Source organism: Eublepharis macularius, chromosome 11, assembly GCF_028583425.1.
Source record: "Eublepharis macularius isolate TG4126 chromosome 11, MPM_Emac_v1.0, whole genome shotgun sequence".
Lineage (NCBI taxonomy): Eukaryota > Metazoa > Chordata > Lepidosauria > Squamata > Eublepharidae > Eublepharis > Eublepharis macularius.
The window spans coordinates 66,672,530-66,793,007 of NC_072800.1; the positions used below are offsets into that span (position 1 = coordinate 66,672,530).

The window sequence follows — 120,478 nt, forward strand, 5'->3', positions numbered from 1 at the left end:
CGGGGACTTTAAGGGAGACTGTAGTTGTGTTGCCTTTTACAAGACGCTGAAGGGATAACACTGGGCTGGTGAGTCTTCATTGTGATCCTTTTATTGTGTATGTTGGAACCAGGTTTCGGGGCTGCTGTCACACATGAATAATTTTATAATGTATTGTGACCTTCAGTGTTTCTTTCTGGAATATTAAGGTATAGTTGGCACAGTTGACTTGCATTTCATTTAGAAGCTGTAGAGAATTCCTAATGGTCTTTTCTGTTTCATGTTCATTGCCATATTCAAATACATTCTAACGTGTGTGTGTGTGTAGTTTACATATACATTCAAAACTGTCATTTGACAATTTAGAAAAGAAGAAATTACCATTTATATACAAATACACAAATTGCATCAGAGAGATGCATAAAGTCACTAGGATGAGTTGCTCAAATAGAAAGTATCTAAGTAACAGAAATTCTAAGCAGGTCTGCTCAGAATACTTCTCAGGAATGTTCAACTAAACTTCTTCAGTTTGCTACACAATGATTTGATTATATGATGTTAAGACTGTAACCACCTTTACTCTTTCTAGCAATTTGTTGTTGTTTTTCTGACACAAGACCATTCGAAATTTAAGTGTTGTAACTAAAAGCCAGACTTCTTGAGGGATCTGTATCGACCCAGAGCCTCTTATCTCCTGTCCCTGCTGGTTCTCCTGCATAAGACACCTAGGAGCCTCTAAGAGTTCTGGTCGTTAGTTTGAAGCACCCTTGCTTCTGGGTTCTTTTTTGAGTGTGTGTACCTCCTTAGCAAGCAACACTGGACACAGACTGTTAAAATATAAAGGAATTTATTATAGAAAGAACATAAGAGTGTGTGCTATGTTCTATCTAGCTAAAATTACTACATTGCTGGCTATCTGACTAAACATTCTCTGAGTTGGTTCCAAGGCAGGTTATTCTTACCAAAGTCAATCCATGCCAGCTCACTCTAGGCATCCTTGAGTTGGCATGAAGCTAGAAGCTCTACTCTTCCATAGCTGGTTGCTGGCAGTGGTTACAGGGTAGCATAGCTGGTCACTCATAACTGAACTGAATAGTGTCCAAAGGTAGAATGGTGGAAAGAGATAGACTGCCCAGAAACAGTGAGGCCTCTTCAAAGTAGTGGGGCCATCAGCTCACTCAAGGAACCAATCAGGGCTCGTTACTTAATTGGACATTACCTAAGTGTGAAAGTTTAAGGAGTATGGCTAGAGCTGAGAGCAACGCTAGACACTGAGCTTCTCAAGTAGAGATGGGCACGAACAGAAAAAAACCCCGAACATGATGTTCGTTGTTCATTGCCATCCAGAAACAGGGACTCACGAACAACCACGAACATGGCCCTGTTCACGAACATGTTCGTGGTTGGCTGTTTGTGGGGGCCAGCAGGCTCTCCTCCAGCCATCATCCAAGTCAAGATCCTTACTGCACCACTCCCAGAAACTTGACCTGAGCAGGCACCAGGAAAGGTACCAATAATAAACAATAGCTTGGCCCCAGAGCCTGGCAGCAGCCCTGGAACCTGAAGGGGTAGATCCCTATCCCACCACACATACACAAAATTCAAGCTCCAATACACTCTCTCTATCAAAATGCCAACAGCAACTGTCTCTCTACTGTCTGCAAAGCCAGAGCTGGGAGCCCCCTCCCCCCTGGTCTTTGCTCCCTTGTTGTAACAAATTTGGAGCTCCACGCTTGAAAGGAAGACCTGCCTATCAAGCTAAATTGGGCTTAGATTGGGGTTTCCAGGGCAACAGCAGGAGTTCAGACAGAGTTCAGACAATTCCTGCCTAAGTTGCCAAGGGAATTGATTGCAGGTACCAGACTGTCCGACTTGAGGAACAGCAACGAACAAGGATTGCAACCACCACCTATTCATTTAGAACGGGGCCTCACAAACAGCTTGTTTGCGAACAGCAGATTGGGCTTTTCGTGGCTTTTTCTGTTCATATTGCTGTTCGTGCCCATCTCTATTCTCAAGGCCACTTTCTCAGGGAAGATAGGAATGCAGGTGCAGCTGATTGAACAGTGGCTGTGCCTCTCTCAGCAAACAGACCTAGAAAGATCTTTCACAGGCATGAAGCCTGAACAAAAGTTTTACTCTGAATATGGTGGGATAGGGCCTGCTCCTTACAGGATCATCAAAAGTTGCTTAGGAAAATTGCCCCTTTATTTGGTTGAAGTGGCTAAAGTTGATGAAGATAAAAGCTATATCACTATTTCAACACTAATGATCCAATCAAACATCAAAGATCCTATGTTAAAATAGCTTCATAAATACCTCAAATGTTCAATCTCTAGCACCTCCAGTTAAAAGAATTAGGTAGTAGGTGATGTGAAAGACATGAGACCCCAGAAAGCTGCTTCCTGACACAATAGACAATACTGATTAATGGTCCAAATCAGTATAAAGCAGCATAATTAGCATTCATTTATGTACGTATGTGACACTTACAATATAGATGTTAAGTACAGTGCTTGACTAATGCTCTTTAACTGCCTACATTTTGCATGTTGCTAGCATGCTTATTTCAAGAATGTAGTGCATCTAGATTTCAGTCAGTAGTCATACTAATCTTTTTCCACATTTTGATCATTTTTAAGTTGCTACCAAAAAGACAGAAAAATAAAACCCTGAGCTAGCAAATTAGCATGAACTTTAAATCATGAGAGCTGATAAATATAATGAAATTGTGCATAATGAGGTCTCTGGAGTTAAGAGATTCTGTTGTTATATCAGGTGAGAACTCCTGCTAATGCTGTGTACTACAATATCTTTTTAAAACAAGAATGGTTGTGTAGATGTGATAATTGATTAATATTATAAATATTCATGAAAGATATCAGAATAAAAGAAGATAATAGAGAGGCACTGCTGGATTTATCCTCATCTCAGTAATGAGTATCTGCTAAACTGAAAACTTTCAGTACAAGAACTGGTAAAATCTTAGTATCTGTTATTTGTACATGCATTTTACCTGTGAAAATCACAGATGTATTGTTTGTGGCAGATATTATGGTGGTGGCCCCTACCCTGTGAAACGGGCTGCCTGAGGAGGTAAGTAGAGCTCCCACTTTCCTGGCTTTCTGCAAATGATGCAAAACTGAATTATTCAAAAAGGCTTTTTACTCAGATAGGAGGGAAGTATTGTAGGGAGGGGGTCTCAGATGCTTTGCTAATGAGATAGGGACCATAAGCCTCCCCACAATGTTGCTTTGCATATTAATCTGTTGCTTTGAATATATACTACCCGTGCTTCATGTTATCTAATGTCAGTCCTAGAACTGATTATGTTCTGTTTTAGCAATTCTTCATCTCTGTATTGGATCCTTGCTAATGCTATGTCTTTGTAAAACCCTATGCCATTGTTTATGAAAATGTCCTTGACACTGTATGGAAATGTCCTTGATACTGATTGTACTAATCTCACTCTGTGTAATCCGCCTTGAGTCTCAGTGCGAAAGGCAGACTATAAATGACATAAATAAATAAGTACAAATCATTGATGGTCAATCAGAACATCTTACGCTAGAATATTATAGCTTTTATAAACCAAACAAAGCTAAATACCTTATCATTAAGAATCCATCTGATTTTGTAATGCAAAAGGTATATATCCAAAGTATATTTAATGTTTTTATTTATAACTCAACAATGCCATCACTTTTATTAGAAGTGATCAAAACACAATAATATCAAATATGGAATTCAGATTTCATATCTAAGGCTGATTCCGCACACGTTGGATAATGCACTTCCAATCCTCTTTATAGATCATTTGGAACAGATTTTTTCATGTGCAGAACAAAAAATTCACCTCAAACAATTGATAAAGTGCATTGAAAGTGCATTATCCAACATGTGCGGAATCAGCCTAATACTGGTTGCTAATAGATTGTGCTCTATTATATTTTTGCTTCTAAGCCTGCAGAATCAAGAAATAGCTATCTTGTTCTCCCTGCAGTGCATTTAGTAACTTTAGCCTGAAATTTTGTAAGCCTATTTAGAGACAGAGAATGCTTGAAAGTGCATGTGGGAAGTGTGTGTGCATGTGTTTGTACTACAAAAGTAACATGTAGGCTGAAGATGTAGGATTCCCCTCTCCAGCCTTGAAACAGACTGTCCTGTGCCTTCCTTGAACATTTCGGTTCAAGGCATTCTCTTCCCTTCCCTAACTGGGATAAGGGAACCAACCTGAAACAACCAGAGATGGATCGAGCCAATGGCAAAGGGCAACAAAGATTGATAAAGACCAAGTGAGAATTGGGCACATTAATAATTTGGATTGTAAGGAGGAAATGCTAAAGAGGTGAACAAAGAGCAGAGAAGGTCCGGAGATGCTTTGATGTCATCAGCCCAAAAAGGAGGAGGCCAGTGATGGGCTGGGCAGAGTTCTACATTATACGATCAATGGAACTCTCCTGCCCAAACAGCCAGCTCATCCTGAGCAGCAGCCTGTGTACTTCCTCTGGTCTGGACCACTGGCCAGCCCTGATTGGCCAGCCACGCTTTTGAACATGGGCAATTTAGGGTGCTCCTGCAGGGACTGCTGAAGTGTGAAGATGGTGGCCGCCATGCTGCGCACCCCTTCGCCACTCCATGGGCTGCAACCAGGCTGCCCAGGTAAGTCTGGGGGCCTGTGTTTGCAGGCCCAGTGCTGATAGGTGGAGAAGGGGTGAGGGGCACAGTGGCAGAATGCACAGTACATTAGCTGGAGTTAAAGGTTGCCACAACTTTATTGGTTTCCAGCTTGTGGAGCATTGGCAATGCATAGGGGTCAGATCCAAGCATCAACGGACTTGCCTGCCAGCTAATGACCCACCATGCCACCCTTTGGCAGGTCTCCTGCTCCTGGTGGCCTTGCCACCCACCCGGGGGTGCTATTAACAGGCCCCAGAACAGCAGCAACCAGGCCCAGAGGCCCCAAGCTGCTTCACTCTCTTGGAGGCCTGGGAGATCCCCTGAAAAGTGCACTTGCCCCTAGACTTCTCAGGCCTCTGTCTATTAGTTGGAGCATTCTGCTGAAGTGCTGCCCCCTTTATGGCCGCACTGCTCCCTTGGCTGCTGCAGAGCCGCTGCTGCTGCTGCTTCAGCCACCACCAAGCTGGGAATCGCTGTCGAACTGCTGCTGAATCACTTGAGTGCTTGCATTGTTTTGCGCTGTTTGCCAGCCATGAGCCAAGTGGGGAAAGGAACAGCTGGCCTTTCCTTAAACGTGCTAGACCTCACCTCTCAGATCCATTGCCTAACTCTGCCCCCCGAGCAGCCCAGCCAGCCAGCTCTGATTGGCTGGATGGGCTTTTGAACATGGGCTATTTAGGATGCTCCTGCAGGGACTGCTGCAAGTGCAAAGATGGTGGCTGCCATGATGCACATCCCTACATGACTCTGCGAGCTGCAACTAGGCTGCCCAGGTAAATCTGTGTGCCTGTATTTCCATTTCAGCTGTGGTTGACTTCCCCTCCCAATGATCTTATAAAAGGAACTAGCCAATAGTAAAAGCATCTGATTTCATTTAACAACAAGGCTAACATTTAACAACAAAGTAAAATTAAGTGAGAAAGATCCAAAACACCATGATTTTTCCAAATGCCTGTAATAATAATATTTGAATAACATTTGATTTATATACCATTCAGGACAACTTAATGCCCACTCAGAGCAGTTTGCAAAGCATGTTATTATTATTTAAGCTTTAAGCATATTTATGCTGATTCAAAAATACTTCAGACTGAAAAAAAATATTTTCTCATATTTTCTTCAGTTAAAGCTGAAGATCGCTTATGCAGCTTTTTAAAGAAAGATAAAGATATTTCATATTAAGTTTGCATTAGTGTGCAGTGGTATGAAGAACTGAATGTGGTTGTGCATTAGCAGGTGTGTATCTAAATTCTACTAATATGAGCTTAGTAGATCAAGAACTATTCTTGATCCTCTAATTGCTGCAGCTAAATTGGGACACTTGTGTAGTTCGGAGTTTCTGATCAGGAAGGGATTAGTTTTAAGACAAAAGCTGGATTGGAAGAGTAGATGAAAGGAGTGAATATTACCAGAGTTGGGAACACAAAATCTGTGCAAACAATTATGATACATTCTCATTGCTAGAAATTTGGAAAGGAACAGGGTATAATACTATCATAGTACTGTGCCAGTTATAATATTCTCTAGGCACTTAGCCAGAACCTTGATGGTGAAAGAACAAGGTTGATAGGACTCTATAATCCTAAACTCTAGGATTCATTGGTCCAGGATAGTCTTGGGGTGGAATCTAATGATGCCACATAGAATAGTTATATAAAGGGCTTTTTTCCAGGAAGTGACATCATCACACAAACCGTGGCAGCCTCGGAAGCGCTCCTGTGCTCCATGGAGGCCCCAATTCGGCCCAGATCAGGCCGAATTTGGCCCGGATTGGGCCTGAATCGGCCTGGAACGGGCCTCTGTGGCATGGGGGAGTAGCCACAGTGGCCCGATCCTGGCCGTTTCTGGCATGATCCTGGCTGTTTAGGGCCCCAATTGGGCTAAAACAGGCCTGAAGTGGTCTGGCTCAGGCCCAAATTGGCCTTGAACCGGCTGCTGCTGCATGGAAGAGCACTCCCCCACCTGGCAGTGGCCTGATCTTGGTCGTTTCGGGCCTGATCCTGGCCATTTAGGGCTCAAATTGGGCCGAAACGGCCCCCAAACCACCAGGATTGGGCCTGAAACAGCATGGAACGGGCTGCTGCCGTATGGGAGAACACTTCCCTGCCTGGCAGCAGCCTGATCCTGGCTGTTTTGGGCCAGATCCTGACTGTTTCAGGCCTGTTTTGGCCATCTTGGGCTGGAAATGGCCAGGATCGGGCCTGAAATGGCCGGCATTGGGCCACTGCCAGCCGGGGGAGTGTTCCCCCACCTGGCAGTGGCCTGTTCCAGGCCGATTCCAGCCCAATCCTAGCAGGTTTGGGCCCGAAACGGCCACGAGCAGGGGATTCCTGTTTTGAGAACTGTTTGATTGCCGTTCCGGAGTGTTGCGGCAGAAAAAAAGCCCTGGTACTTGCTTACATCTCTAAGTAAGCACCATGTGGCAACCACGTTTAGTTTCAATCAAGTGGCTTGGAAAAGACAAGAGATTTACTATACTATATTTTTAAAAATAAAATTAAATACAAATAACATGGGAATTAACTATCTGCTAAATGTAAAATGTAGTTGAGTTTTTAGCCCCAATTACTGTTTCCCATTCCCAGTTTATATGGGCAGTAGTTAACACAAGCAATTATGTATTGAAAACAGAAGAAATCATAGCATCCTATCCTCTATCCAGGAAAAAGTGTTTTCCTTATAACCATACAATGGTTGGGATCCCTTGGAGGATTTCTGTGGGAAGAAAGGAGGGCAATTTTCATTGATTTTTTCACCTTCTGCAGACCTCCAGTTCTCCACTGATGCCGCTCCTGGGGTCTTGTCTTGTGTCCCTCAAGAGAAGCATTTGGGGGGCATTTGGGGTTCCAGTGGGAGTGGAGTGAAAGCTGTGCTTTACAGATGAAATTCCTTTTTGTCCATAGAGGAGGTGAGGACAGATGTTATTCATTGGTGAGTAAAAGGCATTCTGCATATGCTCAGAGGAATAATTCCTTGATACAGGCAAGTTACAATATGGTGCTTTGCAATTAATAATTAAAATCAGATACCAGCCTCCAGTCTGGTTTTAGACCAGGCCCTGTTGATTCTCCGGGATCTCTCAGCAGCTTTCAAAGCCATCTATCATGGTATCTTTCTGAACTGCCTTTCTAGGCTGGGATTGGGAGGTACTGTTTTGTAGTGATTCCAGTGGTACCTGGAGGGTAGTTTTCATAAGGTGGTATTGGGGAACTGCTGCTCAGCCCCTTCACCTTTGGCCTGTGGTATCCCTTAAAGTTCCATCCTGTCCCCTATTTTTTAACATGTGTACATGACACCACTGGTTAAGGCCATCCTGAGATTTGGGCTGGGTTAGCACCAATATGCAGATAATGCTCAGCTCTATCTCATGCTTCCAGCTGATTCCAGAGCAGCTGTAGAAACCGTGAACTGTGCCTGAAGGCAGGTTTGGAGTGGATGCAAATTAATAAACTGAAGCTTAATTCTGACAAGATGGAAAGGCTACTGGTGAGCAGAATGTCTAACCCAGGATTTAAGGTGTCACATGTTCTGGATGGGGTTGCACTCCCCTTGAAGGAACAGGTCTGTAATTTGCTCTTGAATCCAGGCCTATGGTTCGATAAGCAGGTGGCAGTTTTAGTGCCTTTTACCAGCTTTGACTGCTTAGCTAGCTCTGGCTTTTCCTGGATAGGCTACTGGATAGGCCACTGTGTTACATACCCTGGTTACATCTAGATTAGATTAATGCAATCTGTCCTTGGAAATTGTTTGGAAACTTCAATTGGTGTGGAGTGCTGTAGCCAGGATGTTAATTAGAATGGGTTGCAGGGAACATTTAACTTCTATCTTGTCTTATCTTCACTGGCTCCCAATTTGCTTCCAGGCACAATTCAAGCTACTTGTGCTGACATTTAAAGCCTTATATGGTTTGGGACCAGCACTCCTGAAGGATTGGCTACTTACTCCCTTATGAACCTACCCAACTACTGTAGCCATCTTTGGAGGCCCTGCTTTGGGTGTCCCTGCCTTCTGAGATTAGGCATGTGACAACCTGGGAGACAGCCTTCTCAGTAGTGGCACCAGAATTCTGGAACTCTCTCCCCAGGGAAGTTTGCTTGTCCCCTTACATTGCCATCTGCTAGTGAGTGAAGACTTTTGTTTTGCTTGTCATTCTCTCTGAGATCCCTCCTCTCTCTCTCCAGTGTTTTAACTGTTGGTTTTATCTTTTCTATTTGTTTTAAATTCTGGCTTTCAGTTGGTTTAAGGATGCATTTATGTGTTAGTTTGAATGGCTTTTAAGATAATGTTTTAATTTGTATGTTTTAAATTTGCAGTTTTGCAGCTTCTGTGCCCCCATTCTTTCCTGGCAATCCAAACAAAAACTGCTTACACATTTCCCCATATATATTGGTAATTAAAAGAGCTGCTAGAGATTTACTTTAAAAAGGAAAATTGAGATTTCCTATCTGGGGGTCTGGTTCCCAATTTTTCCCATAGCCCGTTATCCTTCCCAACAGTGGTAAATAAATACAAGTTATCACTCTTAATGCCCTGACCTGGATAGCCCAGGTGAGCCTGATCTTGTCACATCTCAGAAGCTAAGCAGGGTCAGCCTTGATTAGTAATTGGATGTGAGACCTCCAATGAAGATCAGGGTTGCAGAGGTAGGCAATGGCAAACTACTTCTGATAGTCTCTTGCCATGAAAACCCCACTAGGGGTTGCCATAAGTCAACTCTGACTTGAGGGCACCACACACCCACACATCACTCTCAATAGAAAAGTATCTGTCCTTCCTCAATGTGTCCCCAAAACCAGCACAGCTGTGGTACTCACAAACAAAGTAGGCATTTGTGTATACTTGAATGCTTCCAAGGTATTTATAAAAAAATGATATTTTGCAAATTTACTGAAGGAAAGCACCAAAAGCTCTCAGATCATGGACTGTAGACGGCAGTTGAGAATCAGTTAAAGGGAAAAGAGGATAGGGTAGGGAGAATAGCCCGCTTATGTCCCTTAATAGAATCCTAGAGAAGGAGACTAGAGAGCATCCGGCTTGGTAAAGATAATTCTGGACCAAAAAAGATAATTTTGGACAGGGAGTAACAGTTAGGAATGATTTGTCTATGCAAGAGAAGGAAGATATGGATAGCAGAGTGAATTATCAGTATTTTAATGTAGAATTTCTAAAACATAAGCTCAAAAAGTAAGTCTATTCACATAGCTTTAGATATGATCCAACTAACATGGGTAATTTATATATATATCTCAGTTTTGAACGCAAACCTTTGAATCTGTTCGAAAGCAGAGTTAACAATAATTGTTAAACAGGAAACTTAATAAGACTTTGTAGGCTCTGGAGCAAGAGACAACAACCTATGATTGAAGAATGACATGTGGCTCAGTATGAAATCTCATACCGTTCTTTAAAATGAAAATCAGATTCTTTAGTTAAGATATATTGCAAGTGAAGGTGACACACTAGAACAAACAGTATGTGAAGGGAATGCTAAAGTGAACTAATCAAAGTGGCAACCATGCATAGATTTATAGCAGTCCAATAAAATAATTGCAGAACACTTCTGTGAATATTCATTAGTTACTGGGAGACGTTGAGGTGCCACTCATAGCAACTAGTGTTGGGCTTTGCAACACTAATAATATGGATTATTAATCAACATATTAGTTACTAGTAATGTTAAGCTGCGTGTTTTCTGTTATGCAAATAAGTTTTCTTAAAGTTACTGTTTGTCGATTTCTTGCTGTGAATGTTGATGTCGTTTGGCTCATTGATTACAAAAGGTTGCTACCCCTGCTCTAGAGGTAGTGAAAATGGGCTGTGATGATAGTGAGCCCAAACTATGCTTACCATGCTTACTCCTGACAAACAAGGAACACCAGTGTGTTTCCTCTGCAAGAAAATCAGTTGAAAAATTATGTACCAGGGGGAGTTACAGACATAAAGGAGAAGTAATCATTAAAAAAGAAGTATCTCATTTAAAAAAAAAAGCTGGCAGTTTTCAGAACCTAAATAGTCTGATCAAGTAGGAAATACTAATTTCCTAAGAATCTGCAGTTTCTTATACCTTAGTGAGGGTGCAAAGGGAATTATATTGTATATTTTGTATATCTGTCTTCAAGTTTCAAGTTAGAATATCTACAGAGGTGAATTACCCAGAAGGGGTAGGAACTGAAAGCTACTTGGCTCTTTTTCAACAAGTAGATTCACCAGACCACCAGGACACAACAGCAGAGGATGGCCACACTGAACAGCAGGCATGCAAGTACATTTCAGACAGATTGGAATGGAATGTTCATTGCTTTTTCTTCTTATCTGCCAAGAATCGCAAGCCTCTTAAAAGACGACTTTATTCTAAGACAGCTTTCTTGGTGTTTATTATCCTGTCATAATTGTTTGTAACAAAATACTGTAAATGGAGCACAGATATCTGCAAGGTAAATCCATTATTAATGGTAAAAATAGATCCAACAAAAAATTTTTTAGATTATTTTTCTAATCTTGAACATAAAATACATTTTTATATAATTTTAATACATTAAGAGTTTAAAATCAAAAAGGTTTAAAATCAAGTAATAAGATTTGATTTAAAAGACTAGTAAAAATAATAAAATAATAAATGCTTTGGACAGAAATGAGAGTTATCATTTCCTAATACCAGTCCTTGTGTACTGAAAATTGTTATGGCTTAAAGCATACACAGAAGTCTATTTATATTTGCAGTAACTGTATCTAATTTTAAACCGGCTAGCCCATGTGTAGAAAACATGGAAGTATCGACATAGTTGTGGGACACAACTAGGATTACTAACCTCAAGGTTTAGGATTACTAACATCAAGGCAGGACCTAGAGTTTTTCCAGAATTACAACTGATCTCTGGAGGACAGCCTGTTTGACATCATATACCCACTGAATTTCCTCCCCTCTCGAAGTTCCACCATCACCATTCACTGCCCCAGATCTTTAGATATTTCCCAATCTGGAGCTGGCAGCTCTACTTGGGCACCGTTTAACTAATTTCACAAATTTGTTGCGAGGATAAAATTGTTAGGACCAGGGTTCATTTCGTAGAAAAAGAGCCGCAGGAACTCATTAGCATAACTCATTAGCATATGCCATGCCCCTTGCCATCACCAGAAGTGTGTTATTAGCATAACTGATTTGCATATGCCACACCCCCTGGCCTCACCTATCCTGGCTGTTTTGGACCCAATCTTGGCCATTCAGGGCCAAAATGGGGCCCATAATGGCAAAAGGGGGCTGAAAATGGCTGAAAAGGGGCCCAAAATGGTCAGAATTGGGATGCTGCTGAGTGGGAGAGTGATCCACCACCCATAAGAGGCCCAATCCTGGCCATTTTGGGACCAATCCAGGCCAAAATAGGCCCAAAATGGCCAAAAATCAGGTGGGTGGGGCCACCTGACATGTGATCTCTTTGGAGAACTACCAGAACTGCGTTCCTGCGTGTTCCCCCTCAAAATGAGCCCTGGTTAGGACTGAACTGCATATGCTGCCCCTTGGAGGAGTGTGCATACACACATAACAACAACAACAACATTCGATTTATATACCACCCTTCAGGACAACTTAACACCCACTCAGAGCAATTTACAAAGTATGTTATTTTTATCCCCACAACAAACACCCTGTGAGGTGGGTGGGGCTGAGAGAGCTCCTAGAAGCTGTGACTCACCCAGGGTCACCCAGCTGGCTTCAAGCGAAGGAGTGGGGAATCAAACCCAGCTTTCCAGATGAGAGTCCCATGTTCTTAACCACTACCAAACTAGCTCTCCTACACCAAACATGGTATATGCCTAGTGGTGTGTGGAAGTACTACTAATATGTGATATCATTAGGCCCATGTGATATCATTAGGCCCATGACAACACTGGACCTCACCCGTGACATCACTCAAGGGTAGGATGATTTGGACTAGGGGTGTGTGATTCGGGTTCGGCAACCAGTTTAAAAGCCAGATTTATGATGATCTGGCTTAATCTGGTTAAGTTGAATTGCATGCTTGAACTCTGGATCAGATCCGGGCATCCAAACTCTGTGGGCCAGATTATCAGGTTGTAGGCAGGCACTGCAGGCAGCAACATCTGTGGTGAGAGAGCAGCTGCCCAAATGGAGCTAAGTTCTGCACTGCTGCAGGGCAGCAGTATGAGGCTGACAGGGTGGGAGTGGAGGCAGCAGTCAGAGTGGATTCCCATCCCTTTCTGCTTCTCTTCTTTGCCTGATCTCCAAAAAAACTGCTTTAAGACTTTGCCAGACACTTTTAAACTCAATAGCTGAACAAGCTTCCCCCCCCCCTCCCCTTGCTTCACTAAAGGAATTCTTTATGGGATTCTCTGGTTCAACATTGGGGGTTTCTGGTTTGACACTGGGATTCTCTAGTTTAACAACAATGAGCTTGCAAGAGAGAAATGTTGGACCAGAAATCCCAAGTGGGGAAGCGGGGGGGGGGGGAACCACACGGTTTAAAAGACTTGCAAATGTTTCTTCCATAGGAAACAATGGAGAGTGGCTGGAGACAGCTTGTTTTGAGTCCCCTGAAATTTGGAGGGGTCTTTGGTGGACAGTCAGGAGTAGATTCTCTGAAAATTTGGTGGAGATTGCTTTCAAAATCCCCTCCCAACCCCCAGAGAATAATGGCTGGTTTTATTTAATCTGTAAGCATCTGAAGGACCGCTCAGTGATCCGGGGAAGTCAGTATGGTTTTGTCCCTTACAGATCTTGCCAGACCAACCTGGTTTCCTTCTTTGATCGAGTGACCAGCTTACTGGATCGGGGGAACTCTGTTGACGTGATTTATCTAGATTTCAGTAAAGCTTTTGATAAGGTCCCCCATGACATTCTGATGGGCAAACTGGAAGACTGCGGACTGAATTATAGGACAGTTTGGTGGATAGGGAACTGGTTAGAGGACTGCACCCAAAGAGTGGTGGTCAATGGCGTTTCATCAGATTGGAGGGAGGTGTCCAGTGGGGTGCTGCGGGGCTCGGTTTTGGGCCCGGTACTTTTCAATATTTTTATCGATGATCTGGATGAAGGAGTGGAAGGGCTGCTCATTAAATTTGCTGATGATACCAAATTGGGAGGAATAGCAAACACCCAAGATGATAAAATTAAAATTCAACAAGACCTGAATACTCTGGAGAAGTGGGCAGCTGTGAATAGGATGCAGTTCAACAAAGACAAGTGCACAGTATTACATCTGGGCCACAAAAATGGAAAGCACAAATACTGGAGGGGGGATACACTTCTGGGCAGTAGTATATGTGAAAGGGATCTTGGGGTAAGAGTGGACTGTAAACTAAATATGAGCAGTCAGTGTGATGTGGTGGCAAAAAAGGCTAATTCAATCTTGGGTTGTATCAAAGGGGCCATAGCATCGAAATCGCAGGAAGTCATAGCCCCTCTCTATACTGCCTTGTTCAGGCCGCACCTGGAGTATTGTGTGCAGTTCTGGAGGCCCCACTTCAAAAAGGATGTGGACAAAATCGAGAGGGTGCAGAGGAGAGCAACAAGGATGATCAGGGGTCTGGAGACTACAAGGAAAGGCTGACGGGCTTGGAAATGTTTAGTTTGGAGAAGAGGAGATTGAGAGGGGACATGATTGCTCTCTTTAAATATTTGAAAGGCTGTCATTTGGAGGAGGGCAAGAAGCTGTTCCAGTTGGCAGCAGAGGGTAAGACCCGAAGCAATGGGCTTAAATTATATAAGTAGTTCAAAAGTGGAATCAGCTGCCTAGGGCGGTGGTGAGCTCCCTCTCACTGGCAGTTTTCAGGAAGAGGCTGGATGAATATTTGTCAGAGATGCTTTAGGCTGATCCTGCACTGGGCAGGGGGTTGGACTAGATGGTCTGTATGGCCCCCTCCAACTCTATGATTCTATGATTTATTTATGTCATCATGAATAGTCTTCCTTTCTTATTGAGACTCAAGGCAGATTACATAGTGTGAAATTAGTACAATCAGTATCAAGGACATTTCCATAAACAATGCCATAGGGTAAATAAATACAAATTTACAAAGACATAGCATTAGCAAGAATCCAATACAGAGCTGAAGAAATTCTGAAACACAGCATAAGCAATATTAACCCCTATTCACTGATATTAAACAACATAAAACTACCCAGTAGGATCATACTTGAAGCACAGGTTGTACATAGGAACACATACGTAAAGCAACAGATAGGATGTAAGGCAACATAGTCCTTAACTTATTAGTGAAGCATCTGAGACCCTTCTCCCTACAATACCGCCCTCCTATCTGAATAAAAAGCTTTTTTGAATAATTTGGTTTTGCATTGTTTGCAGAGAGCCAGGAGAGTGGGGGTTCTGACCTCCTCAAGCAGGGCCGTTCCCCAGGGTAGGGGTCATCACAGAGAATCCCCATGTATAGGCAGATGTTGATTTCACCCACGTGCAGGTGGCACCTGCAGGAGATCCTATTCAGATGAGCAATGCTGCCATGGAGGAACATAGGGAGGGGGGTGGTCCCATAGGTATGCTGGACCAAGGCTGTGAAGAGCTTTGTATGTGATAAGCAATACCTTGAACTGAGCACAGTAACTGATAGGTAGCCAATGGATTGACTGCAGGATTGGAGTGATGTTCATGCTCCTGCTTGCTTCTGGAAACAGCTGAGTCGCAGTGTTTCGCACAAATTGGAGTCTACTAGTTATACGGGAGACTTATGTATAGTGCATTACAATAGTCAAGTCTTGAAGTTACCATAGCATGGATCCAGATGGCCAGGTCAGCCATGTTGAGGTAGGAAACCATCTTCCAGGCTAGAGTGAGGTAGTAGGAAGCATTTTTTGCAGCTGCCTTGTTTTTCTAGTAGTAGCACTGGATCTAGTATAACCTCTAGGCTCTTAACCAAGTCTGCAAGGGTTAGATGAACTCCATCAAACATGGGGAGTACAGTGTCTTTCGAGATCTCTGCCTTCTTAACAAGCATCACTTTCATCTTGTCTGGGTTCAATATGTTTGTTCATTTTCAGCCATTTGACAACAGCTGTTGGTAGTTTCATTTTCTCCAGGTATTCCTCTATTCCTGTATTGAACCCCTATTCACGTCTTTTTTCTGGTACAGTTTTGCATAAAATTTATAGAATTTATAGAAGGCTTTACTGATGGCTGTTTGGTCCAATAATATTCTATCTTCTTCTCGGATTTTAATGATAGTTTTCTTCTCTTTTTTCTTTTTCAATTGCCAGGTTTGCCAGGTTTATTTGCACCTTCAAATATTTTTTGGTTCTTTTTTTTTTGTCCAAGTTTTCCAGCGCAGTTTGCCACTCCTTCTTTGACATTGTGGGGCTAGATCTACCTCGCTCCCACGAGTCCGCTCTTTTCCTCAACTCCGTGGCGCTAATTTACTCCTTTCTGTTAATTTTAAATGTCCCAATTCAGCTTATTTTTTAAAAGTTAATGCTTGCACGGTCCAAAATGTCAGGCGCCTTTTCTCTATGGTTTTATATTGAAGTAATCGCCCTTACCCTCATCCAAGATGGCCTACTTCCATTTTCTTTGAAGCCACAGCTTTGCCCTTCTTCAAAATGGCGGCTTTCTACTTCCGCTTTTAGCAAACCGCTTCTCACCGGTCTCTCTATGATTTTGACGCACTTCCTGTTCCTCCTTTCTTCATGGCAGTTCTCGCGATGTTAAAACTTTCTCACAATTCGTTATCTCCACTTAGCCGCAGGTATGTAAACAATAATCAGTTTTCCGCGTTTATTTCTCTTTATAATGTCACTTTTTAAAAAATTTAACTTGCCGGAGTTTTCTCCTATATATAGCTAGTCCCTTGCAGTTTTTAAATCGTCTTTATCTCTTTGCTCCTTTTTATAATCTGTCCCGTACTGAGAGATAGCAATCTTTACCTTCTTAGACATTTCTCTTGGGTTGTAATCGCTGCCTCAATTATCCGATCAATTCCAATTCCCTTCCTGGTTTACTGAAGCTTGGGCATGTAGGTCTTATGCCAGAAACTGACTCCAGAGCCGTTGCAGAGATTTTAGCAAACCTTTCTTCGGGTGGGACCTCAAGGGTGGAAGGGGGCTCGTTGTGTAGAACCCCCCTCACACCCGAGATCAACGCGCCCTCAGGCTCTCGAGCGTACTTGCCTGTTCCCCGCCTGGGAACAGGGGGCTGTGGGCAGTTTGCACCCCTCCAGCCTCCACAAACAACGGCGCGGACAGCCCAGCTCTTTGAGCTGCGTTAGACCTCCATGAATCCCAAACCGGAAGTCAACTAATGCTTTATTATTTGAGATGGGGAAAATAACAAAAGCTATTTTTTTATAATTAACTGCAACGTGACTTTACTATTATTGCTGTAGTAAATATGATCTTACTGTGTAGTTGTGACATTGTTTAATATGGCAGTCTTAGACTTGCTTATGCTCTGTTTCAGCATTTCTTCAACAGTAATCTGTATCCAATGCCTGCTGGATTTAAATATTTGCAAATTTACATTCCTATACCCTATTGCATTGTTTATTGAAATGTATTTGTAACTGACTGTACTGATTCATACTGTGTAATCCACTTTGTGTCTCAGTGAGAAAGCTGTACTATAAATAACATAAATAACCCTAATGCAGGACTCTCTATATTAACAGATGTCCACACTAAAAATCCAGACAACAGAACTGAAGCGAATGTGATGATATGCATCTGAGCTGTTTGACAATGTAGTGAAACTATCTAAATGACTCACATTGAAATAATTCTTTTCTATTGTTAGCTATAAAAGGAGCTCTCTGACAGACAATTTGTTGTTCATCTTAGTGGCGTCTGTAAAGTAAGGAATGATTTAAACCAATCCAAAGAACATTCCATGGATGTACTTCTACCTCCAAATGTCTCAACAAGATGGTATCGTCCACAATATCACAGGCTGCTGATAAATCCGATGAGAGGAGCAAAGTCCTGGTCTACATTTAAATGGAGGTTACTGGCTAAAGCCACCAGTGCAATCTCTGTCCCAGAACCTGGCCTAAAACCAGACTGAAAGGGGTCCAAAGTAGATGAGTCATACCTGAAGTTGTTCTACAGTTGCTTTCTTAATCACGTCACCCAAATTAACGACCAAGCAATACATCATTTTTTCTGTACCAATGGTTTTTAAAGTACTGGATGGATAACCACTCCTTTGAGTGGCTGAGTAAAGGTGCCCTGTGTCAGTGATTGATTTATGATTGACATCAAGGATGTTAACGTTCCTTAATTCTTGAGAATGTTTCCTCAGGGGGCTAGTAGTTATAAGGTAGTTCCTTAATGGCTTTACTTTATCATACCACATGTATGCATGCCATCCAAACCATGTCAGAGGAATGGAAAGAAAAATTAAACAGAGAAGTGACAGAGGAAGAAATAAAAGAGGCCATCCAATCAACGAAATTGGGGAAAGCACCGGGACCGGATGGACTAACAGCAAAGTTCTATAAAATGGCTAACGAATTGGCACCTTTTTTGAGCGAGGTAATGAATGAAGCTATGGAAGGCCAAAAAATTCCTGATTCATGGAATGAAGCTAACATATCACTGATTCCGAAAGATGGATTGGACTTGACTAATGTTAAAAATTATAGGCCAATTTTGTTATTGAACAATGACTATAAAATATTTGCAAAAGTTTTGACAGAGAGAATAAAAGGATGGCTGGTGGAATTCATTGCAGAGGAACAGGCAGGATTTTTACCTAACAGACAAATCAAAGACAATTTAAGGACAGTAATAAACGCTATTGAATATTATGACAAACATTGTGATAGGGAAGTTGGTTTCTTTTTCGTGGACGCAGAAAAAGCATTTGACAATCTGAACTGGGACTTTATGTTTGCCACTATGGAAAAGCTGCAAATGGGAGAAAGGTTCATACAAGCGGTCAGAGAAATTTACAGAGACCAAAGTGCAGCGATTGTAGTGAATGAGGACTTAACTAAAAAATTGAAAATAAGCAAAGGAACAAGACAGGGTTGCCCTCTGTCTCCATTGTTGTTTATTCTGGTTTTGGAAATATTGATGGTTCAAATATGAGAGGATGATACAATCCGAGGTATAAAAATAAAGGAATTTTCCTACAAGGTCAGATCATTTGCGGATGACATAATGTTAATAGTAGAAGGTCCGATTGAAAACATGCCAAAGGTAATAGAGAAAATAAAGCAGTTTGGGGATCTAGCTGGATTTTATGTGAATAAAAAGAAGTCAAAAATACTATGCAAGAATATGACTAAACAGAAGCAACAAGAACTGACGGTGATAACGGACTGTGAGGTAACTAACAAAGTAAAATATCTGGGTATTGAACTGACTGCGAAAAATATAGATTTATTCAGAAACAACTATGATAAACTGTGGATACAAATAGAGAGAGACTTGATAAAATGGAATAAATTGAATTTATCATGGTTGGGAAGAATAGCAGCAGTAAAGATGAATGTTTTACCACGAGTGATGTTCTTGCTGCAAACAATTCCAATTATTCGAGACTCAAAACAGTTTGATAAATGGCAAAGGAAAATTTCAGACTTTGTGTGGGCAGGCAAGAGACCACGCGTGAAAATGAAAGTATTACAGGATGCGAAGGAAAGAGGTGGCTTGCAACCGCCCAATATAAGACTATATTATGAAGTAATATGCCTGGTATGGTTAAAAGATTGATAACGTTAAAAAATCGTAAATTGCTGGCCTTGGAGGGACATAAAAAATATATGGATGGCATGCATACATGTGGTATGATAAAGTAAAAGCGGACTCGATGTTTTTGCACCATTATATTCGGAGAAGCCTCTTCACAGTCTGGAAAAAAATATAAGGTTTACATGGAAGATGGAATTCCTTCATGGGTGGTTCCATATGAAGTAATAGATCCGAGAACTGTCGACAATGAGCAGCAACGTCTAACCTACAAGGAGATAACACAAGTACAACATTCAATGCTAAGAATAAAGACAGAAGAAGAGTTGTCTCCTTGTTATGGATGGTTTCAATATAGACAGATCAGAGATCTTTATAACTCGGACTGCTTAAAAGGAGGTATAAGAATGGAAAATTCTGAACTAGAAGAAGTGATGCTACAAGAAGGCAAGAAAGAAATATCTAAGATTTATAAACTACTTCTGAAATGGTATACGGAGGATGAAACAGTTAAAATTCAGATGGTGAAGTGGGCAATAAACTTTCATAAAGAAATAACAATGGAGGCATGGGAACACCTGTGGAAAAATACACTGAAGATTTCAACTTGTACGAATATTAAAGAGAATGTATACAAAATGATCTACAGATGGTACTTAACACCAAAGAAAATTGTGCTAGGGAATACGAATATGTCAGACAAATGCTGGAAATGCAAAAAGCATGAAGGATCATTGTACCATATGTGGTGGACTTGTGAAGTAGCTAAGCAATATTGGGGAGATATAACTGAAGTAATTAATGAGATTTTACAAATTCAAATAAATAAGAACCCAGAATTGTTGCTACTGAACTTGGGGATGGAAGCTGTTCCAATGCAGTATAGAACATTGCTATTTTACATGACTACAGCGGCAAGACTTTTGTATGCGCAGAAGTGGAAAGTACAAGAAATACCAACCATAGAAGACTAGATTTACAAATTGCTGTACATGGCAGAAATGGACAAAATGACAAGAAAGCTTAAAGATCTTGACCTAGGACAATATATTGCTGATTGGGGGAAACTGAAACAATATTTAGAGAAAAAATGGGATGTGAAAGGAGAACTGTGGCAGTTTGAGAATTTTCTAAAGAGCGGTGTTGTAAATGGAGGAGAGAAGTGACTTTACCATTAAGGGGGAAATTTAATTATAACAATCTAAGCTAATTTTATGATTAAGAAAATTTGATTTAGAATATATAGTTTAGCAAAGGAAAAGTAAAATTGATATATCAGAAAATTTATACTATATACTATATATAATATATTATGATGTATGGTGTTAGTATATTACATTGCATACTATATTGGGATGTTATGATATGCTATATTATAATGCATGCTATGCTATACTGTATGGAATAGTACACAACAAATACTATATTGATAGTATATTTGATAGAGAACATGCATAAAAGAATTAGAACATGTTTAGAGTAAAAGATATTATGATCTATGTGTTGCAGATAAATATATGTTAAGTTATATTACAATGCATGCTATGCTATATTGGATGGTATAGTATATAACAAATACTATATTGATAGTATATTTGATAGAGTATATGCATAAAAGAATTAGAATATGCTTAGAGTAAGAGATATTATGATCTATGTGTTGCAGGAAAATATAAGTGAAATAGAATTAAGCAATAAAAGGGGGTAAGGGTTGGAAAGCTGTTGGAAGTCAATAGGGAGGGGGGAGGAAAAGGGTGGGGAACAGAACTAATTAGATATGATATCAAATTTGAAAATTCAAACTCACCAATAAATTTAAAATAATAATAATAATAATAATAAAGCATTAGTTAATTAATGAATAGAATTAACAAATAAAAATACATTTGTAGATATATTTCCCCAAGAACAGCTTTTGAGGAAGCACATCTCATTCCTGTCAGCAATCCCATCATTAGATCATAGCCAAGACTACTATTGTACTGGTTCCTGGTTTCCATTTGCAGTGATGACTAATTAAAAGTTGTTTCCTGATTTAAGGAGAGCTCACAGTCTTTTCCTAGGCTAGATGTGAATAAAAGAAGAATACAGGAGATCATCCCACAGTGAAGTGTTAATTGACAGTGATAGGCTTTTCTGGCTAAACCACAACTTGATCTAGATAGAAACTGAATCAGATCAGTGTTTTGAATAAATTTCTATTTAGGCATGAAAATGTATTTCAATTTAATCTTAGTTAGAAGTATAATTCATTTGATAGCTAATAAAGTTTTTACTAGTGTATTTCATTTTTGAGATTTTATTCCAATGAGAAGTAATTTTAATGGTTTTACTTGGGACCCATCTGGCATAGGTGATAGATGCCTAGTGCCCATTGTTCAGCTAAGCACATTATTCCTAAGGTAAGCACATGACAAAGAAAAGCAGACCAAAGGCATATATAGCATTCCTTGGAAAAGAGAATGAAACGAACTGAAAATTACAATAGAATAATATCTCTAAGAATATATATAGTAGTTGCAGCGTTCAAAGTGCTTCATCTGTATCATTTTATGCTAATCCTTGCAATAGCCCTGTAAGGTAGGTCATTATTATTGTCACATATTACAACTGAGAGACTGAAGCTGAAAAAAAAGAGAGAGGCTTGCCTAAGTCTACCTTGTGAGTTTGTAGCAGAGACAAGACTAGAAAAGGGATCTTTTAGATCACAGCAATTTGATTTATGATATTAATTGAAGCAGTTTGGATTATTATAACAACCCATACTTTCAAAGACATTACAGAACCCTATGGTTGCCAGTGCTGGGTTGGGAAATGCCTGGAGATTTGGGGGTGAAGCCTGAGGAGGGCAAGATTTGGGGAGGAGAGGGACCTCAGCAGGGTATGAATCATAGAGTGCACCCTACAAAACAGCTATTTAAGAGATAGCTGGAACTTTTTTATGCAGAAGATAATAGGCATTTACATGATGTTTACTAAAATGGACAGACTGTGTAGTACAATTGAATATCCTTAAAATGGCACCATCTAAAAACCTTGTAGAAAATAATTTTTGATTTGACACGATTTGATTTTTTACTCTCGTGTGTATGGCTTCAACTGCCTTTTGTGTTATCTTCATTTAAAAAAATAAAATCTACTCTGCAGGAACTGGGGCATGGCTGCTGGAATGCAAGAAATATAACATGTTCCCTTTCATAACTGATGCATCCAAATGTCAGTGTCCGTGCCGCTGATGTTTGGCTGCATTGTATGTTGCAGTATTCGATGGGTGTATTTCTGATCTGGTAGTCTGTGTTCCATCCCTGTTGTCTTTCCTTAGAGACCTGAATCACAGCTGAGTTGTACTGTACTCAGGGATGGATCTAATATTTCCCAAAGTTTGTCCAATCTTGGGCAAACTTAAGAGGAACAGCTCTAGTGAGGGTTTTGATTTTGCTGTTTTGATTCTGTTCTTTGGATCTAACCCACAATCTGCATTAGGAGGCCCTGGCCCAGTGTTTAACATCACTAGAAAACAAATGAACTTCCTGATGCACTCTTTCTTATAACATTGAAAAGTAAGCTGTGGCCGTTCCCAGCAGATTAAAGGACCCAGATGTTAGAAGACTTACCACAGCAATAAATTTCAGCAGCAGTCAGAGGACTGGCAACGGAATTTCTGCAAGGGGCATGGTCACTATTGATAACTAGGATAATGAATCTAAATGACTGCAGCTTAGTGCCTGCTGTTTTGACTCTGCACAGTAGGAGGGTTTTTGGCATGCTACATGAGGTTGCCTTGAGTGATTAAAAATGCATAAAGTAATAATGGAAGAATAAAGCAATGGGAAAGAGCTGTTCAACAGCTGTCGCAGCCTGTGTTCTCTGAAGGAAACTATTCTTGTCAAGTTGCACCAACATGTCACGCTCAGTAGGTGTTGATGTAGAGATATGAACAAAAGGAGGAATGCATTTATGTAAAGTGTAATTTTGACTCAGGTTTTTATTTCATTCTAGTAATTGTGGATTCCAGTCCCTAAATGAATCTTAGTAAGTAAAACTGTGATGCCCCAAACCAAGTTAATAGAGGAAAGAAAGGAACAGAGTCCAGAAACGCCTGGAAGAAGCAAAATATATGCCTGGCAATTGCTGTGACTGATAAGATGGAAAGTATCTGTTTCTAGAACTGAACTTCCCAGTGCCAGAAAACAATACCATTTAAACTCTAGTGGATCAAGGATACCAAGATGCATGATAGGAAAGTGGTACCTCCATTAGATAAATGGAACAAGCCCCTACAACTGCAATCCCTTTGTGTATTTCAGCAGAACTTATGCAGATGTGTCAGCACTACATTTGGACAGAGTATCATTTTATCTAGTAACAGAGATTTGTAGGCACAGAGGTTAGTTATCTAACATTTAAATGAGGCATTCCTCATTTAAATAGGCAATAAATACTAAATCTAACTTTATGTATTTAACTTGGTTAAAGCTATCAATTAAAAAATAGCTTAAAGAAAAGATCAATTCTTTGGGTTTATTAAGGAGACTGTTCCACACTAACTGTTTAAAGTCCTGCCATTATTTATTTGTTTGGTTTTACTGGAACATCTAGACAATGTTGTTATAAATCTGTTGTAGTCCCTTGTCATTGTTATTTTTTTCTCTGTTTTAAAGACCTAAATTGTATTTTCTAATAAAAACAGTTAGAATGCAGTTAGAATTTCAGAGTTCCTATGTGAACAGTCAAAGAACTTTTGAGGTTTCTCAGAGCTATTGGCCTTTATATTTTTCATGAATTAGTTGTAAAGTATTAGTTTTTCTCCCACAGAGGGGTATACATACTTAAATACTACTGGCTACTTTCTAGCCCTCCAAGAGCCAGTGGTATTTTTGTGAATGTTATTTTGTAATTAGAAATGAGCATGAACCAGAAAAAAACAAACCGTGCAGTAGTTTGTCACATTTCACGAACCACAAACCATGAACTTTCACAAACCTGCCCCACTTCGAAAACCAGTTTGTTTGGTTCATGAAAACATAACATCCAGGTCAGCATATTGTCACTCCTGTGTCAGCAGAAGGTCACTTCCGGCCAGCAGAAGGCCACTTCCGGGTCAGCAGAAGGTCTGCAGAAAGTCCATCCACTGTTGCCTGGGAAACTGATTGATCTGTGCCAGGCTGTCTGCAGTGACGAACCAAAAAATGAACCAAACGAACCAGCCTAAAGTTCATGGTGGATTGTCAGGAATGGGCTCTGACTATCTGCTGGTTCGAGAACTACGAACTAGCCCAGTTCGTCACAAACTTTGGTTCGTATTTCGGTTCGTGCCCATCTCTTATTTGTAGTCATGCTTTTAAAATGTGCAGCAACTCTGTCTTAACACACACACACCTCCCAATATCTCAAAGTGAACTGGCATGCCAGGGGAGTAAGGGAGCACTATAGTAGTTGCACAGGTAGTGAAAATTTACCACAGGATCCAAGCCAATAGGGGCTGTAATCAAAGGAACAGAAAGAAAATTTCAGAGAGAATTAGAACCCTAGCTGGTTGTCTGGAACTTACTTCCTAATATAGTGATTCTCAACCAGAGGTATGCATAACACCTGTGAGATGCAGAAGTAGTCTTAAGCGAGATGCAGATTTTTCATAACAGTTAGTAAGAATTTGCTCTCCTTCAGTCCCTGTGTCCACATGCAAGAGTGACATGCCATCGCCGGCCAACCCTACCCTCAAGAGATTATCTTTCTATGTCTTTTTAACATGCAAGTAGTGACCACAGATACTCAATGCTTCTTCTGATCTCCCGTTTCCCCTGCCCACCAGCAAGTGTCGCTTGGTGTGCCACTTCCTACTGACCCTATCTGCCAGGGAGTATCCATTGTATTTCTGTGATTTTTAAAAAATCTTTAAATATTACTATAAATTATAAATATAGTGCCTGTCATATATGCCTATAAACATATCAGTGTCCTTCTTGGGAAAAGTAGGCTTTTTCTATCATGGTGGGATCCAGTTTCTTTGATAGAGTGATAGGTGGGATGTAAAATACAAAAGGTTGAGAGCCACTGTCCTAGTAGACATATAGTAGGGTCTTGTTTGTGGGGATAAAACTTTGTGCAGATACAGCACTATATTGCACTGTGTAGCAGCCCTTTCAATTCCATTTGTGGTAGAAAGTGAAACAGGGATCCTTCAGCAGCTCAAGAAAGGTCATAGCATGGAACAATCCTGTCTTTAGTCTAACCTTGAAAACAATAACTATAGTTTTCTGTTGGTTTACACAAATATATTAAAACACATTTATTTGCAGTGTGTACAATGTGCAGTTCTTTGTAGCTATTGTCTGAGCCATTCTGCATATCTATATACAATGTTTGATAAACCTGTTTTATATTTGAGAAAATAATGTGCATTAACATTTGCCATTCTTATGGACATTGATACATTGTGTGGTAATGCTAAAAGAACATCTACTGAGGAAATAAGAGTTACGCTGGGAAATATTTAAGTGGTGGGTAGGATCAAGCTGAAGACAAACACTTTTAAGTCTATTCATTTCTGTGGAACAATTAAGTATGTGTCTAAATTTCTCTCATTGACTTAAATGTGCTTAAATTTTCCTGGCTTATATGTTGATATTGATATTGTTGTTATTGTTATTTTTATTATTGCTATTAATTGATTCTTAATGCCACACAGTTATTGTTAACTATTAACGAAGCCATGTAATGCATATTTTCAAAGGGTAAAATAAATGTACACTCATAGAACAATCCTAAGCAAATCTACTCAGAATCCTGCTCAGGTCTATTCAATGGCATTTACTCCATGAAAGTGTTCTTAGGATTGCACTAATATAATACTAATAGTTTCATTTTCTATTTGACATGTACTTGACGGTGGTAGAAGTGCCATCAAGTAATAGCTGACTTATGGCAACCTCTGTTGGGGTTTTCAAAGCAAGAAACTAACAGAGGTAGTTTGCCATTGTCCACCTCTGCCTAGCAACCTTGGTCTCCCTTGGGACATCTCCCATTAAATTACTAACCAAGGCTGACCTTGCTTAGCTTCCGAGATATGACAAGATCAGGATTGATGCCTAGGCTATCCAAGTCAGGACAATATGTGCTTAGACGCCACTTTCTTAAATAAAGAGATTCTTTATGTTCACTTTAAAAAATAATGAATATGTTAATTAATTTTAATTCTTAAATATTATCCTGCATATGATGCACAGTACCTATTTTTTAGGTGATATCTATTAGAAATTGGATTGCGTGACCACAAAACGCTCTGGTATCAGTTTAGCAGTGGCTATTCTGATATGTAACATAAATGAACCATGAATTAAAATAATTACATTTAGTAATTAAGATTAAATATTTCTCTGTCAAAGTACAAATACAGCCACTCCAATCCAGCCATCTGTTCATCTTCCCAACCAAATGCTTTGTGCTGTTGCTCATTATATGACCACAGCTACATAAGCACAGCCTTGATGCTAGATCAGATCAGGAAGTGAAACTATATGTGCAACATCTACATTGCAGATATAGAAGCTTATTTTCACATATGTACGCCTTAGCTGGGCTGGGGAAGTGACTTAAGTAGTATTTCATGTCTGCATTCTGGGGACAGCCCTATTCATGCAAATACAGCAGCAGCACAAAACAGAGTTATTGCTTAATGTGTGGAGGGCACAAAGGGTCAGGCCCTAGAAATCTGAAGTTTATGTGAAGTACTCAGGGAGGCACGTTAAGCATAAAATGTGCAGAATATGAAAACACCACTTTGTACTGTTCACAATGGCTCCCAGACCTACCTGGGGGCCCAGGTTGCGAGTGATACGGGGGAGGTGAGCGGGGAGGTGACTGCCATGTTGTGGAGGGGCAGGGAATGACTGGGGGCCAGGGGAGCATTCTTAGGCACATCTGGTGCAGGCCCCTGGTCTGGGAAGCTGGCCCCCACCCCTCAGCACTTGGCCCATGGTGGCATCCCACCCAGCCCTCCCTTTCGTCACAACTTTGGAGTGAGTAGGCCGTGTATTGGGCATTGGGCACCAATCCGTTTGGGGGGAAACAGGGCCCTCAGGCTCAGTTTTCCTATTATGGGGATCCCATAAGGGGTCTGGGGAGTGAGGAATGGCCGATGCATGCCCATTCGGGGGCTGTCAGTCTGCCTCACTCCCAGGTGGCAGGGGATGATTTACACAAGGGTGTATACTCACGTGGCATCCCACTGACTGTCATCCCATGTTTCCCCCCCCCAGCAGGGGTCTGAGGGGGCATGTGGGTCATCGACTTGGCAGGTAGGTCAGCCGATGCTCGGATCTGTGCCTTATGTACGCCTTTGCTCCTTGAGCTGTAATCTCAATAAAGTTGTGGCCTCTTTACCTCCAGCACTGTGTCCGTGTGTTTTGTCACCATGCCCTCTCCCCGCTCTCCTCCCCCACTTAGCACTTTCCTGCAACTACCTAGTCCAACATTTTACAAATACCTAACGTCACAAACCTTTTTCCTGAATTAGAAAACTCAGAAAGACAACTATTAACATTTCCACGGAATATGCAGATCTCAGTTTTTGATCAACCATTAGCTAACAAATTAAAAAGTCATTTTTCTTGAATCTGTAGAGAGGCTGCTTCCACATGGAGAATTTGCCCTACCAGGTCTCAAAGAGGAATGGGAGTTTTCAGAGCATCCACGCAACATCATCCATCTGCAGTCCTTCTGTGGGTTCCCACGGTTTGCTCAGATGTTACCAGATCCTGCTTTGCTTCAATTTATCTGGAAATATCAGAGAACAGCCCAATGTGGAGACTCTGGTGCCACTCTGAATGCCTCTGTATTTGCAGTAGCATTGAGTCCACAACTGAAAATAGTTCCTATGCGGACACAGCCTAAGGATATCAGCGACTTGTCCTAATTAATACAAGAAAAGCACATAAAAAACAAGGAAAAAATAACAGAGGCACATCAGAAACAATGTCCCAAACTATCAACATTCAAGTGTTAAGGTACTATATGAATTTATTAAAATTGCTTAAGATTCAAGAAGCAATAAGAGTTTTCCAGATTCACTCCTTAAGTTCACAGATGGCTCCTCAAGAGTTTATAAAGCTACCTCAGTAAGTCTTGCATCTTACTCTATAATTATACATTATAAATATTTTCTCAAAATATGAAAATATTTCTGTTCCTACATTACTCAGTGGATGCTTGTTAGAAACTCAGTTTAAAATTACAGATTGAAGCAATACTAAAAGCAAGTAAGCAGATGCTGCTGTCCATAAGATAAAGAAATTATGGTTCTTGTTTTCACTGGCAATGTGCTGGTAAACAACAAAATGCCCATTTGTCTGGCTATTTGATTAATTGGGCAAAGTTGAATTGATGCCATTGGGAAACAAAAATCATAGAGTGTATTTGCTAATGGATATTTTTATGGTGCCCAAATATCGTCACTTGCCTTGGCATATTGATTCCTAGAGATATTAAGTATATTTAAATGAATTTTTTATTGCAGATGTGTCCTTGCATTTGGACAGATGGGCACTATGGGGTAAATACAGTCAAAACGAACATTATATCTAGAATTATATATGTTTTTCATGCAATTCCTTTTCATATCCCTTACAGATATATTCATAAAATTAATATTTTGCTTCAGAAATTCATGTGGGTCTCCTTAGCACCTAGGATCTCTTTAGAGAAAATGCAACTTCAATCTAATGAAGGAGGATTTGGCTTTCCTGATCTTAATTTATATCATCAGGCATACTTGTTAACTGATACTGATTATTGGGACTGCTGCTCCCTAGCGGATTATCCATCTTGGGCTCCTTTTGAGGCTTCTTGTTTGCCCCCCCCTCTTTAAATGGAATGCATTATGGTCTACTCATGCTAAAATTAGGGTTGCCAGGTCTCCATATCCTCCTGGCTGGGAGGGGATCCGATACTCACCTACACAAAACTCTTCACATTGCGCATTCCTGGAGCCAAAGTGATGACATCACTTCCAGAAGTGACACCATCATGCTTTGTGCAGGAATGCTCCTGTGCTTTGTGCGGGATTGATTCTTTTAGAATCAATATGTTTGGGGCCAAAATCAGCCCCCACAAAGCATGGGAGCACTCCTGCACAAAGTATGATGTCAACAACAGTACCTTGAATTGAGCCCAGAATCAGATTGGGAGCCAGTTTAGATGGGCCAAGACTAGAATGATATGATCCATACAACCTACTCCAGTCAACATCCTGGCTTCAACATTCTGAACCAATTGAAGTTTTGAACACTTTTCAAGAGCAACCTCACATAGACTGCATTGCAGTAATCTAATCTAAATGCAACCAAAGTGTGCACTATGGTGGCCAGATATTTTTTGCCCAGGAAAGGCTGTAGCTGGCTAACCAGTTGAAGCTGATAAAAGGCACTCTTAGCCACAGCTGCCACCTGCTTATCCAACAATCGGCCGGGGTTCAAGAGTACCCCCAAGCTAGAACTGTTCTTTCAAGGGGAGCATAACCCCATCCAAAAGAGGTGGCACGTTGTCCCAGGTCAAACTTTCTGTTCACCAGTAGCATTTCCATCCTCTCAGGACTAAGTTTCAGTTTATTAGCCCACAGCTACTTCAAAATTGCCTCCAGGCTCTAGTTCAGGATTTCTAAAGCCTCTAGGATTGCCAGGTCTCCCACTATGGCAGGAGACCTTCTACTGGCAACCCCTGCTGCCCAGTGCCATTCTGTTGTCATGGCATGGCTTTTTAGGAATTGCCAGGAACTGTGGTTTTCCCATAGCATTTTCAGCAATTCCTAGAGAGGTAAGACATCGCTTCTGGGTTTCCTCTAGAAGTGACATCACACTCTCATGCCAACAGAAATCACCCATGTCCCTGTGCTTCCAGACTCCCACCAATTGCCTGCTGCTGGCTGGCAATCTTAACAGCCCCCATAGGATCACCTAGAAGCATATGGTTTCACTCTTATATCCCCTTCTTAACCACATTTAACTGAACAAGGATAGATTTGAACTAGTTACCGAGTTCTTGCACTGTAGAATCTTTGTTGACCATATATGTGTTTCTTCCAGTTATAACTTATTCATGGTGAGTTTACAGAAAAAAGTTTGCAGTATATTGTTGAATAGCACTCACTCTTAGCTATTAGAACTAATTGTCCAACATTCTTACTGCTTTTCAAGTGCAGTCCTATATTTACAACCAATCAGTGTAAGGCTGGCAACACGTGATTAATGTGGAACTTTGAATACCCAACTAAGTATGTTTCTAACTGTACGCTTCTACTTATAGAAGTGGATTAAGATAACACATCCTTGTGGCTGCCTCTCTTTCTTTGTGGAATTTTGACTGGTGCAGCTTGCCAAACCATTATTTCCTTAGCTGCTTACAGCAAGACATTTTGTTTTTGTGCTGGAGAGCAATATTTAAAGAGCATTTTGAGCGTGGGAACAAGTACTGAAGCTCTCTAATCCAGCCATAGAAAGTGTACTGCTAAAATGGTGAACTTTTAGATAATACTGAATACTGAACATCGTTTTCAAGAATATATGGGAGCATTGGACAACATTAAGTTCCTATATATAAAAATATGTACCTTTATGACAGTGAAGATTATGAAGGGGTAAGCTGTAATTTTATTGTATTTATGGGATTGAGGGAACAGATGTACAATTCTAGATATTTTGAAGCTATAGATCAAACAATTGGTTTTTTGCGGGGGCGTGAAATATGTGGGGGAAATACGCAATACTTTTTGTATGGAACCTAAATTAACTAACATCACAAACTTAATATGCTTGATGAATAGTATAGCTCAAAATTTATGATGGGTATGATTTTCTCAGTATTAATGCCTTATCTTTGTTCAAACAACATTTGCAGTGTGATAAAAGGGATTAAAAACTGCTGCACCCTAAGATACTTAAGGATATTTTAGTTTTCACAAGCTGAGGAAACAGAAATGTTTAAAAATCCAACTTTGCAGTAAACAAAAAGATTTTTGTTATGAGAGCTTAGAAATGCTGTGCAGAAACTGATGATGTTCATATTTTTAGAGACAAAATTAAAAAATAAACAGCCCAATAATATGATTAAATAGAAGCAATATATTTGCATGTTCAGTTGACTTTTTAATAATTTTAAACGTCTAAAAATGTATATTATCATAATGTACAGCAAATATTATAGTAATTGTAGGCAAAATTAGCTATCGTGAGCTTGCACTATTTGCTTGATTTATATCACCCATCTAAGTAAATGGAAAGAAAACTAGGATAACTCAGTACTTACAAATTTAAATTTATTTTTCTGAGGATTGATTTCTGAAAGATCTATAGCTTCTTATTCTGAACTTTTGAGTTGAACATAGACTTTAGAAAATGGAAGACTGCATAAACTAAAATAGTTTGCAATTCTTTCACGAGTTAGTTTATTAATCGAAAGTAGGTGGCAGCCCTAAAATGCCAGAGCATCGCCTTTGCCAACATAATGCTGTTGCCACTAGTCAATATCCTATTCCTACTCTGTTGTGGGAAAATCTTTGGCAGAAAAACCACCCTAGCAAGGTGCAGAGAAAATACAATTCCATAGGACTCCTGCTGCATGTCACTAATCATGTCACTAATCATGGACTGACGTGCCACTGATGCTGTGTAACAGGATGATGGAGACATCATTGGGGTGCATGCTGGTGTGGTAATGCTGTTCTGACCTGTGTATGGACTGCAGTTCATACACAGAACACCCCAAAGGAGGGAATTAAGTGAACACAGTACCTTCCACTGGAAGAAGCATGGGTTATGACTTGGAACATACAACATATATTTATTTAAGGGTCAAGGTGGTTTACAGTTCCAAATTTTAAAAACTTATACAGTCAAAACTCAAAGTACCCTTCCTTCCAAAAATGCCTGTAGCCTACACCACATTAAAAGCCATAGCAAATAAAATGAGCTTGCAGCACCTCCTATAAACATGGATGTAATGCCTTACATTATGTGAGCATCTGTGTTGGATCAGTCCAGTGGTCATCTACACGGCCACTGAATGGTCTACAAGTAGGGCACGAGGCCAAGGTGTTCCCCTTTTACCTGAACATGAAGGTTCCATTTACTCATTGGTCATATACAATAAATGCTGCCTGATTACCCCTGGTTTACTGTTGATATAGTCAGTGATGGACCTATCATCCAGACATCAAGCTATAAGAAGGGAGTGTGTTGAATTCTAAGGACCTTCCACTGAGAGAAGTGGGAAAAGGGATGATCTTGCACTATTTCTCTCCTCAGTGTAACTCACATAATTTTTTTTTTTACCTGTGGAGATCACTGACCCCTTGATGGTGCCCCTTTGCCCGTCACTGGAGTTGCTGGAGGAGGGGAAGGTCAAGGACACCTCAGTTTCTGACAGTCCAGCATCTGTAAGATGCAACCCAATATTTCCAATTAGCCATCAATTAACAAATATTTTGGTAGTGTCGGGAGAAAGAAAGGAATGAAACTTGGAATATAAAGAAGACAAGACAGGAGTGTGAATATGGGATGGGAAGATAAAGGCTAAGCAGGAGAAAAAGTAACACAGTTCATGCTTGAAATGAGGAAACACCACCAAGGTTAAAATGACAAGGAAAAGAAATAGGACGTGTGAAAGGTTAAGGATTTTTTTTTGAGATTACATTTAGAACTAACTTGCCCAAGACATAATACAAAAATGAACAGATAAAACTAGACAGAATGGAGGAGATTATGAGGGAAGAAACATACAAAGTTGTAAACTGTCAGCACAGAAATGTTTAGGAACAACCAGAGAAGCAATTGAAAGAAATTAAAAGTATAATAAAAGGCTTCATCATCAACAGAAATAGAGAAAAGGGATGAAAATATACTTAATAAAAACTTCTAAAATTATCATTTAATCTTTATGAAGAGAACAAAGCATGAACATGAGAAATCCCACCTAGAAATAGATGAGAGAAAAAGAGAAGTAATAATTTGTAAGTGAAGGATCATGAGATGGGTTTGCGGGCCCAGCTTGATATGGCTCGGGTCTTCCAAGTAGAATAAACACACTGACGCTTGTTTGGAGAAAATAGGCCACAACTTTATTGATTACAGAATAAAGGAGCCATGGCAGCGTAGGGCACGTATCCCAGCATCGGCAGACCCGCCTGCCAACCGATGACTCTTCACCCTATCAGCCCGCCTGCTGAAAGGGGACACCATGGGATGACGTATGAGGAAGCCACACTGGACGGTAGCCTCTGCGTGGTCCCCGTCACCTGAACGCAGGCTTGTTCTGTCAGCCCCCCGAGCTGGGCTTACCACTGCCAAGCCTGGTCCAAGACCCCTTATGGGGATCCCCTCTATGGGGAAACAGTGCACACAGGCCCTTCCCCCCCCCTCAAGGGATCGGTGCCCAACGCCCAAACCGCCCACTGAAAGTTGTGACAAATAACATATCAACATCTTCCATAAAGCCCAACAATGCTTAACTCGGAATGACAATACACTATTAACAGCAATACCGCCACCAACCCCCCACATAACCGTATAGCCGTACTAAACCTTCTAAACTAATCCTGCGGAGGGTGGGTGGGGATCGCTGTTCCGGAGCCAACTGTGTCCAGAGGAGGCTGGCCCAGTACCATATAGAGGGCGGGAGGACCTGAGTGAAAACTCGTTCACTCCGGTCGGGCAACGGCTCCCGCCCTTGTAGCTCCCAGCCAGCTGCTCTGATTGGCCGGCTGGGATCATTCAATTCTGCGCTCCCAGCCCGAGGCTGAGAGCGCATTTCTGCAGGGCCGGCATGGTCGCTGCTCCTGCTTGCTTCCCCCTGGCCGCGAAGGTCCGCAAATGCCGGCCCAGGTAAGTTCAGGGCCGGGGCTTTTAGTAGAGAAATCATTCACAACTAACTGAAAGACTTCAGGGCAAACATCAGAAAAAAGAGACTGATAAAAATACAAATGAGCAATAGGAGGAGCAGTGGAAACCAACAAGGTTTGGAAGAACAAAGAAGAGAGACATCTTGAAGAGAAACAGATGCAAGAGAAGAAATTTATCAGACGTTTCAGAGGGTTAATAGGAAACAGGGAACAGGGAAGTGGTTGATAACGTTGAACTACTGCAAGGACATTGTGTGAATCAGTTTTATCAATGAAAAACAAAAGTCTTGTGGAGACAAGGAAGAAGAAGAGGAAGAGGTGAAATATTTTTTTAAAGCAAAGAGAAAACATGAATATTTTGTGGTAGATAAAGCAATAGTAAAAGGACTGAATATAAACTTGCATACCTGTATTATTATCATTTAAACACATGAAATATGTTGGATATGTAAAGAGGTAGCTTGCGCTATCACCTGGTACTCAACAAATGGTACTGACCCTGTGAACAGGATGTGGCTATGCCATCTTTGAAGTCCCCTGATGCCTTGCACACAGTGACAGAGTGTGAGAAAAAGATCCAGGCCATAATACACAGTATACATAGTAACCATAACCTAGTGCTGACTTTACCATTTCAAAATATATTATAACCAAGCCAATCTTATAGTTGTATTTATGATCCCAAATCAACTCTTTCCAAATCAATCAGACAAATGTACTGTATATCAATTTATACATGTTTTACAGTTAATTGCTTACATTACATTATCAAATTACTTGAAGTTTATTATTGAGGATGCAAAATTGACATTCTTCTGAGCACACTTTGTCGTCTAGAAATTACTGTATTTTATTTTAGAACTGTCACAAAATTATTTTTGTATACAACAAATGTACTTTCACGTCACTCCTAGTCAACGAGTATTCCCTCAGGAAAATTGCCTTTATTATGAGAATATTTTATTTCTCTAGGATTCAAATGGTTGTTTATAAGTAAAAATATTTTATTTTCCATAAATACCATATCCATCGCTATTGCAATTGTCTGGTGAACTATGGTTTTCCTAGCTTATATTAGCTGTCCCCTCCGTTACAAGACACTTTTCTTCAGAAGAACCTTTGCTTACAAGTTACATTGTCTGCTTTGAACTGTGATCTCTAAAGGTGGCTTCTTTGTTGTTGTTGTTGTTAGGTATTAAGTATGACGAGTGGGAGACTCGCAAAGACTTGCAGGAGGTGTCATATTTTCCCCTTGCCACTGTTTTCTCCCCTTCCCTGAAAGATCTCATAGCCTCTCCCTGTTCCCTGCTTCCTTCTTTCCTTCCTGCCCCATTGATCTTTCCCTCCTTCCCTGGCGGCTTCTACTTGGAAAAACTATGGTTGAGTTCAGCATTGTCAGCTGATGAGCTGAGTTGCACAGTGCTGGGCTGGCTGCCCTGCGTAGTAGGGAACTTGCAGAGGGGATCTCACTTTCCCCTGTATCCCCTCTCTATACTATGTCCTCTTTCCCTCCTCCTGGCAATCCCCATATCCTCACTTTTCCTGCTTCCTTCTCTCCTTCCCATTCACCAACCAGCCTTGGACCAGGCACACTCACTCAACTAACATACCTTACAGTGTGGTTGTTGTGAGGATGAAATGGAGGAATAATGTTATAAGATGCTTTAGGTACCAACTGGGTAGAATAAGAGGGTATGATACATTAATAAATATTGAGATTGAAAAGCAGTGTTGTTAAATTGACCTGCTCTAATTAATTCATAAAGTATCACAAAAAGAATTATCATTTTTAAAACAGTTGATCTTGCCAGTTGTCAAAAACCTTCTGAGGATGTCCAAAAGCAGGCTGAAATAAAGCATGGCAGCCTGCCATTAAAATTAATAGATTTTTTAAAATCTACTATGTCCACACCCTTGTGTATGCCTGAAGTAGCTCCTCGGATCCTAACAGTTAGTCTTTCCCTCAAAGGTTTATGCTGTACAACAAAACATAATAATGATTGAAACAATTATTGTGTATAAATAGAAAAAGGAAATGTATATGCCTCTGCTCAGCGATAGTCATCTTTTTCTATAGAACAGATTAATCCAGTTGATTTACAATATGTTGCAATTCAGAATTGTACTTGTAGGCTAATAATGGAGCCACCTCATCTGGAATATAACTTATATTTTAATAGCACTATTCAGCTGTTGCCTAAGGCAGAAATCTATAAATGTTAAAGCTTGAAATCTTGGAATGACTTTCCATTGTTCATCTTGGTGTATACCTAAGGCCAAAAAAAAGGAAGTGAATTCCCTGCTAAAGGATACTGCTGAAAATAGCTTCATTCTGTGTGTATGCATTAAGCTTACAAAAGTCATTGTAGTAGCAGATGATTCACAGCCCAGTAGACTTATAAACAAATCCTAAATATGTTTACTCAAAAGTAAGGCTGAATATAATTTAAGTGACTGAATTGCTAGTAAATATTCCTAGAATTGCCACTCAGTGCAGTTATTGGTCTATTGAGCCTTGAACAAATTAAATCCATGTCAGTGCTATTTTAAATACAAGGGAATGAATATTCCTATTCCAGTGCCCTTTTTATCTGGCACCACGCCGGGATCTTCTACATCCTATATTCGCCCAACTTTCAGAGTTTTCTGATGATTTTAAGGTTCAGTTCCTGCTTGACAACCCAGATGGGGAAATAACTGAAATAGTAGCTAAGTTTCTCTACAGCGCCATGGCTATACGCCCTGACAAGTAATATTCTGTACTGGTTTTGCCTGTTGAGGTTTTGCTGCACTGTTGCCCTGCTCCTATCTGTATTTTAATCTCATTTTGTATGGAGTCTCTGTATTTAAAGTTTTATATTTTATATATGCTAATAAAGGCTTGCTTGACTAACTATTCCTATGAGTGTCGGTACCCATTAACTCTTTGCTGCTTTAGGTCTCTCAAAATGTTGTGGTAAAAGTCCATTGGTGTCATTCAAATGCAACATGACAGGAGACCCAAATTCCCATTGAGAATTTCTGATATGAAGGTATCTGTTAGTTAACTGTGAGATAGGGTTGCCAGCTTCCAGGTGGTGGCAGGAGATCTCCAGGAATTGCAGCAGAGATCAGTTGCCACAGAGATCAGTTGCCCTGGAGAAAATGGCTACTTGGAAAGGTGGACTCTGTGGCATTATAGCCTGCTGAGGGGCCTACTCTCCCTAAACCCTGACTTCTCCAGGCTCCCCCCCCCAAAAAAAAAATTCCCAGGAATTTCACAACTTTAAGCTGGCAACCCTAGATAGTATATAAAATTTTCCTAACAGGAAGAATAGGCATTTTAAATTATTGATTTAACAGGCCTGTTTTATTCAGTTAACATTGACCACCTCTGTTAGTCTTTTGCCATGAAAAACCCATCAGAGGTCGCCTTAAGTCAACTATGCCTTGAGGGCAGGATTTCAGTATTAACTGCCAGCTTTCAAATTTGTATATTTATTGAAAAATCACACACAGAGATGGTTCTGTTTTCATCTGCTCTAGGTGGTCATTCTAGACTTAACAGAATTAAGGTGAAGGAGGGTAGATTTCAACGATACATTAGGAGAAAATTCTAAGCAGTAAAAGCACTTCAACAATAGGGCTACATAGTGAGTAATTGGCTCTTAGTTGAGGTTTTCAAGCAGATATTATTGGGAAGGTTTGGGGTTTCCTGCATTTAACAGGGGATTGAAGTGTAAGGCCCCTTCATACTGTATAATTATATTTTTTCAATACAGTGATTAAGAATAGTTAGAAATAGACATGGGCACGAACCGCATTACGAACCAAAAAAACCCACGAACCGCCTGATCGTCTGTTCGTGAACCAGTGGTTCATGTGGGTCCATGGCCAACGAACCAGCATTCGTTGGAAGCCCGGTTCGTTGCGTTCACCCACAGTTCATGAAGCCAGACAGTCAGGCACCATCAATCAATACCCTTGGAAACGGAGCTGGGGGAATGCCTGAACTCTGTCTGCACTCCTTCTGTCGCCCTGGAAACCCAAATCGAAGCCCAGCTTACCTTGATTGGCAGGTCTTCCTTCCAATCATGGAGCTGCAAATTGGTTACAATTGGTTACATGGGAGAAGACACCCAGGGGGAGGGAGGGGGTGTTCTGTAGCCATGGGCACTCCAATTTCATCCCTGCAAACCTTGATAGGCAGTTCTGATGGCCAACCCCTTGTACACTGGGCCAATATCAACTGGTGGCTCTAATTGCATCGAATGGGAGTTTCCTGGGGGCCTCTGATTGGAGAGGGTATAACTTTAAGATCCCTATTGCAATCTTGACCAAACTTGGGTGCTGGCTGGAGGAGAGCCTGCTAAACACTCCCTGGGAATATGGGCTCTCTAAGTCCAACGGGGGCCTTTCTGATACCCACAAACCTCAAACCGGTTCATCAGCGGGAAATGTTCATTTCGGTTCGTTAGTTCGGGTTCAGCAGCGGCACCAAACCACAAATAACTGGTTTGTTAAATTGTTTTGGTTCATGCCCATGTCTAGTTAGAAATCTTCATAAGTCTTTATAAACCTAAACAACATTGGCTGGAAAAAGGAATCCTATCACCCATGTGTTGAAAGATCTACACTGGCTGTCCCCCTGTTCCTGGGAAGAATCCAGAGCCTTGTTTCTTTTCTATAAGTCCTTCAGTGGCTTGGGGTTGGGGTAGTTGAAGTACTATCTCCTCCCACATTGTCCACCCATCATCTAAGATCCTCTTCTCATGCTCTTTGTACCTCCACCTGTGGGTGGCAAGTCAGAGTAAGGCTTTTTCAGTGGCGGAAACTTCATGTCTCCTTTACTCTAGATGCCAGGCCGGATAAAGAGAACACTTCTCTTTATCCAAGCTTTTAACTAAGGGGTTCCATCTTTTTAAACTGATTTATAGTCTGCTGCTAGCCTAAGGACTCTTTTATCAATAACATGTTAGACTGTTCTGTTTGATTTATGTGATTTAATCTTTCTTGGCTTGATTTTTTTCTTTCTGTTGGCATGTTTTCAATAACTTGGTCTTAATTTATTCTATTGATGTGGCCTGTTTTATTGATTTGTTTTTATTGGCATTATTTGTTTTTATTGGCATTATTTGTTTTTATTGGATTTATTGACTTGCTTGGTTTTGTTTTACAGTTTTAGTTGTGAGACACCTTTAGCAGGTTGGAGAAAGTGGCATACAGTTTTTATAAAAAAATTAATTTGTTCTGTTTTCAGGAGAGCTTTTGTTTTTACAAATGAAACTCAGATGTAATTACTGAATATGTGGGGAACAAATATACACCACAAGGCACAATTGTTGTGTATGTTTTGCAGGTTATGTGGTGGTATATAGTGTGTGTATCATGGCACATGCTAACTTCAATCAGCAGTACAATTTAATTTTATTTGGATTAATTTGTAAATGGGCCAGTGACGGTGTCTATTATTGGAGGAAGTGTACATGGATAATACTCCCTCCCTGTGACCTAGAGTGTTGCTTTTTTTAAAAACTTCCTCCAGGTGTAGACACTTTCCTTACAAGTCAATAATTGCAAGTAGGTGGGAGTGAGGTCTTATGCCTGTTTCCCCACCACTGTCTGTGAGGGATCCTTTCGGGGGGTTTGATTCTGTAACTAGATATGTCATGTTGGGTAGCAGTAGCAAAAGTAGGAGGGAAATGGCTGTTAGCCACCCAGACCTGTGGTTGTGTGTCCTATGTCCCCTAGTTGCAAATTGGAGGAAGGTTTACACTGATACTATATTGTGCTGCCAGCATGTTGATATACTCACATCATATCTATAGAGGGGTTTTTTTGTTAGAAAATTTTTTGTTAGGTGAGAATATTAATATACAACTTTCAAATAGCATCTCATTATCCTTTCCCCCACCCTTTCCCTCCCCCCTTTTCCAAGACTTCCAACAGCTTTCCAACCCTATAGCCTAATCTATTCCCAATCTGTCCCCCTTTTCTGTAACTCCTTATCTCATGTTTACTTACTCTTTTATTCAACTAAGCCCTATCTATTAACTTCAAAAATATTGTTATAAACTTAAAATCTATTATCTATTACTTTATATTAGCTCCACATATATTTAAATTTAAACTAACAGTCAAATAAAATATCTACTTTAGTAATTCTAACAATATCTAAATCCACTTACATTTGGGCTAACAATTAGCTAATACTTCACTTCATATGGTAAAGACTCTATCTCTTCTAATAAATCCATTCTAATAATTTTCATATCTATAGAGTTTTTGTATGAGGGAGTTGCTTTCTACATTGTGCAATCTAAAGTAACTTATTCAGAAAACAAAGGTTCTGTTTGCACAGTAATTGTTAACAGGGATCATGATGACACGTTAGATTTGTTTAAAGAAAACTTCAACCGATAAAACATTTGAATCGAGTATTTCTAGGGAGAAATCTGAGGTAACCTACATGACTAGAGTAATTACTGGGACATTGGAAACTGTAATTATAGAATCTTCTCACTGTGAAATGAATAAAAGCTTTGAGAGATTCACTTCTCATGTTGAATTGTTTGTACGTTGTTGCTTACAACAGCCAGGTGTGTATGAATCCCTGCATTTTAATTCTTAAATGGTATTATGTTATTAGTTGACCCTTGAATTATTAGCCATTTAAATCACAGACAAGGAGGTGTACAGTTTGACAGCATGACTTAACATGTGATTTTTATGATATGAAGAATTTAAACTTTAATAATTTTCAGTCATTGCTCAATATTGTCAGTGTGGTAATTAGGATGGTTTGGTTTTATATTTGATGAACAGAAATTGATTATTTTTAAAGTATATTTGTACCATCACATTCAAAATCATTCATATTCATTATGAAACTCTTACTTTCTAACCATGAAGAGACATTTTTGGACCAGTAATTTAATTTTTGTAAATGTTAATGACTTCTTTTCTTGAGAAGAGCAATTATTTAAGCAATAGCTAATCTCTGTTGAGGAGAAAGTAGCCTAACTCCTGAACTTCATAAGATTGTTTCCATCCCAGGCTGATTTGTCTCTATACGGCATATATGCTTAGCTCCTAGATACACATTTTGTACCTGTGAAAATGTGTAAACTTCTCTACCTAGAGTCCTTTTCCATTACTCTTTGGATTATAATGTGGTTGCATGAGTACCACAAACATCTGTTACTGTGGGAAAGAAATCTGCTACATTTTAAATTGCTATAATGAACCCAAAAGATAAAATAATAACATAATTTTTTTTGATGAATCACTCTGTTCTTATCTTGTAAACACTGAAGCTCTGCATAGGAACAGGAATCTTCTGGCATCTTAAAGACTAGCAAATTTTTATTCTATCAGTTTTTTGTGCACTAGAGACCTTAACTAGAGGCATGTAATGTGGGCCTCTGCCCTCCAGTCATTGGAACTGGGGGGGGGGGGGCCTCCAGGTTGACCCCGCAATCCCAGCTGGCTCAGAGTAGACTTCAGAATTGGAAGGAGAGAGAGGTTTACAGCACCCTTGACTATCTCTCCCACTGCTGGGCAAATAGGTCTTCAGGTTCTCTCTCCCTTACCTCGCTCTGTGCCCTCTCTCTTGCTCTCTCTGTACCTTCCTTGCCTTCCTCCTAAACACTCCCTCAGCTGCCTGCTTTATGGGGCCTTCCTGGAGGGCATCCCCACCTCCCCCCAGTTCCGCCCTATCCCGTGTCTTGCCTCCCCACTCCCTGGTGGATTGCCCTCTCTGCAGGCCAGTGGGAGCACCAGTCTTGGCATCTTTCTATTCAAGGCTCCTCCCCTGGATGCTCCTGCCTCTCTGCAGGGCGGAGCTGGTTGGGCCCGACCAGACTCAGTCAAGGTCTGTTGTTCCAGTGGCTCAGCCTGGCCTGGCTTGCAGCTCGGTGGGGGTGGGGGGGATCTGTCATGTCTGCTCCACCTCCTGGCCTTGACACTCCCCTCCCCACTGCAGCGGGTCCTGTTGTTGGCCCCAGGCTTCCCCCGGCCTGCACCGCCACCAGCTAAGCTACGGCAGGCCTTGTCACTCCTGGGGCCGTTGGCGTCCTCCCTGCTACTCCTGGGCTGGCAAACAGTACAGAGAGAATCTTGAGAGGCAATAACATATCAAGAATATCATGATGTTCTAACGAAATAAGGTACTAATACAACAATTACAAAGTATTTAACTTGTTCTTATTTCGTCTGTGCACAATTTACCATCAGCATAACAGTACACGCAATCCTCCCACCTTCAGACCTATACATAAAGAGCTAGTACATTCAATACAATTGATGAACAATCATTTAACAACATTCAATATTGCTTTTATAAACAGTTATGGATGAAAGGCATATAAAGTCTATTAATGCCAATTGTAGGTCAAGGTGTGCAGGATGGAAGGAAACTATCTAATGGGCTGACCAGTTCACTAAAGGTCCTGTTTCAGTTCTTTGTCAAAGATGGTCAAAGAGCCTACGTCAATTTCACCATTCTTGAATTCCTTAGGAGCGTTACCTGACCTCTGGCTTACTAGTGGTTGAATAGGTTAGAAGAAATACGATGCTGAAAATGAATGAAAGAACACACAAATCAGGGACGTATAATTCCAATATAATACATTTCTGTCTAGAAATACCACAGTAGTCTGAAGACACCATATTGGATCCAATTAGTAGCCAGTTTCATTTTCATCTTGTTCCTGATTTCAGAGATAGGGCAACTGTTATTTTGCAGATTAAAAAAAATTGGGGATTACTGGATGATCTCATGGTGGTTTTCCTTTATAGTTACTTTAATAATATAAATATAAACAAATATGGGGTATATACAAAATATTCTGTGGATAAAAAATATATTGAAAATTATTCTCAGATATGTTGGTTCCCACACATTTGCCTTCTCTGTGTTTAGAAAAAGAAACAGCAGGATTTCAGTCCAGGGGGTATCCATGTTGGTCTGCACTCTGCAGCAGAACAACAGGATTTGAGTCCAGTGGCACCTTAGAGACTGACAAGATTTTCAGACTGTAAGCTTTTGAGAGTCAGAACTCCCTTCTTCAGATACCTGGCAGGGCTTCTTGAATGAGCTCTGTCTCTCAAAAGCTTACACTCTGAAAATCTTGTTGATCTGTAAGGTGCCACTGGTCTTAAATCCTTTTGTTCTACTCCAGAGCAACATAGCTGCCCACCTAGAAAAAGAAATTTTCAGTATACATCTGAACCATTTATCCTGTGACTCACCATCATTAAAGCGCATGTCTTAAATCTCTGTGACTGAATGTGTACTTTTTGAGCATTTCTGCAGCTACACAGTGGCTGTGAACAGCTAATATTTTATGTACAATTGTGGCTAGCTGTAAATTCAGTGGAGGAGGGATATACATGAGGATTAACAGATTATGATCCTCATGTGGCCAATGATTGTGTCTAGTCGAGGCACTGATGGATATCTGATGTCTGCTATTATGCACCTGAAGAAGTGAGCTCTGACTCACAGCTTATGTTGGAATAATTTATTTTAGTCTTTATGGCCACTGGACTTCTGTTTTGTTTTGTCTGAATACACCTGTTTGATAGTGACCTATGTTGGAGTACAGGTCTTGGGGTACAGATTTCTTGAACAAAAGTTGGTGAGCAGAGCTAATTATCATGTACTATAAACATTGTGGATCCTTTATATGAAGGTCTCAACTCACTTAGATGTTCTTATCATGAATTCACTGTCCTCAAGATAAGGTTGTAAGGCCCCTCAAATACTGTATTTATTTATGCTATTTATAGTCTGCCTTCCTCATTGAGACTCAAGGCAGATTACACAGTGTATGTCAACATAATCAACAGCTGGGACATCCAGTAAACAATACAATAGTGTACAGATTGCAGAAATGTGAAAACAGCCAAAATCTGAATACACAGTTGAAACATATGATGGTAATGGAACAGTTCTGCTTTCCTGTTCTTCTGACACTACATTTTCCTTAAAAGTCATATGAAGCCTTTTATTAAGACCAGTGGAAAAAATCATAAAACAATGCACAAGCTTTCATTTTTATTTTTTATCAGGGTGGATATTTAAAAAGAAAAGAGAGGGGAGAGAAAATTAAATATTTCAGCCAGACCTCTGGTATGTATTTTGTGCAGGGTGCATAACAGATTAAATTAGGTGATGCTGGTTTGAGCTGATTTTCAGGAAAGAATGGAAAATTGCAGTCTCCTTTTGAGCATTTAACCAAATGTCTCTCCAGCACACACACACACAAACATGTTTTGCTTGCTGATGCTTCCTGTTAGTTCCTGTTTCAGTTGATGCATTGTACTATAGTTTCTCTCAAAAACTCTGACTAAATCTTGTACTGCTGTGAATAATAGAAAGTGAATTTATCAGCCAAGCTTGATGAGTGCTGCTCCTTGTGGTTTACCAGTTTCATTTGCTAGCCCTTGCTCATCAGTAATTAAACTTGTACCATCTCAGTAGAATTAAGAAACAATCAGCCTTTGAAGCTAACAGTTCTGATGAGCCAGCTTTTGTTTCAAATTCAGTTCTACATTAATTTTCACTCGCATGATGAATATAGGGAGTGACTTGTGATTCTGTGTGCCATTAAGTTCTTCTTTTCCAGTTGTGTGCTGCTGTGTCACAAGCTTTTGCATGATAATACTGTCTATTTTTAGAACCTCTTATTTCTATAAAGTTATCTTCCTGTTGACAACTCTGAATTTCAAAGCATTGCTTTTCTTTATTGAATTAAGACTAGTATGCTCTGGATTAGTCTTCTTTTGGCAATTTTTTCTAATTGCTTATGACCTAAATTCCCAGCATTCTGAAGTGAATGCTGAATACTACTGTTATTAAGTCCTTTTTGAAATGTTCTGTGGAGGTGTTGGAGCCTTATTAGAAAATAATTACAAGATTAAATATCTGCATAAGAAGTTCTAGACCTTAACAAGCAGTGTGTGCCTTCTTGGCAATCACACACACTGTTTCTTCATGAGGACAGACTATAAGATACAGCTTCCTCTAACCTGCCTGTTAGACTTCTAAAGCCCATCTGAAGAACTGGCAGTTAAAATATTTTTATTTACTTCTCCAACTCCCACTCCTATTTCCCTCCAAGAGTTCCGAGTGCCCTGCCTGGCTGATTCTGGCTTCTCCAATGCACAGTGTCAGATTTGTTTTTAAAAAGGACAAACGCAACCCTGTCCATCACAGTTTCAGTGGTTGACTCATGTTTATGTCATCGACAGTGCAATCCTAAGGTGAATGATACCCTTCTAAGACCATGGACTTAATTGGATTGAAAACAGTGTTTTTTATACAGTAGGGCCCATCTGCTCAATAACTACAGAGCTTGTTTTAGAGAAGCCATTGAATCCTTCATTTTTGCCAACAGCATTTAAGCATTCTTTGTTGTGGTCATGGCTCTCCTGATTAAATTTTTACCAGGCTGGAGGATAGTGGGGTGGGGTGGGAGTCATTTTTATCCCCAGTGTTCTGTAGCCAAATCTTTGGCCAAAATCATCAGGAATGTTGGGGTGAGTTGTCAACCATGTACTCTGTTGGAGTCAAGGAATACCAGCTGTGCAAAGCCGTGGGCAGTGTTGCTTCCCTCCCATTCCCTGTTGGCAACTCATCCCTATGGTTCACCTTGGAGCTGAGAGTCTTTAAGAGAGAGGAAGAATGTCTGAGCGGGAGGGAGTAGTCTTATGGTGGCAGAGGAGCTCCAGGGTTTTCTGGATGACTCATGTTCCCTTGACACTTTTCAACCTAGCTTCGGACCTGGCTATGGCACAGGGACAGTCTTGATTGTTCTGATGGACAAACACTATTTTCAAGTACACAGAGGCAATGCTTCTTTATTAGTGCTTCTGGATTGTTCAGCTAATTCCAATGTTGTACATCATGGCATATTTCTGAGAAGCTTGGAATGTGGTGTTAGTATTGGAAATAGTATATTTGTATGGCGCTAATACAGTTTTGATCTTTTTAATATCTGACTGTATACAGAAATTGGTTATTGAAGATGCAACCTTTGAAGCATGAGAGCTCTTTTGTGGGTTTCCACAAGGCTAAGTGTTGTTGCTGATGTTAGCATCTATGTAGGACCATTGGCTAACATTTTCCAAAGCTTTAGAGTGGGTTGTCATCATGCTGTTGACACTCAGTTATGCATCACATTGACTAAACCTCCAGAAGTAGCTCTTTCCATGTTAGGACAGTGTCTGGAAACTGTCGCCAAAAGTTTCCATCAAACTGGTTCACGAAGCTGAATGCAGCAGTGCACCACCAGCTCAGGTTACCATCAGTCCACTTCTGCATGATTTCTTATTATCCTCACTAGACGGCTCAGGGAAGGGCAGGCTGTCTGCTAAGCCAGTGTTATCTTGGCCGTTACAACATGGAAAAGGAGCTCTTGAGCTCAGGTTTGGTCCATTATGCATCAAATTGAGATCTGCAGTACTCATATAATTCTTTGTCTCTTCTGACTTAGAGAACCTTACTCTTCTGACTAGTATTATGTTGAGCACTGAGGATCTGGAGATGGGGCACATGGCAGGATTTCTCTGCTGCATTGTATATCTACTTTTATTGTAAACACTGTTGCAAAAGGAAAGATTGTATAAGGTTGGCACTTGTATAGGGATTGGCTTTCCCCTTTTCAAGAAATACTTCTACAATGTTTTCTAAATACAGTTTTCTTCTTTTGTACTGTTGCAAGGAAGGCAGATGAGGACCAAATCAGAATTAGTTGACTTTGCCAACTGTTGATTCTGGCTCCACCTTACCATTGAGTGCCATGTCCTCCACTCCAGTAGCCCCAATGGGTAGCTGATACTGGTAGCTAAGGAAGACCATGATGAGGCATGTTAAGGTCTCCAAAGGCAGTTTATAACCACGGCAGACCAGGGATCTCTTCATTCTTCAGTGCTAACTCCCTGTTTGACTGGGTAGGGAAATTCTACTCTCACTAGAAGATCTATCCCTTTTCTTTGGCCCAAATGGGAGCCTGTGCCTGCTTCCCATACTTCCTTGCCAACTTTCTCCCAGTTCTCCTATCTGTGTCAAACTGCTCTCAGTCAGGACTGAATCTCCAAAGTGTCAGTATTTGACTGTCTCAGCTAGGGCTGAACTCAAGCTCTCTCTCCCCAACACCCAGTTCAGAAGTCTCTCTCTATTCAGCTCATACTACCCAATCAGATTCCTTGGAGTAGCCTGTCACTCAAAGCTCTATTTCTGTGAAGCATTAACCCTTCATAGTCCGTCAGCTGTTTGTACAGCACGTCTAACCTTTTAAAAAATGAAGTCCATCATGGGTGATGAGTGAAGGTTAGCAAACAATGACCTGCTATTTTCTTTTTATTTGGATTGCATTTCCATGGACTGCGATTTTAGCTGGTTTTAATGATGTAAGCCACACTGAGTCCTGTTCTTTTCTTGGCAGAAAGGAAGAATTTAACTATGTTAAGTAAATAAAATAAAATTTAGAAAGGGGAATGTACTTTGCAGTGTGTGGTCTTGGGTTCACACTGAAAATGTAAATTCCATTATAACGATCGTTTGCACATTGTGGGTGTCCTCTCCTGTTTACTTCCTCCAACAAGCTAATTATCTTTATGGTCTACTACAGTAGTTTCTGCTTTAAAGATGAAGCAGGACTTCAGTCCAATCTCTGCCTGAAGCTTTTCAGGCTGAGCCCTTGAAGAAGAAAAAAAGTAAATAGACAAACACAAAATATTAAAATCAATCAAAATATAATTATTTTATTTTACGATTTCATTCTGATTCTGGGGGAGTAAGCGAGAATATGACATAATGTATTTATGGTCAAAGAAGTATGTTGATTTTGGGATCTGTTCCAGTTCATGTTCAGCACATTCTTTCAGATGCTCTTCTGGTTTAAGCGAAAATAAAGATTTGCTCAAATTTTTGGTTCTGGCTCAGTCTAACTGATTTTCAGTCTCTTAATTGTGCTAAGCAGGTAGCAACTTTTGTGAAAATGTGGGAGCAGAAGCTTCAGTTAAACTTAGGGTTGCCAGCTCTGGGTTGATAAATTTCTGGAGATTTGAGAGTGGAGCATGGAGAGGGCAGGATTTTGGAAGAAGAGTGGCTCAGTGGAGTTTAATGCCTGTGCTCCCCAGGGGGGCGATTCAAGCCTGAAACGGGCCACTGCAGAGCGCAGCAGTGCTCCCGCACTACGCAGCAGCCCAATTCAAGCTGAATTGGGCCCAAATCGGCCCAGACCCAGCCACTGCAGAGCCACTGCACCTCGCTGCCCAGGAGTACGCCACACCACCCGGGGGACATGCCCTAGGAGGTATGTGTCCCCCTGCCAGCCAGATAAGCATGGGTGGGGGGTCGAGGCTGGGAGCAGGGGATCTCCCACTTCTGGCGGAGGACTAGCATCCCTACTAACTAATGGCAGTCATTCTGAAGAGTTTAAAACTGCTATCATGCTTAATCTGTAGGACACAGAGCATTATATGCCATGATGATTCTGAAGACAAAACTATAGCAGAGGCCCTAAACCATGTCAAAGGTGTACTACAAAAGCAGTCTTGGAAAGCTCAGAGAAAAAGTTATATTAAAGCTCCTGAGGACCTTGTGAAAATTCTGCATTTTCACAGCGTGTGAGTAAGTTGACCTGGATAGCCCAGGTAAACCCAATCTTGTTAGATTTTGGAAGATAAGCAGGGTTGGCATTGGTTGTAATTGGATAGGAGATCTTCAAAGAAGACCAGGGTTTCAGAAGCAGACAATAGCAAACAACCTCTGTTAGTCTCTTTGCCTTGAAAACTACCACCACCACCATTAAGTTAAAGGAATGTCTTTTAGTAAATTCCAACTTAATATTTGAAGAGCAAAACCATGGATGAGTCCAGTTATATGACCTATACATATCTGTTGGAAGCCAAATACATAATGTGTGTCAACAAAGGGTCTAAAGCAGGGGTCCCCAACGTGAATCCTGTTGGTGCAATGGCATCCGCCAGCACTTTTCCTGGTGCCTCTCAAGTGTTTTTAGAAAGTAGACAGGGCCAAGTGGGTCTTTTTGAATGTTTGATATTTATGGTATAATTTATTTTGTCTGTGCAAATAGCACAGTGATGTGCTAAAAACCTAGCAGGACTTGATTCTAACTAAACACAGTTGGGCTGTATGGTTAAAATGCTGAATGCACCTAATTGGTACTTACATTGAAGTATTCCCAATTTTAATGTGTTTTTCTCAGATCTTCCCAGTTTTAATGTGTTTTTTATAATTCATTTGGAAGTTGATAATAACATCATTTCATTAGATTCGGTTCACTTTTGAAATAAAATTTATGTTCCTATCAGAATCTGGCCAGAACCTCACTGCACACGTGTGAGGAGCTCTCACCAGCATTGTTGCTAGACTCCTGGTAGGGGCGGGAGATCCCCAACCACTGTCAGTCATCAGCTTCTGACACTGCTCACCTGACCGGCACTGGGGTGTGTGTGTGTGGGGACTGGCATGGGGAATTGGAAGGCTTGCAGCCAAAATGCGTGTGTGTGGTTTTTGCATCACCACTGATGATATGATTTATGTTGCAACATGGAAGCGTTGGGTTGCACCAGGAGCCAGTCCTCTAAAAATCAGTCCAGAATAATAAGTTTTGGGCAGATTTTTAGAGAAACAGCCCCCAGCATGACCTGTCGCTTCCACATTGCACCAGAAATCACATCATTGCCCAGTGACATACCTGCATGGGGTAAGTACCTGCAACCCACCATGTCCCCCAGTCTCCTGATTTAGCCCCCATAGGATCTGCAACCCTTCTCATCAGCCCTTCAGCACCAATAATTGTTAGTATAGTGGACATTAAAAACGCCCACTATACTAACGTTAAAATGACGGCCTCATGTAAGGGGACAGCCAGGAGAAGAAGCATTTTTTTTGCTTTTCCTTTTACATAGGAGCTTTAGATGTCTTCAAAATGAAGACATACTGCTCAAGGAGAGTTTCTTTGCTAGCTCAATGCATACACTTGCTTTGTGTATATGCAAGAAAATATTTTTAAACAATAAGTTAATTTTAAAAAGCATTATGTTAAACAAAGCTTCTGCCTGTAATGTTAAAACCTACTATTTGAGTTGTGTATAACTTTACTCCCTAACATTTTGTTGTTGGCTTTGCCTCCCAAGTCAGCTATGTTTTGGTTGTGCCCACCGCCCTATATCAGAATTCCAAAAGTGCCCACAAGCTGAAAAGGTCTGGTAACTCCTTGCCTAGGGGCCAAAGCTAAAGTAAGTATGTCCCCACAAAAAGAAATATCCATTAAAAGACATACGTATAGTCCATATGCTTCATAGATTGCCCAGTTTATAATTTTGCATGTGCAAGTACTTTTCTACTTCATTGCTGTTCCAAAATGTTGGTTCAAACAACTGCAGGCAACATCCAGAATGGAAACTAAATGAGTGTACTATTCATTAGTGAAGTGGCAGCAACACCATCATAGATAGAGGTAATCAGTGCGGCTAAGGTAATTGGTACGCTACCTTTGAAACATCAAGCTTGCAGATATGTTCAGACTAGAGACTGGTAAGCAGTAACTGAAAATATTTCGTCAAAGCTAGGTTAAAAAAATGTTATTAAAGCCTATTTCAGAGTAAGATGTATCATGTCTAATTTCACCCTTTGAAACACTAAGAAGGTGACTGCTGCTAGGCAGGACAACATGTGCCACTGTGTACCTCATTAGCCAAGTACCGTACGTGAAGTAATAAAAGCAAGCACTCTCTGTCAAATAAGAACTATTAGTACAGAATACAGATTCTTTGACAACCTTGGGGGACTTCTAGGCAACATACAGTACACCATCTGAAAGTCTTCTTCTGGTTTCCCCTTCTTCAGTACATATTTAGAAAATGGAGTCAAGGCTGATCAAAGACTTGTGGGGCAAGCAAGTCTGACTTTGCAAACAACATTTGCAAACTTTCTACATTATGAGGCTGGAGTGTGGGATGTAGGTTTCTGGAGGCAGCAGAAAACAATACCAAGTACACTTTTAAAAAACTACTACATCAGAATGAAAAAAAAATAGAATCAATGAATTTTGAAGTGGCATGATGCATAGTGTTGCCAAGTAGGCCCCCTCTCCTGCTTTAAGGCCTGCCATGAACTGTGTTAAAGTTTCCTGCGTTGCTGTTTTACTGCTGCACCAAAGATTGCCCTGCACGTGTGTGTTCTGGTACACGTGTCAGTTTCCTGCCTGCATGTTAATTACCTTGCTGCTGCAATAGACTGTGTAGTTCCCTGACTCCATGTTTGGTTAACTGCACAAAGGACTCTTTTTCTGGGCAACCCTGCCCTGACCTGTATCTGGATTTCCCAGTGTATGTTTGGACTTTATTACAAGTGTGCCCCGTGCCTGCATTGCCATCTGCCACGGACCGTGCCTGTTCCCTGCTTTGGACTGTGTTTTGTGTGCTGTTTCCCCCTGCCTCCATGGAAGCCTGCCTCATATGGGCCCAAGCCGCTGCTAGCAGCCGGGCGCCTGCCGGGGAAACCTCCAGCGAGCCTGGCTAGGCGCTCCCTGGTCAGTTCCCGCCTGGAGCCTCCCGCGGGCCGGTCGCCGAGCTTGCCCTCGCTACCGGGCAGCCTGCTATCCAGCCCCAGCTATGCCCAGCCGGCATCCATGTTCTCAGGCAGCCAGAAGATCCAGGGAAGAAGACTGCTTTGGGAAGCCATTTCGGCGAAGCGGGCACACCACGTCCGCAGCGAGAGTACCTCGCCCCGCTCTGCATATCTTAGGAGCCGCCCCGGAGAAGGAACTAAGTGCCGACCATCCCAAGCACTTAGGGAATGCATCTCAAAGAAACCTCCGCATTCCAGAGCTGATGACATCAGGACAAGCCCTGTCCGCTGGAACATCCATTCAGCCCACTCGGATTTCCCCCTCCCTCTTTTGTCCCCTCTTCCTGAGGTGTCACTTATCGCAATCTGAGTACCAAAGTGGCCCATCCAAGCCATTCAGTAACCCATTAGAACCTTTGTTTTAAACTGTGAGAACCACCAAGTACAGCACCAGCCCCAGGGTACGTTTTGGGGTATTTAAGCTGGTCTCTCAGACCACACGGTGCTTAGGCCATTCCTATCCAGAACCCCTCGCTGTCCGTCTGTGGTCCCAGTGCTGGCATTGGGCCACCCTCGCTGTTGTGTCTCTGCTTCGCTTCAGGATAAGTGAGTATTCCCCATCATCATTGGGAACCAGCTAATGCGAAAGTCTCTGTATTTCCTACTCTGTATTTCTTAGATCTTGTATGTTCTCTTGTATGCTTGTGCAAGTTTAGGCTTACGCCACACTAAATACACGTGTTTGGAACTTACTTGTAGTCTGCCTCTTTTTCACTAGAGTGTCTAGGAATCGGGACCTCCATAAACATAGGTTAAGATCCGCGCTAATTTTAAGTTACAGACTGCTAAAGCTAATTTCCCCCATTAATAAGAGCAGTTCTGGTAACAATAGTATTCGTTATAATGTATAGTATTTGTTATCTATCATGCCCATTATGAAAACTGAAATTTTGCATGGGTTGCTAAGGGGCTGTGATCTCATTCCAAGGATGACCTTTTTTTAAAAAAACAACAACAACAATATTTAATAATTAAAACTATGTGACCAAACATAGGTAACGATTGGATGATTGCATTAAGCCTTTGATGCTATACATTTTTTGCCTTGCTGTTTAAAAGGATGACTAGATTGTCCATAATTTGCCAGGTTAAAAAATAGCAACTCTAATTTTAAGGAGGAAATGCTGTAAAGGATGTTTGTGAAAAACTGGAAAGACTGAAGGGTTCCCTACTTCTGCTGATTACAGCAAGCAAACCAGTCCAGGTATGTACTTGGGGAGAACCCCTCTGCACAATTGTCCCATGATAATACTTGATATAATGTCAAGGTCAATCAGGACTGCTGTGTTTTCTACAGCAATATAATTTTGCAAGTCAGAAATTTTAATGCTCTCACACATTAACTTAGTATGATTTAGGCGTTCATGGATGTTTTCATAATTGACTACTGAAGATAAAATACTTCTCAAGTCTTCAACTGTTGGTACTATCTCAAAGAGATCTGGCCTTATTCCATTTTTGCTCTGCACTCAGTACAATCGTCTATGCTCTTTTGACATGTCATGAAGATGGAATAAAATTGTGCAATACACTGTTTGTCATATTCTCCAAACATTTGCAAAGTATTGTACTGTCTGACCATACTTGGAACCATCTGCAATGTCTGCAAAGATTCACAAGACTGAGCCTTCTCTAAAATGTTTGCTGCTTAATAATAAAAATAATGTTTCCATTGCTTAATGAATATTATGTCCTAGCTTGATTTACCAGTTAAGACCATTGACTACCTGGATCCAGCATACCAAAGATGTAGATGAAAAAACAGAGTGTTTGTTTTCCTTAATCATTTTCATCTGAAAGCAAATATATTGAATAATATTGATGACATGCCTTATGCTTTGAGAGAAATTAATGTATTTGTTCCATTAACATGTAATTGTCAGAATTACCTTTAGCTTGGTAAAAGCTGGATTCTGCTGGGAAGATATTTGAACAAGCTTAGGGGGTTTTGTGTGTAATTTACTTTCTGTAATTATCATGCTAATTTTGATCCATGTGATACAACTCAATATATTAGAGGAACATGGTCACAAAGCCAAGTTATGGACCCATTTGTGTAAAAGGGTCCATTTGTGTAACAGTGATTAGTGGCATAATGGAAAACTATATTTGAAGTTATACAAGAACTTTTTTCTGCTATGCTCTGATGTAGCCTAAATGTGATGGATGTTCTTGTAGACATGAATCAGAAATCCCCCCATATAAATTATGTGGTTCAAAGCTGGATAGATTGCATGTTCTGATAAAGATTTTAGATACAGTGTTGTCTTCCTACCTCCTAATAGGACCCAGAGAAAATTCGCCCATATGCTACATATGATATTCTACTGTATTTTTTATTTAGTGCCGTACTGGGCCAAACTAGCTATCATGTTGGAGATTTTTGTTTAGGGTCTTTTACTCCTGAAATTACTGTTTGCTATCAATTGCAAATTTTGATGGAGCTACTAGCTACTAGGGTTGCAAAGTCTTGGAATATTCCTAGGGATTTAGGACAACGGTTCCTGGGAAGGACAGAGTTTGGGAGGAGGAGAAGCTCAGTAAGAATGTGATACCACACAGAGTAAGCAATTGGAAGTTGCTGTTTTCTCCAGGGGATCTGATCTCTGTAATCTAGAGATCATCTGTAATACCAAGAGAACTCCAGGTCTGGCAGCCCAAGGAGGTGCAGATGTTTCCTGCTACTCCACCAGGGAATAACATGTAACATGTGGAAATGGCCAATCATGTTGTAAGGCAGTATGGTATCAGATCTCCTTCTCCATTATTTTAAGGGATTGAACAGGCTGGTTTCTCTTTGATATTCAGTTGCCCTTAACAGCCTCTACATTCTGGAGGACATTTAGGTTATTTAAAGCATCCCCGCTATTGTTCATGTATAAAGTCATGTTTTGCATCCTCAAGTATGCAGGGACCCCTGCCTTGTCTGTGGATGGCCAGATTCTGTGGCTTTTATCATCCATACAGGGCCCAGTCCATTTCCTACTAGGTATAGGTACAAACTGGGACCTACAATTAATTGTTGGACAAGAACAACTTGAAAATTATACTCCATCCTTTAAAATTACCTTTTCTGGGATTCTCTAAGCTGTCAGGGCCCAGGGGCTCTTGCAGGCTGATTGATACCCCCTTCCTCTTTAACTGATGTGCAGCTATTCTTGTCATTGCAATATTTGAAACATGTTTTTATCTCAACAAGTCATTTTTGAGAGTTTTTTTTTCTTTTGGTCGATTAACAAAGTCATGTTTTCTGCATACCTAGGGAGTACCTAAAGGTAAAAAGGGATGACTTCCTATATGTGGAAGCCACCTTCCACCATTCCATCATGCTGTAGTGTAACTAAGAAACAAATGTAGGATGATGCTGTGCTTATTTCTTTAAGGCTGGACTCACCAGGGACAGAGAACAAGCTTCCCCACAAACAGCGCTCAATGCAGTCCTTCCTTTCAAGTCATTGTTTGCTTTTAAGAAAAGTAAAGGACTGTATTTAGGGCAGATTTTGTAGTGGAAGCAAGCACTACCTGTCACTGCTGGCTGAAAAATTACAAAATTGGCTTCTGCCTTTCCTCCCTACCATGCTGAATAGGGCTTCTTGTTTGCATGTGTTATGGCATTAATTCCTTACCAACTTTGTTCCCTGGGAGAAACGTTTTCAGTTAATAACTGCAAAATACGGAAAAATTAATTGGGCACATTTGGTTTATTTTTGATATAGATCTTTGTCGTATGGTTCTAACTCAGTGTTTGGAAAGATCAGAAAAGAGCAGTGTATGACAGAGACTACATTCATCTGAAGAAATGCAGTTTTTGACCAATATCTATTAAAAATAAAATACTGTACCAACTACTGCATCTTTCCAAAGACCTTGCTGTTTTCCAGCTGTTTACCCTTGAGATGTAAAATGGTAATTTGACATAGACTAGCAACACTGTGTGATGTGAGCATCTGCGTAATAGGCTGTACATATGGAGCATGCTCAGTGATGTGAAAAGCCTGTTTCCCCACCCCCACTACACACACAGCTCTGAAGATATGGAATGAACTTTGTACTTGCAAATGTTATATTTTGCACAGGATTTTTAAAAATTCCTTGATGAGCCCTATATATAATAGTTTTTTAAAAAATAACAGCAACAAAGGCAGGCTTTCTGTGCTGATAATTACATCACTGAAGCATCTCCTACAATATATTTGAAGTCTAGGATTTTTTCCTCCCGAATTAAACATTGCTTTTTGGTGCCATGGGTAAATTAAGAGTTTACTTACACTAGACACAGAAATACTCAGTATTTGCAAAGCTGAGGAAAGAGAAGGAATGAGCTTGCAGCAGAGGATGGATAGGAAAAGAGCAGTGCTTCTGCGGTGCTCGGTTTGCACATGTTTTATGAGAATCAGTGCCGGTCGCCGCAGCTGCGGACAATAACAGAGCTGTCTGGCTAATGAAGGCCACCTGGATCAGGCTTCTGAAAAGAGCCAAAGGAGGACGGCTGAAGAATTCTGATATTTGTGTAAGCACCGAATTTCCATTTGCTGGCATATTTTGCTTTGCAGGTGGGTTGGATGGGGAAGGACTACTTGCTTTCATTCTGTTTTGAATTAGCAGATTGTCATTCTTTTGATTGCAAGGAGAAAAACAAATTGGAGACATAAAATGTGATAGTTATTTTACTGAGCTTTTCTGGCACTGTGACCCAGGACTGGATATGTGCTTGAGGCCAGTCGTATTCTGTCAGCTGTTACTTGATTTGTGCTCTGGTTTTGCTGAAAGGCTGTGATAGATTTGAGCCATTTTTTATGATGGGGAGAGCGTCAGGTGAAGAGCTGCCCTGCAGCTAAGATGGAGTTGTCTTCAGGAATGAAGATTTTTTTATATACTCTAACTTGGCATTTTAGTCTGAATTTTACCTTTAGCGTGAATTAAATTGTTTAACATTAGCCTTGCTTATCTAAAACTATCCTTGGAACTGCTGCATGTCCTTCAGCCCTGCACTGCACCACTGGTGTTCCTCCACAGAAACTAGCTCTGCATAGCAAAAGGCATATTCTGACTACGAAGGGGAGAAAAGGCAAAGATAGAGGGTGTAGAAGGATTGTTTTTGTATGTTCTCAGGACCAAAACAACCAATGTAGTTATTGTTTTTCTTATTAATGCTTTTTGGAACTTAAACATGGATTTTTTAAAATCAAAGTACTGAAAATAGTAAAAAAAATATGGAAGTAATTTGAGACAGCCTTATTAACACAGTTATTTTTGATGTTGCACTGATTTCTTCTTGTCTAATATTAATTTTCTCTTCATTGTATCTAGGGTTCGGCGGACTCCTATACTAGCCGCCCATCCGATTCAGATGTATCTCTTGAGGAAGACAGAGAGGCAGTGCGGAGAGAGGCAGAGCGACAGGCCCAGACACAGCTGGAAAAAGCAAAGGTAAGATGCTTCTTCGTAGTTTTGATTTGTGGAAATGGCTTGTCTCGTAGCCTGATGTCTTCTAAGTTATTGATGGCCTTTTCCCCTCTAGAGAACAGCAAAAGAGAACTGCAAAAAAAGAGCCATTGACTCTTATGCATTCAGTAGGGCTTTTATAAGTAGGTTGGGAAATGTAAAATGCAGAATTTGTCTTCAGAAATATTTGGAAACTACTTTTTAGAAACACCAACACCCAAAATGTGGCATGTGCCAATCTTTGTAAGTAAATCTTTGGCCAGCTGAAGTGGTGGTATATGTAATTTCATGGAATCCCAGTTCCTCTGCTCTCTGGGTTAATATTTCTTTGTTGTCCATGCTATCATTTATTATCCTGTTACTTCACTCCTCTTAAAAGTTCTGTTATTACCTGATGTTGTTCCTTAAAATTATTTTGTAAAATTATTCTGTGTTCTTCCTCTTTTACCTCTCTCTCTGTTATTTTAAACCTGGATATTCTGCCTTGTTTAAGAAACAGTATGGTGGCTTGCCAAAACAAAACAGTAAGGAGAAGCCTCTCCTAGAAACAATACAATTAAAAACAACACCTTTAAAAGACAAGACAACAAGGCACACTAAAAAATGGTACCCAGTACAATGTTCTATGTGTTTACTAAAAAATAAGCGCTATTGTGAGTAATGGGACTAACTCCAAGATAAGGGTATAAGTTTGCTAATTCTCCTTTGTTTTGCATCTTTCTTCCTGAAGCTCAGTTCATCTGTGTTTTGTGTCCTCTTCCCTTTTAAATTTTTTTTTAATTTTAGTAAATTTCTGGAAGTGAGGGAGGAAACTATTTATAATTTTAACTACTATCTTGATTATTATCCATGTTTCAAAACTAAAAAATATTGAAACAATGCCTGGGTTGCCTGGGGTGCCAGGGGCCATAGCAGGGATACTGAAGCGGGGGGTGGGGGTTACATACCTTCCGCACACATGCAACATACATGCACATTCCTGTGCTTCCCTTTCACACTGGAAAATGGCACCATTTTCTAGTGCAACGGAGGAGCCATGGGGTGCACTGAAGCCCGGTTCAGTAAAAATTGCCTGTTTCGTGGCTATTTTTAGTGAACTGGGCTTCAGTGCACCCAATGGCTCCTCAATCATGCTTAGAAAATGACATCATTTTCTAAGGGACACGTGTTTGTGCTCCCCCCTTCCCCCTTGGCCACCAGGTGAGTGGGACGGGATCAGGGGATGGCAGGTGGAAGTGGGAGGATGGCAAACTTAAAATGGTGACTTTTCTGTGCAATTTCATGCAATGATGGATTTTAAAATGTTACTTCTTAACACTGTTTTGCTTGAATGATAGGCCTTTCTGATAACTTAAGTCTATAGTCTTAACCAGCCTGCTGAACAACTATAAACTTTTCCAAAAATAGCAAAACTGAGCTACCCTCATTCAAGTAGTGTAATTTCTCAGGTGGTGCGATAAGAGCTCTTGAGCTACTTTTTAAAAAAATTCTTAAATCCACTGAATCTTTTATCAGGAAAAATATTATTTGTTCTCAGCAGCTGCCCTGTTCCTGCTTTAATTCAAGATGCTGGAAATTGAAAGCTTTAAGGGGCTTTGCACAATAGCACAGTAGGGGTCAGACTCACTGTTTTCAGTTTTCTGTCATGGCCACCCTAAGAGGTAACTAAGGGGGCTGGATTGCCAGAGGTTGATAAATGTGCACGGGAGTATTTTTATTTTCTCCTTTCAAGACTACTTTTAACTACTCTAGAAGAAGTAAACATTTTACTAAGGCTGTCAATAAAATTAAACATTGAAAGGAAAGAGTTACAGCATCTTGCGGAAAAAAAGGAGTAGCAATAGAGCACTTCCTGCTAATCTGATGCATCTCTTACTGATGAGTAAATCTATGTGAGTGTTGCTATGGGAATTTGGCTTAGCCGATGCTGACTTGAATGCATGGACAGCCTTATGTAATATTCATGACCTCTAGCAAAGCTGCTGTGGGAGTTTACAGAGAAACAGCTAGCAGACCTTGACTTTTTAAAACTGTATTTCTGTGCATCAAAACAATATTCTCTCTTCAGTTGGTTGAGGGACAGTCTCCAAGTCTAACAGTGTCTCTGACTATGAGATAATTTGTAAACAGTGGAAGTGAGTGGGCATCGTTAGTGTCCAGTTGCTCAAACAGTGGCGTTTCGGAACCACATAAAAGTTATTGATTTCATTTTAATTGTCAACTAACAAGAATATTAACCCAAAAATTCAAACCAAAGCAATGCTAAATATTTGGTTAGACAAAACAAAGCAAAACCCTGAATTGGCTAATATACCTACATCACTATTCCATGTAATCTTTAAATGTTTTCAAGCAAGCGTAGAAAAAATCCTGTTCCTAGAAAGAAAAATGTAGAACATAGAAAACTCTAGTAAATTAGAAATGCTTCTTGTTAAAGATGATTTTGCTTCCATAGTCATGTGTGAAAATAATACCTCTCTCTTAATGTTAACTATTTCTCATACTTTCTCTGCAACTACTATTTTCAACTTTTTAACATTTGTATTTTTAGCATTTATATCAGCAATATGCCTCTTACCCAAAGTATGCTGACCTCTATGCATTTGATATAATGTTTATCTCATCTTTTTCTTGGCCTTGCAAGAATTAGAATGGTCTAGGTTTTTTCCTAACATTGTAGTTGAAAATATATTGGAAAATATATTGAAAGTATATGGAAATTTAGAACAAGATGGCATGCATTAATAATAAAAGGGAGGGGAAAGATAGTATAAATAGAAGAACTCTTTAATCTTCGAGGTAGTTTAATGACTATATAGTCAATGGCGTCCATTTTCTTTTGTAACATAAAGGGCAAGCATCCTTTTTCCTCAATGGGGACCCAAAGTGGCTCCCATTGTTCTCCTCTCCATATTTTGTTCACAACAACCCTGTAAGGTAGACTAGGCTGTAATGGTGTGACTGGCCGAAGATCACCCAGCAAGCTTCCATGGCTGAGTAGGGATTTGAACCTGGTCCTCAGGTTCAAGGTTTGTGGTTCCTACAGGAGTCGTTCCTGCACATCCATGTCCCTGAGCTCAGGGGCATCATGTATGCAATATACCCCTCATTCAGGGCAAGAACATTCAGATTTGCACAGACAACTGTAGCCCAATCAAGGGTGTTCGTCTAGGATCTCCTTTCTTAAAGTAAGCCTTGGTATAAGTACCAAATATTTGACAGAGATAAATAGAACTTGGATATGGATATAGACACACACACGCCCCTGGCAAAGACCCAGAGTCCCAGGATGAAAGATGTCCTATCAAGCCAGGGCCTCACTCACTAGGGTTGCCAGTCTCCAGGTGGTGCCTAAAGATCTGGAATTACAGCTGATCTCCAGGCCCCAGAGAAAAGTTCCCCTGGAGAAAACGGCTGCTTTGGAGAGTGAACTCTATGGCATTATACCCTGTTGAAGTCCCTCCGCTCCCCAAACCCTGCCCTCTCCAGGCTCCACCCCCCAAATCTCCAGGAATGTCACAACCTGGAGCTGGCAACCCTATCACTCACAGTCTCCTTAGAGCACAGGTCCCTAATTGTCCTGTAATGTCCTGTAACTGTCCTGTAGTGTCCATAGTTGTCTTGTAGCCACTGTCCTGGGAGTGCTGTCTTATAACAACATTCGATTTATATACCGCCCTTCAGGACAACTGAATGCCCACTCAGAGCGGTTTACAAAGCATGCCATTATTATCCCCAGAACAAAACACCCTGTGAGGTGGATGGGGCTGAGAGAGCTCCAGAGAGCCGTGACTATCCCAAGGTCACCTAGCTGGCTGCAAGTAGAGGAGTGAGGAATCAAACCCGGCTCTCCAGATGAGAGTCCCACATTCTTAACCACTACACCAAACTGGCTCTCTTTTTGCAGAATCTGAAGTGCACTACAGTTCCTGAGTTCCATGGCCAGTTTCGTCCCAAGGGAGTGAATTTAGACAGGAAACTAGGAGGACCGACACCAGAATCAGTCCAAAAAGACAGTCTAGGGGCCAACTTCCTGTCCAGGGAGTAAGTTCAGCAAAGAAAGGCCTGAAGGAAAGGCCTGTGCCAGGATAAATGAGCTCAACAGCAAAGTCCTGAAGGAGAGTCCTGTAGAACTTGCTCTTGTCATAAATCCTGCCTGCGGCTTCTTCAACTGAGGCAATGTAACAGCTGCTTGGAGCAATTTTTTCCAAAAGGTTTTCCTCACTCCCTTTTCTCACTTCAAAACCAACAAACACACACACACACACTGTCCTCTCAACATGCACATTAGTAGTTGCTTTGCTCCTCCCAACAGCCTACATTCCCAAAGCTCTACAAAACACTTCTGTAAAGCATTGTAAGAATAAATCGGGCCACTGTATCCATGACTCTTTGCGAGGAATCTTGCCTCATATGAAAATTCAACATGAAGAGGACTTGAATGTAGCTGGCAAGAACAATGTCTTAGCAAATGCCTTAAGCCATTCCTACCACCAGAATGGCTTAAGGCACAGAATTCCTCCTCTCAATCTTTTCAACCTGGGGAACACCAGCAATACATTTATATACCACCCATTCCAACAGAAAATGCCTATTGTATTGCTGAAGGGTGGGGGAGGGGCACTATGGCTGTCCTTCTTGGGGGGATGCTTTCTAGATCCCATGGAAGGATCACCTTCTAAACCCCTTCTCTCCCCCTGCTCACCTCACACTGAGCATGATGATGAGGAACAGAATCTCAGCCATACTTGTAGCCCTCTACTGGCCAAGGCAGACTTGTTGTTTTCCCACATGGCGCAAAATTCCTTTTCCATTGCCACTAGACCTTTTTCATCACAAGAAGACCCTCCGTTATCAAGTTGCAGTTACTAGTTATTGGTCAGCCTGTCAGCATCCTCCTCTTACTTTTTTTTACAGGAGCTTCTGGAAGGAGGAGCCAATCAGATTAAAGACCACAAATAAGATGAGATTAATTTAAAGCCAGCAGGGTTGAACCCTAGGGATAGTATAGAATACTACACTAACACATACATACATGCACATACATTTCTTTTTTTTTACTTGAGATCTCTGATTTACACTGGTGTAACAGTAGTTACACTTGGAAAGACTAGAAGGTGTTTGCATGCAAGTGAATGGATCATAAAGAATCTGTGTTCAGTTGAGCTGGGTCTGGAATAGGCAGGTGCTGGGGTGAAATTTTAACTAGATTAACCTTTGCTACAACCTGAGGCAATTTATATTTTGTCTCTGTTTATTATATTTATACCTCCTTTTGAGAATGATTGGTTCTTAAAACAGCGTCTGATTTAAATCTATAACAATCTATAGCAATATCCATTCTCCCATGGAAGCTCACTGGGTAACCATAGTCCTGTCACACACTCCCAACTTTAACCTCCTTCACAGGGTTGTTATGAGGATAAAATGGAGGACAGGAGAATGATGCAAGCTACTCTGGGTCCCCACTGGCAAGAAAGATGAGGTGCAAATGAAGTTAATAAATACAATTGAAAATAGGGAGCAGACAAAAGGTAGGTTGGTTTCTGGGTGGGAAGGAGAGAAGGAAGCAGGGAATGGGGACTGGATACAGGGGCTGACAGGAAAAGGAAAGAGGAAATAGTTGGGGAGGGTGATGCAGGGGAAATGAGATGCCCTCCTCAGATCCTTGCTACTGGTACCAAGGAACTGGCTTGGCCCAGCTTGGCAACACCTTGCAAGTTGCAACTAGGCCATAATTTTAGGGTAGAAGCTGCCAGGAGGAGGGAAGGCTGAAGACAGTATAAAGGTAAGATAGGGGGTGGGTGGGAAGGGGGGGAGGAAGCAGGAAAATAGAGAAGACTACAATATACAGGCAACAGTTGCTGCCATTGAACCCATTTGCAGAGCTATGTCTGACTGGAGTAAGTTGTCTACTCCTTGGGGAGCTGTCACTCTCAGACCAAGCTGGTGGCTCTGTCTTCTCTCCTTTGCTTTTCCTTTCTAGCAGCGGCAAGGAGGATCTGGGAAGATCATAACTGAACGAAGTCCTCTCCTCAAGCCTCCTGCTGCCCAAGTCCTTTCAGCATATGTAATTCTGTGATCATTTCAGATGCTTCAAATCCAGATACAATGTTCGCAAAATTAACTCATTTGATATCTTTGTAAGTCCTATTACAGGTTTGCATCTTCGCGGCATGTACTGTGCTGTATTGCACTAACAACCTGTATGTATTACATTTCACCAATTAAGATCGAATAGGTGACAGTGACTAAAGCTTTTTATTAGAGCTGTTACGCTGTCAGTCGCTGTCCTCTGTTTGAAATGTGGAAGTAGTCACACAGTGATGGCTGTGATGCCTTCTACATTCTGTAATAGAGAGAGATCAACAGTGAACTATATTACCTGGCTCAGCTTCCCTCAGCATGCAATGTGGGCTAAAAAACTGGATTGTGTTATAGTCTTGTCATAAGCCATTTTGCCTCAGTCTTCTCCTCCCACTTGGCAGAGTAATATCATATGATTGTACTCTCTACCCATTTGCAATCTGGGTATAATAATATTTGGCAGCTTATTTCTCCCTTTTATATAAAGGAAGAATGTGTAGTGATTTTTAAAATCTTTTTAAAATAGTCTCTCCTCCAAGAAGCCCCCAGCAACCGTGAATATATATATTCTCTCTCTCTCTCTCTCTCTCTCTCTCTCTCTCTCTCTCTCTCTCTCTCTCTCTCTCTCTCTCTGAGCAGGGGAGGTGGGTGAGTGACACTGTGCAGCAATGATAAAGTCTCAGATTTCTCATATGAGTTGTTGTCATTGTTCTAATGAAAAAAGAATGACATGAAAATAACCAAAGGCATTTTAGTGTCAAAACAGGTTTCATGCTGGGATCCATGACTGGACCTTCTCGGTGATTATTAAAAACTAATTCCAGCTGTTTCACTGTACACAGATTTTTCTTGAGCTCACTGTAACTTGTAAACTGTAACTGTGTAGATTCTAAGAATAAAAATGGAACCTTACCTCATGATACATCGTTATTCTGTCACTATTGCCTGGAGTGTTATATAGCTTGAAAGTTCCCAGGATACTAAGCACTTGGGTGGGCTAAGTGTAACCTGTCACTGATCAATAGGAAGGTTGGGAACAGGATCCAGATAGCAGAAGGAGCTTGTGAGTTGGCATAGCTCCCAGTGAAAGTTCCCAAGTAAGACAGACATTGCTTTGTTAGCAGACAGGGAGCCAGTTTGGTGTAGTGGTTAAGAGTGCCTGGACTCTAATCTGGAGAGCCAGGTTTGATTCCCCAGTCTTCCTCTTGAAGCCAGCTGGGTGGCCTTGGGTCAGTCACAGCTCTTTTGTTGCTCTTGCAGCCCCACCCACCTCACAGGGTGATTGTTGCGGGGATAATAATAGCATATTTTGTAAACCGCTCTGAGTGGGCATTAAGTTGTCCTGAAGGGTAGTATATAAATTGAATGTTGTTGTTGTTGTTGTTATTAACTGAACGTTGAATTACAAAGGAGCACTGAGTGCCCAGATTCTAAAAAAAAACATGAAGAAAAGGGCGAGAATTGTGCCATAAGCTCATGCTGGTGATCCTCATAAGTGCAACCTTTGCCTTCTTTACTAGGACCTCACAGGAGAGTGATCCCTCCGGGTCCTTGACTATATGTTACAGTAGTGAAGAAGGAGAGTCTTGTTCCTCACTTGTGGAATCTGTTCTGTCCATTTCAGAAGCAGAGTCCCTTTTTTCCTCAGAGTGGCATCGTGCTGATTTTGGTTCTTGCTGATGGCCTGGATTGATTACTTGGACCCCACCAGTCTTTTATTCACTGCCCAAGAAATCTAAGAACTGAGGCATAGCAGCAATGGCTATCCCATTTGAAAGAGAGAGAGAGAGAGAGAGAGAGAGAATGGAATAGTGAATGGGATATAGTGTGTGCGCGCGCGCGTGTGCGAGCACATGTCCACTCATATTTTGGTGGAGGTCGGCTATTGCTGGATCACCACTGAGATGTCTCTGTGTGCTACAGTGTGAAACTAGAGACATTTGGATAACGAACGAGGCTAAAAGTTATACATTTTCAGTTATTTAAGAGATATTAAGAGACCAGGGTTGCAGAGGCAGGCGATGGCAAACTACCTTTGTTAGTCTCTTGCTATGAAAACTGTGCCAGGAGTCACCATAAATCAGCTATGACTTGAAGGTACTTTCCACCACCAATATCAAGATGTAGACAACTTTTTATAAAACCTAATTTATGGTGAATGTAATCACTCAAATGGTGCATTGTTAAGGGAAAATCACCTTTGGATCCGACTACACTAGAAGATCTATCCCCTTTTTTTGGCCTAAATGGGAGCCTGTGCCTTCTTCCCAAACTTCCTTGCCAACTTTCTCCCAGTTCTCCTATCTGTGTTAAACTGTCTTCAGGACTGCATCTCCCAACTATCAGTACTCGACTCCTCTCAGCTAGGGCTGAAATCAGACTCTTTTCTCCCCAGCATCCAGTTCAGAAGTCTCTCTCTGTTCAGCTGATGCTACCCAATCAGATTCCTTGGAGTGGCCTGTCACTCAAGGCTCTCTGTTTCTGTGAACCATTCACTCTTCACACTCCTTCAGCTGTTTGTACAGCTTTCTAAGCTTCTAAAAAGTGCAGTTCGACACTTGTGTATTTAAATTAATTGAAATCTTGGTTGATGTTTGAATTGAGAGATAAATGAAATTATCCAAAGTAAAATAGTTGTATTTATTCCAGACCTTCTGTACTACTTTTCTGGTGTTATTATCAACATGGAAGGTTATTAAGAATGTTATCTTTCTCTTTGTGAGAGGTACTTTGTATCAGTGGTAACAAAGAAAAAAAAAGTCCTAGATTGTATGTAAATGAATAATATTGATCCCAGGGAGTAACTCAAAGTATGAAACATACAGACATAGATACCATATTATGTTTCATACTTTGAGTCACTCCCTGTGATCAGTATTATTATTTTACATACAGTTCAGTTCAGGACTTTTTTTCAGGACGTCATCATGCCTGGTGACGGGCATGCTCCCGCCCTTCACAGGGGCCAATTTTGGCTTCTGTGAAGGGCGGGAGCATGCTCGCAACAGGTCACGATAATGTCACTCCCAAAATGATATCATTGTGCCTGTGGGGAGGGCACCTGCTACGTGCTGGCCTGGGAGGTCTCTTGCCTCCTGGTCCCATTCCCCAGGGCTTTCCCCCCCGCTGGCCAGGTGAATGGCAGGGGCAGCAAAGATGGGAGTGGGGAATCCAGTTTCCAATCTGAGCTTGTATCTGCTATATTCTGGGACTTTTTGTGAAGTTAATATATATATATATATAGCTTGTTCTGTAGTAAGGATTTTAAGTTGTTACGCTTTCTAAACAAATTTAGAAATGAGTTTTTTTAAAGTATATTACATTTGCTTCAAAATAATTCTTCAAAATGTGTCCAAATGGATAGTTTAATGTTTTTTCTGTTATAGTTGATATATAACTTTTAATTTGTCATATAATGGTATAGGATTGGTGTTCCATAATTATGGTGCAAGTACTTTTAGTCCGGGAGGTATAAAAAAGGACATTTTAGTTAAAAAAAAAACCTGTAGTGTAATAGGCATAAATTAACACCCTACAATTAATAGTAAGATAAGGTAAAACATTTCAACATTAAAATAGCACTGAAAACAAAGTATATATAAAATAATTGAATAAAAATATATAAACACACATAACAATGCAGTAAGAGAGGAGGGCCATTAACAGTTGTTAGGGTGTGCCAAACAAAACAAAATCTCCACCTGCTGCAACAGATGGAGACAGATGAATCTCTCTGGGGAAAGAATTCCCAAGTTTTGGCACCATGATCAAGAAGGTACTTTCTTGAGTTGCCGCTTGTCTAACTTCAGATGCTGGAGCACCCAAAGTATGGTCTACAAAGATGACTGGAGTGAATTGGTAGGTTCGTATGGGAGAAGGTGTTCCTTAAAGTATGCTGACCCCAAGTCATATATGGATTTAAAGGTCAATACTACCACCTTGAATTGGGCCTAGAAACACACTGAGAGCCAGTGTAGTTGGAGCAAGACTGGGATGATATGGTCTGTATGACCCACTCCAGTCAACATTCTGGCTGCAGCATTCTATATCAACAGAAGCTTCTGGACACTCTTTAAGGGCAGCCCCATTTTCAGCATTGTTGTACATTATTCCCATAGTGATCTTCAAAAAAAGAAATAATTGTGGTCCTCATACCACATTTAGTGTTTTTTAACTATTTAATACACAGCATTTTACTGATTAATGCACATCATTAGGATTTCATCTAGATTAGCTGAAACTCTATGCCCAGTAAATTAGAGTCAGCCACTGAAGGCAGAAGAATTTATTTACCAGAAAAAAAACAGAGTTGCACTGTGCAGTATAGGTTGGAAGTTGGAACCTATGTTTCTGGACTACTAATGGTAGAGTTTTCCAGTGGCAGGAAGGGTCTGCTGCCAGCAGATCGTAAGATCCAGTCCTAATTTACTATGCAGTGCATGGTATACAGTTGGTCACAAAAAACAGACAGAGACAGAGACAAAGTGACTGCAAAAACTTAATTTGTATTCTGTAAGAGGTTGTTGCCTAGAACAATAGAATTAGTTCAGAGATTTGATTTGATAGTATTGACTATAAAATCACATGAATGTTTGGATAAGCAAAACATTCCAGTCTAGCCAATTGAACAGAAATAATGAGGATAATTTGTAAAGCTTCTCTTCCAGTACTTACCTGACTACTATTTTCTCTTTTTCTTGTAGCTATATAGACATTTTGATATATACATACTTGCAGGCATACATACAAAAAAAATATGGATAGTTAAATCAATAGGTTAGAACCTATTGTTGTTCAGGGTGGCTTACAATAATGTATATATTTTAAAAAAAATTACAGTTAAAATCAAAATAAAATAACTCTCAATCCATCCCTCTCCCCTTAAAAGATGCCTATCATTCAAACTCCATCAAAGACCCTGACAAACAGACAGGTCTTGCACAGCACCTTCTAAAGATCTCTAAGGTGGAAGCTCTCCTCACCTGTTCAGGAAGCCCTTTCCAGAGAGAAAGGGCCACAATGGAAATGGCCTGAGACCTGGTTGATGCCAGATGGGTGACCCTAAAAGGTGGGATCACCAACAGATGGCTGCCTGAAAGCCATAACTGATGCACACCAACATATGGAAGGAAACAGTCCTGCAAATATGTGGATCCCAGGTCATGACTAGAGATGGGCACCAACAGCAATACAAACTAAAAAAACTCACAAACAGCCCAATCTGCTGTTTGCGAAGAAGCTGTTCATGAGGCCCCATTCTAAACAGGTGGTCGTTGCAAGCCTCGTTCGTTGCTGTTCATCAAGCCAGACAGTCTGGCACCTGCAATCAATTTCCTTGGCAACTTAGGCAGGGATTGTCTGAACTCTGTCTGAACTCCTGCTGTCGCCCTGGAAACCCCAATCTAAACCCAATTTAGCTTGATAGGCAGGTCTTCCTTCCAAGTGTGGACTGGAGCTCCAAATTAGTTACAAGAGGAAAAGACCAGGTGGGAGGGGGCTCCCAGCTCTGGCTTTCAGGGAGAAACAACTGCTGTTAGAGAGACAGGGTGAGTGCATTGGAGCTTGAATTTTCTTTGTGTGTGGTGGGATAAGGATCAGGTTCCAGGGCTGCTGCCAGGCTCTGGGGCCAAGCTATTATTTATTATTGGTACCTTTCCTGCTGCCTGCTCAGGTAGGGTTTCTGGGAGTGGTACAGTAGGGATCTTGACTTGGATGAAGGCTGGAGGAGAGCCTGCTAGCCCCCACGAACAACAAACATGTTCGTGAACAGGATCATGTTCGTCAATGTTTGTTGTTCATTGTTCGTAGATGGCAATGAACAACGAACACAATGTTCGGGTTTTTTTTCCTGTTCGTGCCCATGTCTAGTCATGACATCACCAGATTTGTGGCTACTTAAATTCAGGTATTATAGCCATGAACATAATAATAATAATAACATTCGATTTATATACCACCCTTCAGGACAACTTAATGCCCACTCAGAGCGGTTTACAAAGTGTTATTATTACCCCACAACAATCACCCTGTGAGGTGGGTGGGGCTAAGAGAGCTCAAGAGAACTGTGACTCGCCCAGGGTCACCCAGCTGGCTTTGTGGAGGAGTGGGGAATCAAACCCGGCTCTCCAGATTAGAGTCCCGTGCTCTTAACCACTACACCAAACTATACAAAACAGATCATTCTACAAAGCTAAAAAAAGCTCCAGGTTTGCAAAAAAAAAATTGAAATAAAATATACACAGGGGGAAGAGGGGGTTAAAACACCCAAATAACTGATGCAGCATCTGTACCTTCAAAAAACAAATGTTCTCTGTGTCCATTCGTAGGCAGCTAGTATTGCCAGTTGAAGCCTTGGTTTTTGTCCGCAAAAGGCTGGGAGATAGGGTTGCCAGCTTCAAGTTGGGAAATTCCTGGCGATCTGGGGGGTGAGACCTAGAGAAACTTGGAGAAAGTGGGGTTTGGGGAGGGAAAATAATAATAATAATAATAACATTTGATTTATATACCACCCTTCAGGATGACTTAACACCCACTCAGGGCGGTTTACAAAGTATGTCATCATTATCCCTACAACAAAACACCCTGTGAGGTGGGTGGGGCTGAGAGAGCTCCAGAGAGCCGTGACTAGCCCAAGGTCACCCAGCTGGCTTCAAGTGGAGGAGTGGGGAATCAAACCCGGCTCTCCAGATTAGAGTCCCGCGCTCTTAACCACTACACCAAACTGGCATGGCATAATTCCATAGAGTCCACCCCCCCTCCCGAAGTAGCCATTTTCTCCAGGTGAACTGATCTCCATGGCCTGGAGACCAGTTGTAATTCTGGAAGACCTCCAGCCACTACCTGGAGGCTGGCAACCCTACTGGGGGAGGTGCAGGGCCTTTTCCAGTGTTGTTTTGGCCTTTGAGGGGAGGATTCACTGGGGCCAGGTCTGACAGCAATCGCTGAGCAATTTAGTACCGTATGACTTGCAAGACTGATCCAGGCTCGGCTGCTCGCTACTATTGCAGAAGCCTGTATGATGTAGTGCTCAGAGTTTCAGACTATGATCTGAGACATCCTGGATCAAACCCCTACACTGGCATTTTGCTTGATAACATTGGGCCCATCACATACCCTCAGCCTAACTTACCTACAGAGTTGTGGTGAAGACAGAGTGGAAGAGAATGGTGTAAGCCCCTTTGGTCCACATTGTGGAGAAAGAGGGTGTATATATGTAGTAAATATATAATAAATATAGCTGAAGATTGAGGGGCATATAAATGGTATGTTGCTTGTTGGTGGGAAGGAGAAAAGGAAGCAGGGAAAGGTGAGGACATAGGAGATGCTAGGAGGAGATAAACAAGAAACAGTTGGGGAGGGAAGGTACAAGGGAAAATGAGGTGCTCCTTCAAGTCCTTACAGGTTTCCCTACCATGCTGCTGGTCCCAGCCTCGTCAAAATAACACGATTTGGCCCAGTACAGCTCTGGCACAGGGAGTGGCTGCCAGGGGAGGGAAGAGAAGCTGAAAGCAGGGAAGTAGGTAAAGGAAGGTTGACTGGTGGGTAGGAAAGAAAGAAGCAGGAAAAGGAGCTAGAATAGGAGGGGCTTTCAGGGAAAGGAAAGTGAAAATAGTGGGGGAAAGGAAATGATATACCCCCAGCAAGTCCCCGACTTGTATATAATCTTCTCCTTGTTCATTGGAGCCCTAAAAATAGTTGATATTCCAAGCATGGTCAGGTTGCCACTCAATGTGCCTCAGTTCCAGAATATTTCTTGCTTTTAACATTTTGATCTGTCAACTAAGAACATAGAAACATCTCAGTTTCTTTTTTATTATTTGTATAGTACTGATTAATTCATTATCATAGCTAATCAGCTATTTTATTCAAAGCAATACCTCTGAGAATAACCCAATTCAAGCAATGATGATACCATAAGCAAGTTGTCGAGAAACCCCAAAGCTAATTTACTTTCGGTATAATTTGCAACTCTGTAGATGGGAGCGTCAAAAACTTTGGCAGCCAACTCACATAATGTACTGTCTTAATTTTCCATGCTTTATTTGCTAGTTGCAGTGAGAATTTAGATAAAGTCTTCAAAATGTCAGATCCCTCATTTGATGCTCTTGCATTGTATTTACACTGATTTAAATACAGTTGTTCCAAACAAAGCCTCCCATTTTATAATGTTTCTTTTATTAATATCCTTCATCTGTGTTATCAGAAGCAATATTCACTAAACATAGGATGCTGGATATTGTGTGTGCTCGAAAGGACATATTTACCCAAGACGTATCTGTGTTGTGAACCTGCCCCACTTTCCAATGTAGCCCAAATTCAGTGTGGTAGCCTGAGCACAGAGAATCTATCTTCCATTATGTATCACTCCTAGACTAGAGAAGGTTAACTCTTACACCTGGCTTATGGAAATGCACCCCATCTGGAAAATGAAGCTCACAAATTAGAAAAGGGGATCTGCTGATAAAATAATACAGGTCCTCCACAAAAGCTTGGTAACTTGGGCAATTAGCAATGTCAAGCAGTCACAATAATATCAAGCCTGCAGCAAAACAACATGACAATATCCAGATTAAGCACTATAGATTGCACAGTGTATAAACCAACAAAGGACTTAACATGTATCACGCAAAAAGAAAGAGGTAAGAGGCCAATAGCTTACCTATATGCGCAGGATCCCAAAAGAGGTTCAGATTCCAAGCCAAAAGTTCAGGCATTCAGCCCTGTGCTGCCACTGCCACCACTGCCACACGCCTCCAGCCGGGCACACCAGCCATGAGCCACTGCCGGGGTGGCGTGCGGAGCACGGAGCACCCTCCCCCCACCACCCCAGCCATCTGCCGGCCAATGCCCCCATCTTGCGCTGTGTGATGACATCATTACGCAGTCCGTGGCGCGCGTGCATCAGAGGGTCACCGCAGGCGCCAGAAACCCTGGCGCCGGCAGTAATGGGAGCTGTATCTGTATTACTTTGGGTTCTGATTTCTCTATTATTTTTGTTGTCTGCTATGCTTTTCAATGTATTTTTATGTCTTTGTGAGCCACTTCATATATAGAAGAGGCATAATTTTTTAAAATAAATTTCAAACACCATATATAGAAGTTGAAATAAAATGTATTCTGCTGATTACAAAGATACACATGAACAAGGTAGATGGATTCTACATTTTCAGTTTTCCTTTTTTTACAAAATTAATTAAAATTCATAATTCAATTTTTAAACTTCTTAAAGTAGTGCATGTGGCAATTAACAACCTGTGAAATATCTGTAAAAATAGTTGCATAAGGACTAGTAGACTAGTGTGTGTGTGTGTGTGTGTGTGTGTGTGTTCTGTGCTGTCAAGTCACCTCCAACCTGTGGCGACCTTGTGAATGAAAGACATCCAAAATGTCGTTAACAGACTTGCTCAGATTCTTTTATTGAGTCAAGCCATCTCATTTTAGATCTTTCTCTTTTTCTACCACTTTCTACTTTTCCTGGCATTATTGACTTTTCCAGAGAGTCTTATCTTCTCATGATGTGACCACTTCGGGATTCTGGTATTTAGCTCGCTTCGGTATGCTCCGTAAAAATTGACTGAAGCAGTGGGGGGCAAACCCGCCACTCCCCACCCACCCCCGGAACAAAACCACCCCACTTACCTGACCAGCAGGGAGAGGGGACGTGATCAGCTGGGTGGCGGGGAAGGCCAGAGCCGGCTCCTCCAGGGCCCACGCTGCCTCCTCCACTGCCGCAGCAGTCAGCTGGGCAGCAGGGAAGGCCAGAGCTGGCTCCTGCGGAGCCCGCGCCACCTTTGCCACCACCGCAGTGGCCAGCTGGGTGGCGGGGAAGCCCAGAGCCAGCTCCTGAGGGGCCCGTGCCGCCTGCTCTGCTGCCGCAGCAGCCAGCAGGGCAGCGGAGAAGGCCCAGATCAGCTGCTTGGCAGGGCATTTAAACCCCTTGACCTGAAGCTTCCCGGAGTGATACGAATCACTTTGGGAAGCTTTGTTTTGCAAAGCTGAATTATTGCAAATCTGGTCCGATTCGGTTACTTTACCCAAATCCAAAACCCAAATCGCACACCCCTCATGTGTAATTCCTCATAGTCATTACTTTTGTCTTCTTGATGTTCAGCTGTAATCCTCTTTAGTGCTTTCTCCTTGAACCTAGACTAGTAGACTAATAGAAAAATCTACTACGTTCATTAACTCAGCTTTTCTTAAAATATTAATTTTGACACACTTTTAACAGTGTATATGGGCTTCTGAAGGCACATTCAGTTTACCTGTTTCTTGATATCTCTCTTGCCTCAGAGTATTTCAGTACTTGGGGTGGGGAGCAATGAACTTTCTGAATATCTGTGTGCAGGTATTCTTTAAAAGCAGTGTTCTTCAAGCTTCCTAGGCACAGGAGGATCCATATTTAACACCAGGCCACATCATGGGATTCACCAGGCTGCAAGCACATGGCAAGTAGTCATATTACATCAGAATAACATGACATGAAAAGGTGGACCCAATTATGGTCTCACGGGTGAAGAAGGAAACTCAGCGCTGCAAGAGTGTAAGGAACATTCCTGGACCATGGGGTGGGGTGACCAGGTTAGGCTGAGACAAGAGAAGGAAGAATCTTTAAATCTGTCTACATGAAAAAATAATCTTCTCCACTACTTAGTGACCTTTCTTTGCCTTCCTGGTGTTCCTGTGCAAGAGGTGCTTGTGTTCTCTTCACAAATACATTAACGTTTCTTCCAAAATGTAGAAATAGGGTGACTCTAAGGGACCTCTTAACCTAACAGGTAAGCATCTGTGTCCCCTCTGAATATCCTGACCAAAGGGTTGAAAGCCTTAAGCAAAAGACTTCTTCATATTGAGTCATTGCTCCAGTTTATTCATATACATTATTCATAAGGTGAGCTGTGGTAACAGCATAGCAGCAGTGGTTCCTATATTTAGGTTGACACTGTTTTCAAAAGATTCTCTGAAGTCTATTTCTATTGAAAGAGTTTTCTTTTCAGTTGTTTGTATCGGGGGTTGTATATTAAACGATAAAAGACCCAGCAGTCTTTACAAAGCTAGCAAGTGAGCTGCTGTAGGGAGTGTGCTGGCTATGCTTCCCATGGTCCTTATCTCACTGTGTAACAGAGGGTATTATTATAATGAGCATGACCGAATGAGGCAACTATTGAAAGGGAGCAACCAGAATTATAGACTATTTTGAACAGTTTGTTACCTTCCTTGAAACTTAGAAATGAAGCTGGCTATAAAGCTTCATTATTAAAAAGATTAGTACTGGTGCAAATCTCCTGGCGCAAAACTCATGTGACCTTCTTTAGTATAGCTTTCCTTCACTGATTCAGGTTCTAAGAGCATCACCTGTAGATGTTCTATATATCAACTGATAGCCTTTATCAGGAACCTCTGTATAAATTAATATTGATACAGGTCTTGTCTTTCTGAAAGCCTTATCTTTCAAAGCATTTGGGTACAGCTTTGGTGTGCAGTGTCCTTTAGGTAACCGTTCATGAAGATTACCTCTGCAGGAACTTAGGTCCAGCTCACAAGTTAAATTGGAGATGTGTTTGCTGCTGAGGAGACATGCCATGGGAGTGCCTTCTACTAAATTACTTGTATAAAGCCATTCCTGTGTGATTCAGGCCAATTCTAACTATAACATAGAATTTTTTTTAATTAATCTGCCCAAACCACAAAAATATCACTTCATAAGACAAGTTAACCTGTGCCATGTACCTTCTCTGCATCAGCAAACACCTCCAACTTTTAAATCATACTTCAGTTATCATTTTTAAAAAAATATTTATTTACTTGTTCTCACAGGAATCTATCCATGTGACAAGAACATTATAGAATACCTGACCATCTTTGTAAGGGTATTTTTTTCACAATCCATAAAAATGTGGAAGCAGTGGCTTAGATCCAACTAACTTTTCTGCTGATAAGAAAGGAAACAGTTATGCTGAAAATTATGAAACCTATACGTACAAAAGATGTGAGGGATGGGAGCTGTAGTTGGAAGGGGAATGGGAGAAGACTGAGCGTAGAAAGCTGGCTGGATCCAACACTAATTCTGAACAATGGCCTCAGAGTGTAGATTGGAGGGAGTATTTTATTACAAGCCTAGGGGAGAGCCAGTTTGGTGTAGGGGTTTGGTGTCATGAGAGCCAGTTTGGTGTAGTGGTTAAGAGTGGCAAGACTATAATCTGGAATTCCCCACTCCTCTGTTTGAAACCAGCTTGGGTCAGTCACAGTTCTCTCAGAGCTCTCTCAGCCACACCTATCTCACAGGGTGTCTGTTGGGGGTTATAATAACACTGACTTGTTATCTGCTCTGAGTGGGCATTAAGTTGTCCTGAAGGACAGTATATAAGTCAAACGTTGTTTGTTGTTGGGAAGACCCTGATGTGCACAAAAATATAAAATGTTAAGAAGTAGAATCAGTGTCTGCTTCTTTAAGAAGAGAATGATACCAGGATCTCATAGGACTATATAATCTCAGTGGACATTTTGCATAGCAACATGTAACCAATATTGCTGAGGATTCCAAGCTTCAGTTAGTGTCAGTGTATGGTGGTGGTAGAGAGTGTCCTCAAGTCATAGCTGACTTACGGCAACCTCTGGTGGGGTTTTCATGACAAGAGACTAACAGAGGGGTTTACCCTTGCCTGCCCTGCAGCTCTGGTCTTCTTTGGAAGTCTCCCATCCAGTTACTAACCAAAGCTGATCATGTTTAGCTTCTGACAAGATCAAGATCTCCTGGGCTATCCAGGTCAGACTAGTGTCAGTGTATAACAGAAGGTAATTCCTGTGGTGAAAATCTGATCACCAGGGAGAGCACCACTCATGTACTGGTGGCTAAAGCAGCCCCTGATGCCCAGCCAGCCACATCATCAGTTGGTGCCTTAGGATAGCCAGAAGCAAACCCAGTCTCCAGCATCCCAGGAGTCAGAGGCTCACCCACCCGAGCAAAGACCCCATTCAGTCAGGAGAGTGGGCTGGGAGGTGCCAGGTGGGAGGTGAGCCTGGAAGGAAGGACCGACCAGTCTGCAAGTGGCACAGCTGTGAGGCTGCCAGCCCGTGGCCATTCTTTCTCCACCCTTCCTGGTGGGAGAGACTGAGGGGATGGAGGGAGCATTGGCTGCCCACAGGGTGAGGTGGAAGGATGGTGTCATAAAAGGAGGATTCCCCAAACAGGCCAGCTGAACATGTCTGGGTGGTATGGATAGCCACTGCTCAGGGGTGAGAGGAAGAATAAAATGGCACAACAACCCCCCCCCCCACACACACACACCCATTCTGAGGCCTGGGGAAGTCCTCCCGGGGCATCCAACAGGACAGCTAAGTGGCAACAGGGTTGATGGGGAAGGTGCCGAGAGGGTGACAGCTCGCAAAAAAAATCTAAAATAAGTAAAGTTACTTTAGACATATAAAGTTACTCTAGACAAATAAGTAAAGTTACTTTAGACATTTTTAACTTCTTAAGAACAAACATAATAGTACTTTAACTTACTGTAAAGAAATTTCTCAAATATTTTATAGATAAAAGCTCTGTTATTTTTTCTTGAGTAATGGAAAGTTTGTTTCTTTTGGACGAAGTGTAACTGTCCCATACTTCTTAATTTGGGGCAGTTGCTTTTTCTGAAACACATGGAGTTTTCCATAAATAACTTGCTGCAAGTTTGCAGGAATGTTGATGTGTTGAAACTATAAGATCAGCAAATCTTAAATTGTGACTATAACATGGCTGGTGGTGGCTAAAGCATGGTTGGGTTTACAGTCCTGCATATTGAAATACATACATCAAGCCTTTGGAAAACAAATCGATTCATATACGTGAGCTATAAATAATAATACTTTTGGAAACCAGCTGGGTTGGAGGGGAAAGCACTACCAACCAAAACACCCTCATCACCTGGGTAGCCTTAGCAAGAGGCTTAGGGCAACTGGGGAGGGTGGAAGAGAGCAAAAACAGTAACAGGGAAGAGAAGAAAGAAAGTGGATGAGGGCAAGCAAAGAAGGACAAAGCGGAGCTTATGGAGATGGGATGCCTCCTCCCCTGTGACTCCAAGTCTTCCTCTTGTAAAGAACATAAAAGGAACAAACAAACAAAACCCTTTAAAATTAACCTCTTGTATGCTGAATAACAGAAGAGTAGAAAATGTTTTTCTGCAGAGAAATAGCAAGTTGGATCTTGTTTTTATCATGCAGAAGAGCACAGTTGCACTTCTACAGCTCAAAATAATAAATCCCTTCAAATTAACGGCTTGTATTTGTTTATTTTTTCAAGCAATGGATTAGTTTTTATGTTGCACAGGAATTACATTGTACTTTTAAAGAAATATTTTATTCAATGGATTTTCTTTTCTAAAGACATGGAAATTGTAAAATCAAAATATCTTTGGCTTAAGAAAAGAAATGAGAAAAAGTCACTCATGTTCCCAAAACAATGAAAATGGTAAGTTAAGGCTACCATGTTAAATTCTGTGTCATGTGAATCGTTCCTACGTTGCAGTGAGATATTTTATGGTCACTTGCAATTTAAGCGCCATGCAACCGTACTTACCCTTGTTCTTTAGATTTTCCACCCAAATTGGCATTGCTATTATATACATTCCTCCCAGTAGGCATCCATGCCATTAATTTATGACAAGTAACCAAAAATGTATGGACAATTGACCTCATGTTTAGGGTTGCATCCCAATATAGACAAGGGCTAAAAGAGCCATCAGTAGATTTAGAAGGGTGTAGGTCTGTTTAGGACTGCATGGTTGACTTCCCAGAATCTAAGTAATTGTTAAACTGTCCTTGGTCTAGAAATTCACTGCTGCTGTCTATGCTCCTGATTTGTTACTATCATGAACTTTCACTTGATGCTTTTCCCCCTCAGGATATCTTATGGTGAGAATGAGAATCCAGCTGTTCACTGTAAATGGGCTATAAATAAATAATGGCCACTGGTGCAGGAGTTACCAGACTGTACTGCTCCACTCAGAATAGCATTTCGGAGAACCAGAAGTTTCAAGGACATGTTAGTTCATTCTGATAATTGAACCAGGAGATTCTCTAAGGACTTGCCACAAGGTTTCTTTCCATGTGGGCATTGTTCTGTTTGGTAATAATCAGGAAGACAGTAATATGAGTATTTCTTTAAGTGGTTTCTCGGCATGCAGTACCGACAATGTCATTTACTTAATTAAATGCAATTGCGGCAAACTATATAATAATAACAATAACAACAACATTTGATTTATATACCGCTCTTCAGGACAACTTAATGCCCACTCAGTGCGTTTACAAAGTATGCCATTATTATCCCCACAACAAAACACCCTGTGAGGTGGGCGGGGCCGAGAGAGCTCCAGAGAACTGTGACTAGCCCAAGGTCACCCGGCTGGCTTCAAGTGGAGGAGTGGGGAATCAAACCTGGCTCTCCAGATTAGAGTCCTCTGCTCTTAACCACTACACCAAACTGGCAATACCAGTTGGCAATACCACCTGAGTCAGAAGATTGAGGATCCAAGAACAACTTTCATGTATTTGGCAGAAGATAGCCGATGCGCCATTGGTTCCCCATTTTGTGGAAGCGCCATTGGTTCCCCATTTTGTGGACCAAATATAGAGATAGGGACATGCTTTTTACGGTACTATATGTCAGTAGAGCCACAAGACCAGAAACTATTAAGAGAGATCTGCTCAGAAAGAAGCTTGGTGGATCTTTAAATTGAATACTGTATCCCCAGTGGGTTTAAATATTAATATGGACTTGTCATGTTTTTGAATTAATTTATATATAATCACAGGTACCGTCTGGTAACCTAGCCTCTTAATTTATGTATTGGTTTAATGGGTTAATTCTTTTCAGTTAGTCTTTGGTATAATTGCATGATGCAAACTTTGCCACGTACCTGCCTGGAGATAGAATTTGGAAAATGCAGGGGATTACTTTTGTTACATTGTACTTTATGATTGTAAGTATGCTTATGATTGCTTAATTCTATGTGTTTTGATGCAAAGAATGGATATTTAGATAAATATTTGTTTATATGATTCTCTAGTTTGTAACTGCCAGGAGGAAGGATACCAGAAATGGGACATGAATGCTAGCACACCCGTAGCAGTTATGGAGCAGAATAAGTTGGAGCAGTATCATCCTTGACCTTTATGAATTGGATGTTGTTGGCATATTTATAAATCTTTGGATGATTTATGTTTTTGTATCTGAGGCACTGTCACTTTAAATGAATAAACACTGGTCACTTTGACTATTTTCTATATGCTAAATGTGAAAATGATCTAATACTGTATTTTGGCACTTAGCACTTTACCATAGTCATTGGACTACTCTGAGTATGCTATGTAGCATGTCACTTTCATTTGCTATGCTTTATTGATTGAATGCATTGTGATTGCCTCAGGGATAACAATAAGAAAGTATTTGTATTGGCATAATCTGCGTCTTTAAGATTTGCGACCCCAATATAATTTCTATGTTTCTTAGTTAGTTCATCACGGCACTGGATGCTTTCTTTTTCTTGGGTTAATTACCATGACTCTCTCTTTCTACTTGACACTGTAAAGTCTGTGCAAGTTCCTTACTTGTATGAAGGAAAAAAAAACACTTTTTTTTTGTTTGCTCTCCAGACAAAACCTGTTGCATTTGCAGTCCGGACAAACGTTAGCTACAGTGCAGCCCATGATGACGACGTACCAGTCCCAGGCATGGCCATCTCATTTGAAGCTAAAGATTTCTTACATGTTAAAGAAGTAAGATAATTTATACATACATTTTAGAAGGTAATGTCAAAGATATCATTTTTAGTGTATGGTGCTTATACATCCGGAATACATGCTAGAATGTCTGTGTGATAGACAGCACCCAGGTTTTTCCTTCCAATTTTTGCACTTCCAATGTTTCTTCACCCCTATCTGCTATACTGATGAATTTTAGTAGAATTTAAAATGTGATTTGAGGGTCTGACAGTGGGGACAGCCAGTGTGTTGCCCACCAACCTTGGCCTGCTCATCTATTACCTTGCCTTTGTGGCCAAAGTTTGCCTCAGCTCCAGTACCTTTAACATACCTGGTGCTTTCTGGTTAAAAGTCTTATGCTTCAAGGGTGGGTGCTACTTAAATGATAGATGTATATTCTTAAAGATGCAGTGATGTTTTTTTGTTGGATAGTGTTTATTCCTGATTCTATTCCTGGATGTAAATAAGCATGTCACAAAACTGCTTCTACAAAACTCCAGAGGACCTAAGGTGCTGTTCTTTCTGTGAACCTGCAATTTAACTGGATAAAAACATATAAAAAAGAATGAAATCAAAAAATGATTGAAATGGCAGAATGGTACATATTAAAACATCTGGACTCTCTTGCACATTAACTGGACTTTTACTCATGTGGATAATAGCCATTAAGGCAGTTTCATGTAATCATGTTTTATCAGTAAAGTGAAGTAGGAATTAAGAAATAAAGGTTCTGATTTAGCCTGTGTAATGATGTTACAATTTCTCTCTTAATTGATATATTGATGGTAAATGAATAGATTGTGCTTCTGAGTAAACACATTCAGCATACTTACAATACATGTACTCCTAAGAGAATGATATAAGTACAAACCATATTTCATAGATATTTAAGTATTTTCTGAAACATTAAAACACCCTGTCCCTAAAGTAAACTGGGACGTGTGCTGCCCATAGCAAATTCCAGATGGGTAGATAAGTTAGCTTACAACCAAAACAAAGAATAATTTGTCACCGTAGAAACTAACAATTTTTTTGTGGCATGAACTTTTGTGAGCCAGAGCCGGCTTATTCAGATGCAATGATAAATACAAGAATCAAAATAATATTGCAGATACATATTGTGTATAAATTTATTTAGTTTTGCAAAACAAAAACTAAATAAAGAAACCCAACGTTTCATCTGGTTGCAAACAGATTTCACAGAGATTTTCAAAGAAAATTCATGTACACGTGTAATTCTGAGATCATTGCATAAATGATACATTTCTACAATAGCCCAGTTTTTAACCCTAACAGAAAACTCGATTGTAATTCTTCCATTAGCAAACATGCCTAAGATTGACATTTTGTAGAACCAATGTTGTGATGTGCTAATTTTATCAACAGGAATGTCATTACAAATATTAACCAACTTTCAGTTATATTATGCATATTTTGATTTAAATAGAGCTACTTAAATTAGACAGTTTTAAAAAATAGAGGAAGAAAAGCATTAACTGAAGAAAGGATTCCATTTTCTCTTCTACCAGCTCCTTTCCTACATGTTTGTAGATACCTGGAAAGTGGCCCTTGCCCACTAATGGGAGACCTTCTTCCCTGAAGGGGACAAGAAGCTTCATGGGGCTTGTGCAGCTTCTGAGGTTACCTTTAAAGGCTGGAGGGCCTGGACAATGAGGTCATGCAGATTGTGTTCTCCTGACAGAGGAGGATTCCTGGAGACAGGAGTATGACTTGGCTGTCAGACTAATCCTCTTCACTCTCCCTTCTGGGGCCAGAGGGACCCAGCAGACCACAGTGGCATTCTTAATGGAGAATAATCGGGAGTCCTCCTTCCCACATATCCAGTATAACACATGGGAAATACAATCCAAGAACCAGTGTGGTGCTTAGAGTGTCAGACTAGGATCTGGAAGACCCAAGTTTGAATCCCTACTCTCCCATGGGGACTTGATAGGCCAGTCACACACTCTCAACAGGGTTGTTATTCTGAGAATAAAATGGAGAAAGGGAGAATGATGTAAGCTGATTTGGGTCTCCATTAGGAAGAAAAGTGGGATATACATGAAATAAAGAAATAAAAGAAATAAATTTAAGTTCCATTGCACATGTATAATTCTCTACCATTAAAATTAATGACACATAAAATGATTTAACTTTTTCTGTGTAGTGTCCCTAAATCCCATCACATCTAAAATTATTCAGGTGCATCAGTGTAGCATTGTTAGTAGGGTTGCCAAGTACCCTTACCCTCCCAGCGGGAGAGGGGGGACCTGGTACTCACCTTGTTCTTCAGTCCCTTTTGGGGCCCAAATCGGCCCACTGCGAAGCACAGGAGCGCTCCTGGGCTCTTCGCAATGGTGTCATTCTCTGGAGTCACATGCTGCCCTGGGAGGCCTGTTCCCTTGCCTCCCCCCCCACCGGCCAGGTGAGTCATGGTGTGGGGGTGGGAGCAGGGAATCTCTTGCCCCCACCAGGGGATCTGGGATCCCTAATTATAGCCCAGAAATCAGAAATATACCTTTAAAGTTCCTAATGTGGCAGGGGATATAGCAGCCATGACTTCCCTCACTCTTCCTTCCTCAGTCCTGTTCTGTTCTCTCTCCTTCACATCCTGTGCAGCACATGGAGTCCTTTCATTATTGCAGGTAAGAGAAGCCGAGAACAAGACCAGAGGATAAGAGAGGAGTGGGCAGAAGAAGTCATGATTGTTTCATCTCCAGTTGTATAATTGATTTTAAAGGTACATGGCAACTCTCTGGGTTGCAAGTTGGTGGTCTTATCTAGGGGTATGCACTAAAAAAAAAATCATCTTTTTAAAAATCTGGGTATCAGAAATACCCAGAAGAGTAAATAAAGGTATTCCTAATATTTGCGTCCAAAATACCGATCTAGTACTCCCTCCCTACCCCCTCTCTCCTTGGCTGGGAGAGCAATGAAAAGATGGGGAGGGAAACCATAGCTGCACTTTCAGGGCAAGGAGTTTTACCAGGTGAGTTCTGCTGGGTTTCTCCAATTCTGTTGGGCTTTATTAGTACTTTGGGGAAGGCTTTGGGTTGCAATTCTGTGTTTGGGTAAGCTTTCTCTGTCCTGGAGAAAGCATGCTATTCCCCATAGGCTACAGTGGAGAGTGGCTGGGGGTGGGGCTGGTTCAGAGGACCATAGAATTGAATCCCTTGCTCTGATTCACTTGAAATTTGGGGGGGGGGGGTCTGTAAAGGACAGGCATCCCTGAATGTGCTGCAATTTTTCTGTAATTTGCGTTAAAAACAGACCCTTCAACCCCCTCCCCCTCAAAAAAGATTCCCCCATAGGGAATAATAAACTCAGTTAATTCTGAATATATTTGAAATTGACCAGGAAGCCAATACTGGTACATCCAGTATTCCTGAATTTGATTGGGATTCCCAAATATATCAAAAAAATACTGATAAAGTATTTTTCGGGTATATATTTGGACTGTATATACCAACTCGCACACACCTAGTCTTAGCCTCAAGCCTTCTCCATTTTAATAAGCTATGCATCAAGCTATTCTGTGCCTCTTCATCCACACTGATTTTGGTTATAGGCAAAAAGTTGAAATACTGTTGAAAACGTCATACACACTTTAACTGGGCTTATATACTGCTCCTTTCTCTGTGCATATACTCACATACATACTAGTAATAGTAGTATCTTATGGAAAACAAATCCAGATTAAAAGATTTGCAGTACAAGCCTCTGTGAGTTTACTCAGAAGTAAGTCTCATTGTATTCAGTGGGGCTTGCTCCTTGTTAAGTCCGCATAGAATTGCATTCTTAGTCCATTGATGTCAGTGGGCTTAGAAATATGTAACTCTGCTTCGTATTGCACCTCTTTAAGGTTACAATGGCTAGATATGTAATTTGAGAACCAGTATAATGTAGTGGTTACAGATTTGGACTAGTACCTGAATTCAGATCTTCACTCTGCCACGAAGAGTTCTGGGTGACCTTTGACCAGTCACAGTCTCTCAGCCTAGCCCATCTCGCAGGGTTTTATGCGAGGATAAAATTGGGATGGGAGGATGGTGCAGGCTGTCTTGAACTCCTTGGAGGAAGTGTGGGATCAAAATAGCAGAGATGGGTTTTTCTTGCCTGCTCCCAGTGAGTGCCATGAAGACAATGCCAGGGGTTTGGGGACCCACTCTGACAAAAAGCTATGCAACACAGGCAGCTGCAGTGAGGATGAGGAAGCAAGAGAAACTACCCTTGTGGCTCTTGCTCCAGCAGAGCTTCTTCTGCTGGCAGAAAGCTTGTTATGCCGGGGGGAAAGATTCATGGGAACTACCTTACAATTCTTTATAAGACTATTATTGCAGTTTTGAGACAGGCGGATGTATTAAAAATCCTTTAACAAGAAACATTTCTAACATTTTAATACATGACCTATTTCTTTAGAAATTTAATAATGACTGGTGGATAGGACGGTTGGTGAAAGAAGGCTGTGAAATAGGATTCATACCAAGTCCGGTCAAATTAGAAAACATGAGGCTGCAGCATGAACAAAAGGCTAAACAAGGAAAATTTTACTCCAGGTAATTTTTTAAAAAAGTGTTTTAAATTGATATATTTGCCACAATATTTTGTATAGCTTGTATTTGTTTGTCTTGCTGTAAAAATCAGAAATGAAAAGAATTTAATGTGTTACAAGTATTTTGCATAACATATTCTAAAAGAAAGACTAGTTTCATACTTCATTAATAATATCCCTTATTCCTAGTCTCTTTTTAGTGGATTCTTGAGGGCCTTTTGATGTTCTTATATTATTTCTTCATTATAAGCTGTGCCATTTCTCCAAGGGAAATTCTATTTGAACAGGTTATAGACCCTAAAAATCACAAAATATAGTAGTGCTAAAAATAAAACCAACCAAATCATAATTCATAACTATCATATGACAAACGATTCTCGATGGAAACTTTGAGAGCTGGATTTCTCCTTCTCATCTTTTATGTAATTGTATTTTATGACTGTTGTACCCCGTTCTGAGCCCACTTGTGGGGAGGGCAGGTTAAACACCGAATAAACCAAACCAAACCAAACTAAACTAAACTACAGTCAGTTAAAAGTCTTCCAGTGGCAGCAGCACAGGAGAGAAATGGGGGGGAGGGTGTCTTTATGTACCTTCCTCCCTTGTTGGTGGTAGGTGGTAGTAATCTGTAGCACAAGCAGTGATGGAAATTTGATCTCATTTTGATTTGTACCTTTTCCTACTCATGTAGTATCTAAGATTAATCATTTATATCTTGAGATACCCTTTTTTGTACTCACAAAAGTATTGTTTGCTACTTCAGTTCTTTTAAAAGGCACTAGAAAATTAAAATTTTGGTTATTACAAAACTGGCATTATTTACTACAATAATAGCCAAGAGAGCTGAGAAGAACTTTTTAACCTCTATTGGACACTTTCTACTCATTGATATAAATTGAATGGCCATAATTGTCATCAGTGTATCGCTTACTGACAACAGAAGATGGGGGCTTTAAGAGTTAAGGCCATCACTCATTCATAAAATGTTTTTGTTCTTTAACGCATTCTTTGTACATTTCTACATATAGATTCTGTATCTGTAGTCAACATTTTCTGGAGCTTTAGCTAACCTCACTGTATGCACTGACAAAAGGAATGAATGCTTTCCTGTTCATCTCCCTTTTTTAACTGCTGGGAAAACACCACTAGGCACTTTCTCTTAAGTGAGTTTTCCTGGGGGTGGGGAGCTACTCTTCTAGTTAAGGTATCTTTTTTTCTCCCTACCTAGGGCATCCCTTTGTGTTTTATTTCTTTGTGTTTCTTCCCGTTCCGGCCTCTCTAGGTCTGCCCCTCCGCCAGGGAGAGGTTTGCAGGAACACCTGTCTGGTGGCTACCACAGCCACTCTGGGCCCCCTGCAGCTGCTGGCTGAAATCCTCACAACCAGGGTGGAAGGGCAGCTCACTGCAACCCAAAAGCCCCCTCAGATATGATGGGTGAGGAGGTTGTGAGCAGGAGGCTCATCTAGCTTGGGCAGTCTTCAGACTACCTGGGTCGGTCCAACTGAGATTGTTAACTCTTTTAAAGCAGCAGCAAATCCAGCCAAAATCTCTCAATTCCACTCTCTCACTCCAAATCCCAGCAACAGGTCCTCCCTCTCCCTCTGTCTACTAGAACTGAAAAGCATGAGACAAAGAGCTGTGCCTTATATGAGAAATGTTCACACAGAGCAGAACAGGAGGTCTCTGATTGGCAGAGACCTGCCTAATAGGGTTTTGAAGGATGAGATTGGTGTTCCCATGGCTACAGAAGGCCCATCTCCTCAGTTGCCTTGGGGATTAACTCCCACTGCTCCTTGCTGTATAGGGCAGAATGGAAGCTCTCCAGTTGGCAGGGAGAGCTGTCTATCAAGGTTATGTGGGCTAAGATTGGAGTTTCCAATGGCAACAAAAGGTCTGCAGACATTCCAGGCCTCTGTTGCCTAGGGAATCAATGTATCGGCACCAGCCTGTCTGGTGCCATGAATCATTTATGAATTGAATGAATCGGCCCCAAAAGTCGTACATTTCATGAAAACCGCGGCCCCATGAAATGCGTTTTGCGAAACATGAATCGATTCGTCACAAAATTTGATTCTTATTTCGATTCATGCCTATGTCTAGTTATGACAGCATAAGTCTGGGATATGCTTCCCCCCCTTTTCCCCCTAGGATTGTGATGTGGGAGCAGTAAGCACAGACAAACTTTCTAGAGATGTAGGCTGGGCTCAGAGTCCTTGTTCAAGGCAAACTAGTATAGATAGTAACAGACAACTTTGCCTCCAAATTCTACAACATGGTTGCGTAGTATAATATTTTTCAGTCAAAGCACTAGCAGCATAAATGCTATGGTTCTGTAGGAATGGTGCTGAGGTCATAAATAAGCAACTCTTTAGCAAATATCCAAGGAAAAAGCTCACAAATGGTCCCAAAGTATGTCAATTTGCTATTCTCCCATTTGTGAACTAGTCAGAAACTATGAAGAAGAAAACTAAATGGCTTACCCCAGTATACTTCCCTAGGTGCCCACCAAGCTTAACAGAAAATAGGCGGGGCCATTGTAAGCAGAGCTTGTTATTGGCTGGCTTTGTTGAAATAAAAGGATTTCCCACTGGAGGATTAGGAAGACAAGTAAGCTCCTGGGCTTTCCTTAGTCAAGCGTGTAATTCCATTCCCACATCAGGATTTCCTTTTTCCCAGGCAGTGTGAGGAGGAAGGTATTCCACTTAGCGCTGCCTCCTCCAGCAGCCATTTTGGGGTAACACTCACCACCCCCTCTCAAAATTCCAAAGGTGCTGCATGCTTAAAAAGGTTGGGGAACCCTGGCTTACATATTTGAGACTGTACTTAGTTCTTGGAGTGCTGTCATGCAACCTTGCCACCTTCCCCACAGAACCTATTTGTCACTTAAATGTACATTCCTTTTTTTCTCACAGCATTTAAAAAGGTGCTGAATGGAAAGGTTTTTGACTCCTCTTAAGGTATGCACAGAAAAAAACCTATCATCCCAGAGTAGAAGGCAGGAGTATTAGGTCTTTTCTAAAGCTTTGTCTGGAAGATTTTAAAGAATGCAAATCCCATATGTCTCACTGCACATATACCTACATGAAAAATAGCAACTATCCATAAACAATCAGTTTTTATATTAAAAAATGTTACATGGGTAAAACCAACCACATTATTGGCCATACCATTATAGAATTTGATTCGTTTGTATCATTGTCTCTTAATTCTCTGTATAGTTTCTGGAAAACACACACATCTGCATTAGCTCAAGAAAATTTCTCTGCTTCTCCATTAGGATGAATTGCAAGTAATTATATAATTTAAAAAGAGTTAAACTATATTTATTTACTCTAGTAAATCAGGAGGAAATTCATCATCTAGTTTGGGTGACGTAGTTCCGAGTTCCAGAAAGTCAACACCTCCATCATCTGGTAAGTGGGTCATTGCTGTTTTAATAATTAGTGTCTTCCTTTATGTTACAGTTTTAGTGAAGTGACAAATCAGCTTTCCATTGAGGTGATAAATTACCATATCCCCCCCCTTCCGCTTTTTAAAATAATTCATTAACAGATTTAGTTTCCAGATATTTTTAGTAAGACTCTCTCATTTGTGTGCTAGCAATGAGAGGCAGGATAACTCTTATAGTCCATCATTTGGTCCTGGTGTATATACTTGGAGTGGTGTTGTGTAAGTCTGGGGCATTTGAGTTTTGCAGGTGAGGACTAAGTCTCTTAGCCTACTGGGTAGCAAGATTACATCCTATATTCATTGGCCCTTTTGCAAAGAAATAAAATAAGTAGGATCTGTTGTTAAAAGTTGGCCTAACTGTGCCTCATCTCCCAAAAGTTCATAGGTTAAAATCGGGTCGTGCTTTTAAGACCCTTCCAATGAACACTGTTCAGGTCTGAATTACAGATTGCTAAAGGCTCTGTGCTGTCTCCTTATTAGTGAATATTCTGTGGTGCCCTGCTCTTAAAAAGTAGTTTAGTTGAAAGTTATATTAGAAAAGTCTAATCGTTTTCCAATGTGTCACCAGCTGTTCAAAATAAATTTCATAACATGTGAAATGACAGGCTGTGCACTATGTGGAGCTTTATTGTTCACACATGCACATTTATATACATGTGCAATGGACACAAGATGCACTTGCACCCTACTCAGATTGAAAGAAAGGCGGAAGACCCTTGAAAGGGACAACTTTAGCAACTTTCACAGCATCTTGTTAAGGCAATCCCAAAAGACAACAATAGGAGCAGAATTAGGGACAGTTATTTTACAGATACTTGTTCCAGAAAGCAAGCACTGGCCCTAATCAATAAATCTGGCTTACAGATTTAAATTTAAAACATACAAAATACAATAAAACCCCAAATAATGGCCAACTTTTAAAACCTACAATCTCCACCCCATTAAAAATCCTATCACATAAATCAGCCTGGCCACTATTCCTAAACACCTCTAGATATGGCATCCCCATCACTGCCACAGAGTGTATATAATAGGAGTTGCAGTGGGAAAACTCTGGTTGATGCCAAGTGGAGTATTTTAAGGAGGGGAACAGCTAGCAGATGGAAGCCTGAGGACAGTACTTGCCATGTAGACATGTAGGAGAGATAGTCTTACAGCTATATATGGGTCTTCCTGGGCCTTGAAAGTCTTTAAAGTGCTTTCTGTAACCCTGCCAGTGGAAACTCAAGATGACCATGCTGAAAAGCCATGGCTTGTCTTTAAAACTACAGGGAAGAGGTTGGTAGCATCATTCCTTTTATTCACCCATGGTGTAACTTAATTGGTAACATGTCTGGATTGATTTTTGTCACTTCAATTTAAGGCACCAGAAACTGACTTGTTAAATTAATTAAGCCTGCTACCTTCTATGTTCTTCTTGAATAATTTACTTTTTGCCACATTTTGTTGAAATATTCTGTGTTCTCTTCTGAGCCATTCTTTTTGAGTTAGAAATATTGTCTAATAGCAAAAGAAAGAAGGTTCTGACATTTCAGAATTCCTGTAAGGTTCATTAAAATGGTTAAAAGGACCTTCTAGACTATAAACTATTTATAATTAGAATATGTTCAGAATTTTGTGTAAAATAGTTTAAGAGTATTCCTGATGTTATTTTATACAGTTATGACAAAATTATTTTTAAGTATGTCTAATTTTATAATTGTTTCTAATATTCCTTTTAAATTACACTTAATTAACTATTAACTAACTGCATTTCCATATAAACTCTTTTGCCTTGCTTAAAAAAAGAAAAACCCAAGATTTCTTCAGAAACAGGTGACTGTTTAGCAAATTAAGGATAATTTTCACTTTCTTGATAGGCTTTCTTTTTAAAGAGTGTAAGAGGAAATAATCCTATTGAGTTACAGATCCTTTAATGGTATTTTTGCATAAGGAGTAAATACAAAATATTTGTATATAAATTAAATCCAAACAGTCATAAAAGTATCACCCTTGCGATGGCATCAGCCAGCCATTTTGGGAAGTCAGGGAAACTGCCAAAAGAAGTTTTGAACTTGGTGAACTGGTTATATAATTGTTTTGGCTCATTAGACACACACTGCGAGACTGGATCAATCCAGATCTCATACATACATTTTAAAAAATCTTTTCCCAAAATCTGTTAACAGTGATCGTTATTGAGCTTAGTATTCAGTTCCTCGTTACTGCTCTTGAATGAGCTTGGGGGGAACGTCTGGGTTGTACCTGGCTCCTTATCTCCTTGTCTGCAATCCTTCACCCTCTTCACCTTGTCTTATCTATGGCACTTATCTAGCACTCCAAGAGCTCTTCCATCTTTAGAGGCCAAACTTTCACTAATCATGTTCATGGTTGAAAACGTGGCTGATATCGTGGCTGGGAATGTCCATCTCCCATGTAACTTGGCTGGGGAATTCCCAGTGCCTAGCAGAAGATTACCGTCCCTGCTTTAAAATATCTATTTCCTCCTTTAAACAACCTGCCGTGCTCATAGCAGCTAAATTTGCTCCCCTGCCTCCAAATCACTGAAGTCTGTGAGTAATAATGATCTTGAAAATCCATCCTGAGGCAGGGAGAGTCTTCGATGGGCATACCTGCTTGAGTCAAGTGGGCAGAATTTGGAGCACTGCCACATTTGTGGCACAGCAACTGTGAATGGATGCAGCATTTATTCCAACGCAAGACTACGTTTTTTCCCCAAAGAATGTCATTAAAAAGAGGGGTTCGTGTTACATTTATATAGAAATTACCATTATATCCAGTTATAATAATCTTTTTGGGTATAACATTTTAAGGGGATCATCTTATATTCAGGGCTGTCTTCCTTTCAAATAGATGTGGTATTTTCCTTTTCAGAAAAGGAAGCTTGTATTCTTTAACTGGAAGCTGTTATGCCATAAATTAAAAGGCCTGTTCTTTTAAATACATACATACATACATACATACATACATACATACATATATACATACATGCAAACATACATACATACAAAGGTTGAATGAGCCAGTTCACCAAGTAGCTAATATATCTGAAGAGCTAGTAAAGCAACCGGTAAAGCAAATGCCATAGTCCGCAAAATATGACCAGTGGTGAATATCAACACTTATTACTTATTCATTCTCTGAACATTAACCTTGTACACTGAGAAATAGTTCAGAGATGCTCTGGACAATTGCATGAATTATTGAGATCACACAAGCAGAAAAGGACTAGCTTAGTACTTCTAACATGTGAAGCAGATATTTGATAGATTATGCAACAAACAAAACACTGGGAATTTTTTTCAGTTTTGAAAATAATTACAAAACAACTTTAAAGCAAAATGTTTTTCTTTATATTTAAAGCACTCAAATCCTTAACTTCATTATATTTATTATCATTTTCATGTGATATTTTAAAATCTATAAATTATATTGACGTATAAAATTACTTCTTGAATAGCCAATCAATTAATCTTTTATTTCAGTCACAGAATAGTGATTCTCATGCATCTCTTCCCTGAGGAGACCAACAAGAACTTTTCGTTCTAATCCTGATCCAGAATTCAAATCCCCTTTGATAACTGTACTCAACAGGTGTATGGATCACTTACAACGTTACAAGTTCTAAGACTCTGCTATAAACTACCTAAGGCGGGGTTTCCCCAGTGTGGTCACTGTAAGGCAGGACTTGTTATTGACTGCCATCATTCAAATGAAAGAGGCTTCCATGGCTGCAGTAGCAGGTGCAGCCACTGGAGGATCCGGAAGGCTACCTGTGCTTGTGGTCTCATTCCCACTTCAGGATTTCCTTCTTTTTATTACTCTTTCTCTCTCCCCATTTCTCTTTCTCCCCCTGGACTTGCCTACATTTCTTTTTATTCCCCTTCTGCAATTTTTTTTGCAAAGAAAGGAAGGAAGTGCAGTGTTTGGCTCCACCACTTGCAGCAGCCATTTTGGGGTTGGCTCTGCTTCTCATGGCAGCATTTTGGAAAAGTGACCACCCCTCTCAAAATTCTAAAGGTGCCCACAGGCTCAAAAAGTTGGGAGCCATGACCTAGGGAATATGCATGCATATGTTGCTGAGAAAACATGCACATTTATTCATGGCTAATTAATCTAGGCTGCTTGGATTAGGTACTTTCTTGAAACCTGGTTTATTTGTTCTGTTATTTAACTTTCTGCACATAGTTCTTTTGGTATATTGCCTACATGTTTTCACCCAACAGATTTGACAACTTGGTGTAAGCATTAAGTAATTCTTCAAAGTCTATACACCCAGAATAATAGAGAATACATTTGTATTTATGAGTTTGTATAAAGTTGGAAAAAACAGTTGAATAAATAAATATAATTTTTAATTTCATATTTCATGTGATAATTTCATCACCCTCATGTATTATACCTTTACATTTTCCCCTTTTTTCTTTTTATTCTGACTGGTATACCTGACAGGGGTCTGACCTGGGATTTTATTGCTTTATGTTTGCTTCTCTTTACCTTTTTCTCACTTCCCTACCATCTGATGATTTTACATTGTTTATCTACATATAGCTATAGACATAGATGCCAGTGGCTTAGATGCAGAAGAAATTGATATTCCAGCCAACCATCGCTCCCCCAAACCCAGTGCAAACAGTGTAACATCACCCCACTCCAAAGAGAAAAGAATGCCCTTCTTTAAGAAGGTAACACCGATTTCCAAGCTGCCATCTGTATACCTGCTCACCAGCACTGCGTCACATTTCTAGTCCTGTTGACTGTCTGTGTCCTTTGACAAGCCAATAACATGCATGCTCTTGTTATTCTTTGTTTCTTTTCCATGCTGCTGTAGCTAAGCAGAAGCAGAAATCGGTAAGTCTTCACTGACACGAGTTGTGTTTCTTCTGCCACCGGCATCATTAGCATCATCACCTACAGTTTATACAGCACAATCCTTTTAAAGCAAGGGAAGAAACCTATCAAACTGCTAGCTGATTCAGCGCAGTTAAAATGAGCAGAATAGGCCCTGGGAGTGATTCAGTCAGACATTGCTTATGGTACTTTTCCTTTTTGATGGAATAATAGGCTGCCAAGGGAATTTCTTTAAACATCTTCAGAAGCGAAGCTTTGACAAGACCTGATAATGCACCTCTTTAGTGCATGCTTATTCTTTGTCTTTTTCATATTTTTGACTTGTAATTCAATCTTATAATTCATTTTTGTTAAATCTAAACAGATACTCATCTTGTTCTTTAAAAAGAACCTTCAGTTTTTAATTTAGTCAGTATGTAAACTTCTAATCCACTAGGTGCAAAATCTGCAGATGAGCAAGACCAGTGGAAAACTGCAGACTTGTTTTGGCGGTCTACTGTGAGTTTTTCCTATTGTCATATATAAATTCTTTCCCATTGTTCTTGCCTTCTCCTCCATCAGTCAGACTGTAGCATCTTGCCTATTAGAGAACAGAACTAGTGGTTCCCTTCACAGGTGAAATCACCCATAGGTAGGCTAATGAATGTGGTATGTAGTCATGCTGTTTTCATCCCATATCTGGGAACTGCAAGAAACGAAATACTTGGAATTTGTTCTCTGGCAGCCAATTACTAAGTAACTGGAGAGTCATGCTAGCAGCTCAAATGTCTAATTTCTTACAAGAGCACCCTCAAATTTTCTTTTTTAAAAAAATTTAGAGACCCGTCTGCATACGTGTAAACCTCCATGGACCATAGTTTGCCAAGCCTAGCTAAACTTGGCAATATAAGAAATTCCATTTTTCACAACTGCCTAGCCTTTTCCAAACCTTGTTTGATTCTTCTTTGCATTAAAAAAATTCCCTTGCTTGCCTCATTTATCTTCCATTATAGATGCCACAGTTACTTTGTCCAGTTAGAATGCCAGTAAATAAAATACAATTAATTTGTTATGTAGAATTTTTTAATATTCATCATTACTGTGACTTTAAATATCAGTCAGTATTTTGTTTTCACTGGACTAAGTTTTATTCACTGAATGACAGTTTCCAGGAACAGGTGACAATAATTCTTTCTGCTTTTTACTTCCTCATACTCTTGCAAGTCAGAATTCCCTAATTCTCTGCAAAACTGCCAGGTGCAGTGGAGATTCCCATCAAGTCAATATGTGCTGCTCACCACAATCCAGATAGACATTTTAATTAACTCATTTTAACAGTCAAACATAGCAATGAGATGGCGAAAATATCCCTCACACACTATCTAGAATTAATTTGAAATAATAATTTAGAGGTGAAAGTCTATTTCATTCTTCTAACGCACCACAGTTAATTGGAGCTGGGGAAAGCTGATGGGTGGACACAATTGGTTTTAACAAGCAACAGTATTCCATCAAATAAGGTAATTTCTGTACCTACCCTAATTTTCAAGGGTTATGATTAGAACAAATGCTGTTTTGTAGATAACCTCCATAAAACAAATATTATTGTGGGTCATTGATCTGCTAGATAAAGGAGGGTTATATCCGAGGTTTTAAGGGCTGCTATAATAATACATCCATCAGATTGTTTATATTCAGAGTTACGATAATTGTAAGAGTGTATCATCATAATTAGCACAAGAGAATTATAGGCTTTCCCTCTGAACATTAAGTGAGATCCAGTACTGTGGAAATAATTCACATGCTTTTGATGCCTTGGGCACTTTTCTTCATTCTTCTGTTATCAATTATGTGGTGATTTACATAGAAACAAAACAAAACAAAAACATCCCTGACACAAATATGTGTTTCATGTTTTAGACTGCTTTAGACAACTGCTTGTGTGGCATTTTGTGCTGTTGTGTATTAATGTTTGTCTTTGTTTTCTTATGTTTGTATTCTACCTTATTGCTTTTATTGTGGTTACACTTGAAACATGTTGAATTCTGAAAATATGAACAATGCCTGCTTTCCATGATGTTCACTGGTGTATTTACACTGTGTAGGCCCTTGAAAAGTAGATCTGGCATACCTACTTTTAAGCTTTTTACAGGTTGGTGGTTTTGAATTTGAAACTTTTGTTCTCTGCAAACAAACAAACAAACATAACTATGAGGTTTTTAAAAAGCCACTTTAAATGCTCATAGTGAACTCTTTTTTTAAAAAAAAAGTTTTCCCCCATATTTATATTTAATTATACGAGACATGTTACACATGTTAATGGTCAGTAATTCCTTCATAAATTCTTTCATAATAATTAGTAATTCCTTCATAAATTCTGCATGATGATACATCAAGTAAGTAATTTATTAAATGGTATGTACTACTGCACAAGAGGAAGAATTGCTGCACTGGGAGCATTCTGCAATTGCTATCATAATCATTATTGTGGATTCATATGCCTGTGGTCCTAAAATGCAGCATTTAAAATATGAGAGTGAAAAACTCTCTTATTGCTTATGAGCAATGAGAATTCACAATAGAATCATTATGGTTTAGTAAACTGGATACTTACAATGAAGGGGAAAGGATGCCAATTCTTCCTGTCTGCTTGCCTTTCAGTGCTACCCTAAGCAGAGATAGACCCTTCTAAGCTCATTGACTCTTCAGTGGACTCTATTTAGGATAGCACTGCTAATCTTTCCTCCCCCTATATACTTATTGACTATTAGATTTTAGAACTGCTTTGACTGAACCGTCTGTCTTTTCACATATCGGAGTCCAGTTAGATATTGTAGCGACGTACATTGGCCACTCAGAAAGCACAGGAGTTATCATACAGCTATATTGGAATGAAACTCTAGGACTGCTGAATCTGAGGATAGCTTCATGACAGAATAGTGATAGAATTTCACTTGAGTGAAATTATGCAGACTATGCAAATAAATATTGGATGGAGAAATGTACAGAATATTCTCTCAAGAATCAGTAATACTTGTGGGGTTCTTTCAGAAGATTTGGAGGAGGGGCCTGGACCGAGAAATCAACATAGCTTAGATTTCTCACTTAGTGATACCTTTGGGTGTTCCAATAGATAAAATAAACAAAGAAGTTGTTTTTATTAGGAACTGAACACTGAGTGCCTTTTCTCTTTATCAGACAGAGCACATCCCTCCGTATGATGTAGTGCCTTCTATGCGGCCAGTAGTTTTAGTGGGGCCTTCCTTAAAGGGGTATGAGGTAAGAAGTTTTAATGAACGTTTCATGTTTCTGAAAACAATGTAGCTTTTCTCTCCTTTTTTTTTTTTTACACTGCAGTGCTAAATTTGGTGTAGTAGTTAAGAGGGCGTGACTCTAATCTGGAGAACCACTCCTCCACTTGAAGCCATCTGGGTGACCTTGGGCTAGTCACGGCTCTCTGGAGCTCTTTCAGCCCCACCCACCTCACAGTGTGTTTGTTGTGGGGATAATAATGACATACTTTGTAAACTGCTCTGAGTGGGTGTTAAATTGTCCTGAAGGGCGGTATATAAATTGAATGTTGTTGTTGTTGTTAAACCAGATTGCACCCTTCTGAGATAATTTGTTTAAATAAACAGGGTTCCTAGACTTATCTGAGGGCTAGTTTGCAATGCGAGGGTGGAGGCTGGATAATGAAGGGGGGGTTACCCATTTTCTTCTCTTATTTCAGTTGGTTATAGTGGTTAAGAGTGTGGGACTCTAATCTGGAGAGCCGGGTTTGATTCCCCACTCCTCTGCTTGAAGCCAGCTGGGTGACCTTGGGCTAGTTACAGTTCTCTGGAGCTCTCTCAGCCCCACCCACCTCACAGGGTGTTTTGTTGTGGGGATAATAATGACATACTTTGTAAACCACTCTGAGTGGGTGTTAAGTTGTCCTGAAGGGCGGTATATAAATCGAATGTTGTTGTTGTTAAAAGGCAAAAATACTGTCTGCCAAAGTGTGTGAAATAATATATTGTTTCCCTTATCTAATGAGCCCCTTTTCATGAGTCCATTTTCATATTGTTCCTGTAACAGTTAAAACATTAGTTAATAATGTTCTATCTATATGTCCTGATTTGTTGCTTTTGCTTTTAGGTGACAGATATGATGCAAAAAGCATTATTTGATTTTTTAAAACACAGATTTGAAGGGCGGTAAGTACTTAAGGAGCTAGAATCATATCAAATACTTTTTTAAAGTCAAATCTAAATTGATATCCTTTGCATTACAAATTTTGACTAAGAATGTTCTTGCCAATATTTTTCTCAACACTATTGAGCCAAAAAGCAGGCCTAGGGCAGTCCGACTAATGCCTCCATTAGCATCATGCTGAACAAACTATTCACGTACAGAGATGATAAAACTCGAATCGCTACTGATGGGCTGTGTTTTCAAATGAATTAAATATGGTTTAGTTTATAGTTCTTGCAAATACATAATCTGAGCAACAATAAATGATTCAAAGAACAAGTAAAAAGAAATATGATCAGTTTTATAATACCCTGGAAGAACGTGACTTCTGTCTAAATATGGATAGCCAGAAAATTTAAGGATGAGACAGAGCCAAAGAATGAACTTTAACTCAAGAAACCAAAATAAACATATATAATCTTAATTCTAAAATGTTCAGTCCATTGTATGCCAAAATAGACCCCCTGAATCCTGTGCCTGTGATTGGAAGATGATTGAGTAGCAATAGCAGAAAAAACATTGTTGAACCTTAATGCCCTTCTATGCAACAAAGTTTTAAATACATGCAAACTGCTACTATGTCCTTCCTTAATATATGTACCAAGCCAACATTGTCTCTACTTTAAAATAACAGTATGGAAGTTAAAGCCTTCAATCCTTGCCTACATTTCAACAGGTTTGATCTCAAATCTGCAGTGGACAATACTTTAAAACATGACTATTTCATATATTCACAGTCATTACAGCAAACTTACACTTGGCTTTGTTTAAAAAAAAATGCCCCCCCCCAACCCATTCCAAATGAAAACAGCAAGGGAATTCACCCAGCTATCTAATGAAAATAAAATCATTAAAAAATATGAATGTTCCTTTAGAATGATGTGGCATATGAAATGTGTTTAGTCACATGTTTATTATTTGTTATCTTTTTTGAGATTTATGTAGGATTTTATTTTCCTTATTTTGGTCTCTCAGATTTCTGAACCATGAATAACAATATTATTCCTCTTTTTATGTTCAGTATATCAATCACACGGGTCACAGCTGACATCTCGCTTGCCAAACGCTCAGTATTAAACAATCCCAGCAAGCATGCGATAATAGAACGATCTAATACAAGGTCAAGCTTAGGTAAGTGTATAAAGTGGTGAGACCACAAATTTTCACTAACTAGAGCACTCCAAAATCTCACAGTTGAGTGTCTACTTTCTGTGAAAAGGGAATTGTTCATTGTATACCATATACAGTGCCAGGACATCAGTTCTTAGCATTGGGCAGTTGTTTAGAAGCCAGATAATTGAAGAACCGGACCTGGATAGTCCAGGTGAGCCTGATCTCGTCAGATCTCCAAAGCTAAGCAGGGTCAGTCTTGGTTATTAATTGGGTGGGAGACCTCCAACAAAAACTAGGGTTGCAGAGGCAGGCAATGGCAAACCACCTCTGTTAGTCTCTTGCCATGAAAACCCCACCAGGGTTCTCCGTAAGTCAACAGTGACTTGAGGCACACACCACCACCAATTGAAGAACATTTGCCACTGTCCCAGTTCCTTTTGAAGTAAATGTTGATGCATTGATCCATCTTCCTGAGACAATGGATTAACTTATTTGCTAATGTATCAAAAATTATTTTCATGTTTCAAAATAATAGTAAGTTTCTCAAAATTATTCTTAAAGTAAGTGTTCATGAGATAACTTCTTTAGCTGAGTAACTGTCTTATAAAAGCATAGAAGTTAAAAATGAAAATGTACAAAATTACAAAAGTTGTTTCAATACTCATCTGATATAAATGTTTGACTTTAGATGGGCATCTGAGAAATCTTGTATTTCTCATATAAGAGAAATATAAGAAGTCTGTATAAGTAGTCTGTATAAGAACAGACTACAAGAGTTTTGATTATGTCGTGAAGGTTGAAAATATGCTTGAACTAGTTTTATTAAACATAGATTTGCTTACATATTTATATATCTAGAACTATGTTTGTATATATTCTTTTTAATATACCCAAGTCCACTTGGCAGAATTGGCATCAACTTGGGGCAGTCTTTTCTTTGAACTCAGTAGGAGAACACGCTGATAATGCTAAATAAATTATGTTTCCTTGTTGGCATGCCTTTTTATTTGTTCTTTGCAAAGCTTTGATCGTCCAGCATAAACATGATGAAATTAATTTCATATCCACTGGAAAAATACTTCACAATGATATCAAGCTGATTTTGATTAAAGGGGTCATAGTAGACCTATGTAATTAAACCAGGAACACAAAGAATGCTATTTACTATCAAATATGATTATTATCTTATCATTCTTGCAACCCAGGCTATGGTCAATTGTTGATTGAGAGATTGAAATAGGGTAGTATGGCTAACAAATTTATTCAGAACATAAATTAAGGGAAAACTAAATTTTAGTACATTGATGGCATAACTCTAATGACTATCAGACCATTCACTACTTGCAGCTTGTTTTTAAAACTTCCCCTCTGAATTTTAAAAATTGGCCATTAACTAATCATATGAGCCAAAATGAAAATAAGTCTTTCTTTCTCACAACAACAACAGAACCTAGGTAAAATATGAATCTGGTGGACATTGCTTTGGTGTTTGCAGCCAATTTTACTGTGAAAGTCTATCTCTCTGTGTGTGCATAAATAAGCAGAGCATCACATAGCTAGTTTGCCCTTATTTCCAGTCTTTGTTATGAAAATCTATTCTTCCACTCTACAGCTGTGACATATATGTTGTTCCCAGTAGTTCTTTTTAAAAATATTTTGTTGTGATTGCTTTATTAGGTCTTTGGCTTTCTGAACCCCTTCAAATAGGGTTGACAATTGCTGGTTCTTTTGCTAGTTATTTAGGGTTGCTGGCTCCAGGTTGAGAAAATCTTGGAGATTTGGGGGGGGGGTGAAGTCTGGAGAGGGTGGAGTTTCTGGAGGGGTGGGACCTCAGCAGTGTAAAATGCCTAGGCTCCACCCTCTAAAGCAGCTATTTTCCACTGGGGAACTGATCTCTATGACCTGGAGAAATCTCAAAGAGATCTCCAGCCACCACCTGGATGCTGGCAACTTATCTTCCACTCGGCCTGCTCAAGGCCTGAGGCATACCTGAAGTATGCTTAGATTTGGCCTTAGTATTTTATATGTTATACATTTGCAGAAACATGCTTATGGCAGTGTACAAACAGCTACATTCTAAAAACTGCAATTTACCCAAACAAAAAATGGAGTCATTCCCGGTGGAAATTCTGTTAGACATGTTAACAAACAATTCAGGTCACCCAGGATCAAGGATCATGTTCTGAAAAACATTTCTATATATAAAAGTTTATCAACTGTGTAGTACATACTAGGTTTGTGAAATATAATATGCTAATGATATTAATTTAGGCCTACTGTTGTTACTCTGCTCATGATCTATTGGTGATGAGGCCCTTGGCGTGGAATAAATTTTGAGCCCCATTCCATAGATTTAATATCATGAATCAAATATACTGAAAAGACTGAAAAGTTCTTGAAAAGTTTTTGAAAGTGTATTTCTTCAGGAGAAACTATTCAGATCACACAATTAAAACTTAATAACCACATTTGTGTCTGTATGTGTACGTGGCATCAGTATAAGTTGCTGAATCAAAACTATGGCTTTTACTTCATTTGTTTGTCAGTCTCAAGAACCTAGACTTTTTTTCGTGTTTGTTCCCACATATGTTACATTTCTAGCTGCTCTTGTTGTAACCTTATCTCATTCTGTATGCTTTGGACAAGAACCTGATTGTCTTGGGTTTTCCATTCTTTGCTTCATTAATGCCCTCCCTTTCCAGATGTTTTGGGTATGTATATATGGATGCTAACTTTCCACCCTTTTTGTGTGTGTTTAATATGTGTTGTACCTCACATATCTGCTATACGTTTCTGATGGCAGGATTTGTATTGGTTTTTTTAAAAAGTACAAGTCAAGGTTGTTGTTTTTTTTACTAAATTCTCTGTTCTGGAGTATGTTGCAAATTTAAATTCCTGAAATCAATTAGCAATTGGCAAGAAAATGATTTACAACTAATTTTTAAAAAACTGGATGCCTAAATTGTGAACAGAAAATTCATACTACACTAATCCAAAAGACAATAGTAAAGATGCATGTACCAAAACAGTTGTATGCAGCTATTTGAGAACAGTTTTTTATTGTGCACATGCATAGTTTTTTGCATGTATAAGAGGTACTTTGCTTTGAAAATGTTGCCTTAGAAGCTTTGTTGTTTTGTCGCTACATGTACCATGTAGATTGTATTATACAGAGAAGCCTAAAAATGTTTAAAGAGTTTGTGTACGTACAATTAGTGGGTGTTCACAATTCATTAGAGATTCCTTACTTTCTGTCCAAAAGTATGTATTCAAACCAGATTCAGTACACAGCGGTAGCTGTTAAAAACATTGCAGATCACAGCAAGAAATTAAATTTTCTATGGCATTCTGTCTTAAATGTTACAATTTATACCAATTTGTGGTCATTTTTGGAAGCTTAATGCATCATTGAATTATACACAGAACCTGATATTTAGCTGTATTAGAAGAAACTAACAAGAGATCAGCATAATTGAGATTACATTACAGCATTTCTGGAATCAGAATCAGTGCCCAACACAAGCCGACAAGATAATAAAATAAAAGCTTTCCTTCTGCACCCATCTTAATTCCCTTAGTGCTACACCACTCATGGCCAAGGCATGAAATAAGGGCTGGATCATGATTCTCAAAGAAACATACTAAGTGATGAAAAACTTATGAGGCAACACTTTTGGCTCCGTTTTTACTTGGGTATGGTTTCAAACCTCTTATCTGTACCTTTAAGAGTAATTTACTAGTTCTCTTGGAGGACCGGACAGGCGGACTGGACAGATTCTCAGGACAAGGCAAATGTTATGCATGGAAACAATTTTTATTTAGGAAAATTTATTAATCCTACAAGTAATTTACCACGTGATGAATGCTCACATATCTACTTGGAAAACCGCACTTAACAGCTTGGTGACAGATCTGTCATATAATATTCATCAGCAGGGATCCAAAAAAGCATATGAGCTTGGTTGATAACCATTATTTGATAATCACATTATTTGATAGCCACTACCCCCATTCTCATCTTCATAAGCAGTACCCCTGTTCTCTGCTTCAACCCAGTTATACTGAACTTCTGTTTCCTTTCAAGCTGTTTTCCCCCTCAGAAATGATAACTCATTTTGTCTTGTCACTATTGAATGTCAAGCATTGATGAGAAATTTTTGGCACAACTGTTAAAGACTAGGAATGTACAAGAGGGGACCCACAAGGAAGTGTGGGGGGGGATCTCATTTTCCCCTCCCCCACCATGTCTTCTTCCCTTCCTTGCCCCCCCTGCAGCCTCCCCCCATTTTCTGCTTCCTTCTCTCCTTCCCAACCACCTTTGTCTGCTCCTATCTTCCCCTTTTCCCCTCACTGCCAGCAGCCTCTCTCCTATGGCCTAGTAGCATGGTGCTGGTTGAGCTAGGCCCAGTTGCATGATGGGGAACCTGCAAGGACTTGCCGGGAGTCCTTTACTCCCTGCTCACCTTTCCGTAGGTCCTTCTCTCTTTCAAACCACTGAGAGTTTGTGACTAGATCAAAGTCACCGAGTGAGCTTCCACAGCAAAGTGGTGGTTCAAACATGGGTCCCCAACTCCTACTCTGATACTCTAACCACTACACTACACTGGATTTTGCAGGGAGTGGGGTTGCTGTTGAACAGTAGCTAGCAGTTAAGCCTGGGTGAGCAAGTCATGTGGTATCAAGTCATCTGGTGGTTGCTTCTGGGCCTAGCCCCAATGAGTCCTCTCTCAAAGGCCCAAACCCTGGAAAGAGCCCTGCTCCCCTCCTCCTGACAGAAATCAAGCCTGGAATACTGAATAAACTATTATGATTGCCTAGCAACAGCCACTGAGAGAATCTAATTAAAGCTGCAGACACTCCTTTTATCATTTGGGTTTTTAAAACCCGAATATATTTTTCTTGGATTTCAGATTTTTCTGCAAACCTGGGGCATTTTTCAGGTGTGTAAGAAAATCTGTCTTGTCCATTAATGGCTCCAATCTCTGGATTTAAGTGTCCTCTGATCAGGGTCACTGGGCTTTTAGTATATAAAACAAGTGGGGACCTACAGGGACTTGTGGGGGACAGCTTATTTCCCCCTTCTCCACCATGCCCTTTTTCCTTCCCTGCCCCCCCTTTTCTTGCTTCCTTCTCTCCTTCTCATCCACTGTCTACTCCTGTCTTCATCTTTCCCCCTTCTTCCTCTCGCCAGCAGCCTTTCCCCTATGGCCCAGTTGTGTGGTGCCAGCTGAGCAGGGTCCAGTTTCATGGTGAGGAACTTCCCTTTCATGTGCCCCCCCCCATCTTCACCTATATTTCTTAATTTACTTCATTTATATATTCCCTTTCTGTACAATTGAAACCCAAAGCAGCTCACATCATTCTCCTTGCCCCCAATTATCCTCACAACAAACCTGAGCAGTAATTTAGGCTGGAAGTATATGACTGGATCAAAGTTACCAAGTGAGTTTTCACAGCAGAGTGGTGATTAGAACCTGGATCTCCCACATCCTACTCTAAAACTAACCACTTCACTACACTGGCTTGGTGGGTTGGGGGTATTGAACAGTAGCAAGCAGCCAAGCCTGGGTGAGTCATGTAGGTCTTGTGGTATCAAGTCATCTGGTGGTTTCTTCTAGGTCTGGCCCCGAGAACACCTCCATCAAAGGCCAAAATGGCCTTGGAAATGGCCTCCCCCCTCCCCCCTGCCTTTTACTGATAGCAGCCATGCCTGGAATACTGGCTAAACTCTTATAGTTGCCTTTCAACAGCTACTGAGGGCATCTGGTTAAAGTTACAGGTGCTCCTTTTATGATTTGGGGGCTTTTTAAATACCCCAATAGATATATATTAGATTTCGGAAATTTCTGCAAACCTGGGGCATTTTTTCAGGTGTGTAGGAAGATCTGTCTTGTCCTTTCATGATTCCGGTCTCCAGATTTAAGTATCCTCAGATCAGGGCTGCTTGGCTATTAGTATATAAGATAATGTACAGATGACCTAGTTTCTCGTATGTTCTTTAAAAGCAATATGCTATGTATGGAACACAAAGACTCCATCCCCAGCAATTCTGACCCACATGCATAGTTGAAGTAGATATGTTTGCAGATGTGCTTGTGCCCATTTGGACCTCATTAGATGTCTGCCAGTATGAATGGTTTTATGTGCACCTGTACAAACTACACAGCAGAAACAATTAGAGCTGAAGTGAGACAAATAATTTTTTCTTAACACTGAAGACTACCTGTTATCTAGGAATATCCAGACAAAGTAGTTAGACATTTCTATGTGTGTGGTTATTATTATTATTATTATTTTGCTATTTCATAATGTTTTTTGCTACCATGCCCATGTTATCATGAACATTATCAAATCTTGCTTGCATTCTTTCGGCGTTATTCAGAAATGAAACCAGTTTTACCTAAAAGTCATATTTCTTTTCTTACCAGAACATTTACAGATGTAGGGCACAAACAAGCCAAATTTAAACCTTTTTAATTCAGTTTGTTTCATTTGGAGTTTCTGCTTCATAGTGCCATTGAAATCATAGTACTTAAAAGTATTTCAGTATTGCTGGGCCATACCGTAATTTATTGTAATGCCAACAATCGAATGGCAAACATATGTGTTTGTATGCTGGCTTCAGTTACCAGGTTGCAATTCTGTCCCTATAACACAAAGGAGCGAAACTTTGTATTGTAGGGGGACACAATGTGTCTGTTGTTTTAATGATTGAATGTTGTTTTATTTATTTTTTAATCTTGTGGTCACTTCGAGCAAATTTAAAAGTGTTTTAAATATATGAATAAGATGGATTTTGCCCTGTCTTGGATGGCACATGCTGGCCTGATCTCATAAGCTAAGCAGAGTTGGGCCTGGTTAGTATTTGGATGAGATGCCACAAAGAAGTCCAGGGTTGCCGTGCAGAGGCAGGCAATGACGAACCACCTTTGTTTGTCTCTTGCCTTAAAAGCCCTATGGGGTCTCCACAAGTCAACTACGACTGGACAGCACTTTACACACACAAGATGGTTTTCATATGGTGGCTATTTTATTGAAGATGCCACCAAGCACTATGGAAGGGAGCTTCTCTGAATACATGAACCCGCATGCACACACCTTGGGAGCCATAACTGGATGACAACATGGGGTATGAAAAGCGAAAGTAAATAATAAAACGGCTAGCTATCTATGTATATTACTCCATGTGGAAAAGCAATTATATTTAAAATATTTCTATGCTGCCCAAATAGGATCCCCAAGGTAGTGAACTTCAAACATTACAACTTTTCAAAACATTTATAATAAAGTACATATACAATAATTCAATAAAATATATGAACATAAAACAAACAGTTAAAAGTCAGCAATACTGCTTGTATTTTTGCTTCCTTAAGGGCCAGTGTTATTTTAGGGTGATGTAGTAGTCTGGATTACTGAGTTTGAATGCTGCTTCTCAGCAACAGTTCCCTTCCTGTGGAAAACTAGCATGCAGAAAAAGCATTCTAGCCTAGCCTCTGTGATGTGCAAGAAAATTCAGACATTTGATTCCTCCATCTTTTTTGAAGTAGAATGTATTACATCCTTTTTAAAATGTTTTATATGACTCATAATACTGCTCAAACTTTATAAAACTGCAGTTACTCTCCCTTCCCATTAGCTCTCTTCACCGAATCCCTTCTTACATTCCAGCCAGAAGATTTGTACAATAGATTCACCCAGATCTTACATCCCAAGTTCAGTCTTGTCCCCTTATACAGCTCCATCTGTAGCTTGAGGGGAAGCAGGACTGCTTCAATGAGTGACTTGTGGCTCCAGTCTTCACTTCTTCTAGTGATTTCTTTTCACTGCTCTTGCAGTCCCCATTTTGGGAAACTTGAACAGAAAGATGTATGTGTATGAATTCTCATTCTTTAGTAACTTATGCCTCAGTTTTTGGCAACTCTTCTTTAACAGGAAATACCTGGTACCAAGCTTTGGACTTCTATACATACAATGCATGTGTTCCACCACTAAGATGTACTCCTCTGTCAGCACATATTTTGATAGTCTATGCTTTTCTGAATATGCTGCTCTTATACAGCTTGTTCAATATCCATTTAGTTTATATTCTTCATAACACTTCACAGTGCAACCATATAATAAACACTTCTATTTATTTGAATTTATATGAACATCTTGGATGTCAGATGGCTTGAAGTACCTCTTTCTGTATGTGGAAGGGAATTCTTACATGGCATTCAGATGCTTAATTCTCCTGGGATGAAATACTATTAGCTACCAGAAGATCAGTAGTATTTGCACTGGCATTTCTACCTGGGGATTGTCTTACAGCTGATATCCATTGTGAAAGTCATTATGCTGCTTCTTCCAGTACTGTCCCTGCACTAATGCTTTTATCTGCCTATGAAGAGTTGGGCAGGAGACATGGTAGAAATTATGGAGAAGATGGTGGAGAGGAGAAGGTGTTGTATATGCATCAAACTGAATGTAAAGCCTTTTCTCAACATCTGGATCTCATGGTTGAGAGTGAAAGTGACTGCAGACTTTTAGTATTATAAGTTGCTCTGAGAGTGGTAATAAGTACTTCTTTTGCAGAATATTAATACTATCATAACTAATCTTTTTATTTTTCTGCAGCTGAAGTTCAGAGTGAAATTGAACGAATATTTGAATTAGCAAGAACATTGCAGCTGGTAGTACTTGATGCTGATACTATTAATCATCCAGCTCAACTTGGTAAAACTTCCTTGGCTCCAATTATAGTATATGTAAAGATTTCTTCTCCAAAGGTAAATATTCTCAGCTGTTTGCACATGCTTATTCTTTCCATCCTCAACTGTAGTATGAAAAGGCACATTATATTTTTTTAAATATAATTCATCAATATTTACTGGTGAGGGAATGTGCGGAGCAGGGAAATATCATCGCTGAATGGGGCAATTTCCAGTGAACTGTAAACAACAGTCGTTTCAGGTATTGCATTGCTCTTAAGCGTGAAAGAATGTTTACCCTTGTTGTAAGACACTTGTTGTGGTATCTATATATACAGTTGTTTCCCACAAAGTTCAAAGCTGACACTTTTCTCAGTCCTTCATATTTTAACTGTGTCTGTCTTTTCCACAGGTTTTACAGAGGTTAATAAAATCCAGAGGCAAATCTCAGGCTAAACATCTAAATGTTCAAATGGTAGCAGCTGATAAACTGGCTCAGTGTCCTCCGGTGAGTTATTCTTATTTTAGACTGCTGAAAATACATTATTGTACTACTTTTTTCTTACCCCCAAAAAAGAGAATTGGGTGGATGTTTTTTGTTTTTAATTTGCAAGTACTGTCAAGTACTAGCCACGAGGGCAGATATTTCTAGTTCTTATGGCCCCAGTTCAATGTGTATGCATGTTTCATAGACAAAACACTCTACAAAAGCCAGTAATCGTACCCATCAACTATTTGGCAAAGAAAGCTGGCCTGCCTGCTTCCCATTGGCAGTTCTTGGTACGGCTGATGCTTTCCTTACCCTAATAGCTGGATTGAGAGATGAGCTGTGCTCACACTGCCTATGCCATGCATATGCAATTCTTCATTCAGCCATCACCACCACTATACATAAATAATATTTTGGATAAGCCCAGGGTATGGGAATCCCACGACTTTCTCTAGCGTCCTGGTTCTTTTTGTTGTTGTTGCAAATAAAGATTTTTTTTCCTGATATACTTCTCAGTAGCAATGGGAATCATGCCTATCAAAATGGTAGACGTCTTTTCTGGATACTTTTGTGTTTTGTGGTAAAGCTTTGAGAACTTTAAATTAGTTCTTTATAAATTGTCACATGACTGTTATGACCAAAATTCAGTCAACATTGTCACTTTTGGGTCACAAGTAGGTTTGGTTCGTGATATTTTGCTTTTTGCTCCAATGATTTATCTGACTAAACTACCTCGTTTGCAGGAAATGTTTGATGTGATTCTGGATGAGAACCAGCTTGAAGATGCTTGTGAGCACCTAGCTGACTATTTGGAAGCTTATTGGAAAGCCACACATCCTCCTAGCATCCATTCCCCCAATCAGCTTCTAACTCGCACGCTGGCAACTGCCACTCTTCCTGTCAATCCAGGCCCAGAAGCTAACTTACAGGTAAGGTTTTATTCAGACTTTCTCCATGTTACAAGAGCCAATAGCATTGACAGGCACCATAATGACGGTGTTTATATTGAATTCAGTTTGTTATATAACACTTGTTCTCTTCACTTTCTGCTCTGATACAGATATAAAGTTGCACATAAACCAACAGTTACATTCATGTTTGAGCTTAAAGCACTGATACTCACTCAGTGGATCAAGAGAGATATGCGGGTCTTTGACATGGTACCTGTGGCTCTTAGCAATATTCCCCATGGCATCCACACCATGTTCTAGGAAAGTGGTCAACATCTTTAGAAATTGGGATGATTTCATTATTACTACAGGCCCAAGATAAAACTAACAGTTCTATTTTTAAAATGCAACACAACTTGTCCATGACAATTATATCAAGGCTGTGTAAGTTTAGGTTGAAATATGCAGCCGAATTCAATCATGGAATGGGGCATACCACTGCGGAATGCTAGCCCATAAAACAGTACTTCTTACAAATAGAAAACTTAGCCTGGAGAAAGGTTCTAATCACCCTTTCTCCCACAGAACGAAACTAAAACTTGAAGATAGGGAACTTTTTTTATAAAAAGAAGCATTTTTTAAACATCAAGCCTAATAGAGTAATGGATAACTTGAAAGCTTGCACGCAATTTTGTGTCATTAACTGTGACTTACAAGCACTTTTCCTCACTACAGATATGCAGGGAATAGCTAAGGTTCTACAGTAGCAGGGAAAGACAATAATTCTATCAAATTAGATCCATTATCACATTGAAATCCAAATGTTGCCTACAACATTAACAGGGAAGTGCTTTTTATGTATGTGATTGCAGCTTCTGTTGAAATTTTTGCTTTGCAAAACAGCCAAGAATTGGGGAAAAAATTAGAAAATATCCAGACAGTTCTGAATCAAATTAAGCCTGATACCTAAATATAGGTATTTCTCTAACACATTTTGTATTTTAAATTTTGTATATAATTTTTAATTTTTTATTGTTGGGAACTGTATAACATTAATATTACTGAAATCCTAACCTGAGGTAAATAACCACAATTGTTCATTTTTCAGTGATTTCAAAACGTTATGCTGATGAAGATTAGGTTTGATTATGCTTGGTAATTTTGACTTCAGCTTTTAGTTACCAGTAATATGCTAGGAAATTAAATGGCAATTATACCATATCTGTATTTTCTTGACTATATCAATTGGATTGGTATGTATTGGAATGTATACATTATGAGGACAAAAGAGACATCTTACCACAACCACAATTCCATTTAATTGCCTAGAAATACAGTGTGGCAGTGATATTACTGGTGTTATAATACAAGTGCTTTTAATAGTGGATTAATATTTATTGTATAGATTAAATCCAGCTGTTGCTTTTTATACTGAAACTCATATTCATCCTACTGTTTGCTATAGATCTTTTCCACTAATGCTTGCTGTCTAATGTATTTCAGACTCCATATTACTTTGGAATCTGACTTACTGTGTTGCCAGATCTCTCTTTACTTTCTGTGTGGTGTGTGCTGGTGTGTGTGGGGTGTGTGGTGTGTGCTGGTGTGTGTGGGGTGGGGGGCAACTGGAATGTTCTAAAAGTTAATGTAGTCACCAGAGTTAAGGGTCTATCAGAAAATATATACTGGTACCATTTTTAAATGAAGAATCACTTGTCTTATAAATATTTCCAGCAAAGTTAAACTCTTGCAACAAAATCCTAAGCAGGTCTACTCATAAGTCCAGCTATGTTCAGACGTGCTTACTGCCAGGGACGTGTGCATGGGATTACTCCCCTAATTCTTAGATTAGACTAAAGTAGCTAGCCATAGGTTGCTGCTTCAACACACTTACTCTGGTATAGCACTGAGCAAATCCTGAGTCTGCTCATGAGTAATAGTTAGATTTAATAACTTTCAATTTATATACCGCCCTTCAGGACAACTTAACACTCACTCAGAGCATTTTACAAAGTATGTTATTAAGTTTACAAAGTATATTAACTTTGTTTAAGAACTGCAACATTACTGATTTAATGGGGTTTTCTGTTATCTGTCATGAATTTACAATTCTTTCCTATTAACTAGGGCTCACTAGAAGATCAGATGAATGAACAACCAGCCCTTGAACGAACTGGTTCCCAAGGGGAAGAAGAAACACGGGCTGAGCCCTCCAGGAAATCCCAACACCGTTCTTCCTCTTCAGGTCATCACCATAACCATCGTAGTGGCGTTAGTCGTGGCCTATCTAGACAAGAAACTTTTGACTCAGAAACACAGGATAGCAGAGATTCAGCATATGTAGAGCCAAAGGAGGACTACTCACATGAACACTATGATTCTCATAGAGATCACAGTCACAGGGACGAATCCCATGGCAGCAGTGATCACAGGCATCGAGAATCAAGGCATCGCTCAAAGGAAAGGGACCGAGAGCAAGATCACAACGAAGGCAACAAGCAGCGTAGCCACCATAAGTCAAGGGACCAATATTGTGACAGGGATGGGGAAGTGATATCTAAAAAGCGCAATGATGCCGCAGAATGGAAGAGGGATGTGTACATCCACCAATAACATTTGCCTCTGGCAGTCTTGTGTTTCCTTGAAATTGTATATGACAACAGCCCCTTTTTAAAAAACAAATCTGGGTTTTTCACATGGTATCCTATATGCTGATTAATGGCTGTTGCTTCCACTGCAATAGCATGAAATAGAATATTCATTTTGATTAGTGCTGTAACACATTGGCATAGTACAACTGCAAAGTTCCTAATGTTGTACTGTGCATTTCCCCCCTCAAAGCTGTTTTTGGTAGCTGCCACTTGAACAATATCTGTTGCCATCAAGATGTTGTTAGTGTTTTCAGACAAAATACAATCGATGTTTATTAACTTCCCATGTTTTTTCAGCAAGCCAAGATCAGCACATCCAAAACTGAAGCTCTCGTCTGTAGGCATCTGATTTGCTTATTGATTTAAGAGCCATTTTCTGTTGCTTGTACCTCTAGTGGACTACATTTGGGGACAGAATTCAGTCTTGCCTTACACACAGGGGATCATAAAATCAAAATCTCTTTTCTATGTACTGGTACTGTGTACTGTATAGACAGTTTATAAATGTTATTTCTGCAAACACCTTCTTACATAAGATTGACCACACTGTTTTAGAGTCCTAATGCCAAGTCAGCAGATTTGCTTTTGAATTACTGGCAACTGGAACTGGCCTCATTGAGGAAATTTGCTAACTGTGTTCACTCTAGACACTTCTGTTGCAGAAAGCTTGTACTTAATGTAAGTATGAATGAATGTTTTAGATAAAGGTTGGATTGTCTTTACCATTTTTGCATTTCGAATCTATGACAACAATAAATGGTTCTGTTCTACACGGTACACACTAATCGCAGTGGGCGCACAGGTATCTTTTCTTTGTCAACTTGATACATCACATTTGAAATAGATGTAAAAGTGTGCCTGCCTATGCAAAATAACACAGATATGAAAATATACAATAGGAATGATCATTGAGTATACGGAAGACAGTCTAAAGGCTGATCCTTGAATTATGAATGGAAGCTAATTGCAGATTTAGCTACTCAGGCATGTCATCTATGCCCATGAGGACTGCAACATTCAGGGAAGGTTCTCTTGGAAGATAACAGGGTTACCTCCATGCCATTCTCATAGAAGTAATTTGCACAATCTTTCATGAGTGCCCCCTTCAGGTGTTGCACAACTCATGTAAGTGAGACAATTCATTTGAGCACCTTAATATGTGAATTAGCACCAATTCATAAGCACATTGATTGGTCTTGAGAATATACAATTAGTTTCTTTCTTCTGTCTGTAACTCATAACATCAGGCAAGCAACATGAGGACATTTGCGGCTTTAGGTAATTGGGAAAGCATCAATCTGCTGGCTGTTCACTGAGGATTCAGGAAAGTTAAAAACGCAGGCAAATGTGACTGTGAGTGTTTCACTGGAAATGTAAAATCTTTTTGTGTTTTAGAGTGTTTGTTTTAGTAAGAAAAGTTTACACTGCTTGTGGAGAGTTATTTTGTTGGAAAATAAATTTTTGTAGCTTCTCCACTTTTTCTATACTTTATACTCTCTCTCCGTTAATCAACTTGTCTCTCTGTCCTTCATCACTTAATTGAAGCTGCCAGCAAACAGCTTCTAACAGGTTAACCTAACAGGTTAACAGGTTAACCTAACCAGCTTCTAACAGGTTACCAAACTCTGTCAGGAGCAATCCAAAAACCAAATGAAATTTCAGGTCTGCACTGAACCAATACAGACTTGTAATAAATGCCAGTTAACAGTATGGATCTTTCACTTACCCGTAGTGTGACCCAGTCCTAGACCAAAGTATTTCCAGCAGTTCGTTGAAAGTACAGAGTCTCAGCACCAGTATTAAGTAATGGGTATTAGGTTAAAAAATATAGGAAGAAAAGAATGTCTAAATGCGTGGGAATTCACAACTCTTGACAATTCTTTCCAGTATCTCAAAAGAGTTGGAACACTGCCAAAAATATGTGAGACAGCACAATTTTGATTTTTACTAGTTTAGATCCTGAATTGTTCTCATGTATTTCATAGGTCTGAAATGACACACAGCTCCACAACTTAATGCAGATTGAAACTCATTCTGCATTACTAAAGGAACATAGACTGTACACAAATATGTACAATCAAGGAAGATGGCCTATTATGATGAAATTTTACTTACTGGACAGAGAAAGTTGCATGTCCTCTGCCTGCTATGTGGTACCAGTTTGGTTTCTACTGACTCTCATTAACACATAAAATTATACTGCAGTTTAGCTAGTGCAAAGTCTGGCATGGTTTTCATCTGCTCTCTGCCTTACGAGGGACTTCTGTGTTCCGATAAACACTACAAGAAATCCAAATTACTTCAGCCTTTCATATTTTCAGAGAAAGTTGCTGCTGTGTGTCTACCCCAGACTTTAGTTTACAGTAACATAGGTTAAGCTAGTTAAGACTGCATAATACTTTACCTAGGCATTTTTATAGATTGCAGAGAGTGTGACTTTTCTATCCTGAAACCCTTTTTTCGCTTCCCATTTTTAAATTTGTATTAAATACCTTATAGAAGAGTTCTGCAGAACTCAAAACCTTGCTTACTAGTTCCTCATATTTTAAGTGGGCCTATAAGTCAGCTATGACATAAGAGCACTCTCCACCACCAGTGAAAGGTATTACACTATTATTTTTGTCTCCCCACAATGTTTGACATTTTTACCGTAACTCCAAAATTCTGCCCAGTAGTAAATTAAATGTTCCTTATTCTATCTGGTTGTTAATGTCTCTGTCACAAGTCCCTCTCTTAGGTTTAGCTGTGTGACTGATTGTTTGGTAGAATTTTAAATTTTTCGGCAGGCATAAATGGAAAGTTTATAGCGAGCATCCATATAAAGATATGACTGAGTCCGGGACCATATTGCCTGAATCCTAGATGCAAAATGTTTATTGGTTTGTTTCTGCTATTAGCTAATATCTAGTGGTGGATGTGTGCCATTTTTCAGCATCTCTTATTTTGCATTTTATTTGTTTTTTGTTTGTTTGTTTTTTGATGAAATTTTATTGGATGGGTTAACATACAATCAAATCAAAAGCAACTACATTTCTTTTCAGTTCCCATAAGTATATGTTCCCCACCTGCTCCCCTCCCCCTTTTCAATGTTGACTTCCAACAGCACTCCAACCCCCCCCCCCCCCCGTTTTCTGATATTTCTACACTATAATTATTAGTCTGTTACTATTGGTAAAGATCTAAAATATATCTTATCTTATTTAATATACTTCAAAAGACCACAATTGTCCCTTGACATCCCATTTTCTTTCTAAGTACTTTCTCATTTTCTTCCAATCTTCGAAAAATCCCTTTGGATCTTGATCTGTCAGTTTTCTCGTTAATTTGTCTATTTCTTGTCTGAAGTTATTCTTCAGAATAGTGAGCTAGTTAGTATTCTGGCCTTGGACAGTATTTTTGCAAGGTTTTAGCCTGTTTTGGTAACATGAAGCTACTGACCAAAAATTTAACACAGAGAAAGAATATAAAAAGGATTTTTAAATAATACAATAACTACATTAAAAGCTTCTGTGGAAGAGGTGCTTTTAATATGTGATTTGTTTTACCTACTATGTTGTCATAATTTTCAGGATTTGTGTGGGATGCTAAATGCAAAGTGTCTTGCCCTAAGAAGATTAAAAACATACAAAGAGAAGTGATGAAGGATTAATACACAAATAAGAGTGTGTTGACTGGGAATGCTGATGATAAACAAGCTGTACAGATGTATGTTGAAGGAGTGGACATGAACTTCAGAACATGAATTGTGGATGGAAAAAAGCATCTATTAACTAAATATATGATGCTTCCATACAGATGTAGTTATCAACAGCTTTACTATCAAAGTCAGTCACAGGGCTCTTATCAAGCCCCTTGGAGTTCTTAATGTGGCCTCCTACCACACTCCACACAAATTACTCAACAATTGTCAAGGTTAAGAAATGGTGCCCTGACTCGAGTGGTTATTTCCAACTGCCATTCCTTTGAATTAAGCATAAGGGTGTCAAAAGTGGTAGCTTCGTGTGGGTAGCCATATTGGTCTGCAGTAAAAGAACAAGATTAAAGTCCAGTAGCATCTTAAAGATGAAAGAAGCTTTGACTCTTGAAATTTTGTATCCTGGAAATCTTGTTGACTTTAAGGTGCTACTGGACTTAAATTTTGCTCTTCAAAAGCAGTGGGGAGTGTTGTACATTTTGAAAGAGAAAAAAACTCCTGGAATTGTGGTGTGCCTGTATTTGTAGGAAATATGGTGATGGGTGCCTGTAGAAAATGAGATTTGGATAATATGGTTATTTATGGATGGATGGCAGGACCAGGAGCTGGGTGAGTATGATGGTTTTTAATATGGGGAAAGAGAGCATACAATGAAGGCTTCTGGGTTTCTGCCATGAGTGGAAGCAATGCCTATCCTGGTGGTGGTCGCCGTTCTGTGAAATGGCCTACCAGAGGAGATAGATGAACACCATCTCTCATTAGGTTCTGAAGAATGTGTAAATGTGTAAAGTAGTTTTATTTTAATAGGCATTTGTCAGCCAATTTTGACAGTGATGGCTTGTTAAGGGTGTTCTGTGGCTTCTTTGGAGGATATTCTGTAACTTCTGTTAGTTCTAGCTTCTTGCATTTTGAGGGGATAAACTACTTTGTACATATCTTGTTGGGGCTTAAGTGTATGGTGATGAGTGTATGGTTGCCAACTCTGGGTTAGGAAATTCCTGGACAATTGGGGTTTGGAGCCTGGTGAAGCCAGGTTAGGGGGAGAGGAGGAAAATCAAGATATAATGAATACCATAGAATCCACCCTCCAAAGCAGCCATTTGTTCCATGGGGGATGATCTTTGTTGTGTGGAGATCAGTGGTACTTATGGGAGGCCTCCAGCCCCTCCCTGAAGGTTGGAAAGCCTGCAAGAGTATATATCTGACCCAAAGTCACCCAACAAGCTTCCATGGCTCAGTAAGGATTTGGACCTGGATGTCCCAGATCCTATAAAGACATAGACTGGAAGCGATTGAAAGACTGGTTCTGGAGTGAGGAGCTCTTATTGGGCAGTCTTACACAAGGCTGTTTTGGGAAGAGAAGTGTAATCAGAGCTACCTCTGGTAAGTCACACACTCACAGCCTAACCGACTTCACAGGGTTGATGTTAGATTCTTTGGAGCATCTGCTCCAAAGTAGGCTTCCCCTGGGAGAAATGCACAGGCAGGAAGAGAGAAGATTGCACCCCCGAACAATCTTTGGATCTCCCTGCATCACTCAGCTCTACAGAGACTGTCCCCTACAAGGAGATATGTGTGGGGGCCCAATTCACATAGGAACTGACCTTTGGTTCCAGAGGCACCCCCTCCAAGTGACACATCAGCTCTGGCCAAGCATTCAAAGAAGATGGATTCAAAGAAACACTGCTTGCTGGATTGGGAGGGACGCTCAGCATCGGAACCACCAGCTAAGAAGGCAAAGTGGAAGTTTAAGCTTCCGAAACGCCCAGCTTCGACTCCATCACACTGTTGCCATCACTCATCAGCTTCTACCCCTCCCTCATCATAGAGGAGGAAATCTTGGAGGCGCTGCCAACGCCTTCACCTCCCCGCACTCTAGCACTGCATCAGGAGGAAGACAACCTTAGCTGACTGAGGAAGCCCAACATGGTTTTTCCCCGGAACCAACCTTTATCACCCCGGTTTCCACAGGTGACAACCCAGTCCCATCCCACCACCAGAGTATGGAATGGAACATTGGACTCCCTGCCGCTCCACCTGTTACCACCCCATGGCCTTGGGGCACTACCTTCCAACAGATGCCTAATTGGCAAGAGTTTTTCTCCTGGCTGCAAACCACACCTTTCCTTCCTCCGGGCCTGACCATACCAGCTCTGAGCCAAGCAACAGCATCGGTTCCAACCCAGCCTATCCTGCCAGGCTCCAGCAAATCGGTTCAGAGGCCATCGGTTCCAAGAGCTGGATCCTGTTTATTGATACATGAGTTTCATGCACAACCCTCACCGCCCTCGGACTACGATGGGGGTGAGGATATAGGATCTTGTTCAAATGCCATTTCGGAACTAGCCTTGGATCCATCACCTGAAGAGACAGTGGGGGGATATTACCTCCCCTTCTCCGACCAAGGACTCACATCTTTTCTCTGAAGAAATGGCAAGAATGGCCCGCATCCTTGATCTTGACGTCTCTTCTGAGACTCTCAAACTGAACAGCAAGGTCCTCCAGGCACTCAACAACAAAACTCCTGCTTCTATTGCCTTTCTGGCAGTGGAGGACCTTCTCAATATAGTACACAATGTGTGGGAAAAGCTAGCTTCATCCCCTGCCACATCCAGGAAAATTTAAAATTGTTACAAACCCCAGCAGAAGGATTGCTCATTCCTCTTTTCCCATCCTCGCTCCTCCTCCTTGGTCATGGAGGACGTACAATCTAGACACCGCTACAAATCTCACTCTTCACTTGTAGACAAGGAGGGCAGGAAGCTGGATGCTCTAGGTAGAAAAATCTACTCGTCATTTGCATTAGAATTCCAGATTGCCAATTATCAGGCAATAATGGGCTCATACAATTTGTTTCTATGGGACAGCCTTGCTAATTACACACATGATACCAACCCTACTAGCCGAAAGGCTACTCAAACTACCCTCAATCAGGATCCAAGAGATCCACTAAACCAAGGTTCAGACAACAACAACCCCAATCTCCCAAGTCAAGCCAAGGGCAAAAGCCGCTTTTTTGACTAACCATCCCTCAGGGAGACCAGTCTGCCTCTTAGGGACAGGCTAAAGCCCTTTCATGAAACCTGGGCCTCCATCTCCTCGGACACGGGTCCTGAAGATTGTTGAACATGGTTACAAGCTACATTTTACTGAGTTGCCACAGTTATCCCCCCGCAACACTTCTACCTGCGCTGCTGAAGTTCTCTCTCCAATGATCCAGGAGTTACTTTCCAAGGGAGCCATTCAGAAGCTCTCGCAGGATGACTCCCCATTTGGCTTTTACTCCAGATATTTTATAGTGGAGAAAAAGGATGATGGTTTCCGCCCCATACTAGATCTCTGCAACTTAAACACCTTTATTAAAGTTGAGAAGTTTAAAATGTTAACGCTGTCCAGTGTCATACAATATTTGGAGCCAGGCAGCTGGCTCGCTGTGATGGACCTAAAAGATGCATATTTCCATAACGCAATACATCCAGAACATAGAATATACCTCAGATTCTCCTTTCAAGGAGAGATCTTCCAATATACAATCCTCCCTTTTGGTCTCTCATCTGCACCTCGTGTATTCACGAAATGCATGGCAGTGGTCGTGGCCCATCTTAGATCTAGGGGTTGTTCCACCTACCCTTATTTAGATGACTGGCTCCTGGTAGCACAATCTAACACCCTATTACAGCAGCACATTGACATCACCATCCAAACTGTCTCCCGTTTGGGCCTTATAGTTAATTGGAAAAAAATCATCCCTGATCCCGACACAGGATATCCACTTCATTGGGGCCAGGCTAGACTCTGTAGTGGGAAAAGCCTTCCTGCCCACGGATAGGGCCAGTTCCTTACAGGCCTTAGTTGTTAGGATACAAGGGAACCGCTTCCAACCAGCCTTGCTTATTCAGAAACTCCTGGGATATATGGCATCTACCACAAGCGTTACACCCTTTGCTGTCTTTATATGAGACCACTGCAAAATTGGTTTATAAGACATTTTGACTTACTTAGAGACCCACAACATAAAAAACTCTCCATCTCCAAGTCTGTCATCAGGTCCTTATCATGGTGGTCAGAGGACACGAACCTCCTTAAGGGAACACACTTTAGAGTCCATTTACCAGACATCCTTGTCACTATGCCGATGCTGCAACGGCCTGTACTGCCCGTCCTCCTGGCCAGACAAGGTGGTGTGCATTCCACGGTGGCCTCCAGAGCCCATCCTCCTGACTGGCAAGCAGTGAGTATATTCCCCCCCCACACACACACCCTGTGTATTTTGCTGGCTTTGTTGTCTGATCTTGGAAAATAATTTTAAAGTAGATTTCTCTTGCTTTCATTTTATACACGAGGTAGAATAGCTTCCCAAAACCACCAGAGCTCAGCAGAGATTTGAAGTCTTCCCTCTTTTTATTCTAGTACACACCTCCTCTCTCAAACAAAACCTTTATTCACTGATGTTCACAAACTGAATAAATTTGCCTCAAGATTACATGATAGTAAGAAAAGAAGTTCTGAGTACTGCCTAAATTACTAAAAGGAACAGCAAACAGATAGTGGAAATACCCCCCATACAGTTTAGAAGTAACAACATTGGCATATTTTCCACAGCTGTTAACTGTGGTGCATCTCATTTATGTTGGAAATGAATCCTTCCACCCAAGCAAAGAACCTATCATTTCTCCGTGTTCTTCAGCCTACAGCCAAAAAAATCTCTCTCTAGACACTTTCTCATTACATTTTGCAAACCTGCCTTCAATAACTACAAATGAAACTCAGGCACGATGTCTCCCTCTAGACCATAGACAATTTCTAAGTTCTCATAATTCAGCTGCAGAGCTGGACAAACTGAAAGACTTTTGCTGACATGTTGCTACCAGTGCAGTACCCAAATTAGTGGAGAAACTACCAGTGTACTCAATGTACTTGTCTGTGTGGAGCTGCTCTAATCTGTCTTGAACTGCATAGGAACACACTGTTCTTGAATGTTGCTGTATATCCCCCCTCCCCAGATGTGCACTGGAATTTTTTTATTTAAAAATCTGTGCTTTGCTGGCTTTGTTAACGGTGTGGAGCTGCTCCGGTGATGTCAAGGGGCGTGGCATATGCTAATGAGTTATGCTAATATGTTATGCTAATAAGTTCCTGCAGCTTTTTTTCTATGAAATGACCCCTGGTGTTCTTAATATATTCCCGCCTAGGGCACTCCCCTTGCCTCAGTGGAGTCTCTCACTGGTTTTGGGACAAGTCATTCTGACTCCTTTCAAACTGTTAGCCAGTTGCGACCTTAGCCTACATTCCTGGAAAGTAGACCTGCTGGTAGCAGTCACCTCCCTCCGGAGGATGGGGGAGCTCGCAGCTCTACGCATTGATTCCCCTTTTCTCCAGTTTTTTGAAGAGAAAGTTATCTTGTACCCAAGCTTAGAATTCCTCCCTAAGATCATATCCAGATTCCACCTACAGCAAAAGGTGGTCCTCCCAGCCTTCTTCCCAAACCCCTCTTCAGAGGCGGAACGCACACTGCACAAATTGGATGTGAAGAAGGCTTTATTGTTTTACATAGATAGGACAAAATCCTTCAGAAAATCGAAAGCATTGTTTATATGTTACTCAGGCCCATGCAAGGGCCTTCAAGGAGCCAACCAGTCAATCTCTAGGTGGATCGTTGCAGCCATCTGACGATGTTACTCTTCGGCTGAGGTTCCCTGTCCAGTATCCATCAGAGCACATTTAACCAGAGCACAGTCTTCCTCAGCTGCCTTCCTGCAGG

The 120,478-nt window shown here is 40.4% G+C and overlaps 1 protein-coding gene across 1 annotated transcript; it reads left to right on the top strand.

Annotated features, from left to right (window-relative positions):
* The first annotated feature begins 30,866 nt into the window (after window positions 1-30,866).
* Window positions 30,867-112,494, top strand: CACNB2 (calcium voltage-gated channel auxiliary subunit beta 2). Its single transcript, XM_054991489.1, has 13 exons — window positions 30,867-30,941; window positions 57,157-57,276; window positions 80,014-80,136; window positions 84,541-84,677; window positions 88,010-88,086; window positions 92,675-92,808; window positions 96,152-96,232; window positions 97,091-97,149; window positions 98,208-98,317; window positions 106,919-107,070; window positions 107,405-107,500; window positions 108,226-108,411; window positions 110,500-112,494. The coding sequence occupies exons 1-13, from the start codon at window positions 30,909-30,911 to the stop codon at window positions 110,983-110,985; spliced, it is 1,794 nt and encodes a 597-aa protein (XP_054847464.1). The 5' UTR covers window positions 30,867-30,908; the 3' UTR covers window positions 110,986-112,494.
* The last annotated feature ends 7,984 nt before the right edge of the window (window positions 112,495-120,478 follow it).

Coding starts and splice junctions, on each gene's coding strand:
- CACNB2 (XM_054991489.1), top strand. CDS start 30,909: ATGTACCTTTATGACAGTGAAGATTATGAAGGG. Junction 97,150..98,207: donor AAACACAGATTTGAAGGGCG/GTAAGTACTTAA, acceptor TTTTATGTTCAG/TATATCAATCACACGGGTCA. Junction 108,412..110,499: donor GCCCAGAAGCTAACTTACAG/GTAAGGTTTTAT, acceptor CCTATTAACTAG/GGCTCACTAGAAGATCAGAT.